General features: G+C 37.1%; 4 protein-coding genes and 2 long non-coding RNA genes across 6 annotated transcripts; 1 reads left to right on the forward strand and 5 right to left on the reverse strand.

The window, feature by feature from the left end:
• Window positions 1-30,978: 30,978 nt before the first annotated feature.
• On the reverse strand, window positions 30,979-32,376 carry LOC135155559 (uncharacterized). The gene has a single exon (XM_064105034.1). It carries the CDS (start codon window positions 32,374-32,376, stop codon window positions 30,979-30,981), a length of 1,398 nt encoding a protein of 465 aa, XP_063961104.1.
• Window positions 32,377-33,713: 1,337 nt separating this feature from the next.
• Window positions 33,714-59,804, reverse strand: LOC129267962 (uncharacterized). The gene is made up of 4 exons (XM_064104532.1): window positions 59,337-59,804; window positions 52,282-52,422; window positions 45,954-46,091; window positions 33,714-45,123 (listed from the first exon to the last, which is right to left on the reverse strand). Exons 2-4 carry the CDS (start codon window positions 52,372-52,374, stop codon window positions 41,770-41,772), a joined length of 3,585 nt encoding a protein of 1,194 aa, XP_063960602.1. The 5' UTR covers window positions 52,375-52,422; window positions 59,337-59,804; the 3' UTR covers window positions 33,714-41,769.
• A 2,744-nt stretch (window positions 59,805-62,548) lies between these two features.
• Window positions 62,549-78,726, forward strand: LOC129267963 (beta-tectorin-like). Its single transcript, XM_064104533.1, has 4 exons — window positions 62,549-62,788; window positions 69,030-69,138; window positions 69,477-69,672; window positions 78,553-78,726. The coding sequence occupies exons 1-3, from the start codon at window positions 62,562-62,564 to the stop codon at window positions 69,603-69,605; spliced, it is 465 nt and encodes a 154-aa protein (XP_063960603.1). The 5' UTR covers window positions 62,549-62,561; the 3' UTR covers window positions 69,606-69,672; window positions 78,553-78,726.
• On the reverse strand, window positions 72,283-78,160 carry LOC129268724 (uncharacterized). The gene is made up of 4 exons (XR_010294627.1): window positions 77,762-78,160; window positions 75,340-75,479; window positions 74,625-74,769; window positions 72,283-74,013 (listed from the first exon to the last, which is right to left on the reverse strand). It is a non-coding gene; the product is annotated as an uncharacterized LOC129268724 (long non-coding RNA).
• A 3,833-nt stretch (window positions 78,727-82,559) lies between the features above and the next one.
• On the reverse strand, window positions 82,560-86,208 carry LOC135155394 (uncharacterized). The gene is made up of 3 exons (XR_010294589.1): window positions 86,027-86,208; window positions 84,388-84,512; window positions 82,560-83,857 (listed from the first exon to the last, which is right to left on the reverse strand). It is a non-coding gene; the product is annotated as an uncharacterized LOC135155394 (long non-coding RNA).
• Window positions 86,209-90,384: 4,176 nt separating this feature from the next.
• Window positions 90,385-106,827, reverse strand: LOC129268891 (uncharacterized). Its single transcript, XM_064104534.1, has 4 exons — window positions 106,400-106,827; window positions 103,170-103,298; window positions 101,618-101,755; window positions 90,385-94,154 (listed from the first exon to the last, which is right to left on the reverse strand). Exons 2-4 carry the CDS (start codon window positions 103,254-103,256, stop codon window positions 90,771-90,773), a joined length of 3,609 nt encoding a protein of 1,202 aa, XP_063960604.1. The 5' UTR covers window positions 103,257-103,298; window positions 106,400-106,827; the 3' UTR covers window positions 90,385-90,770.
• Between the last annotated feature and the right edge of the window lie 9,890 nt (window positions 106,828-116,717).

The raw sequence follows: 116,717 nt of genomic DNA on the forward strand, positions 1-116,717 counted from the left end.
CAACAACCAAAAACAGACCCCGCAATCTTTTCAACATTGAATAGCGTGTGTGTGTGTATTTGAGTTTTGTCAGACGTGTATCAATCAGATATGAATATTTACGTCTGGGACTGACCTTTAACGTCACCATCCGAAACACGTGACCAGGGCTCGAACCTCTGCATCAATTTGTAATTTCCCCAAATAGCTTGGATTACAGGCACACGCCACAACGCCCAGTTAGTATCGAAATATGGTGTAGTCTTTGTTCCAGCCCCGGTTATTTCACAATTGCATATCATAAAGAACACTATTAACAAAGACCCCACTATCTCATTGATGTTGAATAACTTGAAAATATAACGTAGTCTTTTTTCAAGACCCAGTTATTTTAAAATAACAAATCATAGAAAAGATATATAATAATAATAAAACAAAGGCTCCACAGTCTTACTGATGTTGAATAACATGGAAATATAGCGCAGTCTTTCCTCCAGACCCACTTATTTCAAAATTACAAATCATTTTTTAAAGAGTCAACAAGAAACAAAGACCCCCACTATATTATTAATGTTAAATAACATGGAAATATAGCGTAGTCTCTATATAGATCCAGATCTTTCAAATATCAAATGAATAATAATAATAATAAATTAATAATAATAATAAAAAAACAACGACCCACGATCCTATTCATGTTGAATAATATGGAAATATAGTGTGGACTTTTCTCAAGACCCAGTAATAAAAATCATTAAAAAACACAACAACAACAACAAAACAAAGACCCTGCAATCTTATCAACATTGGATAGCATGGAAATATGGTGTAGTCTTTGCTCCAGACCCAGTTATTTCAAAATAGGAAATTATAAGAAACAATAAAAACAAACAAACAGTATCAGTAAAGACCCCACAATATCATTGATGTAGAAAAACATTGTTGTTGTTATCTTGGATTTTAAGGCGCGTATCATATGAATATTTACGCCTATGATTAATTTGTCGTCTTTGTGGTATGCGTTATCACATGATTTTTATAGTTTGGCTTAATTTGTATTTTTAAGAGAACTGGGTGTGGGGTAAAGACAACACTCTAAACCCAAGCATTTTAACTGGGTTTAATTTTGAAGATTGGTCTTAGCCTAGATTTTTGTCAATGATTGTTTATCTTTTAAATAACCGGGTCTAGAAGAAAGACTAATCATAATACTCGGGTTATTCCACAGGAATAAGAATATGACAAAGTTTTACGTTTTTTAGATTGTTTAAATCATTTTTTAAATGACTGGGTCTGGAATAAAGACAACGCTCTAAACATGTGCTTTTTTACATGGTCTTAATTTGGAGGATTGATGGTTCTTAGATTCGTTGTTGGGGGTTGGGTTTTTTATTGCTTTTTTATTCTTGAAATAACTGTGTCTGGAGGAAATACTACAATCGATCTTCATGTCCACAGTAATTAGATGATTGGGTATTCGTTTTAGAATATTTGTAAAAACTATTTTATTTTTTCAAATAATAATTAAGTCTTGAGAAAAGATGATTGCTTTACCCATGCATTATTACAATGTTTTGTAGGGGTCTTAGTATTATTTAAAAAAAAAATTGGTGTGGGGTAAAGACATTTTTTTCTGGGTGTAACTTTTGAAAATTGGTCTTAGATTTAAAGTATTTTTAAATTTCATTTGTTAAATAACTGGGTCTGGAGGAAAGAGTACGTTTTGAATCTCGTCTTATTCCACAAGAATAAGAATATGATAGGGTCTTACGTTAGAAGATTTTTTTTGGGGAATATTTTAAATGATTAGGTCTGGAATAAAGACAACGTTCTTAACCTCTTTTAAAAACAGGTTCTTAGGTTGAAGGATTGCTTGGTCTTAGATTTGTAGTTTTTTATGATTACTATTTGCGATATTTTGAAAAAAAATAACTGGGTCTGGCTGAAAGACTACTCTATATGTCCATGTTAACTGGGCGTTGTGGCGTGCGCCTGTAATCCAAGCTATGCGGGGAAGTTACAAATTGATGCAGAGGTTCGAGCCCTGGTCACGTCTTTCGGATGGTGACGTTAAAGGTCGGTCCCAGACGTAAATAATCATATCTGATTGATACACGTCTGACAAAACTCAAATACACACACACACACACGTTATCCATCATTAACAAGATTATGGAGTCTTTATACTGTTTTTGTTGTTGTATTGTTATTTATAATTTTGGAATAACAGGGTTTAGAGAAAAGACTAAGCTCAATTTTCATTTTTATTCCACTGGAATATCATTATGGTATCTAAGTTTGGACTTATATTATGATTTTTGAAATAACCGGGTCTGGAAAAAAGACTTTGGACTTATAGTATATTTTTTAAACAACCGGGTCTGGAAAAAAGGCTTTGGACTTATATTATATTTTTTTACTCAAACAGGTCTGGAAAAAAGACTTTGACTTTTATTATATTTTTTGAATTAACCGGGTCTGAAAAAAAGACTGCACTTTTGTGCAATATGAACGCATTACTTTAGGGTTTTAGTTTTCAGTTTTAAGTAACCGGGTCTGGAGAAAAGACTACGCTTGGTTCTGAATTTACTCTTAGCGCATATATTAACAATACGCGCCATATAAGTTAAAACCACAACAAGACATTAATTCCACAAATTTTAATTAACTGGATCTGGAGAAAAGACTAAGCTTGATTCTTATTTTTATTCCACTTGCATATCATTATCATATCTTAGTTTGGACTTATATTATAATTTTTTAAATAACTGGGTCTGGAAAAAAGACTGGACTTATATCATAATTTTTTAAACAACCGGGTCTGGAAAAAAGACTTTGGACTTATATTATAATTTTTTAATCAACTGGGTCTGGAAAAAAGACTTTGGACTTATATTATAATTTTTGAAACAACCGGGTCTGGAAAAAAGACTTTAAACTTATATTATAATTTTTTAAACAACCGGTTCTGGAAAAAAGACTGGACTTATATTATAATTTTTGAAATAACCGGGTCTGGAAAAAAGACTTTGGACTTATATTATATTTTTTTAATTAACCGGGTCTGGAAAAAAGACTTTGCACTTTTGTGCTATATCATGGACCTATTACAATAGGTCCATCACTATATGAACGCATTACTACAGGATTCTAGTTTAGAACGGATTCGCCAAAAATCCCTTCAAATTTATTACATTTGTGGGTAAAGTAATTATTACATTTGTGGGCGATCAAAAATTATTACATTTGTGGGTAAAGTGCATTATTACATTTGTGGGTGAAATTATTACATTTGTGGGTAAAGTTTTATTACATTTGTGGGTAAAGTGTTATTACATTTGTGGGTGCAACAGTCCACCCTTACAGAAAGTTGATATGAATAATACAAAAAATATCCAACAAACACAACACTTACTCATTATTTCTTTTGTATTTTATTCTAGGAAATATTCAAATTTTCTTCTAATTGCCCTGGGGAACAAATTTGATTTCTCCTTGAACATGTGGAATTACCGTTGTTTAACATTCTATGGTTCAGTCAAATTGGGCCTTATTGTCTAATCTGTAAAAATTGAAATATTGCATAATTCAAACAATAAAAAAAACAAAAGAAATAATGAGTGAGGGACATCATCGATTCTCTCAGCAATATGTTACTAAATTGGGCATATAACTCTTTCGTAAAAATAAGCGAAAATTTAAAATGTCACAATTTTCTTAATTTACATCCTATTTTGATGAAATTTTCAACATTGAGCTTATCTGATTTTCTCTATTGATTCGAATTAACATTTTTCTGAGGTGGACTTGACCTTTAAACTGCAATCGATATTTTGTCATCATGGAAGTCAATACGTGAAACTGTAAAATATAACATATATATATATTTTTTTTTTCGGGGAACCCCTTCATTTTATTTTTAGTATCCTTTGTCCGATGTGATAGTACCTCCATGACTGTTGTCCTGGATGAACGTCTTCTACCAATGAACAGTAATCTAGATGAAATCCATTTGAATTCCTGGTCAGAGGGATGCACCGCACAGGTTTTTGATAATTACCACCTCGAGTTGTCAACAAGGTTTGATAGTTGCGGCACCACCCTGCGGGTAAGTACATTCTGTTTCTGTTTATGGTAACTCCCGTAGGAACTCGGCAGGACACTGAACGTTTTGCTGGTATAACCAATTACCTGGAAACATTGTACGTCTGGGTTAATCAGTCATAGTGGCTGACCTTATAGACGACAGATATTACTTTCGGGCCTTTGTTTTATCAAAGTGGAGACGGTGGCAGAGTAGGGATTCGAACTCACAACCTTGTGATTGTGAGTCCAAGGCTCTAACCACGTGACCACACAACCAGTTAATTTTACATTTTCCCTGCTGCATAGCACACATTGTGCCTCTGTATATCGCACAGTGGGTTCACGCTATTGAATTTGAGCGTTTTAACAGCGCCTAATCTGTTCAAATAGTCACTATGTGAACACACAGTGAACCGCTCAAACTATGGTGTCCAGAGTAGCGAACCATTTTCACCTCATACTGAATTAGAATTACAACAGTGTGAAAGACAGCTTCACACACATACTGTAGTCACTCCGTAGAGGTGTCCACAATCTGAAATTGACTTCATACTATTGAATTCAGCATTTTAGCAGTGTACCTCACTTCGTCAGAAAGTGAGTATGTGAACACATTGTGAACATTCATAGTGTAAAGGTGTCCACAATCTGAAATTGACTTCACACTATTGAATTCAGCATTGTAACAGTGTACCTCACTTCTTCAGAAAGTGAGTATGTGAACACACTGTGAACATTCACAGTGTATAGCTGTCCACAGTCTGAAAATGACTTCACACTATTGAATTCAGCATTTTAGCAGTGCACCTCACTTCGTCAGAAAGTGAGTATGTGAACACACTGTGAACATTCACAGTGTAGAGGTGTCCACAGTCTGAAATTGACTTCACACTATTGAATTCAACATTTAAGCAGTGAACCTCACTTCGTCAGAAAGTTTAATGTGAACACAATGTGAACATTCAAAGTGTAAAGGTGTCCACAGTCTGAAATTGAATTCACACTATTTAATTCAGCATTGTAGCAGTGTACCACACTTCTTCAGAGAAGTGAGTATGTGAACACACTGTGAACATTCACAGTGTAGAAGTATCCACAGTCTGAAATTGACTTCACACTATTGAATTCAGCATTGTAGCAGTGTACCACACTTCTTCAGAAAGTGAGTATGTGAACACACTGTGAACATTCACAGTGTAGAAATATCCACAGTCTGAAATTGACTTCACACTATTGAATTCAGCATTTTAGCAGTGTACCACACCTCTTCAGAAAGTGGGTATGTGAACACAATGTGAACATTCACAGTGTAGAGGTGTCCACAGTCTGAAATTGACTTCACACTATTGAATTCAACATTTTAGCAATGACCCTCACTTCGTCAGAAAGTTTAATGTGAACACAATGTGAATATTCACAGTGTAGAGGTGTCCACAGTCTGAAATTGACTTCACACTATTGAATTCAACATTTTAGCAGTGCACCTTACTTCGACAGAAAGTGGGTATGTGAACACATTGTGAACATTCAAAGTGTAAAGGTGTCCACAGTCTGAAATTGACTTCACACTATTGAATTCAGCATTGTAGCAGTGTACCTCACTTCGTCAGAAAGTGAGTATGTGAACACACTGTGAACATTAAAAGTGTAGAGGTGTCCACAATCTGAAATTGACTTCATACTATTGAATTCAGCATTTTAGCAGTGTACCTCACTTCGTCAGAAAGTGGGTATGTGAACACATTGTGAACATTCATAGTGTAAAGGTGTCCACAATCTGAAATTGACTTCACACTATTAAATTCAGCATTTTAGCAGTGCACCTCACTTCGTCAGAAAGTGAGTATGTAAACACAATGTGAACATTCAAAGTGTAAAGGTGTCCACAGTCTGAAATTGACTTCACACTATTGAATTCAGCATTGTAGCAGTGTACCACACTTCTTCAGAGAAGTGAGTATGTGAACACACTGTGAACATTCACAGTGTAGAAGTATCCACAGTCTGAAATTGACTTCACACTATTGAATTCAGCATTATAGCAGTTTACCACACCTCTTCAGAAGGTGAGTATGTGAACACAATGTGAACATTCACAGTGTAGAGGTGTCCACAGTCTGAAATTGACTTCACACTATTGAATTCAACATTTTAGCAGTGAACCTTACTTCGTCAGAAAGTGAGTTTGTGAACACAATGTGAACATTCACAGTGTAGAGGTGTCCACAGTCTGAAATTGACTTCACACTATTGAATTCAGCATTTTAGCAGTGTACCTCACTTCGTCAGAAAGTGAGTATGTGAACACACTGTGAACATTAAAAGTGTAGAGGTGTCCACAGTCTGAAATTGACTTCACACTATTGAATTCAACATTTTAGCAGTGCACCTCACTTCGTCAGAAAGTGAGTATGTAAACACAATGTGAACATTCATAGTGTAAAGGTGTCCACAATCTGAAATTGACTTCACACTATTGAATTCAGCATTTTAGCAGTGCACCTCACTTCGTCAGAAAGTGAGTATGTAAACACAATGTGAACATTCAAAGTGTAAAGGTGTCCACAGTCTGAAATTGACTTCACACTATTGAATTCAGCATTGTAGCAGTGTACCACACTTCTTCAGAGAAGTGAGTATGTGAACACACTGTGAACATTCACAGTGTAGAAGTATCCACAGTCTGAAATTGACTTCACACTATTGAATTCAGCATTATAGCAGTTTACCACACCTCTTCAGAAGGTGAGTATGTGAACACAATGTGAATATTCACAGTGTAGAGGTGTCCACAGTCTGAAATTGACTTCACACTATTGAATTCAACATTTTAGCAGTGAACCTCACTTCGTCAGAAAGTGAGTTTGTGAACACAATGTGAACATTCACAGTGTAGAGGTGTCCACAGTCTGAAATTGAATTCACACTATTGAATTCAGCATTTTAGCAGTGTACCTCACTTCGTCAGAAAGTGAGTATGTGAACACACTGTGAACATTCACAGTGTAAGGTGTCCACAGTCTGAAATTGACTTCACACTATTGAATTCAACATTTTAGCAGTGCACCTCACTTCGTCAGAAAGTGAGTATGTAAACACAATGTGAACATTCAAAGTGTAGAGGTGTCCACAGTCTGAAATTGACTTCACACTATTGAATTCAACATTTAAGCAGTGAACCTCACTTCGTCAGAAAGTGAGTATGTGAACACAATGTGAACATTCACAGTGTAGAGGTGTCCACAGTCTGAAATTGACTTCACACTATTGAATTCAGCATTTTAGCAGTGTACCTCACTTCGTTAGAAAGTGAGTATGTGAACACACTGTGAACATTCAAAGTTTAAGGTGTCCACAGTCTGAAATTGACTTCATACTATTAAATTCAGCATTTTAGCAGTGTACCACACTTCTTCAGAAAGTGAGTATGTGAACACAATGTGAATATTCACAGTGTAGAGGTGTCCACAGTCTGAAATTGACTTCACACTATTGAATTCAACATTTTTGCAGTGAACCTCACTTCATCAGAAAGTGAGTATGTGAACACAATGTGAACATTCACAGTGTAGAGGTGTCCACAGTCTGAAATTGACTTCACACTATTGAATTCAGCATTTAAGCAGTGCACCTCACTTCGTTAGAAAGTGAGTATGTGAACACACTGTGAACATTCAAAGTGTAAAGGTGTCCACTATCTGAAATTGACTTCACACTATTGAATTCAACATTTTAGCAGCGCACCTCACTTCGACAGAAAGTGGGTATGTGAACACATTGTGAATATTCAAAGTGTAAAGGTGTCCACAGTCTGAAATTGACTTCACACTATTGAATTAAGCATTTTAGCAGTGCACCTCACTTCGTTAGAAAGTGAGTATGTGAACACACTGTGAACATTCAAAGTGTAGAGGTGTCCACTATCTGAAATTGACTTCACACTATTGAATTCAGCATTGTAGCAGTGTACATCACTTCGTCAGAAAGTGAGTATGTGAACACACTGTGAACATTCAAAGTTTAAGGTGTCCACAGTCTGAAATTGACTTCATACTATTAAATTCAGCATTTTAGCAGTGTACCACACTTCTTCAGAAAGTGAGTATGTGAACACAATGTGAATATTCACAGTGTAGAGGTGTCCACAGTCTGAAATTGACTTCACACTATTGAATTCAACATTTTTGCAGTGAACCTCACTTCATCAGAAAGTGAGTATGTGAACACAATGTGAACATTCACAGTGTAGAGGTGTCCACAGTCTGAAATTGACTTCACACTATTGAATTCAGCATTTAAGCAGTGCACCTCACTTCGTTAGAAAGTGAGTATGTGAACACACTGTGAACATTCAAAGTGTAAAGGTGTCCACTATCTGAAATTGACTTCACACTATTGAATTCAACATTTTAGCAGCGCACCTCACTTCGACAGAAAGTGGGTATGTGAACACATTGTGAATATTCAAAGTGTAAAGGTGTCCACAGTCTGAAATTGACTTCACACTATTGAATTAAGCATTTTAGCAGTGCACCTCACTTCGTTAGAAAGTGAGTATGTGAACACACTGTGAACATTCAAAGTGTAGAGGTGTCCACTATCTGAAATTGACTTCACACTATTGAATTCAGCATTGTAGCAGTGTACATCACTTCGTCAGAAAGTGAGTATGTGAACACACTGTGAAGATTCAAAGTGTAAGGTGTCCACAGTCTGAAATTGAATTCACACTATTGAATTCAGCATTGTAGCAGTGTACCTCACTTCTCAGAAAGTGATTATGTGAGCACACTCTGAACATTCACAGTGTAGAGGTATCCACAGTCTGAAATTGACTTCATACTATTGAATTCAGCATTATAGCAGTGCACCTCACTTCGTCAGAAAGTGAGTATGTGAACACACTGTGAACATTCATAGTGTAAAGGTCTCCATGATAAGACATTATTTTCATGCTATTGAATTTCAGCATTTCAACAACATCTGCAGATACATGTATCTTCACTGAATTGACATTCATACTGCAGAGGTGTCCATATAATCTGACGTGACCTTCACGCTATTAAATGTGATCATTTTATCAGTGTACCTCACAACTTCAGAATGTCACTCTGTACAGTAACCCAGGGAGCTCCGCAAAGCGGGCCGGAGCCCATGACTCGTCCGTGTAATACTAGGCAGAAATGGGTACTCTCCAAATTGGGGTTGAATGGGGTCGCAATAGCACCCCAAAATAAAAGGGGAAAAATAAATAATGCGTTTACTTCGATTATATGGATGAAGGCACTAGCGTACCTACGGGGGGGGGGGGGGGCAGGGGGGGGGGCACTCTGCCCCCCCTGACGAGTCACAACCCATGCAAAAACGTATCTTTGCCCCCCCTGACGGACTTGAAAAACCTTTTTTGCCCCCCCTGACGAGCTTTAAGACCTCTAATGCCCCCCTGACGAGCTTGAAGACCTTTTTTTTTTTTTTTTTTTTTTTTTTTTTTTGCTTGTCAAATTTTTGGGCGGACGGTTTTGCCCCCCCTGTGGAAAATCCTAGGTACGCCACTGGATTAAGGTCTATCGTGACACAGAATTCTGACATCGAGGCACCAACTGGACCCTCAAAAAATGAAAAGTTAGACCTCTATGTCGTGTTCGTTCTCGGTATCGATCGGCCATTTTGCTTTCAATTTTGAAAGAAGGAGAACGACTGAGACAGAACTTTTCCTTTTTTTTGAGGGTTCAGCTTGTGCCTCGATGTCAGGATTTATTTATTTTGTAATAGGTATCCAGAGTAAGAATTGTATTCACACTATGGAATTTGATAATTTTTAGCAGTGTGAATCACATCTTCACAGAGTCACTATGTGAACACACTGTGAACATTCACACCACATGAATTTCCTAAGTGTGAACACACTGTGAGACACTGTGTTCTTCTAACAGGGTTTATAGTAGGTATGGTAATGGAGTAAAACAAATTAAGTTGTGGGAGTGCCGACGATCTGGCAATTACGGTTCAGTCAAGATTAAAGGGATTAAATATCAAACGCTTATTAAAAAGAACAATGCTGATTGGTTCCTAGTCGGTCTACCGAACAAAATGCGCATGCAACGACGATCATGACTGGCCATTCCATTTTGCTATTAGTCGCTAACCTTTGTGTTGCGGTGCCAAGGTATACGTTAGCACAATGCTTATCAAATTTGTGAAATCGTGAAATCCGGTGGGTGTTTGTAAATGTATCTAAGTATATAAAGCTGTTCGTAAAGTATCGAACGACTTTACGCATGACTGGAACATGTTCTTATGTCATAACTCAAGTACATAGGGATGTCACATAGCACAAGAAAAGATCACCAGTCGTGCATAAAGTCATTCGTATCTTAAACCCCCGTCACACTTATTCGGAATCAGCAGGAATCAAGTAGAAGCTGGAACGAAAAAAATATTCAAAAAATCTAAAAAATTTTGGGAGGAACTTATGAATTCACCAAACTGGAGTTCAAATTCAGTAAATTGACCAGGTGAATCATCATACACTAGTCAAAATGAGCCGCAATGGACTCAGATTGATAATTCGTGCTACATTCTAGGCGCATTCCAAATATTCTGACTGCATTCTGGGTGCATTCGAAATATTTTTGTCATTTCTTTTGGCCGTCCCGAAGGTTTTGGTCATGTTCAAAACATTCGAGGGATATTTTCGAACGGTGTTCGAAGTAGATTTAAATGACCAACTGGTGGTCAAACAATAGTTTTTTCATTCAGGCCAATTCTGCTTGATTCGGAATAAGTGTGATGGGGGCTTTACGAACATCTTTATGAAACACCCACCTGAGCTGACGAACAATCACCCTGAGGACACCCAATGCAGATAAGCAGAGGCGTCGATCCGGGCGAGGGGGGCAGGAATAGGCCAAAATGAAAATATGGGGGTGATAGACTTATTGATTTGCCCTAAATAATGTAGACAACTTTGAAAATGTATAATGTGCAAGACAAAGCATCGAAAAGCACTATTAAGCCTTTAAACCTAAAACGCTCTTCAACGTACAAAATATCAATTTTTCTTACTCTACCCCCTCCCCTAAATCTGCAACATGGATCGTCGCCCCTGCAGACAGGCACACGTGAGGTACTGTATTATTATTGCCTTGAAACAGACCCGACATCTTGCTAAAATTCCATGCTGATATTGATTATTTCTTAGCAATTTTGATAATTTCTTTCAGAATCCTTCTGCGCATCTTGTGATTCATATATGCAAACATTTCATTTAACTGGATACTGTTCGAACTCATTTTAAGATTTTTACCAAAATATCTTGAAGGGATAACAAATTATTTTTAAATCACATCCCCGTTTATTTTCTAGGAAGACGAAGACAACATCATATTCCGGAATCTCATCACCTTCGAGAAGCCAGGAGCAAAGGATTCAGGGGCGGTTATCACCAGGGAGTACCACAAACAAATCCAAGTCGAATGTTGCTTGAGCAAGGTCTCCATCCTGGCGGGACAGTTCCAGCCCCAGATTAGTAAAATCGACATTGAGGACAAAGAGCTAGGGATGTTCAGTCTCCGAATAGCTCGCTTCACCGACTTCAGCTTCGACGTCGAGAAGAGCGTCGGCGACGAGGGAGTCGTGGCGGAGGATCGGGTGATGCTGGGTAGCGAGATATGCTTCGGCGTCGTCCTGGACTCCACACCAATTGTAGGGGTCGTGATCAAGTCTTGTTGGGCTACGGAAGGTGGTCCTGATGACGTCCCACCCCGTGAGGATCTTATCAATGACCAGTACGTGACACGTCTTGTGCTTGTTTGTTTAATTTCTTGCAATAAAATTGATCTTTACCTCGTAAAAGCTTAACATATGCAGGTGGCAATAATTTTTATTCACTTAAACATTTCCCAGTTTCTATCTGAGGGTGTTTCATAAAGGCTTAAGTGTGCCCTGTACCGTCTTCAAATTGGTTTTCAAATTCATCCTGGTGCTGTCGCGGGACGTCGACACCGCTGTAAATGCATTCACAGTAGAAGTTATCCCTGCACAGTCCCGGGATAAATTTCATGTATCCACTCACACTTCAGCAGGTGATTGTTTTTTTAATGACCTCTGTAACAAAACACGTATAGGCTTGTGACCCGGTGAGTGACTCGACTCTGATACATTGGAAATACTTGATGGCGTAGAATCGAACCCATGTCCGTCAGATTGAAAGACGAGAGTCATAAGCACTAGACTACGAAAACCCCACATTATAGTAAACATATCACAAGTGGTTTATCCCAGTGATGTAGCGGTGTGCCTTCACACTGAAGGAACACCGCTATTACTATGGCTTGCCTATACTACCGATAGTTTGTTGCGGAGTCGAGGTTATCCCGGGGTAGTTTATTGCGGGTCGGAGAATTCAAAGTAAAGACGGTAAGTATAGTCATGATTAAATGCTGACGAGCACATTATGCAAAGCGCAATATTATTGCTTTATAATCAGTAGTGTATGGAAGCTTAAAAGTGTCACCCAAATGTTCATATAATCATCTCGTCATGTCTACATCTCTTAGGGAAAGGATAAGACGACGAGATCTCGGATCTTGTCATGTCTACATCCCGTTGGAGAGATGATCAGATGAAAAGTTCTTATATCCTCTTAGATCTCGTCATGTCTACATCCCGTGATAGAGATGATCAAATGAAAAGATCTTGGATCTTGTCATGTCTACATCCGATGTGAGAGATGATCAGATGTCAAGATCTTGGATCTCGCCATGTCTACATCTTTTAGAAGAGATGATCAGATGGCAAGATCTTGGATCTCGCCATGTCTACATCCTGTGGGAGAGATGATCAGATGTCAAGATCTTGGATCTTGTCATGTCTACATATTTTAGAAGAGATGATCAGATGGCAAGATCTTGGATCTCGCCATGTCTACATCCTGTGGGAGAGATGATCAGATGTCAAGATCTTGGATCTTGTCATGTCTACATCTTTTAGAAGAGATGATCAGATGGCAAGATCTTGGATCTCATCATGACTACATCTGATCATGTCTTCTATAAGATGTAAACATGACGGGATGATTATGAACGGTTACAGCCCGATAGACCGCGGGTCCGATAGTCCGCGGGTCCGATAGACCGCGGGTCCGATAGTCCGCGGTGAGTGTAAAATTATGATCAAGATCCAATGCCATCAAGAGGTTAAGAGGCAAATGAGACGAGTCCATGGGGTTCTATAACGATGACCCAAAGGACAATCGCCCCCTGACATCTACTTCGAGGAAAATATTATCCCCATATTTTTATCGTCAGGGACTGTTCCCCCCGGAAATTTACCCTCTAGACGCCATATACGGAGCCTCTAAAATGTCATCGACTTGACGACATGGCGAGATACTTTATCTTGCCATGTCGACTAAATAAGCTTATTATGTCCGCATGGCGCGATACGTTATTCTGCCACTTATAAAAAGTTATATGTCAACATGGCGAGATATTTTATCTTGCCAAGTCGACTTAAATAAGTTACATGTCAACATAGCGATATATCGGGATTCTCGCCGGGACTTGTACACTTCATATCTCGCCATGTGGACATATCGACTTGACAAGATAGAATATATCGCTATGCCGAAATAATAAGCGTATTAATTACTTAGGCAGCGGAAGCGTGGGGGGACCTTTTACCCCTAAATTTGAGGTGGGGGACGGTCCCCCCTTAATTTTTAGTTGAGAACCTTTTTTTTGCTTGTCAATTTGTTTTCTACGTCCCCCCCCTAAATTGAGGTGGACCCCCCTAAAATCTTTTTGTCCCCCCTAATTTTGGTTGATAACCTTTTTTTTCTTGTAAAAAAAATTTTGGTGGTCCTTCTTACAAATTTTGGTTGAATTGCTTGTCAATTTTTTTACCTGTGTCCATCCCAAAATTTCAGGTGGACCCCCCTAAATTTGTTTGCCTTCCGCCGCCAATGATTAATTAAGACATGGCAAGATAAAGTACCACATCATGTCGTCACGTTGATGGCATTTTCAAGGCTCCGTACTAGGGGTAATTATCTGGGGTAATTGTCTGGAGGGTAAATTTCCGGGTGGGGGGTATCAGTCCCCGGTGGTAAAAATGTGGGGATAATATTTTCCTTGAAGTAGTTGTCAGGGGGTGATTGCCCTAATTGGGTTATTGTTATAGAACCCAGGCGCGGATCCAGGATTTCGTGGGGAGGGAGGGGGGGCCAAATTTGACCTGAATTTTGGCGCCCATATGTGTGTTTTTCGAAAAATGGCGCCCACTCCCTCCCGGCCAGGCTAACTTAAGTGCCTTAAATGGATTTTGAATTATCTTATAATCACATTAAAAAAACCAAAGACCACTTTTTCATGTGTTCTTGAAAAAAAAAATCCATGAATATATAATGTAATATCTATGGGAGCGCGAAGCACGAGCGATTTGGGGGGGGGGGGTTCAATTTGGTTTAACTTCTAACTAGAGTAGGCCCTACTAGAATATTGTGTGAGCGGGAGCTGTAGTTTCTGTACTGTTGTGTTAGAATACCCTTCAATAATATTAATGATAACCTCTAGGAATAATCCAATCTCGAAGCAATCGACTAATTCTCCTCATCAGTGGCGTATTTATTCAGCATGGGTGCACGGGGGGGGGGGGGGGTGGCGAGTGCACCAAGTTAAAAAAAAATAAATGAAATGGGGGGGGGGTAGACGTCAGAGGAAATCTGAGATTTCATTCTTAAAAACAAATTGAGGTATCTCACAAGGCCTAAATAAATAATGACAACGCGAAGCGCGATCTGTTTTTTTAAATAGATTTTTCATGTATTATATCCTGAAAGTCTAAGTCAGGGGCGGACCCATCTTCCGCCAATAGGGTGAGGGGCCATTTTTTCACCCATATTTCCCCCGATCGGCCGCTCAAAGTTGATTTTTTTTTGTTTCTTTGAAGGGGTTGTCCCAGTGGCGTAATGAGCCAACAATTTCGAGGTGGCTCGATATGTTGTATCGCATAAAATTAATAAGAAGTTGCTAGTGAGCGAAGCGAGCAAGCAAATATGCTGACATTTTATTACAAAAGGTTGTGATAGACTTTGACATAATATTTGGGAAAAAATATTATATTTCATCCTAATCCCTTTCCTTTTCTCTCTATTTTTTCTTAGTCTTGATTCTCTTTTTTTTTTTTTTTTTTTTTTTTGGGGGGGGGGCAAAACGCCCATGTCCTAACAGTCATTTCATAGCTTTACTTTATAAGCAACATAAATGTGTAATAATCTCTTAAGCCCTATGTAATCTAAAAATGAAATTTCATGTATTTTGTCCTGAAAATTGAACATATTGGGCAATGTTTGTGAACCTGAACAGGACGCGTATGTAACTAGATAATTACCACGAGCGCGAAGTGCGAGCAGAGATGGTAAATATTCGTTCTGGTCTGGTCGAAAAGGGACCTGTTAAGGATGTTTTGCAGTTAGCCATTAAAACGATACATATTTCAACGATTAAATAATGCAAATGCGAAGCGCGAGCTGAAAATTTTTGATATTCCAACCTAAAAAGATAAGATTTCAAATCCCCCAATGGGACATTCGATTCATGTTTGTCAATCATGAAAAAGGATGGGTAATTTTTGGTATCTTCCTACAATAATAATGCGAGCGCAAAGCAAGAGCAGAAAAATTTTGATATTCTGATTCGAAACTGGATAATTTTAGCACGTTTTGAATAAGATCAAGCTTTGTATCTCAAAAACATGCATGCGCGTGTTTTAGAGTTAGACAGAATCCTGGCAATATGAATACATGTATATCATTACGAAAATGTCCCGTTAAAAGCTCTCCGAGTTAGCCCTGGCAAACTCGGAATTGAAACATTGACTTCTCTGCAGCACCCACAAGAAACCTTATCTTCCCCCAGACCGCAGAATTAATGCCCTTGGGTGCGATAAGGGCTTGATAACCACAGAATATACAACTACTGAATTCCAACTGAGCTGCATGGTTGAATGAAACTCTCCTGTAACAAAAGTTGTCTCTTATAATGGAAAAGTTATTAACAAGAATTGGTATTCCAGAATAAGCTTTAAAGCATGTAAATTGAACTGATAATAGATGAAATATACTCAAGAACCCTCTAAACACAGACATCATCAACTTGCATTTCGAAGGGAGTAGCCAAAATATGTTATTTACACAATAGTCATAGCCCATCACTGGTTCTTGGCTGTAGTTTTTAGTTTTACCGCAAGTGCAGATAAATCTGACTTGCTTGAATTTCTGGACATCATGATTCGTTTTCTTGTTAGTTATTTCATCTTCATTTTATGAATAGGACTTCTTAAATTGATAGCTATCCCAGATATAACTTTGAATGGCTGAAAAGGACCGAGTATAAGCCAAGATATGTTATATTCAGTGTATATGTCTCTCTGCTGAGCGTGCTGTCAACGCTCTTCATGTGTCCTTATCAAACGAACACGTTTGGCCTCGTTTAAATTGAAACATTGACTTCCGAGTTTCCCATGTAGGCAATCTTCGGGAACTCGGAAGTCAGTGTTTCAATCTGAAAGACAGCAAACTCGTTATCATTGACTAGTCTTATTCATAGACCAGTATACTGTTCTATAAATGTATTTTTGGTTTCTTATGTAAATGAGAGTGGTGTAAATCACTTCACAACTTTTAATTAAATGATGGAATTATGAGGTTTAGCGTGGAATGATAATACTGATAAATAATATTTCTTAAAGTATGAAAAATGAGATCGCAATAGATATTAATGAGTGAGTAAGCACTCATTAATTGCACAGATGGAAAGTGGAGTCGATAGTGAAACAGATAGGAGAATGAGGAAGAAGGAGGATCTGAGTCAGAAGGGAAGAAGAATTAAGAAGCAGAAGAGGAAGCAGAGGGAGAAGTAGATAAAGAAGAAAAAAGGGATCACGGATGACAAGCTTAAGAGTATAGAAGAAAGAGGAGAGAGGAAGAGAGAGTATGTAGATGGGATGGGGAGAGCCCGGGGGAGAGATGACAGGTAGGAGCAAAGAGGGAGAGCTAGATGATATATCGCGCCTACAAAATGTCTGAGTACAAGACTATCCAACCTATTAAATGGGTTTCATTAATGTGGTTAACTGTTGCCCACAAGGGACTACTTGTGTTTACTTTCTTCGATAAGCTTCTTGGAGTTGGAACTCTCCCCTCTTCCAAAGGCAATGACTCAAAGTTTAAACGAGAGGTTTTCGTCATGATTTAATTTTTCATCATAAAAATCAATAATGCGAGTGCAGAGCCCGAGCTAAAAATAATATTTGAAATTCCGATATGAAAAGGGTCAATTTAAGCACTGTTTACAGCACTGTGTATATAGGGAAATTTGATAGCACTATATAAATAATGCGAGCGCGAAGCGCGAGCTGATATTTTTATATTTATTTGACCTAGGATAGAGACATTTTAGGCCTAAGGACATTTTGTCATCATATAAGAATGATGACTATCGTCTATTTCTTTTCCTAAAACTTGTTGATATTTATTTCTGAAAAAGGGACAATTTAGTTATTATGAATTCATACAAATTTTATTTTTATTTATTAATCTGTTAAGCCTAATGAGTGTGTGAAATTTGTTGATAGTGCATGAGGCCTGAAAACTGGATATTTTAAGTATCTTTGTAATCATGAATAGGATTCATTGGTTGATATATTTTTAGCAAATAATGCGAGCGCAAATTGCGATCCGGATTTTTTAATGGGGGATTTAAGTAGTTTGTTATAGAATTAATATATAGGTATACGTAACTCACCAATCAAAATGCGAGCGCACAGCGCTAGCTCATAGGCCCTTTTTTTTTTCAATCGAGACACCTAAAAAGGTATATTTAGAGAATCTTATATGAAATATAAAAAGACAATAGGTAGGCCTACTTGGCAAATAGTGTGAGCGCACAAACTGTTGCAAATGTTGATTCAAACCATAAAACGGACATTTTCAAGAGCACTTAAAAACATAAATTGGTAAATAAAACAAAATAATGAAAGATCGATGTCCGAGCTGAATTATGTTTTGTATATTGATATCAAAACTTGATATTTTAAACTACATATCAGCCTAATGAGCAAGATATGTATTTCATCGAACAGGCAATGCGAGCGCGATGCACGAGCGAAACTTCAATATAGTGACATTACATATTTTTAAAAATTGTTTTCCAAATCTTCTCCTGACCTTATTTTATTCACTCGTCTTCCTCCTTTTATGTTTCGTCTTCTTTTTCTCCTTTCTTTCCCCTTTTTTTCTTTCCCCATTTTTCACAATTTATTTGCTCTGTCAATAGGGGGGAGGTTGCCTTCGGGCCCCCTCGATCCGCCTATGTTAGTAGTTGTTATGATGAACACGATGCATAGCTATTAAGAAATAAATGCGACCGCGAAGCGCTAGCTGAAAACTTTTATAATGAAATGAAAAATACATTTTCAGTTGTCAGGTTAGAATATCAAATATTTTCAGCTTGCGCTTCTCGTTCGCATAAAAAACTGTAAGGTTGGGATGCGTATATGACTAAACAATATATTGATGCCAGCGCGAAGCACGAGTTCAATTTTTTTATATGCTGACTTAAGAAGGACTAAGGTATAATTCCTATTCTAATTGCTTGTCCTTTTTCTCTTCCTTTTTTCTGTTTCTTAACCCTTTCTTGCGCCACCATGGGGGGGGGGGGGGGCAAAATATTTGCCCCTTGGATCGGCCTATGTATGTTGACTTGAAAAACACTAACACTTACATGTGGGATTGAAGCAGAGGATGCATACCTCATTAATCAAATATTGCGAGCGCGTAGCGCGAGCTGAATTTGATAATAAATTTTTTTTGTGACCCTGAACATGGTATCTATTTCGCTAAACAGACTTAAAACTCGAAAACATTGTTTTTTCTGTTATCGTAAAAACGGGAAATTTTAATTCAGCCGCATTAATTTAAGTTTTTTGGGCAGGACATATATTTCACTATAAACAGGCAATACGAGCAATGTTGCGCCCCCGGTCGAAAATGAATTTGCATGAAGCCCTCTAAGTTCAAGGTCAATTTGGCGCCCTCGGTTGAACATAAACTTGGCACTCCCATGTGAAATATAACTTTGTCCTCCCTTCCCCTCTCTGAAACATGTATTTGTCGCATTATGGTCAAAATTCTAATTAGCGCTCCCCTAGTTCGAACATTAATTCGGCGCCCCATAGTTCTAACGTCATTTTGGCGCCATCAAATCGACGTCCAGGTCAACATCTCCCTTTTACGTTTCCCATCTCCTTTTCTTTCTTTTTTCTTTCTCTTATCCTCATTCCCCTTCCTTCCTTTCTCTCTTTCTTTCCCCCTCTTCTTTTCTTTTCCCCTATCTTTTCTTTCCCCCTTTTCTTCTTTTTTTCTGTCTTTTCTTTCCCTCTTTTCCTCTCTCTTCTCTCATTTTTCCTCTCTTCCCCCTTACTCTCTCTTTTTTCTTCTCTTTTCCTCTCTTCCTCTCTCTCTCTCTTTTCTAATCTTTCTTCCCATCTTCCTCTCTCTTTAAATGTTATTCTCTTCCTTCCTCTTTTTTTTCTTCTTCTTTTCCCCCTTTTCGTTATTCTGTTCTTTTCTTTCTTTTCCCTCTTCCACTTTTTTCTCTTTCCCCCTTTACTTCTCCCTTTTTCTTTTTCTTTCCTTTCCCCCCTTTTTCTCTTTTAATCTTTTTTTCTTCTCTCCCTCCCCTTCCTCCCTCTCTTTCTTTCTTCTCTTCTTTTCCCCTCTTCCTCTCTCTTTCTCTTTTTTCTTATCTTTCTTCCCATCTTCCTCTCCATTTAAATATTCTTCGCTTCCTTCCTCGATTTTTCTTCTTTTTCCTCCTTTTCATTTCTCCTTTCTTTTCTTCTCTTCCTTTTCCCTCCTCTTTTTTTCCTCTTCTTTCCCCTTTTCTTCTCCCTTTTTTTCTTTGTCTTTCCTTTCCCCTTTTTCTTCTCTTTTCTATTCTCTTCTTTTCCCATCTTCCTCTTTCTTTTTTTATTCTCTCCCTTTCCCCCTGTTCCCTCCTCTTATTTGAGCTGGGGGTGGGGGTGAGGCAGTTCCCCCTCGGCCCCCCATGGATCCGCACCTGATAGAACCCCATGGCCTCGTATCATTTGACCTTTGGACCTCTCGATGACATTTGATATATATCTGATCATAATTTTACACACACTGTGGACTATCGGACCCGCGGTCTATTGGACCCGCGGACTATCGGACCCGCGGTCTAACGGACCCGCGGTCTATCGGACCCGCGGTCTATCTGGATGTCCCCTTATGAACATCTGGGTGGCACTTCCATAGTAGTGCGCAATGAGGTGATGATATTCATATGCAACTGGGAATTCCAGTGCGAAACTGAATTGCAATTAAATCTTTGTGAAACACCCCCTCTTTAGAGTTTATTTAAATATTCACAGTTTGAAATTTACTATACATTACCAACCGTAATTACGCTTGGTGTTTGGACTTGATTTGCTATGGAAAATAAGTTTATTGCAAAACCCGGTGAATTTTCTGTCATTTCTTTTTCTTTAGTTTTAGCGCGTAAGGTACGTGTGTGGGAAGAAGTGTGTGTGGGTTGACTTAGGCAAGGACAAATCTTATTCATAAGTCAAACTACTGAACTCTATAGCCACTGAACTATTGAGTTCAGTGGGTTAAAGGAAACCAAAACCCAAGAAGAGAAGCAATCTTATTGGAAAGAGTAAAATGAGAGGAACAATTAAAAAAAAAAGTTTCATCAAAATCGGTAATGAAATAAGAAAGTTATGGACGATTTAAAAGTCTTGTTGTACTTTCTATGTAGATCCTCAAATTGGCAAACGTGCTTCAAAATGGCTGATTTTGTGGACAACTCTCTATTTGTTTTGTACACAAATTTTCAGATTTTCCTCATTATTTTTCAAATTGCATCTTGCCTCCTTCTGAGCACAACATATGTCATGGGAAAATATAATTCACACCATATATGTCAAGGTCAGGAGGTGATAATGTGAAATATCTACAATAAAAGGGAAAATATGAAACTATGTGCACAAAACAAATGGAGAGTTGTCCACAAAATCAGCCATTTTAAAGCACGTTTGCCAATTTGAGGATCCACATAGAAAGTACAACAAGACTTTTAAATCGTCCATAACTTGCTTATTTCATAACCGATTTTGATGAAACTTTTTAAAAAATTGTTCCTCTCATTTTACTTTTTCCAAGAAGATTGCTTCTCTTCTTGGGTTTTGGTTTCCTTTAAACGCATCGTTTATAGTAACATTTTACATCATCACTATAAATGTTATTATTATTATTTAGTAATATTCATGTTTTTATAACATCACTTCTTTTGTCATTTTACACATTTAGGTGTCCTGCGGAGCAGTCTGTCAGAGTAAATCATATGGTTTCTCGGGACATTGAAGGATTTTGTTTCAGTGCATTCCGCTTCCGAGTTGAGGAATCTGACATGTCTCAGGTATCTATCTACTAACGTAGAGGGCGTCAACACTCTTCAGAGAACAGAGCCCTTTATTACATTTATAACAGAGTTTGGCCAATTCGCTGTCGACGGGCTACATACATGGCGCATAATGCTTGGTTATAGACAAGCCCAATTCAAAGATAATAAAGTATAGTATTTTTAAAAATGAAATTGGAAACTGAAATTCTGTATCATCGAATTATTCAGTGATAGTTCTCAAATGCAACTAAAACTTGAAATTGATAGTCTGGAGCATTTCGTGTATTTCATTGATGAACAGGCATAGTCCCTCTAGTAAGATTCAAGTCCTCGAAATTTGATTTTGATATCCAGGTTTTCATTCACTGCGACGTAACGGTATGTGACACCGAGGAAGCGGATGCTGCTAGGTCGGATGTATCTTGCGCAGGGCATGGAGGTGGTGAGAGAAGGCGTCGGGATGCAAGCTCGGGTTCAAGCCAACACACCATCAGCTATGGACCGTTGTCCATCTTCAGTCAAGGCAATGGCTTCGCGGCCTCTGTAAAAGGTCAGTTGACTTATTATTTTGGCGGCCATTTTGAAAAAAAAAACGGCCTAAGGCGGGTTAAGGTTCAGGATACGACCTGACTACCTCATATTGTTGTTTCAACAACTGAAACTAGAAACTAGAAGTAATACATAAAATTCCTATCACCTATGTGGCATCTTGCTCTATTATAACCGGGACTAAGAAATGACTTAAATGATCTATGATAACATACATAAATAAATCAACGAGCAAATTATAATGAATACAGATCTGACTTATAAATAAATAATCCTTAAAAGCACATATAAGTAAAGAGAAGTAATCAGTGAATTTATTATAAATGGATTAATGAATGATTATCATTAGGAGATAAAAATGGATAAGAAAATGGGAAAAAATATTAGTGAAGGTTAACTTGGCGAAAATGGAATGGAAGCGTTATTGCATGCAATCAGCTCTTTCATTTGTATTTCCTCTTCTCCCTATTCTAAAATATCCACTGTATAAGCATATTCTGTGTCTCTCTATCACTCTCTCTCATCCTCTTTTAAATAGAATCTCGGGGGATGTTCAACAAGAGGATGTTTGTGGGAGGCATCGTGGCGCTCGTTTCCATGGTGATCATCTGGGGCGTGGTTAAAGGCTGTGGCTGTAAAACCAAGGGCCCGAAGTATGAACGCGCTTACCTCATCGACGTCAACTAAAATCGGGCGATCATTTATTGGGCCATCTTCGGGTTTTAAGGGGGGGGGGGGGGTGAATTGTTCAGTGAAAAAAATATTATGTTAATGACTTGCGTTCGACTTTAGAATAGTATATTTTCTTAACAATGATACACAACAATAAAACGATAATGCTATGAAATTGTTTGTATAATTACTCCTCTGTACACATTGTCCCACAAAAAGAGAGAACAGGAAAGGGAAATGGATGAAATATGATATCACTGTCTGATTATTATGTCAAAATACACCATACAATTATATAAATGTTAACATTTTGGCTTGTTAGCTCGCAGATTTTTATTATTTTTGTTCATTCCATACGCCATTTCTATTCCCCCCAAGATATTTGGTTCATGGTCTGTACAGCTAAAGGGGGGGGGGGACCAAAACTATTATTCTCTCTTTTTAATTAATTCAGAATCCAGCTAAATTCGCTTGGAAAAAATATATTCGTTAAGAAAACAAAACCAATTATTAACTATTTACCCCCAGCTGGAATTAATCATACATTGCAAAAACTCTGGTGTTGATTTAACACCAGCCCGGAATCTATATATGTCAAAACCAGAGAAGTGTTAAACAACACCAGGTCTGTTTTGGTCGAACACCAGATATGTGTTTATACAACACCAATTTGTATCAAAACAGCATCGGTTTCATTCAAAACTGGTGTTGTTTCAATACTTCTCTGGTGTGGACATATAAAGATTCCGGGCTGGTGTTAAATCAACACCGGTGTTTTTGAAGTGTTATACTCATGCAGGGATCTGATATATTACTGATTTAAATATTTGGAAAGAATTAAAGAGACGATATTAACACAATCTTAAGGACTGCAATTATCTTATTATTCATGTATACCGGATTAATAATATGCGGGATGTTTCAGGACAATGCGAGTAAGAGGGAGGGAGGGAAAGAGAGAGAGAGAGAGAGAGACACACACACACACACACCCTCACATACAGAGGGAGAGAGAGAGAGATAGAGAAAACGTTATACGATTAGAAAATACAAATCCTTTTTGGGGCATACAAAGACGATGAACTTATGGAGAGCGGTTGTAATAAGTTTATTTGAGCAAATTTATACGTCACCTTCGGAAACTAGTAGAAACAACCCCCAGGGGGGGGGGGGGGGGAAGGGGGAGGGGCACTTACATTGACGAGTGGATACCATGCGCGACCAAAAAAAAAAAAACACGTAAAAAGATGTCTTTTTGAAGATAGGGCACGTTACGTACGTAATAAGGGTGTTAAAAACACTAAAATCTATTTTCGATAGGAAAGCTACGTGTTTAGGGTCAAATTTGCGAGGGTATAAAAAATTTAAGACTAACATGTTTTATAAAGGATGTACTTTTTGCCCCAAGAGTCAACACTGCGTGTTTAGAGTACAATTTGCGCGAGGTGTTGGGAGGTTGGGCTGTACTAAATCCAATGATATAGGTAAAACCATAGGTCCATGGTAAAACCAACGACCGACGTCGTCCGTGGCATAACAATTGAAATATCGCTGTACCTGTTTTAGGTGTTCATATTCGGGGAATGCTTGCCAAGAGTATCGTTTTGTTTCCAATACTTGTTAAGGGTGGGGTTTCACACGCCAATACTTATTAAGGGAGGGGGGGGGGGGTGCATTTTCAGAATGTGGAAAATACGTGTTTAGGGTGCTCTTCGAGACCCCATGGTCGCGCATGGTATCCACTCGTCAATGGAAGTGGCCCCCGTACCGGGAAACAAACGTGTATGTCTAGATGCCTAAATAAATCGAGATAATTGTTTAAATTCACCTGCCCCCAACAGAAGGTAATAGATTGGCGCATGGAAATATTTTCATCGTCTTGTTCGTCTTCAGAGAGCTTCCGTCACCATGGTCAAGAAACGTAAGATCTATATGCCTGTCAGCACACCTCTGAAAGTCCGTATAGGGCACACACGAGTAATCCGGACTCCCATTTACCATGTTCACTCACGTGTTAAATCACAGCTCATCAAAATAAAATCCCTACAAAGATTTCGTTTTAATTCACTACATTAACCATTATGAACAACACAACAAAACTATGTACATATGGTAGTTAAGTTAAATGGTCTGAAACAAGACTAATCATAATACAGTTGTAAAACCGGAACTGCATAGCCAATAATGACGATCGAAATAAACTACAACATTACAGCCTACCGTATTCTTCAAAGGCCCAAATTCTGAAAGTATGAACGTATTTTTTTTTAATTATTTATATTTTGATAAAAATTTGGTCCATTTTAATGAACTATTTTAATCAATAAAGTCGTTTTTTTTTTACTTACGCCTATCCAGAATGCATTGTGCGCGGATGAAATAATCATGTGTGCCCTTTACGGGTCTTCCTACAGCCACCGAGGGAGGGCGCTGTGAGGTTATGACCTGGCATGCATTAGGCAGTTATGTGTATTACGCTCTAAAACATAAAGTGCTAATTTAGCACTTAATGCCCTTGTATTGTGACTGCAATTTGAATGCTGATTTAGTCATTGAAAATTTGAACTAGAACCTCAGCACTCAAAGTGCAGTCACTATAGAGGGACATTAAGTGCTTAATTAGCACTTCATTTTTAGAGTGTATTTTCATGATGTTTACTCCACACTATGAAAGTTACTGCTACACGTAGCACACAACCTCCTAGTGCTTTTTTATTCATTCTGATAATGATGCAGTATGAAGACTACGGAACAATACAAAGGACAACGACAAAGTAATTTTGGCTTCGGAATTTACTATCATGTTGAAACCTCGAACAAGTGTAATATTGGATCATAAATGCTTCAAATTCTTTAAAACAAACACAACTACTTACATAAAGGCCTACAAGAAAGATGCACCCTTAACCAATATTTCCAAATGCTCACTTTTTTTTAATGAAACGATTAAGTCGGGGAGGGGGTCAGAAGTATTGTACACAGATAAACTAACATGACAAGAAAGTGATTTATGGGTTTGCCATGTTAGCGCGGGAGGTTCATACATGCATGATAATTATAATAATTTAAACATCTCGAAGATGGCAAATGCCGCAATATTCACAATGAATCTTTTGATATATGTTCGAGGAGCATTGCATGAAGAGTTAATTCTGTGATTTTCACAGCCTCATTTGCTCTCAACCAATCACATACAAGGAAGTCCAGTAGCTTATAACACCTGTCGGCGAAAATCACTGACAATTATCTTCATGAAATGCTCGCCTGTAAACGCTCAGAAAATTAAGTTCTTCTAGGATGTTGTCCAGTGAGAAGGGACGCAAATAATGACGAATCGAGGCAAAATGTTCTCAACTGTGTTTTACATCAGGTTGTGATAGAATATTTAAAACGTATAGGTTGCAGACCATTAAATGGTAAAAAATTGTCATAGCTACAGTATACATGCATATCTAAACATGATCATGTCGTTACGTTACTTGGAATACAAACCATAAATCTGTACACTAACCATTGCAAATGAACGTCAACAGAGAGAAGTACATATAAGTATAAAAGGTGAGATAAACACACGGTTATACGATAATTAACACTCTTTTTCCTTAATATACAACAGGATAAAGATTATTTTGTTTAAAACTTGAAAGATAATCGTCTATAAACTACGCTTACATCAAAACGATAGGTAAATTTCTTGTAACACACAATTAGTTCTCGCATTACTAACGCGGTTTAGAAAACACAATAATATTAGCAAAGGGATATATACATTAACATTGATGGGGGAAATTGTATGCTTGATAACAATCAAATGAAAACAAAAGATGAATCAAACGTGAATTGTTTTCAACATATGCTCCTTTGCACTTCTTTACATGTAAACAGTGGTGTCCAAAAGTTAGTGAATCCCACCAGGAAATGATTATCGTATTTAAAGTGTTCAAGTTCTGCCATGTTTTACATACTTAATTGTGAAATCTGGTGATAAAATATTACATCAGTACACAGCAAAAACTGTGGTGTTAACCGGTGTACATAGATGACCACACCAGATATTTTACACCGGTGTTAAATTGGTGGTGTTAGTTTTACACCTATAGGTGTTATTACAACACCTATGGTTGTTACATTTACACTCTTTGGTGTTATGTTAAATCTCTAGGGTGTTATTTTAACACCTCAGGGTGTGGTCCTCTATTAACACCGATTGGTGTCAGTTTTAACACCACAGTTTTTACAGTGTAAAGTTTAGTTTCTCTGGGCTCGCCGGTGTTGTCTACATTCAACACACAGCATGTAGGAGTACATTTTGGGATGGGTTTCACATTGCAACTTTCGAGCACAACTGTATATGCATATGTAAGATGTACTTAGAATTACATTGTAAAAAATAAGTATAGCATTTACATATATACACTCATAGTTCGTGTGATACGTTAATTACGTAATGAATATGCTTGCACCAACCCAACCAATAATCCCCCACACTTTGTCAACATTTTTTTAGGCCTATTGATAGTTCTGGTGCTTTCGTCAAAATGTAAAAAAACGACAAATATACCTATATCTATTTACACCTACATTCTTAATTCTGCAATACGTATATATGATACAAGGAGAAAAATACATGGTAATAAAATAAACGTATGCCAATATGTTTCTAAAAATATCAGAATCATTATTTATTGATACGAGTGTCTTTTGAGGGATTCCTCTTCTTCACAAAATGACGAGTAGATCCATGTTACACTTGACATCTGGTTACAAGTTGACTTTAAATTAAGCAGAGAAAATGTAGAAAAGGTTTGTAGTTCATGTAAATGTATAGTAGCGTGTGGTAGGCCTATATACCACATTTCGTCGAAGAATTAAGACCAAAATGGTAAACGTAGCTTAAAACATTGGCAACAATACCAGGATGAATACTTATATTGTAACAAACTTGTAGTATTGTATTCTTAACTCTCTGGTTATTTACAGCGGTACAAAAACACGAGGAGAAAAAAAGTACAATTCAAAACTTACAACATCAATTGTATATTTTATGACAAAATGCAAAATGAATTGCAACTATTTTGCAAGATAACAGACATGAGAAACGCATCAATTTGGCAATATTTCTTTGCACAGAGGATACTTGATTACTTACTAATATGCCTATAATGAAGATATAACGATTGAAAATATATATTCGTGGACTTACAGTATGTTAAGGAACAGCAAAATAGGTACGTTATACCTATACATTTTAAGCAACAGATACAAAAGAATATCATTATGTGCAACCAATTTCAAGATACGTAATAATTTTTACCCTGCTTACAACAGCGCCATATCTTCTTATATGTTTACTGTAAAATCCCTGCTTATCTATTTCTTAATAACACATGGTGTGAAATACGATATCGTGAAGTACAATAACAACATACGTGATAAACACAACATAGCAGATTACACAAGAAACATTGTATAAAATATTTTATATCAATTCTCTTGTGACGTATATTAAAGTAAAAATATCGAATTAAAAAAAAAAATCCCGTAACCTTAATATTACATAGTTACATACATATTGTGTGCACTCTTTTCTGTTTTGCTTATATGACTGCATCAATCCCTATGAAAGTAGAGTACAAAATACGAAATATGAAAGTGGCGAATATAATTCAATTAACGCAGTACAATAAACAGCACAATTTTTTGTCATAGTATACGGTTTCCTACACACATACTTCCCTTTCATGTATGTACGAAAAGTAGAAAACAAGTACTAACTGAATCTCGAGAATGTATTCTTATTTACCATGCACGATGTTTCTAAATTCTAAATAAAACCATTTTATCAATATCGACATATATGCCCATATTTATATATAATCCGGGCTAAATTATACATTGAATAATAATAATAATAATTATAAACAACATTTATAAAGCAGCGCTTAATATGATTTGTCTCAAAGTGAGCATAGGGTCGAGCGAAGCATACCCAAACTTAAAATTATTTCATACCACAACAAGCTGCCATAGACGAATGATTAATCTGTTACTGCCGGATACCGATGAAAGATTGTTGGCCAATTGAATTGTAGAGTGAATCCATGTTTTTTGTTATTTTAAAATTTTATGTTCGGACAAGGTGTTGATAATGGTTAGGCTTTATTATGATATCATGCCCAGCAGTTTGAGCAAAGAAATGATAGTGTTCTCTCCGCCACCATCGTGGCCGAGTGGTCTAAAGCGCATGACTAGAAATTGATATCTGCCTTTTTTGTTTATGTGATATTAAGCAAAATATCAGATTTATTGTTAACATGGTTAATTGTCGGTATTTATTTCTGGGGTGATTTGCATGATAAAATCCAAGCCTTATTCTGCATCTCCAGGAGTCTAGCACAAAGAGCCGAAATTAAGATTGATCAAAATTCGCATCACATTCGGGATGGAATTTTATTCGATCATGTCAAATTTAGGAAAATTTGTCAGATCTGACATCGTGTCAGACAAAAATGTTGACAAAACTATCCCCCGAAGAAGAGTCGGAAGGTATTTGGTATGACGTTCCTCCGAAATACTCCAAGAAGAGTTTTAACTGGAGGTCAGAACCAGCGCGACTGGAGAGGCCACCGGATTCGATTCGAACATGAACATATTTAAACAGGGGAGTTTTTCATGAAATGACTTGTCGGACAGTTACCAGAGAAACAATGCTTCTTAGCCAATCAAAATCAAGGAAAGAAGTCAGACCCGACAACTTGGACAAGAATGTTTAAACGCTTGCCAGAATGTACCTCAAATACTTTAAAAGTACTTCAACGGTACTTAGAATGTAATGAGAGTTGCGGAATGGACCCTTGTAGTATTATAATGCTGCCAAGTCTAGCATGTTCATCAGTACTTGCCGAATCACTACAGAATATGGAACCCCGGACCACACTGCTTTACTTCAGATTGCTGTCGTCCCGCAAGACCTGTTGGGAAGATATGTGGAGGAGGCCAGGAATAGTAAGAGGTAGGGAACGTATGTGAGCAATGGTGATCTGGGGGACGGGGGTCATCCATGTGCGGTTCTATGCTTCCGTTGACACGTACTCCAACTTTACGTACACAGATTTCATGTGGCAAGGAAGTTTGTCAAGCAATCGTGGAAGCATACAAGGATGGTGCCATCAGCTTCCCCATCACTCTAGAAGAATGGCCAACTGTTGAAGAAGTCTACAGAAACAGTTGGATGACACGTCCTCCGCACTAACATGCAACCAGAGCAATCCATTGCACAGAATGTTGAATGAAGTGTCTGCCTCGACAAAATGCTGTGGTTGGATCAGGAAAGTGGCCAGTAAAATTAACGTGATGCCAGGAGCCTGGAAACGACTTACGCTGCTTGAAGATGTGCAGCATGTCGCTAGAAAAAACACACCAAGGCTGGAAAGAAGGGGAGGGGCTATGAGATAATTTTCCAGACTCTATAGAGTTGCGGAATCTTCAATAAAAACGGGAGCTAGACATTCAAGGGTTTTGGGGGACTAGACTACCTCTGCCCCCGCCATGGCAGTGGTCTGTGGTGGGGTCCTTTACATTGGCTACTTTCTTTACTTCGCGGTATGTTATGATGACCAGGCGACTCACCAATCATGTCAATGGGGATTCATTTTCTGTGATTAGAATGTTTCGAGCGTTGTTTGAATATTTGGAATGCCGTTCGAACGTCGTAATGCATTTAGAAAAAAAGTGAGAATGCACTTCGAATGCTGTGCGATATATCTCTAGCTCGAATGATTTTCGAAAGTTTCGAGCATGAGCAAACCATTTGCGCTGGCCACAATAATTTACCGGAATACTCGGATTGCACTCGAATTCAGACATATTTTTAAAGTATATACTTCGAACCCCACCTCCCAGGAATGTACTTAGAATGTCCATATACATGATATAGCCGGCGTTCCGTCGCTAGTATTAATCATGATTAGCAGTATCGTGCTTTGAATCAAGAGCGTTTCTGTTGGGGGAAAGAGAGGAATATAATTTCTCGCTCTGGGAGAGAACATACCATTATGATCCCCTACACGTTATCACTAATCAATGTATTGTTATTGAACTAATTATTGAAAACAATTTAACCGCGATCACCTCGCTTTCTCGCACATTTTTTTTTGCGCTATTGACTTTCTAGGTCATACCCCTTCCTATTTCGGGCATCCGATTATCGCCAATAGAACCAACGAGAAAAAGCATGGAAAAAACCTTTGGGTTTCTGACTACTTTCATGCTCATGCTTCCCCTGCCCTTCAGCCACTCTCTTTTTTGTTGATACAATTGTTTCTTCGTTGGTCAAGGTTTTTGATGTGTGCATGACAGAAATTTCATCAAAGAATTCCTCCAGTTTGGGTCCGAAATGTGTAAGCTTAAAAAGCTCTTCCTGAAGCTCTTTAACCTGTTGCGCTGTCTTGATATTTTCACTGGCTCCGTCTGTAATAGCGCTGTCCAGTATCTCTCTCCGTTTGTTGTATTCTCTTTTGGTTGTTTCCAGATTTTGCAGCACACCTTCCTTTTGGAATCTGACTGGTTTTGCCTTTTCTTGCTTTATGCACATTTCCAGATATTCATCTACGGCATCGTTGTAGGTGATTAAAGCATTTGCCCTTAGGAAAGAGCCAAACTTGGCACCAGTTTCCATTATAATTTCTTGTTCTTCTTTCAGTTCCTTAACCTTTTTGTTGATTTCATCTACCATTGCTTGTCTCCTGGATTTTGTGTCTCGAATTTTATTAATTTGATGTTGAACCTTCGAAGATAGGAATTCCTTTTCTGTTATTACGATTTCGTAGGTCAGGTGCATATGCTGCTTGTAATTATGCTTACATTCACGGCAGTATTCGTCTGTCATGGCCCAACATTCAGCAAGTTTTGGATTACCGGTTGTTTCGATTGGGACACCCTTTAAAAGACAATGGGAATGGCATACGGTCTTGTACACTGTGTTATGCACCTTTGACCGGCCAACAGGCATGTAGGTGACGCACTCAGGGGCAGCGCAAACTGTCTTTGGATAGCCCACCTCCTCTCGTTCTATATCGTATCCTTTGAATTTGAGGTCTGCTCTCAAAGAACTAATTTCATTATCTGCAAGAGCGATTTTAGCTTTTGTTTCTCTTGCTGCATCAATATTGTGATTGATTGTATTGGCTACTTCTGCTAAGGGTTTACTCATTGCTATGATGATTCTCCTAGCTTCATTCATGCCCACAGTATCTCTCACTCTATGAGGCTTAAGTTGACATTCGACGTATTGTAGGAGACGGTGTGTTTCCTCCACCGATTTGTCCCAACTGGACGAGTAGGTGGCGATTTCTGCCTCGCCGAACGTGATACCGTTCTTAATGCAGGCAAGGAATCGGAAAGGTTCGTTATCGAAACAAAAGTATTTATCCTTCGTTGCCTGAATACCGACGTTTTTCTTTCTAAGCTCTTCATTAAGAACTGGTAGTGTATCACCTGGCTGGTAGAATGTCTGGCGAGCGTTCGTAAAGCAGAACACGATGTTGTTCTTGGCTGATTTGTGCAGTTGAACCAGCAGTTCTTGGATGCAAAATCGAAACATTACAGTGAGCCTTGCATCATTTGGTTTCAGAAGTATGTATATCGCATGTATCTGTGAGTAGGATGTAAGGTGAGACAATATACTCTTCATATTGATTTCATCCTGCTCAAAACCATCTGCATCACCTATTACTGGTGTGTCAATCAATCGCACTCATCTGTAGCCAACGGTGAAGACATAAGACCGCGGTTCTTTTGTTGCTGATTTTCCAGCTTCCTGCACCTCATTCGAATCGTCTCTCCCTATCTTAATTTGTCTTTGCTCACCATCTTGGGTTAAGGTGAACGATGATGGGATCAAAACCGGAAAGTCTTTTGAGTTCATTACTTTTTGGTTGTCGCTGATCCGACACCCCTTTCGAGCCCACAGATCGGAGTCGGGAGACGGTGACTATAGCGTGGAATGTATTCTTTATTAACATACAACAGATCCCCTAGGTGGTGTATATAAGATTAGACATCTCCATTATATAAGCCACGCCCTAAACATGGCGTCGTTTACAAAGCCACGTCAGCATGCCCATATATAAGCCGTCTAAGACATGGCTATGCCAACGCCAACGCCAACACGTATAGCGCCCACTGGCAAACGGTCTTGTCGGCTGCTATTTCAAGTGTGTCAATGGACGTATAAAGTGGGTGTTGTCCGCCGTATCACTAAAATTGACTAACACCGGTATTCGTGCATTCCTCTGACAATATAGCTCCACTTTTCAAATAAAAAACGTAATTATTAACAATTCTGTGGAACTGATCAAATATAACAGTTGCAAATCAAGGACTCTACAATTTCATTAATACTGGTCCTAATGCAATAATTTCCATTATTATATTTAATCAGAAATTATAACTCGTTACGGTTCGATTCCAATGACAATTTAATCGAATATTCAATTTAATTAATCCGCATTTAGAGCCCGGATCTAGAGTATCCTCAAAAAGGGTAGTTTGCAGCCTTTGCTAAAACGCTACAAACACCTGAGATATTGACCATAATGAAAAAAATAAAGGAAAAGGTATATTGTATAGATGACATTGGTATTGAAAACGCAGTTAATGATGTAACAAAATGTATCTTAACTATCGCAGATAAAGCGAAAATAAAAGTAAAAATACCTCGGGTAAAAAGCACAAAGACAAAAAACAGAAAGAAAATGTTTAATGCGGAATGCCTTGCTCTTCGGCGTCGCGTAAAACTATTGTGTAGACAAGTGTGTAACAATCCATTTGATAGAGGCCTCAGGCAACAATATTACACCATGAAGAAAAGGTTGAAAAGAAGATTAAAAGAAATTGTACGTAATAAGAGAAATCATATAATTGACAAGCTAGACAATCTTCAAAGTGAGAACCCTAAACTTTATTGGGATCTGATTAACGACCTAGAAAAACTGCACACTGATAGAAAAAGTCCAGTAAATAACATACAACCAAAACGGTGGTTTGAGTATTTTAAAGAACTCATGAATCACAAACCCCTACTTTCAAAAGATCAAAATGAAATTAAGAATCATGTAAATAACCCAAAACTACAGGACACGTTTTCATCTCTTGATTTTAAGATCACTCCCAATGAAGTGTTAGACTGTATTCAAACTTTGAAGAGAAAGAAAGCCCCAGGTAATGATGCTATTTTGAACGAAATGTTGAAAGCTGGAAAATTTATGTTGTCACCAGTTTTGTCAAAGGTATTTAATTTAATCCTTATCAGTGGTCATTTTCCTGATAATTGGTCAGTAAGCCTCATAAAGCCTCTTTACAAAAGCGGGTCAGTTTGCGATCCCTCAAATTATCGAGGGATATCCCTCTCAAGTTGTCTTGGAAAGGTTTTTTGCTCAGTTCTAAACCGTCGCTTGGTATCATTTCTAGAAGAATATAGTCTCAATACAGTCAATCAGATTGCTTTTAGAGCAGGTTATAGAACGTCAGACCACATGTTCGTTCTAAAAACTATTCTTGATAAATATATAAGATGTAAAATAAATGATAACTATAATAAATTATATGTATGCTTTGTAGACTTAAGAAAGGCTTTTGACAACGTTTGGAGGGATGGTCTCTGGTACAAACTACTAGAACATGGAATTGGTGGAAATTTCTTAAGAGTAATCCGTGACATGTATTCAAAATGTAATGTATCGATCAAATTAGACGAAGGTGTTACCCCATATTTTCATACTAATATTGGAGTAAAACAGGGTTGCGTAATTAGTCCAACTTTATTTAATTTATTTGTAAATGACATAACTAATATATTTGATACATCAGTAAGCGATCCAGTAACACTTTTTGATAAAGAACTAAATTGTATAATGTATGCTGATGATCTTGTTATTGTGTCGAAATCCCCTAAAGGTATGCAACACTGTTTAGATAAATTCACCGCATACTGTAAATCCTGGATGTTAAACATAAATGTATCTAAGACTAAGATTATGGTGTGCTCAAAATCAGGGAGATCGAACGAAGGGGTTTCATTTGAAATTAATGGAGAAACACTATGCACTGTTAGGGAAATGAAATATCTTGGTATTGTTTTCGCAAATAATGGATCACTTAAAGTGGCCGCAAGGGATTTAGCTGATAAAGCGAGAAGAGCATTGTTCAAATTGTACAAATCTTTTGGTTCCTATACTCCTAGCACTAAAACCTTGTTGCATCTTTTCGATGCAACGATACAACCGATATTACTTTATGGATCTGAAATTTGGGGTACTAATGTTATAGACATGGAAAAAAACCTACGATTAATGGATGGGAAAACAGGGCTATATTTTAAACACGAATCTGAAAAGGTGCACATTCAATTTTGTAAATATATTCTTGGGGTAAACCGCAAATGCAGTAATTTAGCAGCGACAGCTGAAATCGGTAGGTATCCAAAAGTCATCCAAATTGCCATAAATATACTGAAATATTGGATTCGAATACGTAATATGGACGAAGATAGTTTGGTTTACAAAGCTTTTGTAGAAAATGTAAGTCTATTGAATAACGGAAACAATTGCTGGCTTAAGACAATTCAGGATATTTTTAACATACTAGATATTTGTCGGAATAATGACACCCCCATACTTGATCCAGAAAATATACCAATTTCCCAAAAAGAATTTATTACAATATGCAAAACATCATTGGAAAGAAGATTTGACGAACAATTTGAATTGGATTTATTTAACGACAGGGACACTAGGGAAGGAAATAAATTAAGAACTTTTAGGCAATTCAAATTCAATATAAGACAAGAAAATTATTTATATTCAATACACAATGTCAATTTGAGAAAAAATATAACCAAGCTCCGACTGAGCGCTCATAATCTACCTATAGAAACAGGAAGGTACAAAAGACCGGAGAAGATACCACCTAACCTGAGATTTTGTGAAGATTGTAATTTGAATTTTGTCGGGGATGAATTCCACATTATAATGAAATGTAACAAATATAAAGATTTGCGTAAAGATTTTTTTGAAAAGATAATTACCTTCAATATTAGGTTTACTGAAATGGAGTGCCAGGAAAAATTTATCTACATCATGAAATTGGAAACTGAAGCCTTGATTAAACTGTTTTGTTCTTTTATCCAAAACATAATTGCTATTAGGGGTGATTTCTAAGTACTAAAAATATCAACCGGTAAACACTTTGAAGTAATATATTCGCAATATTTTTACACAATTAATTTACATGTAATGCCATTCTTCTCATTCTTCCTCTCTTTCCCGCTCTCTCCATTTTCGAACTTCTTCCCTCTTTATTTCCCTTTCCTCTCTCACTTTCTTTATGTTTTCTTTATCTTTTCTTGGATATCAGTCTCTATATCCATTGTCAAAATATCTATCCGACTGATTCCTATGTTTATTGTGTATATTTGTATATAATTTACAAGTTGTTTATTTTTTCTTTTTTTTTCTTTTTGACGAAATACTATTTTGTTTTTGTTTATTTGCTTATATTCCTTGCATTGTATATTTGTCTTGTATCATTTTGTACTTCTTGTTATGAACAAAATGCTGGCAATTGCCAGTGAAATTATAATAAATTCAATTCAATTCAATTCAATTCACTACATTAAATCCCCCCTTAGTAAGGAAGTCATTTGAAAAATCACTTGCTTACGATGTTTACACAATACTTACACTACCTATAATACAACATTATGTTACAAATCAAATCTTTCAAAATCAATATAATTATCGCAGCCACTTAATCACAAGCTGCTACATAACGCTTGGGAAAATGGACCTTCCTCCCAGACCTGGTTTGACGGACTGAGGTATTGGAGGTAGTGACTATTTCCTCCTCCTCAACATACGCCACTTTTAAGCAATCGATACTAACTTGGTCGCGCTTGCCATTAAGTTCGATCGTAAATAACTTTTCATTACGTTTTACAACCTTGTATGGCCCTTTGTAAGGAGGCTCCAAAGGCTTACGCACCGCGCCTACTCTAACAAGAACGTGCGAGCATTTTAGCAGGTTTCGGGGAACGTAACTTCGGCCGTCCTTCGCCCTTGTCGGTGTGGCTGTACTCGCAGCCATGTGCTGACGTAAACGCAACACGTAATTGCCTGGATCCACTTCAACCTGCTTGCTTGCTATGAACTGTCTAGGCAATCGCAGAGTAGTCCCGTATACCAACTCTGCGGGAGAGCATGACAAGTCTTCTTTTACGGTGGTACGGATACCAAGAAGTGTCACGGGCAGATGCTCATGCCAAAGTCTAGCATTGTCGTGCGCTTTCAGTGCGGCTTTGAGCTGGCGGTGGAATCTTTCGCGTGGTTACTATTAATTTCATAAGTTCGGCGAAAAGTTTCGATTCAAACTGTCGACCACGATCGGTGGTAATTACATCGGGCGCCCCAAATCCACCTTTGAATGAGGGCCTTTGCAACGTGTTCGGCAGACATGTCCGTTAACGGAATAGCTTCAGGGCATCGCGTAAACCTGTCTATACATGTAAGCAAGTAGGTATAGCCATTAGACGGAGGCAAAGGTCCAACTAAGTCTATGTGCACGTGGGCAAATCGTGCATCCGGTGTGCTAAACGTACCAAGCGGTGCTCTGGTGTGTTTGTGCGTCTTAGACCTTTGACAAGGTAAACACTCTTGTGCCCACTTGCGAACAGTGTTGTTCATGCCGGGCCAAACGAAACGCAACCTAATAGCCCGTTGCGTGGCGCGCACGCCCGGATGTGACAAACCATGGACAGCATTGAACACGGCCCTACGATGACTCTTCGGCACAAATGGACGAGTGCGTCCATGAGACACATCACAGATAATAGTTCCTCCGAACATAATACGCGGCACCGATTTGAGTACCATGCTGGTATCAGATCCAGAATCGAGCAATGCTTTCAACTCTGCATCGGTCTTTTGCGCATCGGCGATCATGGAGTAATCAACGCATGTGTCCGCGTACAAAGCATTCGTACTTGGTCTGGACAGCGTATCGGCCACTATGTTGTCCTGACCTTTGACAAACCTTACGTCAGTCGTGAATTGCGAAATAAAATCTAAGTGGTGGATTTCGCGCGGACTGTGACGGTCTGCTTTGGCATTAAACGCATAGGTCAGGGGCTTGTGGTCGGTAAACACACAGAAGGTGTGTCCATCAAGCATGTAACGAAAGTGTTTGATCGGCAAGTATATTGCAAGCAGTTCGCGTCCAAATGCACTATATCTGGTTTCTGCTGGCTGCAATTTCTTGGAGAAAAATGCGAGAGGTTGCCATGCGTCGTCCTTCAACTGCTGAAGGACTCCGCCGATTGTTCTGTAGGAAGCATCACATGCGATACTCAGCGGAAGGTCGCTGTTGGGATACGCTAAGAGAGTTGCTTTGGCTAGCTCTGTCTTAATGCGCGCAAAAGCTGCTTCACATGCTGGCGTCCACTGAAGTGGCTTGCGTGACCTTCGTTGTTGGCTCTTGAGGAGGTCAGTGAGCGGCATCAAGATTTCGGCGCAACGAGGCACGAATCGCCTATAGAAATTCACAAGACCGAGGAAACCGCGTAATTCCTTAAGGTTATTCGGAACCTTGCACTCTTGGAGAGCCTCCACGCGCGCAGGAAGAGGGCTAACGCCATTGCAGTTGATATGATATCCGAGAAAATCTAGTTCGCTCTTCGCAAACTCGCACTTCTTCGGATTTAACTACAACACCGTATTTCCGGAAGCGTTCAAATAACATGCGTAAATGCTGCTCATGCTCAGCTTCGCTATTGCTCGCGATCAGCAAATCATCAATATACGCATATGCAAACGGTAGGCCTCGCACTACTTCATCAATAAACCTCTGAAAGGTTTGCGGCGCATCTCTAAGACCGAAAGGCATCCGCAAGAATTCGAACATACCAAACGGGGTGGTAATTGCCGTCTTATGAATGTCATTGGGATTCACTGGTATTTGGTGATAGGCTCGTATCAGGTCGACCTTCGAAAAGATCCGCGCGCCTTTCAACCCGGATGAAAAATCTTGAATATGCGGAACGGGGTACCTGTCAGGTATGGTTCTGTTATTCAACGCCCGATAGTCACCGCAAGGTCGCCAGTCACCTTTGGTTTTCTTCGGAACCATATGCAGGGGTGAAGACCACTGGCTGCTTGGCGGGCGGATAATGTTCAAGTCTAGCATGTGCTGAAATTAATCTCGCGCTATTTTCAGCTTATCTGGAGCAAGTCTGCGTGGTTTTGCGTTCACTGGCGGTCCGCAGGTGCCAATGTAGTGCGCTACATCGTGCTTCAGCGCCTGCGCTTGTAAATGGGTACAGTGATGTCGTTGTACTCAGCGCGCAGAAGATCATGGTACGTATCAGTATTGTCGGTTGTATCGATAACTGGGCTAATACGCAGAGAGTCTGAAGGCTTGCCATTCACGTTTAATCCAGCTACGCTATCGATCAACTTGTATCGGTGCATATCTACGAGCAATCGAAAGTGGTGCAAAAAATCTGCACCTAATATGGGTGTAGCCACATCGGCGATAACGAATACCCATTGACATTTGCGCCGTAGACCTAAGTTCAGGGTGATCGAACGTCGCCCGTAAGTGTCAATGGTTGATTCATTGACTGCCTTCAGTGTCATGTCGGATTTACAAGCGCGCGTTGTTGAGTCACGGGAAATACCGAGACTGCTGCGCCGGTATCAACAAGAAATTTTGTGTGAGCATCAACATCTCTAACGTAGAACAGGCGGCTCTCCGTGTGACCAGCCGGTTTCGCCGCCGCTATCCGCTGGTCCGCTAGTTTTCCGTCTGGTGCGCACACGGCGGACGGCAGCAATGAGCATTATCGCCATACTTGCTGTGGTACCAACATAGTTCGCTGGCTGCTGCACCGGTGCTAGACTGCGCATCGCGTCGGGCGTTTGTGTCACGCCTACGACTCCTACTACGACTTTGGCGTCGCTGCATGTTTCCAACAACGGTCGTGAGTTCCCTAACTAACCGAGTTAGCTCACTGACTTGATTTTCCAGATCATTGCGCGGTTTGGCTTCTCCGGATTTCTGCGCGACAGCGGATATTGCGCCATAACTTTCGGGCTGTGCTTCGATTATTTTGTCTGCTAGTTCCGACAAATCGCTCAGCGATAACGCTTCGCTAGTTGACGCCAATATTAATCTGACGTTGACCGGGAGCCTTTGTAGAAAAAGCTGTTTGAAAATGCCCTTTTCTAGCTTTTGGTCGCCTAATAGCTGCTCACCAAGTCCCCAAGCTCTTCCTCCGTCAAAAGCATCTGTACACGCCGTTGCTCTGATGCACTCACGCGTGCGATCAACTTGGATTTATCAAAATGTCTCGTATTTCTTGAGCTACTTCTTGAGGGAGCGCCGCAATTACGTGCGCGTATTTTGTCGCATCGGCAGTAATTCCACACGTTGTAAACTGTGCTTCAACCTGAGCATACCACACCAGGGGATCCGTTTTCCAAAAAGGTGGCAGTTTGATTGCCAATGCGCTCAATGACTGCGGTCCATCTTCCGCGTTACTAGTATTTTGATCTGTCATGATTACGTGATCTTAGATCATCAGTATAAAATCAAAACAAGTAGTTTTGAATGCCGTTGATCCAGGTGGATTTACCAACTCCTGTTTCACCTAGAATGAGGATGTTCATTTCTTTCATTGCTTCCAATTGGGAAAGGTCGTCCTCCAGCAGGACCTTCGGATATACCAGAAATTCCATACCGTGACGTGGGTCGTTGCAACGGAACTTTGAATCTTGAGGACTTGACATTCCACATTTGCAGTATCTAGATTATAGCCTGCCCGGCTAAATAAACTTGACAAATTAAATAACTACTCAGGAAAAATATATCATTTCATAAAAGTTTGAAGTTATTATTCCAGAAAGACCACATCATGATTAAGCGACGCATACTTAAACTCGTAAAATTACTTTAGACCTTAAAACTATGCAATCGTTACAATCAGATACAGATGACAAGTTTAAAGCTAATGACGATGTGGGCCAACTAATACCACATAATTGTAGCAGAAAAACTCTGTGATTTGTCCTTTTTTATTTTTAGAGTAGGGGCAACGTTTTGACAATCATGGTAGGCATATGACAGGTGCGGTATAATATCCAGCATTTCCCTTGTATCAAGTGGAACACCATTAGGTGGATATCGGGATTGACAAAATATTTCATTGCATACAACTGTATTCTGTAGCTTTCGTCCAGCAAAATGGGAGGTACTCTGGACACTCCTCTGGACACTCAATGTCGGCTTAATAGCCATGGTAATATCATGCCAAAGCCCACTGATCAGATATTGTTTGAAATTGAGGTCTTCTCCGCAGGAACTCTCTTTAGAAACTAGAAGAATTGTTATTTTAGTTATGTTTCTTGTGCTGTATCAAAACTGTGATAATAATCATTGCCTCCTCTAAAGGTTTGCTTGTGACTTTGATGGATCTCCGAACTGCACCGAGTTTTCATCTATCCCGTAATTGCCAAATGAGACGACTACCCTGGATGAGAATTGAGGGTTACTGTAAGTTCTTTTTTAAGCGTGACACACTCTTCCTTTCCCCTCCTCCTCAAATTGCGGAGGACAGCCACAATGTATCATTGAATCCGCACCATACCGGTATGCTTAAAATTGTTGAATGTGAAAAATATCAGTCAAAAGAATAGGCTACAACAGGATACATGATTTTTTTCTCGTTCGTTTACACATGCTTCTTGCGTCAATATATTTAGGTAATTTACTTCCTACAAGATCAAGGGTACTTTAATATTTCTGAGAAGACGGAGTTAAAAGTCTTGTCCAATTCTCGTCCCGAAAATTGGTCCCTTTGGATGTTCATTTAGCTCTCCTGATTAGTGTTGCATGACGCACATCCGACAGACCAAATCCCATTTTCGTATAACTAATATGTTGTCTAACGCCAATAAAACAAATTACTAACATAGTTGGTAACCGTGGTCACCATGTTCTTCATTCGAGAGGTTCTTCTGGGAGGTTGTACATGTACCACTTTGAAAGGTTTGTCATTGGCTGTGTGCAGAATAGAAATTTCCTCAAACAATTTCTTCAAAGTGCCACCAAAATGTTTCAGCTTAAAGAGTTCTTCTTGAAGTTCTTTTACCTGTTCTGGTGTCTTGATATTTTCGTTAGCTCCCCCAGCGATAGCGTTGTCAAAAATTTCTCTCTGCTTCTTGTATTCTGCTTTCATCTTACTCATGTTCTCTAGCACACCTTCCTTTCGAAGTGTGACTGGTTTTGCTTTCTCTTGCTTAATGCACATTTCCAGGTATTCTTCCACAGCGTCGTTGTATGTAATGAGAGCATTTGCCTCCAGGTACGACCCAAACTTTGCTCCAGTTGCCAAGATGATTTTTTGCTCAGCTTTCAATTCTTCAACTTTCTTGTTGATTTCATTAATGAATGCTTCCTTCTTTGCTTTAAAGTTGCAAATGGTGTTGATTTGTTGTTGAGTGTGGGTTGACAGAAACTCCTTCTCTGTTATTTGTAATTCGTATGTCAAGTGCATATGCTGCTGGTAACTGTGAGTGCAGGTATCGCAGTATTGGTCAGTCATGGCCGCACATTCAGCAAGTTTAGGATTACCTGTTGTTTCGATTGGCACACCTGCAATATAACAGTGAGAGTGACATACGGTCTTGTACACTGTGTTATGTACCTTTGTCTGTCCGACTGGGATGTATGTGACGCAATCAGGGGCAGCGCACACTGTCTTTGGATATCCTAGTTCCTTCTGTTGTAGGTCATATCCTTTGAATTTCAAGTCTTTCTTCAAAGAGATCATTTCAGTATTTGCATGGCCAATCTTAGCTTTTGTTTCTCTTGCTGCATCAAGATTGTGATTGATTGTATTTGCTACTTCTGCTAAGGGTTTACTCGTTACTATGACGATTCTCCGAGCTTCGTTCAAACCCACCGTATCTCTCACTCTATGCGGCTTAAGTTGGCGTTCGATGTAATCTAGGAGACGCCTTGTTTCCTCTACAGACTTGTCCCAACTGGACGAGTAGGTGACGATTTCTGCCTCGCCGAACGTGACACCGTTCTTAGTGCAGGCAAGGAACCGAAAAGGTTCGTTATCGAAACAAAAGTATTTATCCTTCGTTGCTTGTATACCGACGTTTTTCTTCTCAAGCTCTTCATTAAGAACTGGTAAGGTGTCGCCTGGCTGGTAGAAAGTCTGGCGAGCGTTCGTGAAGCAGAAAACGATGTTGTTCTTGGCTGATTTGTGCAGTTGAACCAGCAGTTCTTGGATGCAAAATCGGAACATTACGGTAAGCCTTGCATTATTTGGTTTCAGAAATATGCATATCGCATGTATCTGAGAGTAGGAAGTAAGGTGAGACAATATTCTCTTCATATTGATTTCATCCTGCTCATAACCATCTACATCACCTATACCTGGTGTGTCAATCAATCGCACTCGTCTGTCGCCAACGGTGAAGACATATGACCGAGGTTCTTTTGTTGCCGATTTTCCAGTTTCTTGCACCTCATTGGGATCGTCTATCCCTATCTTAATTTTTCTTTGCTCACCATCTTGGGTTAAGGTGAACGATGATGGGATCAAAACCGGAAAGTCTTTTTGGTTCACGGCTTCATGTATATTGTTAAATGACAAGTAGTTTTGAATGCTGTTGATCCAGGTGGATTTACCAACTCCTGTTTCACCTAGAATGAGGATGTTCATTTCTTTCATTGCTTCCAATTGGGAAAGTTCGCCCTCCAGCAAGACCTTCGGATATCCCACAAAGTCCATACCATGTCGTGAGTCATTGCAACGAAACTTTGAATCTTGAGGACTTGACATTCCACATTTGCAGTAAAATAGTTTGAACGCTGTGAGATACTCGACAAACCGTTTGCATTTCGAACATCTCCATTTGGATGGGTCAGCAGAACAACGCCCGTTGCCACCTAGAGCATTCGGACATCTTAGCGTGACCAATGTACGTTCATTCGGGATGTCAGTTCTTGGTTCTGGATTTATAATTTGAATCATACTCGCATCGATGAATTCGCCCTCTTTCTCAAACAGGTCTTCTATTGTAAGTACGCCATTTTCGTACTTCTTAATTACTGGCTTCTTTCCTTGATCTAGCCAGACATGGGTAGCTACAGATTCCTGGTCTACAACAATAAATTTAAAGGACTCGTACCTTGAATAAGTGGAAAGCAATCGCATGAATAAGTCTCGACTTTTTTCCACAAATTCAACGTCGGCGCCCTTTGGGATGTAGAAAACGAAAGTATTTTCTTTCGCACATATAACTAGTTCATCGTTCCTACCGATGTATTTGATCCCCTTGCTTAGCATCGGCCTGATAACCCTGACCTTCTTCAGGTACGGTTCAAATTCCTCTTCGTACTTCAAAGCAGATAATTCTTCAGAGTGCAGTTTACTCAGGAACTCTTCGAGGACACTCGATGCATCTTCTCCCGATCTCACCCTTTTAACTATCTCTTGTAGTTCAGTTTTGAAACGTGATTCTTGCACAAACAAAGAATCTCCCCAAACCATATCAATTCTCCTGAGGACTTCATCAGAAATTAATGCATTATTAAGCTTTATGTCATGATATATCTTTTGACTTTTTTCCTTTACCTTTTCCAAGACCTGTGCAGCTTTCTGAATTATACATTCGTCAACTTCCTTGTGTACCATGTTTTCAGCTGCCTTGACATTGAACTTTTTTCTAATAGTTTCTACAGGCAAGAGATAGTATTTGAGTGGGACCCCATTACCATAGCTAGTATTTTTCACAAAAGCGGGTAAAGACTTCGCAAGCCTAAGCGCTCCTTCGAATGTGTCGGGGTTATTTTCGTTTGTAATCAAAACGTCGGCCCTACATTTATAAGAAAGCCTTCCACTTTCAACCTTCCCCTTCTCATCATCAACGTAGACATTTGTCGCTCCCTGTGCAAGAAGAATATCCCTAAGGTTTCCAAGCTCGACACCTGCATCTGCCCTAACAGCCGAACCGTCATTATTCTCAATATTCTCATACTCGCACGTAACTGTACATTGGGCCCCCCGATCAATGCCTACTACAACATGCGTCGCAGGGGTGTTTGGATCGGATAGGATATCCTTGTCAATGATATCTCTGTTCTGGATTATTGCTACCTCTTCGTTGACAGTACTCAGCTTGTAGATGAGACTCTTGCTTTGGGTCATTGCACTCCTCCGCTCGTCTCTAAGGAAAGCTCCTGATCCATTGAGCTCTACCATTCCGACTGTAACACTCAGCTGATGTTTGGATAGAATGTTATAAAAAAGAAAGATGATGATAGATAATAATGCAGTGAGTGTTGGATGTGTAACCCGAATAGAGGAACGCATTATATTTACTCTAATTATTTGTTCATCTAATTGATCTGCCTTTTCTATTCATGGTTAAATTTAATTGATAAATGGTCTGTAATAATTTGCCTTAAAACAACCAATAAAAACGAGAAATACCTCAGATAGTCTAAAAAATATATTGGAACGAATCTCGCATTTTATTGTGAAAACCTATACACAAGATAAGAAAGTATAAAGATGAGATCTGAAAAGAAGTGAAAACATCTGAAAGGAAACTCTGTATTTGTTTAGACTTACTAGAAGTTTAAGTGTGGCGCCAAAATTTGTCGAGGACGCACGGATAGTGGCCGTGATCAAAGGGGGGGGGGGGTAGTCATGCCCCCAGTTCTCAATACCTTCGGATTAGCACATCTTTTATTTAAAGGAAAAGTGTCTTGAGCGGGCACTTTCCAAAGTTGTGCCGACACCCAGGTACGCGATTTTGAAATTACCCAAAATTACTAAGTGCATGTCGAACCCCAAGTCATTTAGAAATCGAATGCAAATTTAGCTTATAACCAACATTGTTAACTGCAATATTATCTTCACTTTTACTGATTAAAATATAATTCAAGATTTTTAAGATTTATTATTTCACTTAATATCCTTACATCGTAGAATGCATTTAATTTGATAACCTAATGACGTCTGAAGATAAAAAACATCCCTTCTTCGAGGAAAAAACTTGTGACCCCGCTTTCAGGCAGAAAACAGATCATCTGTATTTAACTGACCTGTAGTGCATCTTCTACACCGAGTTTCTCGCACTTCTCCTGCCAACTGTCAGATTCTGTTATCTCAATCTCCGTCTTGGCAATGTCCCTAGTTTCTACCATATTGTCTTCGAGTTTTGAAACGAATAGGGTTTCATTCTATACAAAGAAAGATATTACATAACATAGAATTAGATGATAATTATTTTTATTCATTGGTTGTTCACAACTTCAGAGAGAGATTTAGAGATGAGAAGTGTTTTTAATGTAAGAACTTTTCATTTTAATGTATGAAATTAAAGGTAAATAACTGCTATGTTTTAGAGAACAAGTATCCCTTAAAGGCCATCCCAACAAAAGGACTGTTTGTTGGGGTGGCCCAACAAAAAATTGATTTGAATAAAAAGAGAGAAATCCAACAAGCATAACACTGAAAATTTCATCAAAGTCGTAAGTAAATTAAGAAAGTTATGACATTTTAAAGTTTCGCTTAATTTCACAAAACAGTTGTATGCACATCCTGGTCGGTCTGCAAATGAGGAGACTGGTGACGTCATCCACTCACAATTTCTTTTGTATTTTATTACATGAAATATTCTAATTTATTCTTCTCATTGCCAAGTGAAACAGCGATTAATTTCTCTCTGAACATGTGAAATTAGAATTGGTAATACTATTTGGTTCAGTCAAGTTGGTCCTTATTGTGAAAACTGTAAAAATAAAATAATGTATGATTCAAACAATAAAAAATAAAAGAAATAGTGAGTGAGGGACATCATCGACTGTCTTATTTGCATGTTACTGAGTTGTGCACATCACTGTTTTGTAAAAAAATAAGTGAAACTTTAAAATTTCATAACTTTTTTATTTATTCGATTTTGATGAAATTTTCAGCGTTATGCTAGGTTGATTTTTCTCTATTTATCAAAATCAACATTTTTCTGGGATGGACTTGAACTTTAAGTAGACCAGAGTATTCTAGAATGTTTCAATGTAGTAATGCAACAACACCCCTTTCATTTGTATGTCATAGCAGGCATATCTAATGAGGCAGTGGATTACTCCTTACGGTGAATTTTACAAGGTTAAAATGGCAGAAGTAAACATGGCAGAGGTTAAAAGTGGCAGGGGTAGCAATGGCAGAGGTAAACATGGGAGATGTAAAATGGGAGAGGGGAAAAATGCAGAAGTAAAAATGACAGAGGTATTATGGCCAGTCTTAAACCCCCATGCAATAAATTGTCAAAAAGCCCCCGAATGTACATACAGTGCGTCTCAAAAAAACTATACACTTTTAAAAGGGCTACCAAACAAAAAATATGTCTATTTGGGGAAAAAATATCTATATATATGGAAAGCCAATAAAGTCAACTTTAAGATAAAATAAAAAAAAAATTGAAAATAATTCATGCTTGAGTGAGCACTACCCACTTAAACAAAGGGTATGAAAATTAGGGTGGATAGGAATTAGCCTTTCGGTTTCTTTCAATTTTTGAGAGGCGAGTCCCTTGGAACTTGCAAACTTGAGGGTGTTGTGATAAATTAATGGTCATTCATTATCAATTTAAATTGTTAGAGCAAATTTCATGAACTATCAAATTAAAATTCCATGCATGAGTGAGCGTAAATTGCAATCTTTAGTGCAGCATTTTAACTTTACAATGTGGATCTCAAGAGTGTGTTGGAGTCAGGAGAATAGGGGTTAGGAAGGACTTCAGTGGGTGAAGTAAACTGATGGAACGTTGAGCCTCCCTCCTACAGGTCCGTCCCCTCCTGATGGTTAGATCGAGACTGATTGCTATTACATGTACGCAGGTCTTGAGCGGACTATCAATTTGATAATAAATTCTGAAAATCAAGTCATCAACCTTTACCTATCAATCATTCAATCAGCAATTTGTTAGTAAATCAATTTGAATAATGAAACATTCATATTTTTCAATAAATTATTAATCAAACATTCAGCTTTTTCAATAAATTATTTCATAAATCATCATAATTAGTTAAGTTCTTAATAATCATTCAACGGAAAAGAAAGGCCCATTAACCATCAGTCACTTGGCATTAAAGTTTTGAATACCATTCGGGAGCAAGAAAGGGGGTGGAGGGCTGGGGTGAGTACATGATTTGTAATTTGTACACTCTAAAAAAGGTTTACCCAATATTGGGTAAAATGGGAACATGCATGTTGGTTGGGTAGAAAGATACCCAATATGTTGTAAATTTTACGCAATGTTGCTTTGAAATAGACCAATTTTGGGTAAAAAAATATCCAGCAAATATGCATGTTTCCTTTCTACCCAATTTGGGTAAAATTTTACTCAGTGTTTTGAGAGTGTAAGATAACACAAAGAAGAATGCCCATTTAACTGAGTCGTACCCTATCTAACCCCCTTGGATGTAACAGGTACATACCATCACATTTATCTGACTCTCACAAGCACACTTGCTAAGATTCACATATACAATAAAGTAAAAATGCAACACTAAAATTACAATTATATTTTCCTCATGCAATACATTTCAATTTAGTAACTAAAATTTGCTTAAGAAAACAAAAATTATATCAATTCATCAGTAATTTAGCATAACGCCATTAACTTTGCAAGTTCTAGAGGACTTACCTGAAAAGAGAATTGGAAGGCTAATTCCTGCTCACCCTAGCAAAGGCTAGTCTCTCAGGAGGGGAGAAAGGGGTAGAGAGAGAGAGAGAGAGGGGGGGGGGGTTAAGTGTTCTGTTGACCCTTCTCCCATCAACCTACTTCCCCCACCATTCCCAACTATCTCATCCCTATTCTGACTTCCATGAAGACATTGCTGAGATCCACGTGAAAAGTTAAAATTGTATTTCGTGTTCACTCATGCATTAAATTTCAATTTGATAATTCTTGAAATTTACTCTAAAAACCTAAATTGATTATGCTTGGTCAGTGATTTATCACAACACCCTCAACTTTGCAAGTTCCAAAGGACTCGCATCTAAAAAAAACTGAAATAAATTTGAAGGCTAATTCCTGCCCAGCCTAAATTCCATACCCTTTGTTTAAATGGGTAGTGCTCACTCAAGCATGAATAGTTTTCAAACTTTTTGGTGTCATCTGAAAGTTGACTTTATTGACTTTCCATATGTATTTTTCCCCCAAGTGACATATTTTTTGCTTGGTAGCCATTTCAAAAGTGTATATTTTTTTTTGAGACGCACTGTAGATTTAATAATAAGTGCATGTCACGGTTAGGCATTTCAGCGTATCATTATGTCTTCATCGCCCTAACAATTCAAACAATGCAACGTGGGAATTCGGTGTAGGTGTAGGGTGAGGGCTTTTAAAAAAGATATTCAAGGACAGATTTCTTTCATTCAATTTATCAGAAGCAAAATGAAACTGCACTATTTGCATTAATATTTTTTATAACATTCGTCTTTGTTTGGCTGGTTCTTTTGATCTAAAGCTTTGCCAGGTTTACCAATAAACAATGAGGAAAAGTAGACATGAGAGAGGTGGAAAGACAGAGAGGGATTTCGGGTGGGAAAACTTACAAGTTAAAATTTTCACGAACGATTGTGGTAATACATATTTTGTCCTTATTTGGATGTCGTCTGTGCTATTAGAAAAAATGTGAATGACAATAAGCATGCATTCCAGATTCGGCACTTGTAATTTGTAATTTATGAAATTTAATCATAATTTTTGTTTTCCTGGTCAACCAATTTGGGGTCGAACGAGGGTCTGTTTCAGATTCTTTGAATAAAATAAGAACATGAGCCTTTACCACTGCATCCAATATGATATTAAATAAAAACGCCATGATGATCATAATCCTTGGAAGCGGGGATGCTGTTTGGGATTTTGTACACAATAAGCAGCACCCCCTGGAAATTAGGTTGGTATGCTAAAATGTAGAGATTTGACACAAATCTCCGTTATTTTTGGCAGAAGGAAAAACTTTGTTTATTATACAACTGCGTCCCAGAAAAAACAAAACCGAGATTCAGTGTAACTTTTTGCTATTATGATCATAAATTTGCTTCATGAAATGCACATGAATGGAAAGATATGCTTCTCTTCTTGCAATTGAAGCCCATATCCACACTCATAATGTATGCATGACTGAGTTAGAACAATGGAAAATGGTGTTACCAAATTGTCATTTGCAAGAGCAAATTGCGATTTTGGGTTATTTCATGTTTTTTCTAGCTTCTAATGCTTCCTATTCGGAAAACGAAGTTCATAGCTGACATATGCATTATTTCTTCTTTCATATGAGATATCATGCCTTAAATATAAATAATAATAATAATTGGCATTTATATAGCGTTGTATCAATCTACGACGGTTCAAAGCGCTTCACAATTATTATATGAATGACGCATGGTCGAGAAAATGTTGCATGAAAACACGCTCGATTACTACCTATTCGATGGATCGTTGAAAAATAACCGCTTTTTTTCAATAAAGCAGCAGACAATGGGCTAACGGTGAATGCTGTTCGGGCCGAGGAAGGAAAGCCCATTATTTTAATCATTTATTTGGAATAAGCTACAACACTGTTGGAGGCTATTGGCGTGGATTTTCTCGGGCTTGATTCAATGGCAATGGGAATCAAATGTTGCTATAGTAATAATTTTGATAATGTTGTATTTCAAACTTCTTTCAGTTGTTTTATTTGGTGCTACATTTCGCAAGAAGAGGGGCAAAGCAGAAAAGGGATGCATCACTTTTTGCAAGTGGAGAGGAGAAAGCCGTTTTTTGGCTCGGAAGGTTTTTTTTTTAAGTGGGTTACCACCATCCAACATTCCACTGACCTTTCTTCATCCAATAATTTCAAGCAACTTTTTACAAGTTTGAAGGAATCCAAACAACATCATATTAAAGCCAACTGTAAGATCGCACTCACCGCGTATTCTAGTCCATTGTCTTCTGCTTTAATAATAAATAATAATACATGAGATTTATATAGCGCACTTTCCATCTTGATTAGATGCTGAAGGCGCTTCAGAGCCTTAACGTCACTGATATCGTAACAGATATACAGTGCGTATCAAAAAAAGTTTACACTTTGAAAAAGCCCTATGAATTAAAAAATATACAGCACGTGGGTAATTTCTTCACATATAATCTTGGGTTTTAGTCTCATCTATCCAATTAAAGGAAAATTTTTGACAGAATGTTATATTTGAGTATAACTTTCCATTTTTGTAAAGCTCGCAGAAATCTGTTCGTGCAGAAATGCTCGTTTTCACGCTGTGTCAAGGGGGAAGGGCGAAATCAAACTTACCTTGCGAAACGCTATGATACATTTCCCTTGCACTTTTAGGAAATTAAAAAAACCGGATACATTCAAGCATTTTGTAACAATTTTGCCACCCAAACTGAAATTTCAACACTTAGTTAGCACAACCTTTACCTTTTTTGTGCCAGCTGGATCTGAGGACAAATGAATCTGAACAAAAGTTTATATCAGACATCTCCAGCATTTTTTCACTAAGTTTTTATCATTTAAAGTGGGTTCGCATTTTATTTTCCATTTAATACTTGTTTCTCCACATTTTTTTTCAAGCGTGACAATGATTAATAAAATAAAAATCAAGCCTAAGCCATTTCATATAAATCACAGCTCAGTGTAAAGCACATATCGTCACGATGGCCTCGGTATGTGTGGATGGGGAGTGGGGTGGGATGGGTCGCAATGCACTCTCCGAAGTGTTTTGGGCAAGGAAACATGTTAAAAAAGGTAAAAGATATCTTCAAATCAATTTTACTAGATAAATTCCATGTGTTCTTCATGATTATTTCAAAGTTCTGCGCAAATCATTTTCACTAACTTTTCAAAAGTAAGTAGTGCTCACTCAAGCATAAATATTTTTCGACAGTTATATCATCATTTGCTTAAGTGGATCTGTACCAATGTTAAAATCTGGAAAATAAAATATTACAAATGTATAATTTTACATGATTTTTTCTAAGTGTAAACTATATTTTGATACGCACTGTATAATATTTTTGAAAAAACAGATAATTACCGTAGAATGCACAAGTACATGTACATGCAAATCAAGTTGCGTATGGGGGGGGGGGGGGTAAATTATTTTCCCTACATTTTATTCCCGGCGTCAAAATAGGGTTTATTCCGTCAAAGAATACACTTCAAGAATATTCTTAAACACGGATCGAAAGCTCTAAAGCACTGAAGTAATTGGCAACAACTCCAGCAACTGACCAGCGTGGGGCAATGAGATAATCATTGAGCTTACAATATCAAGGTTGCAAGGTTCGAATCCCGATATAGGCAAGAAGTTGATATATGAAAAAATATTCTGGGGGGGGGGGGAGCATATACGTTTTTTTACCAGAAATTTCTCTGTCCTGATATCATACAGGTCTCCCAGCTGGGCTTTCCGTCCAAGACTGGCTCTTGTCACGGTGACACTGCGCCCCGCCATGATCGCAGCTCACGAATATCTCGTGCTCACACAGATAATCAAAACGACCTGTAAAGACAAACAAATGACAATTAATAACCAGCAATCACGAGACTTATAGTTGTTATCTAACTTTCACGAAACTTCCAATTATTCTGGGCCTCAAGCTTCTAAGATTTTCTTTTACCGATAATATCTAAATTTCCCATGAGACTCGAAATTAGTATTTGTTATCTACAGTGCGTCTAAAAAAACAACTATACACTTTATAAATGGCTGCCAATAATGTCACTTTTGAGGAAAATTCTTATATATAATTATGGAACGCCAATAAAGTCAACTTTCAAACACCAAAAAGTTGGAAAAATATTCATGCTTGCGTGAGCACTATGAAAATTAGGCTGGACATGAATTAGCCTTCCAATTTCTCTCAGTACATGAGAGGCAAGTCCTTTTGGAACATTCAAAGTAGAGGGAGTTTTGACAAATTAATTATCAATCGTTTTTTTTCTGCTAATAAAAATAACATTTCTCGAACGTTTTATGAACGTTCTGGACAGAATCTTGAAGTTGTCTGGACGTCTGCGGATATTTTGAAAGGTTTTCTTACGTCTTCTTCTTTTTATATGCAGTAGAGGGAGAGAGAAAGAGAAAGGGGAGAAGAAGAAGAAGAAGAAGAGAGGGGGGAAGACAAGGAGGAGAGAAGTGAAATCACTATGGCTCACCCCTTGTGTTATAGACAGATAGTTATTAGGATAGGAGCTTTTTTAGAGTATGTCTGTATGTAGTAGAAAATATAAATAGAAAACTATACAGTGCGTATCAAAAAAAAAAAAAAAAAAAACGGGACAGATTTGAAAAGTCTCTAGACGTTTTGTTTCAAATTATGATGTCTATATTTTGGTGTTAATAGGTGCTCTAAAGTCTTATCTTTCAAATGCTATTAAAAAAATTAGTTTTGTTCATGCTTGAGCGAACACGGAATGTTTTATCTGGGGTTAAAAAGGAGGCTTGCACCAAAGTGGCATAAAATTATAAATATGATTATCGGACTTCTTGCTAATTAGCAGACTTCCTCTTAACCTTTTCAATATCTTTGCCATAATTTTCAAATCATGCGGTCAAAATTCATTTTCAGTTCTATTTATTTGCTTGAATTATTCTGTTGTTTCTTTTTAATATGCTCTGTGTTAGCTTTGATTATTCCTTCTTCAAGCTTAAGCAATTTTGTTTCAACCGAATTATGGGAGAGCATGGATTTTTTTATTCGAATCATTTCATTGTGCTACAAAGGTTATGGTGCCTTTTGAACAGTGCCACACAGATGGGCGGGCGCTCGGGATGCTCCCCCCCCTCAATTAAAAAAAAATCATGACCAAGAAAAAAAGTGGACAGGAAATAAAAGGAAAGATAGAAAGTAAAATATGATATTATTTTCTGAATATTATGTCAAAATCTATCACAAAATTTGATATTGGGTGATTTCAAGTACGGTGTTGAAATCTGGTGTTGGTGTTGTCACAACACCAACACCAGCCACAACACCGTACTTGAAATCAGGCTGGTGTTGGGATTGACCTCGGAAAATATGACGTATTTCCGGCAATTCGTGTTGAAGGCTGGTGTTGAATGTCGTCTGCTGAATCCAGCACTGCGGCTGGTGTTGACGATCTACGTGCAATTTCCCCATTCCCCAACACCAACCCCCAGGGATTGGGAAAATCGTGATTTCAAGTTCGATGTTGGTGTTGATGAACTCTAGCTCACGAACAGGCGGCGAACACGATGAAACACCCCCGTAAAATTATATTTTACAGTTAAGATGAGCGCAAATCATTAGAGTTTTACACATTTTAGTGAAAAATAATATTTATGCTTTCTGATTATTGCAGTGATTTTAACCTTTGCATTCTGTACGATAAGATTTTATTGCAATTTCTTCCCGATTTCACTTTCGTCGTCGATAATTTCTTGCGTAAAGTTGAGATGATCAGCAGCGCAGCACAGAGGCGTGACGTCTTAGGTTATCGAAAACGCGATCGGTATCGCTCCTCTGAACTCAGCTCCGTGTTGGAGCTCGGTTCAGCAGCCTTTTCACGCTCTCAACACCAACACCAACTTCGAACACCGTACTTGAAATCACCCATTGTAATAAATAAGTGGGAACGTTTGCGTGCTCACTTCGCTCGCTCACAACATTTTAATACATTTTATCTGATCTACCATATCTAGCGCCTTCAAAATTGACTCAATACACCATTGTCATTGAAAGACATGAATCCCTTCCTGTGTTTCCTGTCAAGCAGTTAAACTTGGTCAAGGAATTAATGACCCCTTGAATAATAGATTCATGTCTTTTAAAGTTACATAACATAATTTGTTTTACATAATAAAAGGATTTGAATTATCACAAGTTTTTCCAATTAATAATTCAAATCTTCTTTTCTCAGTTACTTATGAAGGAAAATTAAAAGGTAAGAGAAGTTTAAATGAAAAAACAAAAAAATTCAATTAAATAAATAAATTTTTAAATGAAATTTGACAGCATAATTCAAAAATTGTGGCACAGATAAGGAAAAGGTCAAGAGGAAGTCTCCTGACTAGCAAGAAGTCTGATCACCATATTACTCATATTCTGCAATTCTGGCGCAAGCCTCTTTTTGAACCCCCAACAAAAACGTCCTCTGTTCGCTCAAGCATGAACAAAATTTATTTTTTAAATTGCATTTCAAAGGTAAGACCTTAGAGCATCTATTAACACCAAAATATAGACATCATTATTTGAAACAAAAATTTTATAGACTTTTCAAATCTGTCCCGTTTTTTATACACACTGTATATGGGGTAGCGTTTCAAGAAAAGAGTTGTCAGACATTTTACCTGATAAATCCCATTTTATCTGATAGTTTCAATAGGAACAATGCTTCTCAGCCAATCAAAATCAAGGGAAGTCGTCAGATCTTACAACTTGTCGGATAAAAATATTCATGAAACGCTCCTCTTGTTTCTCTGTTGTTACTTGTTATATATAAGAATTGTAAGAGCAATTACATTCAATTAATTTAGTTTTTTCTCTTTAAGAACATTCCAGAATGTCTCACTAAAGCTTTGATAGGCATGTCTATTCAATGAGATGGATTAATCTTTGTTATTTCTGGAATTTACAAACAATAGAGAATGTAGACAAAAGACTTCTAGTGACAGTGGAAATGAACAATAGGAATATCTTTGTTGTTTACATTGTTAATTTAACTGAGGCCATTCAAGAATCTTCTAAAATTAAACAGCTCTAGAAATTGGCAGAATGTTCTTTTTGTAGACAATAATAGAAGCTTCCAGAATAGTGAATACTGTGTATATAAGCTGGCAGTTTCTTCAAGGACTTCATCACATCACATCAGATCAGATCAGAACTCAGAGTTTCACGCCAGACTTTATGTCAAGAGCATACTTTATTTCCACCTAGGGGCATTTTCACCACAGATGGACACAGAGGCAAAAAAATCAAGTTGATATTCATGTCAAATGCTTTATGTTTTTTAATAAAACAAGACCTGAAGTTTCTGAGACAAAATTTTTTTCCGACTCTGGCAGCCATTTTTATTTCAAAATGGCTGCCAAAGTATGGATACAAATTAGTGTTGAAAATAGTATATTGATACATATTTTGTTTTGACAGATTTTTAAAGAACAGGTTTGATCATGATGTTTTCGCCTGTGATTTAGCTTGCTATTATAACACTTTTTAAAATCCCATAGAAAGAAACACCAGTAATTCATTCATCTGATAAAAAAACATTGATGAAGTATGTGATATGGTATGTAATGTCAGTTACCGAAAACATGAACTTTTTTTTCTCATTTCCTGGAAAAGAGGATATATTATATGAAACTTGGTAGATTTCCTCTCTAGGTAACACCTTTCCCTTCTACACCAAAATTAAAGATTACCAATTAACAATGAAGCCATAGGGTACCATTAAATATATGTAATGTCAGTTACCAAGTGGAAAATGTAATGTCAGTTACCGAGATGTAATGTCAGTTACCATGATAAAACGTTGGTTACCAATATTGAAATGCAAATATGTGGTCAATTTTATGGTGAAGAAATATTGTATACTTGTTATTAAAGTCTTTCACTTTAAAAGTCACACCTCAAGGAGCTTGCTATTGACTTTTAAAAGGTATAGTTCACAAGGAATACTATATGAAATTATGAAGGAAGTTGCATTCCCATCGTGCAAAAAAAATTACTATGAAATTGTTTTTTACATGCACTTACCAAGTACCTAATTGTTTGTATCAGACAATTTTTTTTTTTTTATTTTTTTTTTGGGGGGGGGGGTAGGGGGTACTTTTCCCAACCTATTGCCTAAATCTGCAACATTTTTAGCTTAACATTGTGATGAAGGGGATTTCCAGGGTCCCTTTTTTAGTTTCTAGGATTCTTTTGAGCATTGCCTCGATAAAAGTAAATTCCTGGTTTTTATACCTGTTAGTAGTGTGGATGTGTGATACAATTTTGTTTTGGTTTACAAGTATAGATGAAAAGTGAAATTTGACAGTTCTGATCAATGTTGCATGGATCTACGTACTAAAACTTTTTTTTTTCTAATTTACAAATAGTTCAGTTTCAGTTTAGAAGCTGGAGTTTATTTTTTGTTGACAGCTTAAAAAAGAAATTAGCAAAGAAAATGATTAAACAAATTATGAAGAGAATTGAAATCCGACAGATATGAACAAGCACATTGCTTGCACTGACCAGAATAGAAATCAATGAAACTACATGGCTGCATGAGATTGGGGGGAGGGGTACGTGTAGCCTAGGGGAGGAGACCCTTATTCATTTTGCCTTTTTTGAGGGGAGGGGGAGGTTGGAGAAGGAAAAGGTTTAAAAAGTCAATATAAAACTGATGAATATATTATGGGTGTATAGTCAGAAAAGCCATGTGCACAGTCAATGCAATATTAAATTACTATAGGAAAACATGTAGCTATGACCCCACCCCAAGTAAGTAAAACATACATTTCTTATCTTTTGATAATTAAAAATGTGAAGTATTATGAAACTTTTATGATTTTAAAAAGACTTACATATAAGTATCAAGATAATTATGCCTTTGAAAATCATATAGCACTGGTAAATGTTAATGTGTATTGTCAGTTACCGACAAGTAATGATAAAAATGTTCAAATCAAAGAAAGGAATTAAAAAAAAGAAAAAAAAAATCATTGAAATGTTCCTAGAAACTCGGGTATACTTCCACATCAAGCTCACTTTCATGTGAAGCCCTGCACAGAAGATACAATGCAATGATTTCACACATTTGACTTCCATGTGTTATCTCTATGGCAAATTAAGTGTAATGTCAGTTACCGTAATGTCAGTTACCAGCATGGTTGTGGAAAAATTATCATAGCCCCCAAAAGACAAAAACAAATTGTTTAATATTTTGACACATCTTAATCTAGTAACGGAGGTATATTTACATATTCAAATTATTACTCTATCTACTCAGGGACATGAGATATTTTAATTTTAATGAACACCCTGAAATTGCATGTCCTTTTGCGTAATGTCAGTTACCGACACATTTTTGCTTGCTGATGCGTACAAAAATGTTGTTACATAGGAGAACTTAGTATCAGAGTATACAGCAAGGTTCACTTTATTAACTCTATCAAAAGCAAACTCCCATCATTTGTTGTTTTAGAGATACACACAATGAAAGGTGTGAAAACATTGTGCCGTGTAATGTCAGTTACCGTGAAAATGCCCCTAGAATACAACATTTATCTTCTGTGGAATTATTTGCACGCCATCAATAAACGGTTTGCAGTTACTTTGAGAGGGGAATTCTCAGTTCTCATCGAGATCATCAAGCTGTTTTAATGAACACTTTTCAACCCATGGATTTTCCATCGTAATTTGACTTTCCCTGGATGAATCAAAACATATATCAGTTTATTGGATATACTATCATAACTTTGAATTGCACATCTGAAACTTCCAAGAGATGTACATGCAAGATCAATATTGATTTATGTTTTAATAGTTTATGGTTGCTATATTTCCTGTACAAAAAAAAAAGGAAATCAAATTTAAATCTAAATTTCCATTGTTATTTATTGCAATATCGTAACAGACTCATAATAACGGATAAATAACGTTCATCAGGTTCTTTATTAGTATTTTTAAAGGAAACATTGAACAAAAGTGTTCTAAACGTCCACATTAAACGTCTTAATATTAATAATAATGATAATAAAAACTTAATACATAATTATATCTATACTAGCGGTATATTCATTTATTTGCTTTTTCAACTTAAAAATAGATTTAGTTTCAATTAAAAATAAAATATCCACATCAATAAATCAAACGAGAAGAGAAAAATCTTATAATCATAGCTTATTTATGAGAAGAAAAAAACAAAATAAAAAGAAAGGAGATACATGGATACACGCATGCGCCTCGACATAGGCCTAAACGCCTTATTTCCACACATATACACACCCACACCCACGCATCATTGTTTTTTTTTGCTTTGTTTTAAAGTATTCTTCCAGTGACATTTACAAACAGCTGGGAAATACCTATACAACAATAGGTAATTAATAAACATATACATCAAATTTAAAAATAAATTCAAGCGGTCCATTCATGTTTCCATTTAATTGAAAGAAAAGTGAAGATATAGTGCAGAAAGTAAAAAAGAAATAATAATAAAAAAATAAGCCATACCCGCACATTCCCCTCCCCGCAGGTAAGAGCATAGTTTGCATGCACAGACCCTGATTGAAAGTTTGGTCAACAAGTAGGTCTTTCGCAAAGAGTCGCACGTACACAAATGGCAAGAGGGCCATCAGTACAAAATAAATAATAGGCTGCACGTTTAGACCCTTATATCGAGTGAAGGATTTACACATCACACTAGTATGATAACCTGAACGCCATGTACTGAAAGAAAATTACTTACCAGGCCGGCCACAGCTCGTCCTTTACATCTGAAGTACCCCGGTGAAGTACACTGATGAATAAGTATTGAACTCGAGAAGTCGTCCTCGAACGAACTAGTACCGCTCGATCACAGATTCATCATCGTGTTCATAGTATATTCAGAGATATAGATCAATAGTAACTGTTCATGCGATAAAATTCTAATCAATGGATGAGCACTGCAGTACCTCCTAAGAACCTTTAGATTCATGTATATAGTTCGTACCTGTTGCACCACGTTTTCCAGACAAAAAACTTTAAAAAAAATGCAACACCAGAGAACAGAACAACACAGGTTCATCAGATTGCTTCCATAATCGACTGATGTGAAGTTAACCAATCACATTCAATTTCAATGGGACAGCGCTTGCATTTTGTATGCTCTTGTCTGTGTTGTTCTTATTACGACTCTGGGTTTTCCGCACCTCTCGGCTAGCTTTTCGGAACTGAAGCGGCTTCCCTGGGTAAATATACCTGTATTATTATTATTATTATTATTATAGCTTATGGACCGCCAAAAGGGCCTTCGATTCGATTACAAAAATTGTATGTAAACCCCTCAAAAAAAGTTTGGAAATCTGGGTTTGGCCATTGATTTCTCCCAACTCCAATTTGTACACAATGCATATTTGACATTATTCAAAAGATCATTTAATTTTCTTTAAAATGGTACCATGCTTGTTATGATCATGCCACCACGACAAGAGCAGGATTCTAAAGTGTTGGATGAGGTATGAATTGAAAAGCTACAAAACGAGCAAAAAAGTTTGGAAATCCGAGTTTGGCCATTAATTTCTCCCGACTCTCAATTTTACACAATGCATATTTGCTATTATTCAAAAGATCATTTAATTCTCTTTAAAATGATACCATGCTTGTTATGATCATGCAATCACGAAAAGAGCAGGATTCAAAAGTGTTGGATGAGGTCTGAATTGAAAAGCTGCAAACGAGCAGAAAAGATCATGAAGGGTCAATGCAGAACATGATTCTTTTGTCTGTGTCAATAATGTCAATAGTGATGAAAATCCATTCAAACCAAGCCCCTGCTTCTTCATTTGTTGTGGTTTATGTAGTGATGGTTCTGTAGTCGTGGTTTGAAATACCCATGCATGTTTGTTTGTTTCTTATGTGTTTGCTTGTGCAGAGTTGTGTTTGATTGCATGTTAATGTTAATGTCAAGGTGCATGAAAACAAAAGAAACCGCTGAGAAACTCACTCATCACCACGGAAAAAATAGGAACCTTTAAATTTTGACCTTGCCCCAGGTTTCAAGGCACTGTACCTCCATGTGAACCATAATCATATCTTGTAGGGTATCATTTTAAAGAGAATTAAATGATCTATCCATTGATATTAATTACATATTGATATTTACTAAAACCGAGGAGGGATTATTGATCAAAGTCAGATTTCCAAACTTTTTTTGAGGAGTTTATAATAAGTAAATCAATACATAAATGACTACATGAGGAGCAGCTGAGAAAATTGACCCCAAAAATGAAAAACGTGTGACGATTGCGTCTATTCCCTCTGGAGTTATATTTTCGTTTTTGCCATTTCTATACTCCCTGTGCGACAGCTGGAAGGTAGTTGTCAAAAACTGGTGAACCGGAACAGCAGTTTTTCCTAAGTTTTGGAGCTGACGAGAAATGTCGTTTGTCCAGAGTCCAGGACGAAACTGCTGTTGTGATTTAACAATTTTCGACAAAGACTTCTTGTTTGCTCAGTTCCATGAAGTGCATTTAACAATACACTTTCTATGTTCTTGAAAGCATTCCGCATTGCTGTGCAAAAACTCAATGTTACTTTCACGGGAAGCACTGTTTGGAGTAAAAAAAAAAAAAAACAATGTTTCCCATGTCGATTGTTTCCACAAAACGATATTTGTGTTTTCAGGATGCTTCGTGGTTTAAATGTTATCTGCATAAGATCCCATGGCCGGGGTTATGATGTATCCGTGGACGTCATCCGGATGTTGAGAGCTATAATATAAGGGGATTATTATCTTCATCTCCCAGGAATTGGGGCTTAGCGATATATAGAAAATGCGTACTTTGGTCTGCATTAAGTGACTGTTCAGTGCGAGAGCGTATTGAATAAAGGACCAAAATCCGACGAATTCATATTCCATAGGCTGCTGTAAAAATAACTTGCATTTCAGTATATCACCGTACAGCCCATGCACAAAAATGTGCAAAAATGCACCCTATTCAACAATGCCTACTTTGCGATTAGATGCGCAGCATACGAAATGACGTCATAATGAACTACATGTTTGTTGCATTTTTATACTCAAATTGGTCTTATCAAGTGCGACCATATATATTGTCCTTCTTTTTTTTTTTTTGGGGGGGGGGGGTTGGGATAGATGATAATGATGTTGGATGGCTTTGTTCCATGGAATACCAGAAATATTTCGCTTGTTAGGGCCTTTATTCCATATTTGCCGTAAGTTTTGGAATACCAGTTGTATTCAATTCTGAGCCATCCAACATAATACAAATATGGTTATCATGGTAGTTGAGAGCAAAATATATACTTTTGATACTAAGTCATCTCTTTATTCATTATACAGAGTGTATTGATAAATGGGAAACATATTTGTTCGACTGTTTGCGACAGGATTTACAGAAAATTATCAGAATAAATTGACAGTAACAGGCACTGCTTGTAAACGAACCACGACTAGACTATATAGAAATATATTTTTACTGATTTGCGTTATTAGTATCTCTAAGAGGTAAACAAAAGTTGAATTAATGCTCGGTAGAATCATCAAGAATTAAAATTTTAGTTTTCTTGACCCTCTACGTCAACATGTGCAAATTCGAATAAATTGCCAATTGCTCAGAAAGTTGTAAATTATTTGACATAGTTCATTCAAAATATAATCGGATAAATTATTCATTTCACGTATCTCAGTTATCAAGACAAGTTTTAAATGTAATTGTACATTTAAATATACAGTTTCCATTGTCGTCAAATCCTCATTGTAATTATCTTTATCATTGTTTAAGTTACGCTTTGAATATTGTGAATAAAATTCTCGATGGGGGGGGGGGGGTGGACAGTTGAAAATGACAATTTATAGACTGCATAATACGGACTTAACGTTTGGAAAAGTTTTTCATCGTGACGTTAGAAAAAATAAAGAATATAACTTATTTTTGTTATAATCGACATCGAGGACAAAGAGCTCGGCATGTTCAGTCTCCAGATAGCTCGCTTCACCGACTTCAGCTTCGATGTCGAGAAGATCGTCGGCGACGAGGGAGTCGTGGCGGAGGATCGGGTGATGCTGGGTAGCGAGGTATGCTTTGGCGTCGTCCTGGACTCCACACCAATTGTCGGGGTCGTGATCAAGTCTTGTTGGGCTACGGAAGGTGGTCCTGATGACGTGCCACCCCGTGAGGATCTTATCAATGATCAGTACGTGATACGTCTTGTGCTTGTTTGTTTAATTTCTTTCAATAAAACTTATCTTTACCTCGTTAAAGAATAGCATATGCAGGTGGCGATATTCACAATAATTAACATTTCCCATTTTCTATCTGAGGGTGTTTCATAAAATATTAAATGTGACTTGCACCGTCTTCACACTGGATTCGACGTCGACACCGCTATAAATGCTTGCACAGTAGAAATGTTATCCCGGCACAGTCCCGGGATAAATTTCATGTATCCATTCACACTGCAGCATGTGATTGTTTTTTGATGACCTCTGTAACAAAACACGTATAGGCTTGTAACCCCGTGAGTGACTCGACTCTGATACACCGGAAATACTTGATGGCGTGGAATCGAACCCTCGCCCTTCAGATAGAAAGACGAGAGTCATAACCCCTAGACTACGACGCTCTCACATTATAGTAAACATTATCACAGGTGGTTTTAATATCCCGGTGATGTAGCGTTGTGCCTTCACACTGAAAGTACACCGCTATTGCTACTGCTTGCCTATAGTTTGTTGCGGAGTTATAGCGAGGCGATATTATCCCGGGGTAGTTTGTTGCGTGTCCGAGAATTCACACTGAAGGCAATACCGCTACAGTCTCGGGACAGTCCCGGTACTGTAAATGTTCTTGTGGCCAGTGCAAAGACGGTACTAAGAGTCATACATGTATTACATGCCCTCCTATAGAAAGAACGCATGATCTACTGATAGATGTGATAAAAGAGGCGGTTTAAGTGAAATATATACTTAAGGAATGGGGAGAGTTGTTCACAAGTGACATCACACCTCTTTGTCGCATTGCCGATTTGTGGATCTCCATAGCATTAGTGATCGCAATATTCAAATGCTCTTAACTTTCTCATTATTTGTCCGATTTTTCTCAAACTTTCGTTGATCTGTTTCTTTGATTTTTCTGTTTTCACATAAGCTATCCTGTTCCAAATGTTTCATTCGCCTTTAAAAGTGCCACCCAGATGTTCATATAATCATCTCGTCATGTGCATATCTTAGGGAAAAAGATAAGTTCTTATATCTTCTTAGATCTCGTCATGTATACATCCCGTGATAGAGATGATCAGATGAAAAGATCTTGGATCTCGCCATGTCTACATCTTTAGAAGAGATGATCTGATGACAAGATCTTGGATCTCGCCATGTCTACATCTTTAGAAGAGATGATCAGATGACAAGATCTTGGATCTCGCCATGTCTACATTCTGTGGGAGAGATGATCAGATAACAAGATCTTGGATCTCGTCATGTCTACATCCTGTGGTAGAGATGATCAGATGGCAAGATCTTGGATCTCGCCATGTCTACATCCTGTGGTAGAGATGATCAGATGGCAAGATCTTGGATCTCATCATGTCTACATCTGATCATGTCTTCTATAAGATATAGACATGACGGGATAATTATATGAACATCGGGTAGCACTTTGAAGCTTCCATAGTGCGCAATGAGGTGATGTTATTCATATGCAACTGGGAATCGCAACTGAATCGCAATTAAATATTTGTGAAACACACCCTCTTTAGCGTTTATTTAAAAGTCCACAGTTCGAAATTTACTTTACATTACCAAATGTAATTACGCTTGGTGTTTGGACTTGATTTGCTATGGAAAATAAGTTTATTGCAAAACTCGGTGAATTTTCTGCCATTTTCTTTTTCTTTAGTTTTGGCGCGTAAGGTAAGTGTGTGGGAAGTAGTGTATGTGGGTTGACTTAGGCAAGGACAAATCTTAGGTCATAAGTCAAACTACTGAACTCTATAGCCACTGAACTATTTTGTTTAGTGGGTTAAACGCATCGTTTACAGTAACATTTACATCATCACTATAAATGTTATTATTATTATTTATAGTCCAGTCAATATAGGGTTTGACCCACCACTAATTGCAACATGATATATTCCACTGCAATACTTTCAAGGAAGGTCCCCTAAACAACATACTAAAAGTCCCAAGAAATCAAAGCAGTGGAAATTTATGAAATTTGCATATTGTGCAAATTAGCCATAAAAAGTTAGAAAAACAAGGAAAATAGCCCAAAGATTACAAATTGAGTGTCCAAAACAATTTAATTTGAGCGAAACTTCATGATAAATAACTGTATTCAATGTTTTTTTTGTCAAAAGTGCAAAAAAATCTACCTCATTTGCATAATATGCAAATAAGCATCCTTATATGGAAAAATGTTAAGGTATTGTGATTTTTCTATCATTAACTGCTTGAAAATTTCATTAAAGTTGAAATTTACATGCTGCTATCACTAAGGATGTTAAATAAATTTGTATTCAGCTTAGTGTCTATAGTGTAATTTACATATTATGCACATAAAAGTATCTAATATGTTATAAATATTCAAGATAACACCTTGGTGATACATCCCTCAAAAATTGCAAGTAGATTATCTATTGAAATTGGAATATAGCAAATACAGGAAGGTTTCCTAAACACCATATCAAAAGTCCTTAAATATACAAGCATATAGGAAAATCACAAAATTTGCATTTTATGCAAATTAGCCATAATAAATTACAAATAAGGAAAATAATCCAAATATTGGATATCAAGTGCAGGAAACAATACGAATTGAACTGAAGCCCATGATAAGTTTTACAATTCATTTTATTTTTTGAAAAAAAAAAAATCGTCAATAAATCTACCTCATTTGCATATACATGAGCATATATATATGGACAAAAATCCTGAAATTTTGACTTTTTTCACAAAAACTGTTATGAAAACATTTCAGTCTTGATCAATATGATGTAATCACGAAGAATGGCAAATACGGTACATTAATAATCAGCTTAATATAGTACTAGTATTTGAAGTATAATTTACATATTATGCAAATAAGCATACAACATCTTATGAATATTCAAGGCACATACGTGATACTTTCCTCTAAAATTCCATATAGATTATGAGTATTAACCATGATGACCTTCGCTACACTCCCTGCTTGGTTGATATTGACTATTGTCACGAGCAGTTACCCCACTCATATTGTACAATGATGAGTCCATTCTACATGGATCCCACTGCTTGAATGCTTCATTATTTCCATCCAAGTCTTGCTCTCTTCTAGACTTTGTGTTTCTTGCGAGTATAGTCCACGCTAGCAAGTTCCTGGATTGCCAAGTGATCAGCACAAGATGTCACACCCGTACAAATAAAAGCCCATTAGCTTCGAATGTTTGGTCCTTGTAGCACACCATTTAGCTTATAAACTTGGGGTCCTTGTATTTAAAGCGCTTAACGATAAATCTTCATCCTACATATCAGAGCTCTTATCTCAGCATAGACCAACACGCAGTCTCAGATCAGCAGCTCAAGCATTGCTGAGGGAATCTCTCAGCCACACAACCTGGGGTGACAGAGCCTCTACATCTCTGGACCAAAGCTGTGGAATAGCCTTCCCCAATTTATCAGGAGAGCAGAGACAACCAACTTTTGAGTCTTACCTGAAGACCTTTCTGTTCCCCATGCACTCCAACAATATCCCAAGAATAACTCAATTGTAGCATTACTAGGACGGTACTTGAACTGAATGATGATCCTAAACACTGTTTGAAGACATTGAAATTTGTGAGATATTTCCTATTTTTGAGCAAGCGCCATGAGCGCCCAGCTGAGGCGGATACCGGCGCTTTACAAGAACCCATCATCATCATCACTTGTCTTGGTGGCGAATATGAGTAATTGCTTGGATCACAAGATCTCTGGGCATGCTTAATAAGAGTAACAATGGGCATTTGCCTATACGAGCAACATGAAAGCCATTCATAAATTAATGATGAAGGCTTAAAATGCATTAGGCATCTTTCTCAGATACAGGAATCGTGATTAGACGTTCTTGCTAAATCCATTTGCTGCTTCATGATGAAGCATCCATTTTCTGTTCTTTCCTCTTTGATAAATCTCCTATGGCAACCATTTCCAAATATTAAAGCTATAGTTTCTAAGTCGTATGCAAATAATGATATTAATTTCCTGATATTTATGGTAAACAGAAATTCATCAGTGAGACAATGAACAAACCAGATGGAGGACTGATTATTGTTTTTCCAACAAGAACACAACATAATGGAACACCATTAACGTCACCATCAGATTCCATCCAAAATTGATTAGACAGTGTGTACCACTTCCAGCATTTATTTGCCACAATGTGTTACTCATGGGTATACTGTGAGGTTATCCAAATGAATAAACCCTTTAGTAATCATGATACGACTAAGGATTATCTTCTGGAGGAATGCTGACTTTAATAGTGTCATGCAGATGTACTTTGGACAATCATACAACTCTCTGTACTGAAATCCGACAAGTCGGGCATAGGAGACTGAATGCCAATCAAGAAGACTTGAACAAAAACACACCGTTAACCACGTCTTCTTCCGACACAAGTTGCCTCAATGAGACAATGGACATAAGTTGTGTCGGAAGATGTCAAGAGTTTTAGAGAAAGGCTAGGAAGGCTTGCACATTTTAGAGCTCCAAAAGCATCAGTAAGTTAAAGCTCAGAATTGCTACAATGCATTAAAGAGGACCATAATAGGGTTTGTAGACAAGCCTATAATGCATAATATGTTGACCGGATTGACAGTGATCCAGGCTGTAACAATTAGCATGTTGAGAGCCCTTTAATATCAATAGCTATGACTACATTGGAATAACATTATTAAGGCAAATATTTTTAGTCTTAGTATTCACCACTGATCATGATGATGATGACGCTGATTTAAAAGTCCTGGAACCCAGTCACATTCCCCCGGGGCAGTAATCTAAATATAACCCATGTAGTATATTGTTTTATGTCCTCATGAAAGAAAAATATAATTTGAAATAAAACTTTTGGGAAAAATGACATTTTAGCCATAATATGTATTGGAGTACATGGGAGAGTAGTCATTGCCTTACATCACATGACATCCCATATGCAACTTTTAAAAATTCATAACTTTCTTGTTGTTTGTCCACTATTGTTCAAACTTTCACCTGTCAACTTGTCTGATTTTTCTTTTCCTTATAAAAAAAAAAGTTTTTATTTGTGTTGGATTCCCCTTTAAAGAAAAAACCGGCATATAGCTACTAGGCCAGACGGAATCTCTGCTACACTTTTTAATGAGACCACTCATCAGATCTTACCTGCCATAAGTTTGCTTTTCCCATGGCCTCCCTTTATCATGTTTATACGGTGAAATTTCCAAAAAGTATAAGTCGTTCCCATCCATATAAGAAAGGGTTGTCAACTCTAACAAACTACACACCAATTCAAATACTGTGCTTTGTTCTTGCCAATCCCATCATCTTGTCAGACTAACAACGCGGCTTAGGAAGCGAAGAACATATTTCCAGTATTTTTTTATTGAATATAAATCATATTAGGATAGATTCGAATGCTTAGTGATAGCAGCATATTAATTTTAAAAACTGAAATGTTTTCACTGTAGTTAATGTGATAAAATTCAACATTTCTTGACATTTTCCATATAAGGATACTTAATTGCATAATATGCAAATGGGGCAGATTTGCTAGCTTTTTAAAATAAAAGTATTGAACTTAGTTATTCATCATGAACTTTTGTTCAAAATTACTTGCTGTGGACATTTAATTTGTAATATTTTGATTAATTTCCTAATTTTCTATTTTTCTAAATGGCTAATTTGCATAATATGCAAATTAATCTTCAGGCATTGGGATGAATTTTCATGCTTAGTGATATACTAGTCGTAGCATATTAATGTAAGCACTAATGAAATGTTTTCAAGCAGTCTATATGAGAAAAATCACAATATCTTGACATTTTTTCCATATAAGGATGCTTATTTGCATAATATGCAAATGAGGTAGAAAATTTTGCACTTTTGATTAAAAACATTGAATTCAGTTATTTATCATGAATTTCCATTCAAATTAAATTGTTTTGGACATTTGATTTGTAATCTTTGGACTATTTCCCTTCTTTTTCTAATTTTTCATGGCTAATTTGCATAATATGCAAATTTCATAAATTTCCACTGCTTGGATTTCTTGGGACTTTTAGTATGTTGTTTAGGGGACCTTCCTGGAAAGCATTTCAGTGGAATATCTCGTGTTGCAATTAGTGGTGGGTTACCCCCCTATTCTGGCTAGATTGACTGGACTATTAGTAATATTCATGTTTTTATAATATCACTTCTTCTGTCATCTTACACATTTAGGTGTCCTGCGGAGCAGTCTGTCAGAGTAAATCATATGGTTTCTCGGGACGTTGAAGGATTTTGTTTCAGTGCATTCCGCTTCCGAGATGAGGAATCTGACATGTCACAGGTATCTATATACTTACGTAGAGGGCGTCAACACTTTCCAGAGTACAGAGCCCTTTGTTACATTTATAACAGAGTTTGGCCAATTCGTTGTCGACGGGTTACATACATGGCGCATAATGCTTGGTTATAGACAAGCCCAATTCAAAGATGATAAAGTCTAGTGTTTTTAAAATGAAATTGGAAACTGAAATTCTGTATCATTGAATTATTCAGTGACCGTTCCCATACGCAACTAGAACTTGAAATTGATAGTCTGGAGCATTTCGTGTATTTCATTGATGAACAGGCATAGTCCCTCCAGTATGATTCAAATCCTCGAAATTTGATTTTGATATCCAGGTTTTCATTCACTGCGACGTAACGGTATGTGGCACCGAGGATGCGGATGCTGCTAGGTCGGATGTATCTTGCGGAGGGCATGGAGGTGGTGAGAGAAGGCGTCGGGATGCAAGCTCGGGTTCAAACTAACACACCATCAGCTATGGACCGTTGTCCATCTACAGTGAAGGCAATGGCTTCGCGGCCTCTGTACAAGGTCAGTTGACTTATTATTTTGGCGGCCATTTTGAAAAAAAAAACCGGCCTAAGGCGAGTTAAGGTTCAGAAACGACCTGACTACCTCATATTGTTGTTCAGTTTGAACAACTGAACTATAAGTAAAACATAAAATTCATCCTACTCTATGTGGTATCTTGCTCTATATAACCGGGACTAAGAAATGACTAAAATAATTAATGATAAAATACATAAATAAATAAAAGAGCAAAAATTATAATAAGTGAAGAGCTCACTTGCAAAAGGGGTTAGGTCCATTTTTCATCAATTTCATACATTTAAAAAAAAAATTGAAATTCCTATTAAAAAGTGAACTAAAATTGGCAAAGAAAAATCACTTTCTTTTCAATAATAATAATAATAATGATATTCCGCATTTATATAGCGCTTAATACATCGGAACGACGTCTCTAAGCGCTTTACAGACATAATTACCCCGGTCATCGGATCCTTGCATGCCCGCATACAATGTATGCGCCTTCTCCACTCCAGTGGGGAGCATTCCAACAAGAGTTCCAAGACTCAATTGCTAGGCATACTACATATAGGCTTTCACATCCTACCGGGTACCCATTTAACACCTGGGTGGAGAGTGGCAAAGTGTGGATTAACGCCTTGCCAAAGGACGCTAGGCCATGGTGGGATTCGAACACACGACCCTCTGATTACAAGGCGAGAGTCAGAACCGCTACACCACGACGCTTCCTTTCAAAAGGAGTTAGGTCCATTTCAGTTTAGTTTCAAAAGGGGGTTAGGTCCACACATAATTTTTTTGGAAAAGAATATCATAAAAAATATGAAGACAGGTAGATTTCTTTTATACCCAATCTTATGCTATCATGATAAGGCATCATGAAAATTTAGTTTCGCATAAGGATATTGCAACATGGGAGAATAAAAAAAATGATTTTCTTTGAGTGGACCTAACCCCTTTTGCAAACAAACTCTTCTGAAGAGCTCATTTGTCAAAAGGGGTTAGGTCCATTGTTCATAAATTTTATTTTCTGTCTAGAAACCTCTAAATGTTTAGTCGCTCTAATGAAAACAAAGAAAATTTGAAATTTTCATGAAAACGTAAATAAAAGTGGCAAAGAAAAATAATTTTTTAATAAAAATAGATTGGATTCATTTAAGTTTACTTGCAAAAGTGGTTTTCTTTTATACCCAATTTTATGTTCACATTATAGAGTAGTACATCATGACAATTTAGTTTCTCATAAGAATATTGCAGTAAAGGCCCGTTTACACCGCATCCGGCACGGCGACCGTGCACGGCATTCCGGCACGGCATACGGCACGCCGTGCTGTTTTCCAGTTTCCACTGCCCCACGGCACGGCAATAAAGCCGTGCACGGATCCCGTCTAGCAGGCAAAAACCGTCCAATGTACCCATGAAAACCCAAGGCAAAGAAGCCTGCTTCAGGCGTGGCAAGAAGTAATTTTTAAGGGTTTTCGTGTATCTAATTAATCTTGTCTTGAATTCCACCAAGAAGCATCAATCTGACGGACTGCTCATTGGACAGACACAAATATTCTTTGTTATTCACTCATATCTATACGGGAATGGATCGTTCTATTTAAATGTAATTGAATTTTGTCATGATTAATCTTTTTATTTTACACTTTGCTTTCCATACTTCACTTCCCATTTCTATGCCATTGTCACCTGTTCATCTCATTCCTTAGTTTATATATCAGATTCTATTGCCATTACAACTCCACATGTTTCTATTGTCTTCTCATTTATATTCAGAACATTCTTCTTCATTCATGACCTCGTGCTCATTGGTTTACCTTTCACCCTTAGTTCTTCCACTTTTCTTGATTCTTCTATTCTCTCTGTTTCTATTAGTTAAATTGGTTATACGAAATTATTTCTGAACATATTTGAATACGGTATATTATTTGTTTAAAGGTCAAATCCAGGCCCAAGAAAACTGTTGATTTGAATAAATAGAAAAAAGACAAACTAGCATAATTCATGCAGAATCGGATGTAAAATAAGAAAGTTATGACATTTTAAAGTTTCGCTTATTTTCACAAAAGAGTGATATGCACACCTCAGTGATATGTAAATGAGACAGTTGATGTCCCTTACTATTTCCTTTTTTTATTGTTTGAAAAATACAATATTTCATTTATTTGACAATAATGACCAACTTGACTAAACCAATGCTAATTCTACATGTTCAGGGAGGAATTAATTGTTTCTCTTGACAATGAGAAGAAAATTACATTTCATATTTCATATAATAAAATACAAAATAAATAGTGAGCGAATGACGTTATCAGTCTCCTCATTTGCATACCGATCAGGATGTGTATATAACTGTTTTGTGAAAATTAAGCGAAACTTTAAAATGTCATAACTTTCTTATTTTACATCCGAATTTGATGATATTTTCAGTGTTATGCTTGTTGGATATTTCTCTTTTATTAAAATCAACTTTTTTGTTGGGGTGGACTTGTTCTTTAAAAGCAATGCCAAGTGAGGTCTGGCCCAAGAAATAAGAGCAACACTGGACTTCATTTTGTCGACATCTTTATTTTGAGTTTAGTTCAGCTCCAAATATATTTTAGGTTCTTCAGCAGCAATCTACATTATATTTGTTGTTGAAAAAAAAGTGATGCTCATTAATTTATTACAGAAAAAAATAATACGAGATATATAAACAACAAAAAATGCATGGGGCGTCAAAAAATTTCTTGAAGATGAATGTATTCTTTTTATTTCACAATCAACTTTCTTTTGTCAGTATTTTTCATGTCCAGGGGCCCATTTCAAAAGTACTTTAACATTATGGCAACTACCATGGAAACCACAATTATAATTGGATGTTGCGCCATATTAAAGACAAATTAAGTTATGGTAGTTGTACCTCTTTATGAAACAGGCCACAGGAGTGTCATTGCCATTCTGTTTAGAGATGAAATTTTGTTTCTAACATTTTGTCAGATTTCAAACAATCCTAGATCTCTGTTTCCAAAATAAAACATTAGTCCAGAAACGTTCCGTCCAGTACCCATCATTTTTATTTTCACAGTAACTGGTTTCATGTATTGATATTTGATAGTGCATTACTAGTGATAATGTTAATACATGTATTTGCATGAACCAAATTTCTGTGATGTGCAAAATGCTCAACTTCTCTTATCTGTGAACAAATCCTGAATTTAAATTCAAGTATAATTTAAGAAATAAATATATTTTTAATAAATGGTGAACATGCTCAGACGATATTTTCCAGATCTACAAAAGAGGAAGATCATAATCCTTCACAATCGTAATTTCTGCAAATTGAGACTGACTTGCAACTGTAACAATGGGAGATGTACATTGGCGGTGGAAGCCAAAAAATAAAAAAAAGGTTATCAACTAAAAATTTAGGGGGGGGGGGCCGTCCCCCACCTCAAATTTAGGGGGGACCTGTCCCCGCTTCCGCCGCCTATGGAGATGTCAAAGTGAAAAATTCAAGTGGAAATTAGAATAACACATTTAATGGTGTCGTTGTTTATAATACGATATCAGTCATTAAAGTTGTAGATTTCCTGCAAATGATTTATTTCATATGGATTTATCATAAGTAATTCAGATGTAATCATATATACACCGCTTTTAATTTGTTGGTGATGCTGCATGTCTGACATTGCATCTTTTATGTTGAGACTGTTAACAGGTTGTTAGCTCTGGCAAACTACAAACCACTGTCCCTTTGTTAGCTAACAATCGGATGAGTATTGAGTGATGTCAGAGCATAGAGCTATTAGCTTCATGGTCAGAGGGAATAAGATATCAGCTCTCTTTTTAGCGGTGGAGCATAGCAAGTTAGAGCATTTTCCGGTTAACTTTTTTTTTAATCTACGAAACATATTTGGATTCTTAAATTGTGAGATGTTTATAACATCAATAAGAATCGACTTGGAGTTAGATGACACAAAACCTTTAATTCCTATAGTAGTATGTTCAATGTTCAGACAACCGAAATTTAACCTCATAGCAATGGAGCTGGCATTGAGGTAACTTTTACAGTGTGGGACAATGGGGGACAAGCTGGAGAAAAATTTATCTACAGTTATGTTGTCACCATGACTATCAGTGCTTTGAAAATACTGCAACATTGTGTCCTCGATTTGAAGTGAAGTTGGGACTTGAAGACTGGACTGATGTTGCGGACGTGCCTGAAGATGATGACGAGGAAGACTGACCCACGTTGTGGACAGATGTCACCCACCATTCTCCTGCTCAGTTTCTTCCTGCTTGGTACAGGCTTCTCCTGGTGTGTCCACATCAAACACAGGATCCAAGATTGAACTTGTTCTGCTGACAGAAAAATCATATGTTCAAATTTATTTCATATGTTTTACTCGTAATAATGAATACTAAAAAAAGACTCTCATGTACCAAGTCGATACAGTTTGTCTGTTCTTTAATTCATTAATATTCGAAACATCTTTAGTTTTATTTTATTATATTATATTTGTTAAGGGTAATTTTCTGAAGGCAAATGGCTCTCACTTCAAGGAAATGCAACACCCATTAACCTGTACTATTTTACACAGGTAGTCAAGTACAAATATGATAAATCATATTGAATGAAAATGTGGATGTATAATTACAGGAAACGGGTTAATGTAAACATGAGAGAATGAGCCAATCATCAATGTATAATTCAAAATGATTTGTATAGTTTGTATGAGATCGCTCACATCCACCCTGCAGAGTGCACAAAGTGCAAATTAATACCATAGCTGTTGCCCGACCGTTTCCTGTTGCAAGGAATTCCTGTCAGAACCCAGAAACTAAACCTGGGTTAAGTGCAGCACAATATCAGAATTCATATTTATAAAATACATTTCTTTGCATGAATTCAAATTGATATACACATATTCTCTCTTCCCTGGGATAAGAAAACAAAATATTGAATATCTTACTCTCGATTATGTATGTGGGGAAGTAGGAATTCCAGTGCCTCAGTGTACTTGTATTTACGTGCTGCATTTGAGGGAGCTCCGTCACCACTCTTCCTCTCCATTTCTGTCGTTTTTTAGGAAGTTGTCCCTCAACTCGCTACATCACCTTAAAATAATGAAAAAACAACACGAAATCTAATTCCTATAACCTCTGAAAATTTTCATTTCTGTTTAAGACTCATTTCAAGCCCTACCCACTCCCCCCCCCCCCGAAATATTTCAATGTGAAATTGGACAACATGCTTTTGATAGTAAAGAATTTTGCCTCCATTTTTTTTTGCTTGTAAAAGTGACGTGATATTTATATTACGTATTTGAGAGGTGGGGTTGGTATATAGTTTTTAGTCCACATCACAAAGCAAGGTCTCTTTCTGCATTTACATACCCTTGCTCTTGTGTCTCATTTAATTTGTTATTTTTTTTTTAAACACTAGACTATTTTACACATGTGCAAACAATTTAAAAAATGGCCATAATGACCAAAACTTACCATTGGTATTCATTGAATTACAACAACCAGAAGTTAGCTACAGTTGTTAGATTGTGAACTTGATTTGCTTTCAAACATCCACATACAAATATAACTCTTTTACATTGTTCAATATTTTTCTTCAAATTGATAGTGAAAAAATCGTGAAGTTTGAAAAAAATTAATATGACGTAAAATGATACCAACCTGAGATTACAAGCTGACGCCCAATGTCATGTCATACATCATTGTTTTACTTCTGTATCCTTGAACATCTCCAATCTCTTGTCATACAGGATTGGATTTTCCTACACTTCTAGGATAAGGGCTTCCTCCATGTTGGTTATCTGTCATGCAACACATTCCATATAAATTTTGTTAGCAAATAATAATAATAAAGGTTTAAAGAATTGCAAAAGCGATTAGTGAAAGGCCAGTGCCCAATCAGCAATTTCTTACATTTACTGGCAGGCTTGCTGATCAGGGTCCAATTTTTATAATGCACAAATAGAAATTCTCCTAATTGAAATGATTTTGCTTAGTTGTAGAGAAAAGTGATCGTCTAGAAATTCCTTCAAGAGCTTGAAATAATAATTTTTTATCATTTGAAAAGTACATGTAAACATAGGGTCATGTTAAGAAAAAAAAAGATAGAGGCACAATTTTTTGCTTCCATGAGAGCCTATAAGCTAAGCCATATAATCTTTTTTTAGGGATGAAATGTTTGTTGAATAAAATGTCAGCAAATTATGTCTTCTCTGTATGATATACGTACCCAATCACTTCAGCCCCCCCCCCAAAAAAAAAAATATTAATAATAATACTAAATAAAAAATAAACCAATGAAAAAAGAATGAAATTACACAAATAAAGCAATCAAATTTTGGAACAGAAATGTGCAGATTTATGCCAGCACACAAAGGACATATTTCATATTGAAAAAGGGTCACTTTTGTTCTGGGGGATTTCTATTTCGGGCAAGCCAGTGCCAACCCAAACCCCTTCCCATCGCCCCACGATTGAGCTGCCCCTGGATAAAGGAAAGTGCGCTCATTTTAAAATCCTTTACATAATAACAGACTGACAATTTTTGACAAACTAGAAACAATAACTGTTTTTAATGCAAGTTCTCTCCAAAATTATAGTAGCCTAAATTTAGTGACTAGGCCTAGACTCTATATTTCAATGAAAACAAGTTAATTAGCTAAGCCTATGACGTCATATGGGGAGGATTTAGAGTCTAGGTTTTTACATTATTTATTCGTAGGCCTAGTCTTTTCCAGAGAGTTTGTGGGAAATAACTAAGTTAGCCTTACTCCTTAGCCTAGGACTCCAAAATTCCTACTAGGGTCTAGATCTACTTTCCACCATTTGTTTCGATCTAGAACAGATCGACCAGAGGGTCCCACAAAAATATGGCCAAACTGAGCAATCGGTCTAACTTCTTTCAGTTCAGGCTACCCAAGTTTCACCACTCCAGATCCCCTCTTATTAATTCCTTGCCACCCTCCTATCTGCCACTCTTGCTGCTGACAAAACGACTCAGTGCCTAGCTCTCATCTATTATAGACCCTACTACTAAAACTAAAGTACTAGGCTAGGCTAGTCTATATCTTAATAATTCATCCCGGAATTCATCATATTCGTTCAGAGGTCTAACTTACATGTACTAGTGTAACTAACGTTGGACCTATGTGTAGACTCTAGACTACCGAGGCCTAACGTTAGACCAACAACAGGTCTAACTTTTGTTAACGTTACTTATATAGGTCTACCTAACGTTAGATCTAACTATAACTATAAGTAACGTTAGGCCTAATGTTACTGTTAGTTAGACTCTAAGTTAAAGATAAATGACAGTTGTGGTAACGATTTCAAAATGAGTTCGTACAGTCTACAGAATCCAACGAAATTACCACCAAAGTGTCTGTTTGTATATATAAAAAATATGTGCCAAAGGATTCCGGAAGAAATTGTGTAATTGCTGAGAAATTAGCAAATAAGCACGGGATTTGGGTCAAGGCAAGCGTCGGGCCGACATTCAAAGCAATAATTTTTAATAGTACACTGTCCCACGTGCGCTTATCTGTGTTGGTGATCTTCAGTATGAACATTTTTCAGCGTAGATTTCAAGATTTCACAAAGTTCAGTTCATGTAACTGTACCATTATACCAGATCTAGATCCTCGATAATATAGTGACAATTAAGCTCGGTTTTACACACTTTCTCGTGAAATCAGTGTTTCCTGCAACTACTTTCATTTATCTTCAAGTCTAACTTTCTTTATTTAGTAATTACGTTAGGCCAGTCTAATTGATTATCGAGTCTAACATTAGGTCTAAGTAACGTTAGATCTAACTTTAGATGTAACTTAGACTAGGATATTAACATCTAAGTTAGCCTATCTAAATTAGATACGTCTTGTTAGACCAAGTCTAAGACTAAGCTAACTTAAGTTACGTTAGATCTTCGTTAGATCATAACGTTAGGCCCTAGCCTAGGGCTAGGCCCTATCCCAGATTATTATTTCCGGCCTTATATTATTTGGCCTTATTTTCTTGTGCTCTACTTTCTGGGGCTCGGTTCTACAGTATGCGAAATGACACTTGTTCTTAATTAGTTGCTTACCAGACCAAGAATTGCAAGATCAAGTCCTCCTTCAGTCACCTCTCTTCAGGAGTTCAGCAGGTAATACACGTAGACCTACGTGTATGTGCGATTTTGCATTTAACACGTAAACTCCCATAGACTATCACCGCAGGCGATTTGTCGCTTGATCAGAAAATATGTAGGCAATGACGTAATTTATCTGGACTGTGATTGGCCAGAAGTGAAAAAACCGTGTGCCGTGCTCTGAAAATGGCTTGCTGATCGATCTGCAAATCCGGCAAATTACGCCGTGTTGTACAATACGGCACGGCACCGTTGAAGTGGAAACAGTTTCATAGGATTTAGTGGGGATCGATTTTTTTTGCCGTGCCGGATTGCCGTGGTGCCGTGCACGGTCGCCGTGCCGGATGCGGTGTAAACGGGCCTTAAGTCAGAATAAAAAACAGGGTTTTTCTCGGAATGGTCCAAAGTGGACCTAACCCCTTTTGCAACTAAACACTTCAAATATAAATCTGACATATAAAGAAATAATCCTAAAGCACATAAAGGTTAATTAATAAGTAAAGAGAAGTAATCAGTAAACTGATAATAAATAGATTAATGAATAACTATTATTATTAGGAGATAAAAATGTATAAGAAAATGAGAAAAATATTAGTGAAGGTTAACTTGGCGAAAATGGAATGGAAGGGTCATTACATGCAATCAGCTCTTTCATTTGAATTTCCTCTTCTCCCTATTCTAAAATATCCACTGTATAAGCATATTCTGTGTCTCTCTATCACTCTCTCTCATCCTCTTTTAAATAGAATCTCGGAGGATGTTCAACAAGAGGATGTTTGTGGGAGGCATCGTGGCGCTCGTTTCCATGGTGATCATCTGGGGCGTGGTTAAAGGCTGTGGCTGTAAAACCAAGGGCCCGAAGTATGAACGCGCTTACCTCATCGACGTCAACTAAAATCGGGCGATCATTTATTGGGCCATCTTCGGGTTTTAAGGGGGGGGGGGGTGAATTGTTCAGTGAGAAAAATATCATGTTAATGACTTGCGTTCGACTCAATAGTATAATTTCTAAACAATGATAAACAACAATAAAACGATAATGCTACGAAATTGTTTGTATAATTACTCCTCTGTACACATTGTCCCACAGATAGAGAGAACAGGAAAGGGAAAAGGATGAAATATGATATCACTGTCTGAATATTATGTCAAAATATACCATACGATTACATAAAGGTTAAAATTTTGGCTTGTTAGCTCGCAGATTTTTATTATTTTTTTCATTCCATACGCCATTTCTAGTCCCCCCAAAATATTTGGTTCATGGTCTGTACAGCTAAAGGGGGGGGGGGGGGGAACCAAAACTATTATTCTCTCTTTTTAATTAAATCAGAATCCAGCTAAATTCGCTTGGAAAAGATATATTCGTGAACTATTTACCCCCAGGTGGAATTAACCATAAATTGCAAAAACTCTGGTGTTGATTTAACACCAGCCCGGAATCTATATATGTCAAAACCAGAGAAGTGTTAAACAACACCAGGTCTGTTTTGGTCGAACACCAGATATGTGTTTATACAACACCAATTTGTATTAAAACAGCATCGGTTTCATTCAAAACTGGTGTTGTTTCAATACTTCTCTGGTGTGGACATAAAAAGATTCCGGGCTGGTGTTAAATCAACACCGGTGTTTTTGAAGTGTTATACTCATGCAGGGATCTGATATATTACTGATTTAAATATTTGGAAAGAATTAAAGAGACGATGGGTGCGTTTATCCGCCACTTTTTTACCCTAGAATCATGATCTGAATCATGATTCAAATCATGATTCTGCAGAATCACGATTGAGTCGAAATTGAATATAATCATGATTAGAATCACAAACATGAAACACGAAAAAAGGGGCGTTTGGAAAGACGTTTCTGCAGAATCACGTACGAAAATGTTCGAATAAACGATATCGTGATTACAATCATGATTCTATGACGTCATTGTGTCGGGCTACTTTAGGTTTGACTCTTGCCAAGCTCAAGACGCACTATATGCTCAGTGCATTTATACATAATATGATATGCATGCTTTCTGTGTTGGGCATCGCATCGTCCACTTCTTTTCATTTGTTTTGGTCATGTCTTCAACTTTAAGTGAACTAGTAAATGAACTAACTGAACAGACAATGATATCAATTGTTGTTGAGTTAACAAGTGTCAATATGAAATTGGATCTACGCTAAAATTTACATCCGAACACAATTTTTGATAAACCGACAGGAAGAATAATAAATAAATAAATAAAAAAATAGACTGAATTCGGAAGGTACAGGATTGATTTTTCGGGAGCCAAAACACGTGCGAAAAAAGTTGACCTAACTTCCTCTGTCAAACTGCGCCCTCTGATGCGCACTGGATCGGTCCGAATCCGAGGAAAAACAGCTTTAAATTAAGGTCGTCTGAACGCTGATTCTGTGGTATTGTGATTCATGTTTGTGTTTTGAATCATGATTCTGGCTTGAGGTCGCATAAACGCAGCCGATATGAACACAATCTTAAGGACTGCAATTATCTTATTATTTAGGTATACCGGATTAATAATATGCGGGATGTTTCAGGACAATGCGAGTAAGAGGGAGGGAGGGAAAGAGAGGGAGAGAGAGAGAGAGAGAGAGACACACACACACACACCCTCACATACATAGGGAGAGAGAGAGAGATAGAGAAAACGTTGTACGATTAGAAAATACAAATCCTTTTTGGGGCATACAAAGACGATGAACTTATATGGAGAGCGGTTGTAATAACTATATTTGATATCATTTATACGTCAGCTTCGGGAACTCGTAACAACAAACGTATACGCCTAGATGGCGAAATTGATCGAGATAAAAGTGTTCATATTCAGCTGCCCCTAACAGAAATATAATAATTTGGCGCATGAAAAGATTTTCATCGTCTTGTTCGTCTTCAGAGCTTCCGTCAACATGGTCAAGAAACATAAGATCTATATGCCTGCCAGCACATCTCTGAAAGTCCGTATAGGGCACACACGAGTAATCCGGACTCCCATTCACTCACGTGTTAAATCACAGCTCATCAAAATAAAATCCCTATAAAGATTTCGTTTTAATTCACTATATTAAACATTATGAACAATACAACAAAACTATGTACATATGGTAGTTAAGTTAAATGGCCTGAAACAAGACAAATCATAATACAGTCGAGAAAAACCGGAACTGCATAGCCAATAATCATAATTGAAATAAACTACGACAATACAGCCTACCGTATTCTTCAAAGGCCCAAATTATGAAAGAGTTTGAACGTAATTTTTTTTATCATTTATATTTTGATAGGTAAACGTTTGGTCCATTTTAATGAACTATTTTAATCAATATTGTCATGTGATTTTTTTTAACTTACGCCTATCCAGAATGCATTGTGCGCTGATGAAATAATCATTGTGTGCCCTATACGCGTCTTCCTACAGCCACCGAGGGAGGGCGCTATGATATTATGACCTCAGGGGGGTGAAACTCCGCTTCTGCATCCGGTTAGACATGGGGAAATTTTGGAAGGTCAAAAGTGCACGCTGCTCCCATTTTTCGCGTACAAGCCTATGGACACCACAACTTCATGGCACACCAGCGAAACGGAGGCGTGGTCATAATTGGCCTGCGCGCACAGCGTAAATATATGCAAATAAGTATATTGTTACTAATTAGCATAATGCGCGACGTGATTGATTATGAAATGAATTCATAGAGTTGCGTCTTAGGTAAATAATATTAATAAGGTAGATTATGTCATTCATTCCCCCGTTCACCCCCCGGTATTCAGTTGTTAATTCATCTTTCCTTGTTTACATATTTTCCTGTCGCGATTATTACTACATCAATTAATAAAATTATTTATTTGCTATAGCTATTTCCCTTGAAGAAATGTGGAAGCTTACAAGGAATTCATAAATAGGATTGAACTTAGGGATCTGCTTGCTCGATCTATTCATGCAGTCATCACTGCATATTATTTTCATTACACATCATTAATAGCCATAATTATTTATAAGTTTGGGGGTTTTTTTAGGGGGGGTAAATACTTAAAATGATCAGAGAAATCTGAGCAAGAGAGCAAAGCAATTTAGAAGGCCATTTTGTCTTTATTTTGAAATTGAAATGAACAATCTGGTGCAAATCTTATAAAGATTAAAAAAAAAAAAAAAATTCTGAGTTTGGGATGGGAGCAAAATTAAGACAGCCCAGTACCCCCCCCTCATGAATTCACTCTCATCAAGGCTATCTTAAAAAGGTCACTTCCAAACAAGATGAAATTTTATTTGTATCTGCCCGCCCCAAAATCTATCCATCGATCCCACCCTCCCCCCTCTCTTCCACACACACACATACATGTACCACATAATCATGCGAGCAAACAATTATTCTCATATCATTTTTATCCCACTCTTAAATCAAAGTATCAAACTCATTTATCTCTTTAGGAAGAATATCTAATTTGGCTGCACCTGATCTCAAAATGTCACAGTATGCCATATTTTTATGGGCTATCTTGCCATGCATGCATGGTATTTTGATACTTTATGTTATACTCTTACCTGTTGTACTAGTATTATACCCATAGATACCTGACAAACAAAATCAATCAATCAGTAGCACCATCATATTCCAGTCATATAGAAGTATTCTTCATTATCATCATTACCTACATCACAACACAGTTTGGTAGCAATAACATCATTATCACATATCTTTCACGCAATGTGAATAAATAAATCACGAATATCAAAATTAGAAAGTATATTTCAAATTAAAATATTTATTAAGGAATCAATTTCTGAATATGTGATCAAAATATTCCTATCCTCTTTTTCTCGCCAAAGCATCACATTACATCAGCAAAATGCATATAATGAATGCAACAGAAATTGCAAGGCTGTTACAAGGGAGGGGATGTAATTTTTTTGGTAAAATCTAGAGAAAACAAATTAAAGAAAATTACTTTCATAGGTATTGATAAGCCTTATTTAGTCAATATAAGGGGACATCAAGAATGTCATTAAAAAAATTAACGATATACCTCTCTCTCAAAGTCGGTTACTCAAATATCAAGTAATTTTTTTCAGCATTTGCTGACAAGAAATAGCATGCTAATCTAACCGAGGGCACTTCACAAAAAAGGGAGCACATTGCCACATTTCTCTAAAGAGTGCCTTCCCAAATCTGCACATTAGTAACAAAATTGCTTATTGTCTATTGTTGTGAAGTGCTGCTAGAGCTGTGTTCTATTTCCAACAATTTTTTTTTTAATTTGAAGAGCTAATTTAGTTCATAATACGGGACATGAACAATACAGTGCTACAACAAAAAGAGATTAAAAACGAACAAAACAGTGCAACTTTTCACTTCCCCCAAAAAATAAATTCAACAGCTTAATGTCCAGCACTACAGATCCTTGTTTCATAAATTTGCCCCAATTGTAACTAGCAACTAGCATGGGAACCTCAATGTTGATCTGTTACTTTAATGTTTCCATGGTAATTACCAGAATGGCAAAGAGTTAGAGTAGTGGTTAGACTTAATGAAATGGGGTCCAGGAGTGAGAGTGATTTCTTAATCCTTTGTTCTGTCACCTTGTTTTTTTTTAGTATGCACATTTTCAATGAAAATCCATTATTTCTTATTGTCTTATGTATGTCTGTAGGCATGTACATAGCCCAGAACTCAGTAAAGACCCATTCTGAATTGATTATATTACCAGAATACAACTTATCCCTTTCAAACTACTTATATCATTAACAGTTCTTTCACTACTACTACATGTAGATGATTAGAACATTAATAAAGGGTGGGTAGGTGTGCCCTTTGGGAAAATATTTCAATCTTGTGTGAAACCTATGGACCTAAATATCAATACTCCAAATTTTTTTCTACAGATGTGTAGTTCAAGCAACATTCAATATGTATTGACATGTTTATTCAAATTCATTCAATTTTTAAAATGTGTAATTGTGATGAAGTAGCTACTTGTTATGAACTTGGCCTCCATATTTGTTCTTATAATCTGCCCTGGTGATACTCAAACTGCCTGCGGAACCTGCATGGTAAACACAAAAAAGAAAAGAACAAAATGAGCTGCTGATATAAATCATTCTTACTCATCTAGTTCAGTTTATTAAGAAGTTTTAAACTTTTAATTAGGCCCTAATCTTCCATGCAATATTGTTTAGATAATGCACATGTAGTAATCTATATAGCCAGATAAAAATCATAGATCACTATTTATAAAGCATTATTCATAGAACTTTTTTGATTAAGTGTGTAAACTCATTCAAATATATATCATAAAATTACTCTCAATATTTTGTCCTTTTTTATTTCTGTCTACAAAGTAACTGAGTTTTAAAGTAATATCACATATGACTCATGTAGATAAGATAAGAGACATGGACAATAAGTATGCATTGATGAGAATGGAAATACTGGTGAATCTGAATCCAAATAAATATTAACTCACTACGGAGCTTTACTATATGGGATAACATGATTCAGAAAAAGTTGCTATAGCCCTCCCCCCCCCAAATAAAAAAGAAATAGGAGGCCTTTTTTTAACGAAAACAAGCATACCTTACAAGTTTTCAGTTCAAATATCCTGTTCCTCATCAGATTGTAACTCTTGGTGATGTGTAAATGGTAGTTGACTTTGCACTTCTGACTGGGCTGGGACTGCTAAGAACTTGATCCCATTGGATCTGCAATTCAAAATACACACAATACAGTTTAGAATTTTAGAGGTGATAAACAAAATCCCTCTTTTAAAACAATATTTTCAAAATTGCCAGCTATATATAGTCCTATCCTAAGCCTATGAATATTCCCAACTAGAAAAAAGCTGGTCTTGATCGAAAACTTCCTTCTCTCTGTATTATGTTCCACTGACGAAATAGGCATAGGCCTACCTGGCTCTAGCTGTTTCCACTGACCATCTTCATTGTCAATAAGAGTCAGTAAATGGTTCAAGCATATACGTGGCCTACTATAGCGAGGCCTTTTGTCAATCTTATACACCAAGCCAGCTTTGACAGATGTAGGATAATTATTATTTGTGTGATAATTTGGCTCTCGCTCATTCACCAGTGCAAGACAATTTTTTTTTTTTAAATCGTCTAGATCTATAAACATGTGAATCTCTACATCTAAGTGAGTTCCTCTTCAAGTTTAAATGACCCTTTGCCTTTCACCATAAATATGGTCAAGTGAGGAGGAAAATAAAGATAAATCAATTGGATCAGCCCTATCTCTACTTATACTTATAAAATTTAGAATGGGGCACTTTAAATTTTGTCACCCCTTCCCATAAAAAAATTGCACTCATGGTATACGATAACTGAGCAGTTTGAAACCTGACAAAGAAATGTTGTCCCCAAAAAATAAGAATCATTTAACTCCGTTATATAATTTTAGTCCAACTAGGGACTAGAATAAAGTTAATTTAAATCTTCGTAGAAAAAGTCGAACCAGACAGATCTAGAGTTTCATTTTTAGAAATCAAGATCTAAGTTAGATCTATCCTAGGGCCTTACTTTTTAGTAAAAAAAGACTAATGTTAAAATCTGTCTTAAACCATTCCACCAGTGGGCAGTGGCAAATCTACCGATAATAATACCAATATCATTCCAAATAGATTTAGTTCATTTAAATAATTGATTTAAAATTAATTTCTTTTTAAATGCAGAGAATTATATTGATTCATATAAAGATGGAATAGCGGTGTCAAAAAATCAGTAGGCTCAGGCCCAACTTTAAACTTCAACTCAAGCTTGTCAGTGACATTAATTCCCAACACCTAATGACCTAGCCTACATCGCCATCGGCAATTTCGCAGCCGGCTGGCACCGGCAGTATCAATGCCCATTCCCCGCTCTGACTATATTACTAGTATTTGGCTTAGATTTAATGCAGCTTTGCCGTTACTGAACAAGTCCACATCTACCCCTGATATATGACAATGTACTGAAATACAGATTTAATAAGGACGGACATGAAGCATTCTAATTAACCAACTTAGTTCTACGAAAAACTATTATTTTCTGAGAAAAAATGTCAGTCAGATCCGGAGTCAGATCTCAGTAATGGAAATATGGAAATTGTGGTTTCCGTAGTAAACTACACAAAGTACATAAGGCCCTGCTGCGACGCCGAACCCCAGCAGCAAACACATTACAATTACAACCGAGATCAAAGCACGAAATTGAACTTAACTTACTTTTATTTGTATGGAATGCCATTACTTTGATGTAGATGTTCCCTCATAATTTTCTGCTCAACTGAATTTCACTCAGAAATCAGGATTCCGGATACTAATTCTATAAACAGATAATTAGTCTTGCTATTGTATTTCAAATGTTGAATTTCGCAGAGTAAAAAAGAACGACACTTCGCACAGATATCGTAGGGAATTGTGGGAAGGAAAAAAATGTTTAATGCATGAGGACATGAATAAACATTAGCGTTTTATCCAATCATACAAGTGCATTATGCGTATTTTGACGTCATTACTCATGAATTAAACATTGACCTTCCAAAATCAAGCTTCAAATTGGCCAAATGGCAGCCATGTTTGTTATGTACAAAACCTATGGAAAATCAAAAACGCGCGAAAAGAGTTCCCTCTCTAGCTCCCTTCGGGAGCTTACGTATACGTAAGATCGTATCTCTGTGTATGACCTCGCATGGGCTCACAGGCCTAATTCATTTCCCATAGACTCGTGTGTTAAAGTGGCACTTAAAAAGAATTCATAAAAAATAAGGAGGAAATTCGAGGGTTGAATGTTTACTACAAGTGGATAGGATAAATGTCTGACATTCCATATCTGACCAGAAAAGGGTACCTCGACCGGCTCATTTTAAAAATAAATCAGCATTTATGAAGACTACACCTGATGGGATTAAATTCATCACTGGAGAGAGTAAAATGACCCTAATTCTTTCGCCAGTAAAAATATAGTTCCATAGTGGTGATATATCTTTCCAATTTGGAAAAAAGTAAGTTCAGTAGGTACCCTCCCTAGGATCAGTGTTAGATTGTCAGTCATATTCATTCATTTTTGTCAATCAGCAATATCAAATTTAAAAATTGAGCAATGGGTTGGGTCGAATGAATATCTTTTGCCTGCCAGTTGTGATTAGGTCCGTGCAACCGCATGCATGGCTTATTTCCAATTCGTTCGTCAGTTCGTCTACTCACCACATGGTCTGCTTTCATTTAGTCTAATAACTAGCTGGTTCAATAGCCATTTATTCCATATAACATTTGGTCTAATTGGACTAAGTGTAAATGAATGAAAATGAAATGGATATTAGACTAACTGGTTATGAGACGAAATGGTCAACGACGAAATGGTGACTAGACGAAGTGATGATTGGACCAAATGATTAATGGACCAAATGGTTGTTAGACGAAATGTTGATGGACGGAATGGCATTAGACTAAAAGAAAGTAGACCATGTGGTGAGTGGACGAGTTGGCAGTAGACGAATTGGCAATTTACCGCATGCATTAGGCAGTTAGGTGTATTGTTTTTTTATATTCTAATTTATTAACGTTACTGCTACTCGTAGCACACAACTTCCTAGTGGTTTTCATGTCATATTTTGTTAATGATTTCCTTTTTTATTCATGGTATTCTGATAATGATGAAGTATGAAAACTATGGCACAAAACAAGTGACAACGACAAAGTTATTTTTGCTTCGGAATTTAATATCATGTTGAAACCTCGAACAAGTGTAATATAGCATCATACATGCTTCAAGTCCTTCGAAACAATAAACACAACTACTTACATGAAGGTCTACAAGAAAAATGCACCCTTAACCAATATTTACAAATGCTCACTTGTTTTTTATAATGAAACACCGATTAAGTCGGTGGGGGGGGGGGGGAATCAGAAGTATTGCATACAGATAAACGAACAAACTAACATGACAAAATAGTGATTTGTACTATACTGTATGTTACCTTTGCCATGTCAGCGCGGGAGGTTCATACATTCAAGAAAATTATAAGAATTAAAATATCTTGAAGATGGATCCATTCTATTTCACTGAGACCTTTTTTAAAACATGTTTATGATTTAATGTTCCTCTAAAATTCAAACGTTAAGAACATGTACTTATAAATGTAAAACAGGTACCATATCCTTGTCATACTTAAAATCTGGTTACAAGTTGACTTTACATGAAAGAGAAAATGTAGAAAACAAAATTGTAGTTCACATATTGTAGTGTCTGGGTAGTCTGGAGGTATTGTATTATGTGTACTGTATATATTTATATGTCCACAGGCGTATCCCGCCACAAGCATTTGCTTCTAGGGACCTACGCCTTCCTCTGTACACAAAAAGTTGTATATATTTATATTCTTTATGGAAATTGATTTCATATGAATTCTTGTTGACAAAAATGAAGAAATTTTGTAAAATGGAGGAAAATAAATGTTTATTTGAAATGAAATGAAAAAAAGGAAGAGACCTTTGTTTTCCGCAATTCGCATAGTACACAATACAGAGTCTGAAGTAGGGAGACTACATTCACTGTGTACTGTGGCTGGCTCTATTTGACACAGACAGAATCTGTAGATTCTAGTCTCTACTCTAGACCTGTTATTGGTTGAAGTTTTAAATATGAATCTGTGCTTGCTGACTATGGAGGAGGCCTACATCCCCACTTCGTTGCAGATTTGAGACCAAAATCGAAATAAAGGGTAAGCACGGATTAAAACATTGTTGATAATACCTGGATGAATACTTCTATTGTAAATGAGTGCGGGAATGACTGACCGGGGTAATAATATATTTTTAAAGCGCTTGGACACGTCGTTCCGATGTATTAAGCGCTATATAAAAGCGGATTATTATTATTATTAACTAACTTGCAGTAATGTATTCTTAATTCTATGGTCATCTATTAAGTAACAAAACACCATAAGAAAATGTTGTACAATTCAATATCAGTACATAACAACAGCAGTTCTACTTTCTATGACAAAATGCAAAATGAATGGCACATATTTTGCGAGATAACAGACATTAGAAACCAATTATTACAGTGTCATTGCTTTGCACATATACTAACTATAATGCAGATATAACGATTAAAAGTAACATGTACCTTTTAGAAATATATTCTTAGACATACTAAACAACAGCAAATTGCAATATTATACATTTCTAGCAACATATTAACAAGAATGTAATATCAAACCAATCTCAAAAACTGAATTGCAATTCCGTGCTTACAAAATAGACATATGAAGTAATATCGGTACATCTTCTTACATGTGTACTCTGAAATATCTGTATTTTTGAACACGTAGTGAATAACAGAAGTTCGTAAAGTACAATAACAGTAAACATGGCCACAGCAAAAATTGTGGTGTTAAGCAGTTCACATAGAGGAGCACACCAGTTATTTTACACCGGTGTTAAATTGGTGGTGTTAGTTTTACACCTATAGGTGTTATTACAACACATATGGTTGTTACATTTACACTCTTTGGTGTTATGTTCAATCTCTAGGGTGTTATTTTAACACCTCAGGGTGTGGTCCTCTATTAACACCAATTGGTGTCAGTTTTAACACCACAGTTTTTACAGTGCAGATACATCATAGTAGAGTACTCAAAACAATAACACAAAACATTATATACAAGAAAGTGTACGTTTCCTTATAATGCATTTTTAGTTCTCTTGTGACGTAAATTTAAGTAAAAAAAAACCAAAATTGATTTTTTTTCCGGAACCTATAACTTACATAGTTACATACATCCACTATTGTCTGCCTTATGTTCTATCAATCCATGAGTTGCAGTATCGTGCACCATACGGAATACGTGGCGAATATCATGCAAGTGTGTAATGCCGAAACCCTCCTTAAACCTATTGTTCCAGTAACAATACTTATAGCAAACGTCATTTTGGATCTAAATGAAGATAACATATGATAAGTATATGGTTTGAAAGTCAGATGGAGTATATTTCATATATTCAATATTTGAACCTACTTTGTAAAAAAATACACGTTAAAGTGTTTACAACAAGATCGAGATAACCATCTTCTGTTACTAATATCTGGTATGACAGACGCATACATACTGTAGCTTCGAACTATAATCACGATTTATCCCACTTCTAAGAAGGCTAGTGATAGCCGATGTTTCGGTTAAGGCACTGTAAAGTTAACCACAGGGGTGACAAAATATACCTTTGTCTATCTTTTACTTATTTAACCTTTTTGTGTGTATTTACTATAAGCAGTTTTTAAGTGAAACAATGTACAAGCATTTGTAATTCAGCCTTTGGTTGCAAGAAATGGTTTTTAGTATGAATAAAGACCATTATTATTAGTATTACATTTAGTACTATAATTATTATTATTACCATCATCCAATTAGGATATATCTTGTACACTCAGCATGCTCAGCTCTGGGTCGGAATAACCTGCCATGGGAAAGCCTAGATCCATTCGTTCATTCCGTATCGTTTAAAGTTGAGGTCTTCTCTTATACGTAACTATTTTCAATAAGAAAAAGGTCTCTTTCTTTGTTTTTGTTTCTTTTACTGTATTAAATTATTTTGATTATGTTTACTACTTTTCTAAAGGTTTTCTTGTGAATAGGTTATCTCCGAAGTTCACCCGGTTTTCATCTAATCCCTTTATTGTCAACTAAGACGATTGCTTTTTCTTCTTCTTGGATTTCAGGATAAGTGTAACTGTTAGTTCTATTTTAAGTTAAATCCCATCCCTCATATTCTAAAAATGTGGAGGAAAGCCATTAATGCATTATTAAATTTTCGCAATACCGTTCTACCTGAAATTAATTTGATGTAAAAGAGAACGAAGAGGAAATATATTATTTCCTACAAATACTTGTGTAACATATTTAAAATGTTTTGTATTACCAATATACTCTTAGAAATGTGTATCCTATATCTACATGTTTGGGGTCTTTTAATATTTCCAAGGCAACGAATTGAAAAATCTATCTTTCAGGTTTGTAGCCCAATTATACCTCTGACCCTTCTTCTTCCGTTGATAAACGCTCTTTGGAGGGGGCACATGGACCTCTTCAAAATACATGTCCTTGGATGTATGCATGAGGGAAATTTCGTCGAAGAATTTCCTCAGCGTGCCCCCAAAATGTTTCAGTCTAAAGAGCTCTTCTTGAAGTTCTTGAACTTGTTCTGGTGTTTGGATATTTTCACTGGCTCCCCCGGCGATAGCGTTGTCAAGAATCTCTCTCCGTTTCTTGTATTCTTCTTTCATTGTAGTCATGTTTTCTAGCACACCTTCTTTTCGAAGTGTGAGTGGTTTGGCTTTTTCTTGTTTTATACACATCTCCAGGTATTCCTCCACAGCGTCGTTGTATGTAATGAGAGCATTTGCCTTCAGGAACGACCCAAACTTTGCTCCAATTGTCATGATGATCTCTTGTTCAGCTTTCAATTCTTCAACTTTCTTGTTGATTTCATATATGAATGCTTCTTTCTTTGATTTTGTGTCTTGAATGGTATTGATTTGATCCTGACTCTGGATTGATAGAAATTCCCTTTCCGTTATCATTACATCGTATGTCACGTGCATATGCTGCTTGTAACTGTGCCTACAGTTACTGCGCTTACAGTATTCGGATTTCATGGCCGCACATCGAGCAAGTTCGGGATTACCCGTTGTTTCGACTGGGACACCCTTGCGCCCACAGCGATTGTGGCAAATTGTGTCGTAGACTGTGTTCTGTACCTTTGATTGACCGACTGGGACGTACCTGACACACTCAGGAGCGGCACATACTGTTCTGGGATAGCGCAGTTCCATTCGTTTTATGTCATATCCTTTGAATTTCAACTCTTTCCTCAAAGAGTTCATTTCAGTATCCGCATAAATAATTTTAGCTTTGGTTTCTCTTGCTGCATCAAGATTGTGATTTATTGTGTTGCCTACTTCAGCTAAGGGTTTGCTCATGGCAACGATGATTCTTCTAGTCTCATTCATGCCAAGGGTCTCCTTAACGTTGTGCGGCTTCAAGTGACATACAATGTACTTAAGGAGACGTCCCGTTTCCTCGACAGACTTGTCCCAACTGGACGAATAGGTGGCAATTTCTCCTTTGCCGAACGTGACACCGTTCTTTATACATGCTAGAAAACGAAAAGGTTCGTTATCAAAACAGAAGTACGTATCCTTCGTAGCTTGAATTCCGACATTCTTCTTGGCTAGCTCTTCATTAAGAGCCGGTAATGTATCACCTGGCTGGTAGAAAGTCTGTCGGGCATTCGTGAAACAGAACACAATGTTGTTCTTGGCAGAATTGTGCAATTGCACAAGCAGTTCTTGGATGCAGAATCGGAACATGACAGTGAGCCGCGCATTGTTCGGCTTTAAGAGTATGCATATTGCATGAATCTCAGGGTAGTACAGGAGGTGGGACAAAATATTTGTCATATTGATGTCGTCCTGTTCGATTCCACCGCAATCTCCTATTCCTGGTGTGTCAATCAAACGCAATCGTATGTCACCAACGGTGAAGACATATGACCGCGGTTCCTTCGTTGCTGATTTTCCAGTTTCCTGGACCTCGTTGGGATCATCTGTCCCTATTTTGATTTTCTTTTGTTTACCATCCTGTGTTAAGGTGAAAGACGATGGGATCAAGACAGGGAAGTCTTGAGAATCCATTGCCTCGGATAAATTGGCGAATGACAGATAGTTCTGAATCCCATTGATCCACGTTGATTTACCAACACCTGTCTCACCTAGGATGAGGATGTTCACTTCTCGTATTGGCTTTAGCTGGGAAAGGTCGTCCCATAGGAGGTCCTTTGGGTACTTCATAAACTTCAAGCCATGTTGCGGATCATTACATCGAAACCTTGAATCCTTAGGATTCGATGCTCCACATGTGCAGTAAAACATCTTGGTAGTTGAACCATAATCGACTAAATGCCCACATTCCGAACATTTCCATTTGGTTGGGTCACCAGTACAACGTCCATTCCCGGCAATAGCGTTCGGACATCTAAGCTTCACCAATGCTGGTTTCCTTGGGGCGGACTTTCGGAGGAAGCGATGGGCTTGGACCATGCACTCCTCAAGGTTTTTACCCTCTTCCTCATAGAGGTCCTCTGATTTACATATGCCGTCTACGTATTTCTTGATGGTTGGCCTTTTCACTTTTTCCGGCCATACATGGGTAGATACAATCTCTTGGTCTACCGCAATGAATTCACTCATGTCGTCTTCTGAGAATGAAGACAAAAGTCGCAGGAGCAAATCACAATTTTTTTCCACAGCTTCCTCATCGCTACCACTTGGGATACAGAAAACAAAAGTATTTTCCTTTGCATATTTCACAAGCTCTTCGTTCTTACCGATATACCTGACCCCCTGGCTCATCATTGACCTTATAAATCTGACTTTCTGCAGGTGTGGTTTGAATTCCTCCTCGTACTTTGAAGCAGACACCTCTTCAGAGTTCATCGTACTCATAAACTCTTCCAGGACACTAATGTTATCTTCCCCTGATCTAACCTTTTTAACTCTTTCCAGGAGATCGGTTTTGAAATTGGAAACTCGTGCAGAGACCTCGACCCAGACCTCTTCAGTTCTTGTAAGGGCTTTATCGGAAATGAATGCACCGTTATGATTCATTCCGTGGTATATGTCATACACCTTCCGACTGCTCTCTTTCAGCTCTTCCAAAAACTGCAAAACCTTCTGTCCGGTACATTCATCAACTTCCTTGTATGATATGTCTTCGGATGCATCGACTCTTAACTTTCTTCTGGCACTTTCCAGAGACATGAGATAGTATTTCAGAGGAACCCCTTTACCACCATTAGTATTCTCCTTTACAAGTTTAGGTAAAGATCTAGCAATCTGATTCGCTCCTTCATATGTGACAGAGATATATTCCTCTGTAGTTAAAATGTCAGCCCTATATTTGTAAGAAAGCCTACTTCTCTCATCTGTTTTCTTAGCGTCAACGAGATCGTTCACCCCTCCCTTTGTATTTAGGACGTCCCTAAGTTTTTCCAGCTCAACACTCATTTCTCCCGTTACAGCTGTAAAGTCATCATTTTCATTATTCTCATACCCACAAGTGATTGTACACTGAGCCCCCCAATCAATACCTACTACGACGTGCGTCGCATCGGGATTCGTACCGGACAATATGTCCCTGTCTACAATAGTCCTGCTCTGGCTTAGTATAATCTCCTCGTTCACTGTCATCCGCTTATAGATGAGACTCTTACTTTGGGCCTTGGCACTCCTCCACTCGTCCCCAAGGAAAGCTCCTGAACCACTAAGTTCAACCATTCCGACTGCAACACTCAGCTGATTTTGGGATAGAATGTGGAAGATAGTAGAGAAACATAATTATAATGTTGAAATGAGTTGTGTTGGGGGGGGGGGGCATTAAGCGTGAAGGGCTAATTCATTAAAATTCTAGCTCATTACAAGTTTTAAAATCATGGATATTCCAGTTCCAGAGACTCTTCAAATTTGCCGCAATTCCGAGCACCGTCCCGGTTGAGACACGTTATACGTGAAACGTCCCGACGTCCGATACAACTCAGTTTATTTTGACTGGGTCTACATCTTACTAAGGGTGCGTTTATCCGCCACTTTTTCACCCTAGAATCATGATCTGAATCATGATTCTGCAGAATCACGATTGCGTTTAGTCGAAATTGAATATAATCATGATTAGAATCACAAACATGAAACACGAAAAAAGGGGCGTTTGGAAAGACGTTTCTGCAGAATCACGTACGAAAATGATCGAATAAACGATATCGTGATTTGAATCATGATTATATGACCTCACTGTGTCGGGCTACTTTCGGTTTGACTCTTGCCAAGCTCAAGGCTCTCTATATGCTCATTGTATGTACATGATTACTCTGCATGCATTTCTTGTCATGTTCAAGTTCTGTGTTGGTCATCGCATCGTCCACTACTTTTCATTTTTTGGTCATGTCTTCAACTTCAAGTTCTAGTAAATGGATTATAAACTGGACAGACAATGATCTCAGTTGTTGTTGAGTATAGAGTGTCAATATTAAATTGGATCTACGCTGAAATTCACTTCCGAACACCATTTTGGATAAACTAACAAAATGAATAAAAGCATATGGACCCTATATGATAGAAGTAAACAAAATTAGGTATAGACTGAATTCTGGAAGCAAAAGATTTTCCGAGAGCCGAAACACGTGCGAAACAATTCCTCTGTCAAACTGCGCACTAGTGATGCGCACTGGATTGGCCCGAATCTGAGGAGAAACAGCATTGAAATGAAGGTCGTCTAAACGCTGATTCTGTGATATCGTGATTCATGTTTGTGTTTTGAATCATGATTCGAATCATGATTCAAATCATGATTCTGGCTTGAGGTCGCATAAACGCAGCCTAATACCACATAGACAAACCCATCTGGTCAATTATCAATTTGCAGTTTGGTCAAAAACTACACTTTTTCTAATGCCCACTTAATATAATTTTCAATTACTTTGATGTCGTTTGGTAATTATTTTGCACTTTCTTAAATGATGTTTGATTGATAAACAGTTCAACTAATAGAAGATTGGTGTTAGACTAAGTGGGTATAAGACGAAATATTATAGCCTAACTGGAATTTAGGCAAAATGGTAAATAAGCTAAATGATAATTAGACCATATTTAAATAGACCAGTTAGTAGTCGAACTGGGATTAGACGAAGCGAGTATAGCTCTATTCGAAATCTACCTAATACATCGTCATAATTGTAGTACACAGTCATGCGTGCTTCAAATCAGTTTAAATACTACATTATTATCTCTACACTCCTCAAACACACAAATCGGGCGGCGGTATGATGTAGACGTGTGCTGTGTGAAAATTCACTGAAAATTACTCCTGTTTGGAATTCTAAATTATACTTCTTCAGGCATTGTGCAAATTCTGCAATTGATTTAAGGGACTTTTGGTTGTATATTAACATAGAATCTTTGTTCTTGGAAGTTGTTTTGTCGGAACCAAAATTTGACTCACTCCAGTCCCATATATATATATATATATACAGTGCGTCCCAGAAAAAACGAAACCGAGATTTATCGATGATTTATCATAACTTAATCACAAATATAATAGACAAATTACCTACCATTTTAAAGCTTAGAATCTCCTCTTTCATCTGAAATTACTTAGTTTATTTCTCATTCACGCATGAGTGAGCAAAAACAATTTGAAAAGGGGATACCAAAAAGTCACTTGGCGGGCCGTATCTCGGTTTTCAAAATAAAACCACATTTTTATATAGTTCAATATCTGCTCTTTAATTTGATACCTCAATTACAGGAAATGGTCAAGAAATAACAAAGTTCTGGTTATTTGAAATAAGGCTTGAATTTCAATAATTTCATAAAATGAAGACGTATTACATGCAAGCGTCCAAACTCACTCGACACTCCGTTTTGTTGACGATCAACCATGCATTAACTCTTTTGTTACCGTGGGATAGCTTCTGTGGGAAACCGGTGAAAACACGTTTATTTAATGAAATTATGGAATAACAAGCATTGTTTCGAGGGATCATAACTTTTTTACTTTTTGACCATTTTCTGTGAGTAAGGTATCAAAGAAAAGAGCAGATATTGAACTTTTTAGTCATGTGATTTTCTTTTTGAAATTCAGTTAACCCCCACCAAATGAGTTTTTGGCATCCTTTCTTCGAATTGTTTTTGCTCACTCATGCGTGAATGAGGAATAATCTAAGTAATACCAGATGAAAGAGGAGATTCTAAGCTTTACATTGGTAGGTCATTTGTCTATTTTATTTATGATTAAGTTATGATAAATCATCGCTAAATCTCGGTTTCGTTTTTTCTGGGACGCACTGTATAGCTACTTACTAAAGCAAAGATCTTAGATATTCCTCAGCCCAAACGATTCATGGGAAAGCTCACGCAGTGTTCTCCCTTTGCCTACCCTTACTGGCCATCTCTCCGGATGTGGAACAGAATCCTGGCCCAAAGGCAAAATATCCTTGTCAGTATGCGATTGGTTTTGAAGATTATTTCAGCCCCCCAAGCTTACTGTTCTCTTCTTCATAGACGTCCAGTGAAAAGGACAATCTAGCAACTAAGGTTACTGCTACAAATAACGTAAAGGTGTTAATTATGAACTTTCAAAGTGTCAAGAACAAGAGGGAAGAACTTGCAAACATGATTGATTCAACATCTCCAGGCATCATAATAAGCACAGAAACCAGAGTCAATAGAAGGATATGACATCCGCAACAAAACCACTGATTGGATCTCGGCTTTCATCAGGAATCGTACTCAACAAGTCACATTGTTAGACTCTTCTTTCATATAGGCCATTTCACCTCAGGTGTTCCTCAACGTAGTGTCCTCGGGCCACTGTTGTTTCTTCCATACATCAATAATCTACCAGAGTGCATATCGCCAGACACCACCATGACCACTGTAGGCCTGTTTGCAGATGACTGCATGTTGTACCGTAATATAAAATATGATGCAGACTCAACACAGCTCCTGCATTGATCTTGACCCTTGCAGCTGTTGAAGGGTGATTGGCTCATGAAATTCAATCCAAAGATATGCCAAACTCTCTATGTGACCAACAAGAGACATCGGATCATTAAGCCTCATACTTATAGTGTCAATGGACAGACCCTGCAGAAGGTAGATACTACAAAGTACCTGGGGATTCATCCCCGGGGGCCACTTCCATTGACGAGTGGATACCATGCGCGACCATGGGGTCTCGAAAAGCACCCTAAACACGTATTTTCCATACTCTGAAAATGCACCCCTTAACAAGTATTGACGTGTGAAACCCTACCCTTAACAGTTATTGGAAACAAAACGATACTCTTGGCAAGTATTCCCTGAAATGAACCCCTAAACAAGTATCAAGGACATCTATTATAAAACATTTTAATTTTGTTTTATCATCCCTGCAAATATGACCCTAAACAAGTAGCTTTCCTAGCGAAATAGATACTTTTTTCATTATTTTTGTGTTTTTGATACCCTTATCACGTTACGTACGTAACGTGCCCTATCTTGAAAAAAAAAACATCCTTTTTACGTGTTTTTTGGTCGCGCATGGTATCCACTCGTCAATGTAAGTGGCCCCCGGGGATGAATCCCCAGGTACCCGGGATTTATCTCACCCAAAAACCTGAATTGGAACCATCTCATCAATTCTGTACGGAAGAAAGCGGCCTCAACCAGCGCGTTTCCACAGCCAAACTTTAGGGCATGTCCAAGGCATACAAATGAGCTTTGTTAGAAGTCACTGGCTCGTCCTGTATTGGAATATACATGTACTGTTTGGGATCCATTCACTCAAGAAAACATACGCAAGCTAAAGTACAACGTCGATTTGCACTCTTCATCTCCAACGACCATCGGAGATCAAGCAGTGTGACAGCCATGCTACATCAGCTGCAATAGCTAACACTTCAAGAACGCAGTGCTAAGTTTCAGCTTGTCATGCTCAATCGCGTAGCCCACTCGCTTATTGACATCCCATAAGTCTACACATGCCCCTCTGCAGTAACATCCAGTCGTGGACACTCACAGGAATTCTTTGTACCTTACGTACGGCAGAACTATAGCCTACCAACGGAGAATCCCTGACACCATTAGACTGTGGAATGGGCTGTCTCAAGATGCTATAAGCTGTACCACTTTAAACCAATTAAAGAAAGTGGTACACTAAACTCGGCTCCGCTAGATGGGGTAACTTATTTTTAGATGCACTGTAGATAATTTTTTAAACCTGAACTGTTCATATTCTCATCCTCACCATACCTGCCAAAAATACAAATATATACCAAAGTAGGAATGTACTACATGGAAGAAGGTCTCTTCCACTCTGCTTTTTGGCAAGGTCTATTTTATCAGGAGTAGAACGTATACGCCGCACTAGCAAGCTAAGATCAAAGTACAATATTTTGGGGGTGGCTCCATCCGTTTCTTCCGCTCAAGAAATGGACAAAATTAGCAGAAAAATTGCGAACACATAACGAATAATAATCGACATGGGTAGTACGTAGTGGGGATGTTCATCGGAAGCATAGCGGATGAAAATTGATGGCAGTGGATGCCAGCTCCGAAGGGTGTTGAATACTTAATAATTATAATAATAATATATGATATTTATATTGCGCACATATCCACCTTGTTAGATGCTCAAGGCGCTCCTATATTACCCGGCTAAGCTAGGCGTTCATAGCGCACACAGCTTTTTAAGGAATTACTTCCTTCCGGTACCCATTTACCTCACCTGGGTTGAGTGCAGCACATATACGATATTCTTGTGGTTACATCCTTTCTATTTCCGTGCAACTAACGATTTATAGACGCTCTATGTAACTTATTTTCCTTCCTCTTTCCGTCATTCAGCTGCAGTGAATGTGAGTTGCGAGGATGCAGAGAGGCTACAGCGGACATTTAACGGACGATAACAGTCGGTAGGCCGGTCCTTAAAAATAGCTTCTTTCATCCAAGTGATATTCATGACTAGAAATGTTCTGCATATTTAATGAGCTGGGCGCGAACCAAATACACATCTCATAATTCTGCCATTGCTCCGCTACATATTGAACAAATTTCACGTTTTTGATATCTTTGTAAAGAAGAAGAATTAATGCAGGTGAAACTTTTGATTCAAAACATGCTACAAAATAATTATCTTTACCCCCTAAAAGTTGTTATTTTTCCCTTTATTTCTGTTCGAGACCAGAGATATTTAGATAATGATAAAGCTGAACATCTTAGCTTTAATATGACATAGGTTTTAAAAGAATTGGTCTAATCGGTCCCACAGCATGTGATGATTTACAAATCTCCGCCCCGATATTGCTTTGTGGACTGACTCTGCAAAGGTAATAGTTCTAGGAGAGTTGACCGTCCTTTGGGAGGATAATTTTGACTATGCCTTTGAGCACAAGCTCATAAGATATTCTGAACTTGTGGCAGAGTGTACAGGCAAGGGCTGGAAGGTGTTTTGCTTCCCCTTTGAGGTTGGTTGTCGTGGGTCCATGACAAAATCATTGCTTAGGTGGTTCCGGAAGTTGGGTTTCTGAAATAGAGAGAATAGGCATGCTTGTAGGGCTGCTTCTGAGGCAGCAGAGAAGGGTTCTGCTAGTTGGATTCGCACCAAGTGTGTCCAAAGGAAGAGGACGACCAACAATTAAGCAACTTTTTTTTTCTTTCTTCCGTTCCTTTCTTTCTTTTCTTATTTCTTACTAGAGGATTCTAAAACCTATTTCTTCTGTTCTGCTCTTTCCACAGCTGTGAACATTGCTGATGCAGCATCTACTGGATAAAGACAAACGGTACAGGAACCCATTTAATCACCAGTGGGGAGTGTGGTGTTTTGCCCTGCTGGCCCACCACCAAGAGGGAGTATTGTTTCTAACGGGCCGAAACACCCAGTGACTGGTGGAAAACAACTGAGGATTCCCCCTGGTAATGCATGAGGCAGCGTTCTCGTGTTTGTTTAACTTCCATTTGACTTGAAGATAAAAGGGTTAAATTATTGGAAAGAAAATCCCACGATTCACAAGATTTTGCAGGAGGTGAATTCAGCCACGAGCTGATTTCGATGAATCTTGCCTATTTCCTCATTAGCATAGGGACCTGCAGGATGATTGATAACGGACATGGGAGATTTGTCGCTCGTATTGTTGCGGATATACATCGTTCAAGGCGAAAGTTCATCCGTTTTAAAAGTTTTGTGCAGCTGATTTTTTTTTTGAAAATCACAGTGAAATCACAATGGACGGATGCTAGACAAATAGAGCGAATGCAACGAGTACACAACGGATGCACAGCGTTTTCCAAAGGATGGCAACATTTTTTCTTATGTTTTACATACTCTTTGCATCCGTAAGTGCAGTGGGACCGGGCCTCAAGAAGATTTCGTGCACGGCAAATAAAATTGACGATCAGACTATCTGCGCATATGTAAAGGTATCAAGATGTATTATCATTAATATATCAACTTAGGCAATAGAAATTATACGTTTTCCTATCGTTTTAACATTTCCCTAAAATTAGGTGTGTTTTTTTATAAAACTGTTCTTGCATGATCATCTGTAGAAAAATCAATACAAATCAAGTGTAAGAAAGGTAAAAAATAGATTAATCTATAACCTGTATAAGTTAGTCCCTTAAAAATGACGAAAGCGTACCTTTAATTTTCTATTTTCATGAAACACCGGTTTTATTTAACGCTCATTTTCTCCTGAAACATTATCATGCAAACAAAGTAAAAAGAACAAAAAGTTTGGAATCTGGTATATTACTCCACTCAACAGCATTTCATATTACTTCAAAATATATTTGATTTTTAATTTCATGTGTAATTTCGAGTTGACTGAAAGTTTGATTTCTGCCAGAGACTGTGATTGCCGTGAAATGAAATTTTATTTACAAGGGTATAATAATCTAAGTTAATGTGGAGCGTCGTGGTCGAGTGGTTTAGTCTCCGGACTTTGAAACAGAAGGTCGTGGGTTCAAGTCCCAGCCATGGCGCAATTTTCTTCTGCAAGGTATTCATCCACACTCTGCAGCACTCGACCCAGCTGAGGTAATTGGGTACCGGCAGGAAGTAATTTCTCAAAAAGCTGTGTGCACCTTGAATAGGTAGCCTAGCTTAGCTGGGTAATAATAATAGCAGGGCCCGCTGGGAGAACAGCTTTCGGAACTGAAGTGGCTACCCTGGGTAAATATACCGTTATTATTATTATTATTATTATTATACTTATTTTACTGACCTGCAGTTCGTCTTCTACACCGAGTATCTTGCACTTCTCCTCGAAACTGTCGGACATTGCCATCTCTATATCAGTCTCGGCAATGCCCATGTTCTCCACCATATTGTCTTCCAGTTTAGAAACGAATAGGGCTTCAGTCTGCGCATATAAATATGAAATTACTAACGGATATAAAGAAAGCTAATAATTATCATAGCATTCATTACGATGCTAAACCAGTGCATTTCGACCTAGTTATAACTGTGCATTTGATAATACCTGTGCAGTTTACAAATGGTATAGAATTAGTGTCACAATACATTACTCATTCGAAAACCGAAGAGAATACATTATATGGATTAGCCAATACATGTAATTTATGTGATATCATTTTCTGAATTCAAACTAATATAAGTATGTCATCTTTTATTCAGCCGTCTTTCCACTATAGGCTTAAGCCTTAAGGAGATTTCATGGCGTCCTTTGACGTCTTTCATTGTGTGTAAGTATATGGGATATTGAAGAGAGCCATGAATTCTAGAGACGGAAATGAGCGAGCCTTTAACAAATAATGATAATGATAATAATAACAATAATAAAGTATTGATAATAATAATGATAATAGTTATAAGGATAACGATGATATAATAATGATAATAAGAATGATTATTACAATGATAACAATAATAATAACGATAATAGTAATACTACTGCTAACAAATACTATTATTACATAAAGTTATTGTGACTCGTTTACGAACAATGACCATTCGAAATTAAGTGGTCACAACTAATTGACACCTCAGAAAAGAGAAGGTTTAGAGATAAGGAGAGAGAAGTCGATATTTTGTTCCATCAATACTTATTTTTCAAGTGGATAGAGGTATATTAGAATCAATGAGGGGATCATTGTTATCTAATCTTTATCATCATAATTAATGTGACCTGCCACCCCAAAACCAACAATAAGTCGACCAAAATTAATATTTCAATTTCTGTTTAGCTTGAATATTCACTTCCTAAGCTTTAAAATGATATATATGTTAAAACTGACTATCAATAACCATTACAAGAACTTGACTGAATGCAGAGAGAATTCATCAAGAGCTTAGAAAATAAGGAGAAAACAAGGTTTGAAGTTTGGGGTTTACTCAAGCATGAGATGTGCATACTGTGTAATCTTCCAAAAAGTCCAACAAAGTAGTGTCCAAGAAACTCTTGTATCTTGTATCTTTTCTTTTATTCAACTTCACGACTTCAAATTTTCACAGCTTGAAGAAGAAGAAGAATTGTTTTTTCAGACAAGCTATCTTTTTTTAATTTTTGGGTTTTTGGAGACTAAATTACTATTTTGGCTATTTACACACAACCTTACTTGGCGACTTATTGGTGGTTTTGGGGTGGTAGGTCACAATTTTTAATTATTATTCTAATATTATTATTAGTATTATTTTATTTTCATTGGTATTTGCACAAGTATAATTAATATCATTATTATTGTTATTTACAAATGTCCCTTTATGGAGTTTTTTGTTTTTGTTTGGGGGGGGGGGGGGCAGGGGTTCATTGTTACCAGAAATCTCTCGGTCCTGATATCGTACAAGTCTCCCAGCTTAGCTTCCCTTCCGAGGCTGGCTCTTGTGACACTGCGCCCCGCCATGGCTTGTCTAGGTATCAAGCTCAATGTGATATTCAAAACGACCTGTAAAGCAAATAATTTTAGATAATACTTGCACAATTACAATAGTCAGTGATATTGTTATTTTTTTAATTCTCAACTCTTGGCATCAAAGTCAATAGGCCTACTGTCGATAAAAAAAAAACAAGAAAGTAGTGGCAGCAATTCTACCAAGAATGTCCGGATTTTCCATCGAATCTCGAAATAGATTATCTCACTGAACTAATACTAGTTCAGTGGGTTGGTTCTCCACGGGAAAGTAATGACTGCATAGAGATGTATTATATTGACACTAGAGGGCGTTCTTCTTCAAAATGCTATATCGAATTGATTTGGCGTCTTCCATCTAAAAGTGAGGGCAAAAGGAGCATACTACCCCAAATTTAATATGGGGTTAGTCTAAGCAAACTAATTATCAAAACTTCGGGAAAAGCACAATCATGTGCACAATTATTCGTTACGGTCCCAAATTCAACCTAATAAGGATTATTATTTGTTTGTGTTTGTATATATTTTATCAACAAAAAAAACAGTGCTGGGCTAGCGCCATGAGCGTCTCTGGGCGGTGTGTGCGCTCAATAAGATATCACTATTATTACAATTATTAAAAAATATTGGGATCACAGGCAGGAAGGGGGTGACCCCGGGGTCACCAGATGAAATACGGGACACTTCAAATTCACAGAATATTAAAATTTAACCTCCCTATCATGACTTGCCTGTTTCACCTACTTTAAAGAGACACACAAAAAAATTAATGTGCTTGAATCAAAATGATTTGAAATATTAATACACTTTTATAAAAATATAACTGTTGAGTATTGAGCGAAAAAAAATGAAGGGGACGAATATGGTAAATGAGACGAAAGTTCTAAAAGAAGTGAGTGAGCAAAGAGTGCGAGAACTTTTTGGACCTTTTTGATAAAAAATATAATTATTGGGTCGATCCTGACATTATTCAGAAAATGGTGTAATATTTCATTCATCACCTTTCAATTTTCCGATTGGTTGTTAATCTTTTGGAAACTGAGTATATTTGCTTGTTATGTTGTCCATGCAAAATAATTTCCATGGGCTATGTTAAATTTCTGCTTAGAAAAAAAAAAATCGGTTCTTTTTGGTCTTACAAAAAGAATGAAAAAGAAATCAACACTGGTCCAGCCCGTTTCGTTAAATCCACTTTTAGTGTTAAATGTGGCAGCACGAAACTTGGGGCTTATCCAAAAGAAAAAATCTAAACAAAATGGTTAAAATGACTAACACATATTCCACAATTTTGTTCACCCACCGCCCAAGCCACCGTCATCAAGATCTGAAGCCCGTAACACAAAGCAGTGATTAAAGAAGGAATTTTCACGATTGATTGCATTGACTACAATGTACAATCAATCTTAAAAATGAAGCGTACGATCAATCGTTATGCTTTGTGTTACGGAGCCCTGGACACACTGAAAAAAACTAAAATTTTTTTAGGAACGCTGTTTAAACCCGTCACTCTAACAACTATTGCTTAAACTTGTAAAGAATTGTTTAAACTATTTCAAACATCTTTGTTTTAGTTTAAAGAATAGTTGTTTGAGTGACGGGCATAAACAGCGTTGCTTAACATGTTTGATAGCGATTTATAGTTCACACAACCCCCTTTTTACCTTTTCTTAGGATATCTTAATGACGCTGAATGCGCCGTCGTGCAAAAAGCTCAAAATGTCGAATCGCTGACGTATAGAAACGACGCTTCCAGACTTCTAAGAATTTCTCTCACATACCATTTGCAAAACCCTTTAAAATGTGTGGTTCATTACTTCATTCACCAAAATTAAATGAGATACAAATACCAGATATAAGGACTTTGCATATGAATACATTAATATTAACGAGCCCCTCAACGCACAAAAACACACTCTGCCTTCGTAACTTCTGCGAACCTTTTCTGTTTAACCATTATTAAAACGTTACAATAATGCATCACGATTTACAGGAAGTTCCATTGCGAGTTTTCCTTGTTTATTGTTTACTACGCGTTTTAAGAGTAAGTGTGATGCATGAAATTAATATTCTCATATGAATAATGTGTGCAAAATGGTCATGGGAACACAGCAAAAACTGCGGTGTTAACCTGTGTACATAGAGGACCACACCAGTTATTTTACACCGGTGTTAAATTGGTGGTGTTAGTTTTACACCCATAGGTGTTATTACAACACCTTTGGTTGTTACATTTACACTTATTGGTGCTATGTTCAATCTCTAGGGTGTAATTTTAACACCTCAGGGTGTGGTCCTCTATTAACACCAATTGGTGTTAGTTTAAACACCACAGTTTTTACAGTGAAGGGTCGTATGGAACAAATCTATTAAATACTTCTGGTCACCCTGAGTAACACCTCATTTGATACTGTGGTGCTAAATTGCCCTGAATTTGAGAAAAGATGACTGTTTTTAAAAAGACTTTACAAACGGATGGAAATTTTCGTCGCGCCAAATTAAATTTTTGGCGCCGTTACGCACCAGTTGGGATGCAGTTTCAACCACTGCACACCACGAGACACTTTATTGGCAGCACTAGGCGCCACAGCCACTTTGTATTGGCGCTAAGGGGGGGGGGGTACAGGATTCCACCACTGTTTTTGCTTGTCGATTTTTTTTGTTAGAATAAGAACAAATTTATAACTATATTTGGTGAAAAGCCCTTTTTTTCTTGTCGATTTTTCGTCGCGTAACCCCCACCCCTTTCAAAATCTTGCGTACGCTACTTATTTGTTTGCTGATTTGTTTTAGAGTGATATGGTGGTAGGATATTCAATAAGATAAGCAATAACTTTGATGTCTTGATCTATTCTAATTTGAATTGTGTTTTTCATTATCTCCACAAAAAACAATTAATCCACTAGCATCGGGTATTTCACAGTTGGCCAAGTACACTGTTATAACATGCTAAAGCATTAAAAGTAGAAATAAAAAATACCTTCATAGAGTGTCATTTGATATCGCCCATTGCCCTCTGGCAAAGCGTGGCGCGTTGCACTTTCATGGGCCAGTATGAAAATGAATTCAGTGTTCGAAACTCAGTAATATTTAAAACTCAAAATAATATTTCGATGGAAGCAGAATGGAATTTCACTTACTTCACTCCAGGTCTACTGTCCTCTGCTACACTGATCGATGAATGTTGAAATTGAGAAGATGTCCTCGAAAAGTACTAGTACCGTTCGCTCAGTCATAGGTTTTTGTACGAAGAAAATGTTAATCAAGGGATGAGCACTGTATTACATCCTTAACACTGTTAGATTCATGTAGATTACTTATCAATCCACTTTTTTGTGCACTGGGTTCATCATATAGAATCCTGAAATGTTGCAAAATGAACGTGCATACCGATTGCACCACGACTCAAAGACAGCAACCAAAAATATATTACCCCAGACACCAGAACAACGCGGGTTCATCAGATTTCTTTCATATTTTAAGCGAGATTACCTGACTAATGTGAAGCTAACCGATCACTTTCACTGGGACAGCCCTTGCGTTTGCTCAGCTCTTGTCTGTGTGATTCTTATTTAGCACTCTCGGTTTCCCCCACCTCTCGGCTAAATTATGGACGGCCAAAAGGGTATTCAATTCAATTCTTAAATAATTTCATTCAAGTACAGTAAAAAAATATATTTAAAAAAATGTGGGTATAATAAAGAAATCAATACATGAATGACTGATAATAGATAAAATTGATTTTATTCATACACGGTCAAAAAGCCCAAACAGTTTACAGAGTGATTTCCATTACGGCCGTGTGGAGGATAATATACAATTGACATATATAGCAAACATTTAAAAACCAGTGTTTAACGAACAACATAAAATAAACAAAATATGTTAGCATCAACATATACATCAGTAAAATATTACAAAGGGATCATAGAAAGATGAAGAGGAGGGGATGTCGGGGGAGAGAGAGAAGAAGTAAAAGATAAAGAAGAGAGAAGAAGAAGAAGAAATCAGAAAAAAGAAGAACACGAAAAAATGATAAACTGTTCACAGAGACATCAATTATTTATCAAAATGAAATATGGTTCCGTATTTATCGAGTAACGCGAATAAAGCGGTGCATATACAAGGTAATGGTAAATGTGAACATAAAACAATAAAATGTCGAAGTATAAACAGATGTTTCTGTAATGGACAATGGGGCATATAAAAAATGAATACATGACTCATCAATGCTAAAAACTATAGACATTTAATCATGTTAAATGATTGGAAAATTCAATGATAACTGAACACTGATCATAGAAACGATAAAAACTTGGCTAATACTGGAACTTAACATATCATATTATTGCATTATAAATCATAATTATATAATAATCAGCTGAGAAGATCAACCAATGCTATACGGTGGCGGTCTCCTGCATTCCTTAATAATAATTTTGTTAAAATAACAACATGTTATGTTATTTCTTTCATTGCTTATTTTACGACCACAAAATTTGTAATTTGTTACCTCTGTACATATTGTATACTGATGTGTATATATTGTATACTGATGTGAATATTTTGTATACTGGTGTGAATACATAAACTAATTGAAATCAAATCAAATCAAATCAAAATCACAGTAAGGAAAAACGTGTGACGATTGCGTCTATTGCCTTTGGGGTTATATTTTCTTTTCACCTTTTCACTTCAATGCGCTAAAGTTGACAGGTCTCTGCCGAAAAGTGGTGAATGTATAAAGTAGTTTCGGAGCTGACGAGAAATGCCCCTTGTCCAGAGTACAAAAAGAAACTGTTGTTTTGATTCACCAATTCTCGTCAAAGGCTTCTTGGTTGCCCAATTTCATGAAGGGCATTTGACAATACCCTTCTTTATCTTCGGTATTCTATTCTGAGCCATCCAACATAAAATTAATTTTATTATCATGGTAGGTGAGAGCATATATATATGCAGTATATCACTATATACTTACCTATATATATATATATATATATCCTACATAGATTGAATCTTGTATAGTGATTGGTTCAAATAGCATCATGTGACCGAACATATTTCAACTATGATGTTGTGTGACGTCAGACCTCGATATATTTTTCGCTATAACAATGTTCTGACGTCATTATTTCAGAAAACTGGGGCGGTATTCTGAGCATTGTCTTTTCTCCATATTTTATCTTTTCTCCGAGATATGACAAAATCGGTATTCTGGTGGGTGTCATAACTTTTGTAACAAAAATTGTCATAAATTTCGTCTCTTCTCTTTAGCGCGCACCCTAAATACACGGCTTTAAATACGCGTAATCCTTTTATACAAGCAAAAGATATGACAAAAGATATGACAGGGGGTAGCAGTCATAAATTTTTTCATATCTTTTCGGTCCAAATATCTCGATACCCTGCCGACTGAATAACAAGCATATAATGATATTTAGATTAGATTGTGGTATTAGTTTCATTCATCATCCATGACAATTTTTAATATTATATTTTCATACTACAATTAGTTAGGCCATACATATTAATTCCTCCTTTTTTCTCTCTGTTTTCCTCCCTTTTCTACTTCTCCTCTAAAATCCTTCACAGCTCCCTGTCTCTCTTTGTAATTAAGCGCATCGATATTCGCGTAGTTGCGCGATGCCAACAACTGTATTGGGGATACGCCCTACCTGTCACGGGGCCTTCCTTTTGGTTAGAATGGCTCTCACTGGGAACTAACGATGATTTTGATTGGTTTGCTTCCGAAAAGATGGGCGGGAACTTATAGAGATATGACAGGGAAAAGACAATGTTCAGAATAACGATTTGTGACAATCATAGCGGTGTCACATCTCGGAGAGAAATGACAAAACTTATGACAAAAGCTATGACAGTGTTCCAGAATACCACCCCTGGATATTTAGCTAAACTCTCGGGCGCACTGGCCAGCGAGCTTGCTCTCCCGGGCAAGTCCCGCGATGCGTCGGCGCAGGCACTAATCTGCGTTCTGCTGAGCGCGGTGGCTCGGAGAAAAGTAGGTAATTCGACTCAAGTAACCGGACTTTGTAATCTCAGCGCATAGATTTTGGTTATAAATTATTGAAAGTAGGATATAAAACAAATATATCAGGCATTTAATTCGAAAGCATAGTGGGAATTATTGATCCTCGGTTGGACTGGCAAAACTACTATATTTCCCTCGGGGCTTCGCCCCTCGGGAAAAATAGTAATTGCCAGACCAACCTCGGATAAATAGTTCAACTATACTTTCTCAAAGCCTGATATATTCGTTTAATATGTATATATATATATATATATATATATATATATATAATCAGTAAAAAAATTGTTCCCCATTTTTACACTGTGTAATGAACTGTGTAATGAACAAAGAGATTAATTAGTTTTATTGATTAATTTATCTCTTTGCTCATTATACAGAGTGTACAAAATGGAAAACAATTTTTGTTTTACTGTTAATGATAAGAATAACAGAAAATTATCGCATTTATTATTATAAAAAAAAATATGGCATAGTGGTTTAATGGTAGAGCGCCCGTGTGATGTAGGCTCGATCCGTTTTCGAGTTAAACCAAAGAAAGTTTTAAAAAATAGGACCTTCTGTCATCTAGCCAAGCGCTTGACATATCAGAAAATAGAAGGGTCATAACATTTTATGTTAAGCCGGTGGAAAATAAAATGGTACATAGTTGCACGATCATCATCTCTTGGATATTTGTTTTCAATTATGATATGTTCAGTATTTTCCCCAACGCCTTTAGATAAGGTTGATTTTTTCCCTTTTGGCTGCCCATATCAACTGACGTTCAAACAGCAGTTGGGAAAGTGAATATCCGCTCATCGAAATATTGCGCAATTCCAGAAGTTTCCACCTACTCACAGTTCAACATTGCACAATCACACCTTTCCTTTGTATGTGAAATCAATGCCTTTTTGCCTTATTTGTATCGTTTGTATATTACTAGATCATGTAAATTTGTTTATTACCCTTGTATCGAATGAAATAAACAAATCTTGAAACTTCTTTCTTATTTACATTTTTACATCCGATTCGGATGATATTTCTAGCTCATTCATTATGCTCGGTTAATTTTCCCCTTTCATTAAAATAAACTTTTCATTGGAAGTAGACTTTTTCTTTAATGGTCTAATCTCAGATGTTAACTTTGAGCATCAGATTTCTCCCCTCTATAACGAATGCAATAAATTGTTATTTAAATGGTTCATGATTGTTATTTCGGTAAATGAACGTTTATGATGTATGCCCAATTATCTGTTGGTTTCACATGCAAGTTGTTTTATTTTCCTCTGAAAATCACATTTCGTAGATTTTAAAAGACTATTATATGTACTACATGATATAACTCTGTTGTTCTTTCGGGTATTTTCGCCAGTGATCTTATATATCCTATATATTATTCTTGTCACAAACAGTAAAAAAAATAGTTTCCCATTTTTACACTTTGTGTAATGAAAAAGAGATTAATTCGTTTTATTGATTAATTTATATCTTTGTTCCTTATACAGAGTAAAAAAGATGGAAAACAATTTTTGTTTTACTGTTAATGATAAGAATAACAGAAAACTATAGAATTGATTATTAACAAAAAAGCATTATGGCATAGTGGTTTAATGGTAGAGCGCCCGTGTGATGTAGGCTCGATCCGTTTTCGAGTCAAACCAAAGAACGTTGAAAATAGGAACTTCTTTCATCTAGCCAGGCGCTTGACATATCAGAAAATAGAAGGGTCATAAAATTATATGTTAAGCCGGTGGAAAGTAAAATGGTACATAGTTGCACAATCATCATCTCTGGGATATTTGTTTTCAATAATGATATGTTCAGTATGTTTCTCAACGCCTTTAGATAAGGTTGATTTTTATTCTTTTTTGGCTGCCCATATCAACTGACGTTGAAACAGCAGTTGAGAAAGTGAATATCCGCTCATCGAAATATTGCGCAATTCCAGAAGTTTCCACCTACTCACAGTTCAACATTGCACAATCGCACCTTTCCTTTGTATGTGAAATCAATGCCTTTTTCGCCATAATTTGTATTGTTTGTATAAGTAGATCATGTAAATTTGTTTATTACCCTTTTATCGAATGAAATTAACAAATCTTAATTCTTCTTTCTTATTTACATTTTACATCCGATTCGGATGATATTTCTAGCTCATTCATTATGCTCGGTTAATTTTCCCCTTTCATTAGAATAAACTTTTCATTGGAAGTAGACTTTTTCTCTAAAGGTCTAATCTCAGATGTTAACTTTGAGCATCAGATTACTCCCCTTTAATGAATACCATAAATTGTTATGTAAAATGGTACATGATTGTTATTTCGGTACATGAACAGTTATAATGTATGCCCAATTATCTATTGGTTTCACATGCAAGTTGTTTTATTTTCCTCTGAAAATAACATTTCGTAGATTTTAAAAGACTATTATATGTACTACATGATATACATGTAACTCTGTTGTTTTTTGGGGTATTTTCGCCAGTGATCTTATTTATATTTATATATTATTTTTGTCACAAACAGTAAAAAAAAAAATGGTTTCACATTTTTACACTCTGTGTTATGAACAAAGAGATTAATTAGTTTTATTGATTAATTTATCTCTTTGTTCCTTATACAGAGTGTATAAAATGGAAAACAATTTTTATTTTACTGTTAATGATAAAAATAACAGAAAATTATCGAAATGATTATTTAAAAAAAAAATTATGGCATAGTGTTTTAATGGTAGAGCGCCCGTGTAATGTAGGCTCGATCCGTTTCCGAATCATACCAAAGAACGTTGAAAATAGCACCTTCTGTCATCTACCCAGGCGCTTGACATATCAGAAAATAGAAGGGACATACAATTTTATGTTAAGCCGGTGGAAAGTAAAATGGGACATAGTTGCACAATCATCATCTCTTGGATATCTATTTTCAATTATTTGTTCAGTATGTTTCCCAACGCCTTTAGATAAGGTTGATTTTTCCCCTTTTGGCTGCCCATATCAACTGACGTTCAAACAGCAGTTGGGAAAGTGAATATCCGCTCATCGAAATATTGCGCAATTCCAGAAGTTTCCACCTACTCACAGTTCAACATTGCACAATCGCACCTTTCCTTTGTATTTTTCTTTGCATGTGAAATAAATGCATTTTTTGCCATAATTTGTATCGTTTGTATATTAGTAGATCATGTAATTTTTGTTATTACCCTTTTATCGAATGAAATAAACAAATCTTGAAATTTCTTTCTTATTTACATTTTTACATCCGATTCGAATGAGATTTGTAGCTCATTCATTATGCTCGGTTATTTTTCCCCTTTCATTAAAATAAACTTTTCATTGGAAGTAAACTTTTTCTTTAAAGGTGTAATCTCAGATGTTAACTTTGAGCATCAGATTTCTCCCCTCTATAACGAATGCAATAAATTGTTATTCAAATGGTTCATGATTGTTATTTCGGTAAATGAACGTTTATGATGTATGCCCAATTATCTGTTGGTTTCACATGCAAGTTGTTTTATTTTCCTCTGAAAATCACATTTCGTAGATTTTAAAAGACTATTATATGTACTACATGATATAACTCTGTTGTTCTTTCGGGTATTTTCGCCAGTGATCTTTAATATATATATATATATATATATATATATATATATATATATATATATATATATATATGTATATATAGGTTCAAACAAAGAAAAGTATAAAAACTCCGTAGACAGTAATATTTTAACGAAATTTCGCCCATAGGGCTTTGTCAAGTTATGACAAATTTATTAGATTGCATCACAATAATGCATCATAAAAATGCGCGGTATCCAAGCAGTGAGCAAAAGCGCACAAAGGATAACGAAAAGGATACGTCATGAAGGGGAAACGAAAGAAGACAGTAGGAGAGGTAGATAGAGAGAAAATGAGAGAGAGAGCGCGTGAGAGAAAGAAGAAGAGAGAGTGGTTGAGAAGGAGGGAGATATGGGAGAAAGAAAGAAGAAAAAGAGAAGAAAAAGAAAAAGGAAAGAGAACAGGAAAGAAAGACAAGGAAGATAAGGTAAAATAAAAAAAAAAAAAAAAAAAAAAAAAAAATATCCACGTCAAACGAAATAAGTGGAAAGAAACATTGAAAAAGAAAGAAAGAAAGAAAGAAAGAGCGGGTGAGAAGAAGGGAGATAGGGGAGAAAGAAAGAAAAAAAGAGAAGGAAAAGGAAAGAGAAAAGGAAAGAAAGACAAGGAAGAGTGGGTAAAAGAAAAATAAAAAGAAAGTAAAATAAGAAGAAAAGAAATATCTACGTCAGACGAAATGAGTGGAAAGAAACATTGAGTCCATTGGGTTGGAGAAATCCAATGCGATGGATAAACTTTTCTTCCAAAAGCTTTCTGTCCTCATCACTTCCTTTGCAAGATAGAATTCCGAAGATCTTCATATCATCTATGGTGTGTCCAGGCAAATTGAAGTGACGGGCCACAGGAAGACCTTGAGTGTTGAGTTTAATGGACCTTAGGTGTTCAGTAGCTCTGTCGGCCATCCTACGCTTGGTTTCCCCGATATAGATAAAGTCACAGCGAGAGCAGACGATGACATAAATCAGGTTGGTGGAGGTACAGGTAAAATCTTTCCTTATTTTCCACGTGCCATTCGGCCCCTTCAGCAAAGTGCAATCAGAAACAAAACGGCACGTGTTGCACCTACGTCTCCTGCAAGATGCTGTTCCTTGCCGCTGGGATTGATTGACTGTAAGTGGTTTCATTCTGGAGTGAACGAGTAAGTCCCTCAAACTCTTGTCTGTTTTGTAGGCAACAATGGGTGGTTCGTTGAATATGTTATTTTGACGCAATCTGATAAATGTGTCATAACTTGACAAAGCCCTATGGGCGAAAATTCGTTAAAATAAAATATTACTGTCCACGGAGGTTTTATACTTTTCTTTGTTTGAACCTATTTATAATCTCCGAGCAGATCATTTAACTATATATATATATATATATATATATATATATATATATATATATATATGTTTTGTCACAAACAGTAAAAAAAAAAATGTTTCCCATTTTTACACTCTGTGTAATGAACAGAGATTAATTAGTTTTATTGATTAATTTATCTCTTTGTTCCTTATACAGAGCGTATAAAATGAAAAACAATTTTTGTTTTACTGTTAATGATAAAAATAACAGAAAATTTCGGATTATTATTAAAAAAAAAAAAAATTATGGCATAGTGGTTTAATGGTAGAGCGCCCGTGTGATGTAGGCTCGCTCCGTTTTCGAGTCATACCAAAAAACGTTGAAAAATAGGACCTTCTGTCATCTAGCCAGGCACTTGACATATCAGAAAATAGAAGGGTCATAAAATTCTATGTTGACCCGGTTGAAAGTAAAATGGTACATAGTTGCACAATCATCACCTCTTGGATATCTGTTTTCAATTATGATTTGTTCAGTATGTTTCCCAACGCCTTTAGATAAGGTTGATTTTTTCCCTTTTGGCTGCCCATATCAACTGACGTTGACACAGCAGTTCAATCTCCGGGCATCGAAATATTGCGCAATTCCAGAAGTTTTCACTTACTCACCATTCAACATTGCGCAATCACACTTCTCCTTTGCATTTTTCTTTGTATGTGAAATCAGTGTCATTTTCGCCTTAATTTGTATCGTTTGTAAAAGTAAATCATGCAAATTTATTTACACTTTTATCGAATGGAATAAACAAAAACTTGAATCTTCTTCTATTACTTTTTTTTACATTCAATTCGGTTGAGATTTCTAACTCATTAATTATGCTCGGTTAATTTTCCCCTTTTATTAAAATAAACTTTTCTTTTGAAGTTGACTTTTCCTTCTAAGGTCTAATCTCAAGATGTGAACTTTGAGCATCATATTTCTCCCCTTTAAAATGAACGCCATAATTTGTCATTTAAATGGTTCATGAGTGTTAATTTTATACATGAACGAATATGATGAATGTCCAATTATCTGTTGGTTTCACATGCAAGCTATTTTTCTCTCTCTGAAAATCGCATTTCGTAGATTTTAAAAGCTTATACAACATGTGCTACAAGACAAAACTCTGTTATTCTTTCAGGTATGTTTGCCAATGATCTTAACTCATTGAACACTTTTCTCAATTGGTCTACAATCAGATGGTCTCATTCTTAGATAGTCTGATACAATAATGGCTAAACCCACTTGGTCTACAATCAGATGGTCTAATTCTTTGATAGTCTGATACAATGATGGCTAAACCCACTCGGTCTACTATCAGATGGTCTAATTCTTTGATAGTCTGATACAATGATGGCTAAACCCACTTGGTCTACAATCAGATGGTCTAATTCTTTGATAGTCTGATACAATGATGGCTAAACCCACTCGGCCTACTATCAGATGGTCTAATTCTTAGATAGTCTGATACAATGAGGGCTAAACCCACTCGGTCTACAATCAGATGGTCTAATTCTTAGATAGTCTGATACAATGATGGCTAAACCCACTTGGTCTACTATCAATTTGGTCTATGTATCGTTTGGTCCTATCATCTCATGGCCTTATATCCATTGGCCCGTATTCTGAAGTCAGCTTTAACTTAGACCATAGTCTAACTCTGTGCACAAATTATGGGATGCCAAAAGTGTCAATTTTTGTTATTAAGTTGTATGTTTCTTATGTTTACTGTGCTCTTCCCTGATTCATCGATGTTGAATATAATTATCATCTATACTTCCTCAAAAATTATGAATGATTTGTGAGTCAAATGAGCTGATATCTCTACTGTTAGTGATTTATGTAACAATTGGCTATCCATACTTAAACCACAACTTTAAACCCGAGTTTAAGTTAAGCCCGACTTTAGAATACGGGCCATTTGGTCTAACTCTCATTTAGTCTAATATCCAGACGACGTAATTTCCACTTCGTCTACCTACACTGCAAAATATCTGGTGTTGATTTAACACCAGCCCGGAATCTATATATGTCCATACCAGAGAAGTGTTAAACAACACCAGTTTGGTTTTGGTCTAACACCAGATAAGTGTTTATACAACACCAATTAGTATTAAAACAGCATCAGTTTGATCTCAAACTGGTGTTGTTTCAATACTTCTCTGGCGTGGACATATATATTTAGGCCTAAATTCCGGGCCGGTGTTAAATCAACACCGGAGGTTTTTGTTACAGTGTATTGCACTTTATTTAAAATGAAATTTGGTTCATGAACAGTTCATCAAATCATAAGACACTAAAGAGGAGTCAGACCAAGTAGATGTTAGACAAACATGAGTATGCTTAGACAATCAGAATAAATGGTGAATAACAGGAAATGCTTGTAAACGAACTACGACCATGTACAGGGGCGAAACAGGGGTCGGTATCGCCAGGAAAGGGGGGGGGGGGGCAAGCGCAAAAAAAAACCCTGATCATAAACAGGCAGTGG

This window comes from Lytechinus pictus, chromosome 9, assembly GCF_037042905.1.
Source record: "Lytechinus pictus isolate F3 Inbred chromosome 9, Lp3.0, whole genome shotgun sequence".
Taxonomy (NCBI): domain Eukaryota; kingdom Metazoa; phylum Echinodermata; class Echinoidea; order Temnopleuroida; family Toxopneustidae; genus Lytechinus; species Lytechinus pictus.

Coding starts and splice junctions, on each gene's coding strand:
- LOC129267962 (XM_064104532.1), bottom strand. CDS start 52,374: ATGGCGGGGCGCAGTGTCACCGTGACAAGAGCCAGTCTTGGACGGAAA. Junction 46,092..52,281: donor TCAGGACAGAGAAATTTCTG/GTAAAAAAACGT, acceptor TTCTTTGTATAG/AATGAAACCCTATTCGTTTC. Junction 45,124..45,953: donor GTGTAGAAGATGCACTACAG/GTCAGTTAAATA, acceptor TCCAAACATCAG/CTGAGTGTTACAGTCGGAAT.
- LOC135155559 (XM_064105034.1), bottom strand. CDS start 32,376: ATGTTTCGATTTTGCATCCAAGAACTGCTGGTTCAACTGCACAAATCA.
- LOC129268891 (XM_064104534.1), bottom strand. CDS start 103,256: ATGGCGGGGCGCAGTGTCACAAGAGCCAGCCTCGGAAGGGAAGCTAAG. Junction 101,756..103,169: donor TCAGGACCGAGAGATTTCTG/GTAACAATGAAC, acceptor TTATATGCGCAG/ACTGAAGCCCTATTCGTTTC. Junction 94,155..101,617: donor GTGTAGAAGACGAACTGCAG/GTCAGTAAAATA, acceptor TCCCAAAATCAG/CTGAGTGTTGCAGTCGGAAT.
- LOC129267963 (XM_064104533.1), top strand. CDS start 62,562: ATGTTCAGTCTCCAGATAGCTCGCTTCACCGACTTCAGCTTCGATGTC. Junction 62,789..69,029: donor GAGGATCTTATCAATGATCA/GTACGTGATACG, acceptor TTACACATTTAG/GTGTCCTGCGGAGCAGTCTG. Junction 69,139..69,476: donor AGGAATCTGACATGTCACAG/GTATCTATATAC, acceptor TTTGATATCCAG/GTTTTCATTCACTGCGACGT.